General features: G+C 42.7%; 2 protein-coding genes across 9 annotated transcripts in view; both read left to right on the top strand.

Moving 5' to 3' along the window:
* The first annotated feature begins 8917 nt into the window (after positions 1-8917).
* On the top strand, positions 8918-88554 carry LOC121294044 (anion exchange protein 2-like). 2 transcript variants are annotated; one of them, XM_041217581.1, is made up of 23 exons: positions 8918-9161; positions 19607-19721; positions 22268-22424; positions 25471-25550; positions 28411-28490; positions 30296-30378; positions 41870-41928; positions 46445-46625; positions 46792-46927; positions 49449-49524; positions 53822-53900; positions 55164-55348; positions 56790-57003; positions 60571-60777; positions 61986-62134; positions 63212-63406; positions 66087-66266; positions 68833-68922; positions 75290-75447; positions 76345-76598; positions 80693-80862; positions 81820-81993; positions 86011-88554. In XM_041217581.1, the coding sequence occupies exons 2-23, from the start codon at positions 19689-19691 to the stop codon at positions 86089-86091; spliced, it is 3021 nt and encodes a 1006-aa protein (XP_041073515.1). In that variant the 5' UTR covers positions 8918-9161; positions 19607-19688; the 3' UTR covers positions 86092-88554. The 2 variants fall into 2 exon arrangements, with proteins under 2 accessions (XP_041073515.1, XP_041073516.1); XM_041217582.1 differs by lacking the exons at positions 22268-22424; positions 25471-25550 and having other exon boundaries at positions 8936-9161.
* A 23709-nt stretch (positions 88555-112263) lies between these two features.
* The window catches only part of ubtf (upstream binding transcription factor), a 59730-nt gene continuing 54112 nt past the window's right edge, over positions 112264-117881 (top strand). For 5 of the 7 annotated variants that reach the window (XM_041173795.1, XM_041173794.1, XM_041173793.1 and 2 more), the window contains exons 1-2: positions 112264-112857; positions 115032-115128. In XM_041173795.1, coding sequence (XP_041029729.1) covers positions 115074-115128 — 55 coding nt within the window. In that variant the 5' untranslated portion in view covers positions 112264-112857; positions 115032-115073. Of the gene's footprint in view, positions 112858-113118; positions 113578-115031; positions 115129-117881 lie in introns of those variants that run through there. The other 2 variants (XM_041173796.1, XM_041173791.1) reach the window with 2 other exon arrangements.

The raw sequence follows: 117881 nt of genomic DNA, 5'->3' as shown, positions 1-117881 counted from the left end.
ATATCAATTCCCCAGAAAGTTGAGTCAGAAGACTGGGGAGCTCCCAACATCATTCATTTTTGGAATAAAAAGACTCATGCTTGAGTTAACCTTAAAGTTAAGCAAGGATGACATTATGGCTTACATTATTGGCTTTGCTGTGATTGAATTAGTTGGAAACTTGCTAAGTAATGCCTTTGTATCATAAGACAAAGAAATAAGTGGAAAAACTGGATCTGTATTTTCAGCACCTGAATTACATTTCGGATATTTTGATCAGCTTCCTTAAAAACCAGACAATCTAGTCCAAAACTAGAATGCAGGTTGTGGAGACACTATGCAGGAAGCTAATATTAGGGGCAATATTAGGACAAAGGTCAGATCCTAATCTAGTTCAAAAACATTCCATTACATCAAACTCACTGAGCCAGTTAAGTGCACCTTGCAACAATAGCCTGACTTTTATCTTTGGGTGTGAGTGAAAGAAATTACACCTGCATTTTACACAGTTGAACTGAAAAATCTGTTCCAATTTTCAGAAATGGCTCCTTAAGGACAGTGTAGTACATTGGAAGCCAGTCCGTGGTATATTTCTGTCTAGTGTTCTCCCTACTCTGATAATTATATTTTCTCCTATAAAAACTGGTTAAAGTTCACCCCTTTCAGCTTATATTGTCAGTGCATCTAAATGGCAGGTACATCTGGGTTGCATTTGTGTCTCTTATGATAGATAATTTTGCCCAGCAGAAACTGGCTGAAAAGCGCCAATCTGCATTGATAGTCATTTTCACATTTATCTAACGGCTGATCATCTGTTTAATTATATTTTTTTTCCTGAACTACCCATAAATACAGTTATATTCTAAGGAAATTGAAATGGCTGCTTGGACTGTTCAAAATGAAGTTAGGATAGACACCAATGTAATGGAAATGTTGTAGCCTTTACTACATACCACATGCATATATTTAAATATCCCAGCTTGTATTTAAAAATTTGTCGATGAAAACAATGCTTAACCTTGCATAAACTGGTGTACTTCTTGAGGTGGGAAAGATAGGTACACTCATTAGCCAGTACCAAACTGATTTCATCTTTTTGTGATTTCTATAATACTTAAGATGAATTGATCTAACTCTCACATTGAGAACAAAGGTTTTGTAGATCATTATATTCAAATGTGATAATGAGTTGGAGAATTATGCTAGTACACTCATATACATTTTCCCTGCTGTCTTGGAAGATGGCGGTGCAGGAATTAATAGCCTGTATACAGACACCAGCAGCTTGCATCACCAGGCATATTAACACAAAGTTACAGCCAAGACACTAAAGTTTCAGGTTTCACAGAGAATAAGCACAGGTGCACAACTATGAAGGGGAAGGGGTGAGGTTGATCAGGGGTCAACAGAAGCATGGTAAGGACTCATTAAGCTTGTTGCCTCTGCAATCCTTGCACGGGGGCACTTAGTCTTTCTGATTTCCAATAGACATTGGATTGAGGTGTTAATCTAGTGTGTGTGCCCAAGTCTCTGGTATCCACATCCTTTGGAGAGAGATGAGAGTACTATCACTGAGTCAACACTGTAGGAAAACTAGAAAGTGAATCTTCCAATTAACCTTCATCACATTCTGAAACCATATTCCTCAGTAAACCTAATATTTACACTCCATTAGGGATTAACCACAATATTAAGTTCACTTTTGAAATTACATCAAAGCCTGCAAAGGTAGTCAGATGCTCCAATTGATACCAGCCAACTCAGCAAAGAATTAAGAATCTAGGGCTTCTTAACCTACTCCAATATTATTAGCAGTCACCAGTTGTAGCACGTTATATTCCTAAACTGTGTCAAAACTGCTCTACATTATTATTCAATAAGATCATGGCTGATCTCATTTTGGCCTCACCTTCACTTTCCCATCTGTTCCCCATAACTCTTTAGTCCCCTACAGTTTAAGTATATATCTCTATCTATGTCTCTACCTAGCCTTGAATATATTCAATGACCCAGCCTCCACAGCTCTCCTGGGTAGAGAATTCCAAAGCTTCACAACTAGCTGAGAAAAGAAATTCCTCCTCATTTCCATCTTCAATGGGAAACCCCTTATTCAGAAACTTTCCCCCTAATTCTAGATTCCCCCATGAGGGGAAACATCTTCTCAGTGATCCAAGGTTGTTTGAATTGGAGCCTTCAGCTCCTGATCATGAGCATGCACTTTCTACGACTTTTGAATCGAAAGCAAACGTCAGATTTTAGTTTCGTGAGTGGCAAGCAAGACTTTCACATCTATTGAGCTGATGTATTATAACGTACTTTATTTTTATAGGACTGTCTGCTGGCCGGAGGAACCCAGAGTAAAATATTCTATCCTTGGTTTGAAGGTCTACCAGAATGCCTTTTTGGTTTCTGAAGTTTGGACGTGTTTACCTGCAACCAATTGTTTCATCACCTGGTGAATGGCTGCCAGGTTATGTTGGTGAATGAATTATTATAGTTGTGTGCAAAGATGACTTTCATTAAGTGATTTGGACCAAGCATGAACTGGAGGTATGTTTCCAGCAAGTCATTCAAGAAGGAAACGCTAATTTACTTCTTGTACAGTAAATGATTAGGGCCAAAGGACATTACACATTGGATTTGCAATCATTTGTTGCCAAAAAAAGATAAATAAACTACAGTCTAGTTAACAAAATCTGAAAAGTCAGAAGTGTTTGCCCAGAGTTTTATTATTGTGTGTACTCGTATAAAAGTCAGTTTCTGTGTCTCTAAGCTGCACTCTAAGAATTCTATTGCATTTAGTAGCTATTCCATGTCCTGCTATCTAATTGGGATATGTGATAGTCATTTCCATAGGTCAAGAGGTTCTTTTCTCAATGTTTTGTTTCCCATTTTCCCTCTTTTCCTATTGCTTTCTCTTGATGTACTCACTGGAGTACGGTTCCACAAGGAGAAGCAGGCTTCTAGTACAATTGAATTTGTTTCCACCAACATTTCAGGCAGGACTTTCCAGATCATAATTCATTGCTTGATTGCCAGTATTTGATTGTGGAAGGTAATTACATTGCATCTAATCCTATTCTCAGCCAGCACACATCCACATCCCAGCAGGAGTTATTGACTAATTATAAGGATCAGAACCCTGGATGATTTTTACCATCCCAGACATAGAGGTGCTGAGGCCAAGTATGTAGCCTTAAGCTGCTCCAATTGATATCAGTCAACTCAGCAAATAACTAAGAATCTAGGCCTTCTTAACCTACTCCAATATTATTAGCAGTCACCAGTTTTTTCACATTATATCCCTAAGCTGTGTCAAAACTGCTCTGCTATTCAAAAAGGTCATGGCTGATCTCATTTTGGCCTCACCTCCACTTTCCTGTCTGTCCTCCATAATTCTTAAGTCCCCAATATTTCAAATATATATCTCTATCTATATCTCTACCTCAGACTTGAATATATTCAATGACCCGCCTTCCACAGTTCCCCAGGGTAAGGAATTCCACTTCTTCACAACTATCTAAGAGAGGAAATTCCTCCTCATCTCCACCTTCAGTGGGAAACCCCTTATTCAGAAGCTATCCCCCTAATTCAAGATTCCCCCATGAGAGGAAACATCCTCTCAGCATCTACTTGTCAAGCACCCTCAATAAGATCACTTCTCATTCTTCTAAACACCAACGGGTACAGGCCCAAATTCTCAACCTTTCTTCATAAAACAATCCCTTCATCCTAGGAAGCAACCTGGTGAACTTTTCTGCAAATTCCGAGCACCTGCTTTCACTATATCCCTCCTTAAATAAGGAGACTAAAACTGTACGCAGTACTCTAGATGTGGTCTCCCCGATACCCTGTACAGTTGTAGCAATATTTTCCTACTTTTATATTCCATCCTGCATTCGGTAAAGGCCAACATTCCATTCGCTATCCTCACTACTTGCTGTATCTGCAGGCTGCCTTTCTGAGTTACCTGTATGAGGGCGCCCAGATCCCTCTGGACCACAGCATCCTGTAGAGTCTCTCCAAATAATATTTTGCTTTTCTATCCTCACTACCAAAGTGGATAACTTCATTTTTTTCCCCGCATCATACTCCATCTGCCAAATTTCTGCCCATTCACATAACCTATTAATATCCCTTTACAAACATTTTAGCCGGGTATTTTATAGAGCCAGCAAGAGTGGGAAATGTTGCGTGATTAGATCAGATGTGAAACTTCGATTCCCCATTGGTGGCTTGAGATGCAGCGACAAAGTCAGCGGTGTGTTTGCAACATGTCAGGCCTTGCACTGGCCTTGCACTGGTTCATACTGGTAATATTTTTACATGCTATGAATACTCATTAGCATAAAACATGTTTAAATTACACCCTACCTGCAAGATCAAGTCAGTGGCGCATGAGAATCTTGTCGGACAGGGTCACTTTTATTTAAAGAGGACGTGCACCAGTCGGCTTTGTGCACTTGTGTTTGAGGCCAGCAGTTGAACTCTACAGCACAAGTGAGGGGAATAGAAGAATGTCAGCTTGTATGGAGGCCTGGGACCGCCAATGGAGAGTCAGTGTGGAGGGGATTGTGTGGAGTGGGGTTGGGGGCATGGAAGAATAAAGTGGGAAAGGCCTGGTATCCTGAGTGTGGTGGGGGCGGGTGCATGGGTTGGGGGTTTGGGGACAGTCAGTCAAGGTATGAAAATGAAGGCCCCAAAGGGCAGGGTCAGTACTGTCCAAATGAATGTCCATCTCAGGGTGTTGGCTGACAGAGTCTTTACAGGGCTCTGAGTTCACCTGCAACATTTCAATTATCCCCACTGAGAGTGATCTAGGACAACGTCCTTCACAATGCATAGAAGAGAGGGCCAGCTGAGCCTGCAAGTTCAGCCGTGTCCCACAGACTGCTGAGTACTGGACACTAATATGAGTATTCAATAAAGAGTGAACACAAAAAAAACACATCATTGTTTCTTCCACAATAAAGGAAATGTCTCTAATTGCGTGCTAACCATGAGGCATGCCAGTACATTTAGCTCCCTGACTTAGATAGTCTCAACAAATAACGATGATGCCACACGAATAAAGTGAAACCAATGCAATGTGAAATATTTTCAAGTGAAACTTGAATTTGAAATCACACCCATGCCACCCTTGTGCTCTCAATAAGTTTTATGTTAATCGCAATGGAGTTGGACAGTATAGTTTTGACCTTGATGCAGAGCCTCCTTGTTTGACCAGGACCTGCCCATAGCTGCAGCTTTGTCAGCTGACGGGGGTTTCACCACTGAAAAGGTTCCCCTGCCACAGAATTGCATATGTTTCCTACAAATGCTGCCAGCATTTTAAATTTTAATTGTAATCACATGGAAAATGGGAAAAAGGAAGAGAGCAGTAGTGGTGCGCACTTCCAGTTCTGCCATTAGGGAAGGTGTACTCCTGATAAAATTCTGCCCATAGTGTCCTCCTCAAATCTTGCTTTCCTAACTATCTTTGTATCATCAGCAGATTTGGCTACAATAGACAGCCCCTTCATTAAGCCATTAATGTAGATTATAAACAGATGAGGCCCCAGCACTGATTCTTGTGGCACCCACTATTTACAGTTTGCCAACCTGAAAATGGCCCATTCATCCTGACTCTCCTTTCTGTAGTTAGCCAATCCTGTAATCATGTTAATATATTACCCCAGCATCATGGGTTCCTATCTGGTGCAACAACCTTTTATGTGGCACCTTATCAAAAGTGTTTTGGAAATCCAAATACACAACATCTGCTGGTTCCCCTTTACCCACCTACTTGTTACATCTTCAAAGAACTCTAACTAATTTGTCAAACATGAATTTCATTTAATAAAACCGTGTTGACTCTTCTGGATTGTATTATGATTTTCTAAATGTCCTGCTACTACTTCCTTAATAACGAATACCAATATTTTCCCAATGACAGATATTAGGCTGGTCTATAGTTTCCTCCATTCTGTCTCCTTCTCTTCTTGAATAGGATGTTTGAAGTTTTGCAATCTACTGGGAACTTTAAAGACTCTAGGGAATTTTGAAAGGTTACAACCAATGCATTCACTATCTCGCGGCTACTTCATTTAAGATCCTAGTGTGCAGGCCATTTGGTCCAGGTCAGATATCGGGGACACCATCTCCAAAAGAACAAGGATTAGGGAGGATGGATACTACATGGAGGTATTAGAGACAATTTTCAGACATATGATGTGGAGATGGATAATTGGAAGGGCTGCGCTACCTGATCAGCAATCCATTGCAGGAGGTATCTTATGACCAGCAGAATACACCAGAGACATTGTCAGCTTGGGAAATGGCTGTTGCCATATTTCTTCAATAGTCTCTGAAGGATTGCACATCTATTTGAGGCACTAACATTCACAGAAGCCTAAGTAAAACTTTCCTGGTCTTTAGACAGTGATGGCTATATGTAGAAAAGAAACCTGTGCGCTAGATTTTGATGGAATGTGTCATTTTGCAATGGACTCATTAGTTAGACTTGTTTCTGCATGTTTAGGTTTAAACATTTTTTGCCCACAAAGTTGTTGGATGTGTGAGCTGATAACAGTATAGCCCACTTGATTAGCACCCCATCAACCACCTTAAACATTCATGTCATCCACCATCAACACACAATGAGTGGCTGCAGCATGTACCATCTGCATGATGCACTACAGCAACTCATTAAAGCTTCTTCAAAAGCACTTCCCAAACTGGCAGTCTCTACCACCTAGAAGAACAAAGGCAGCAGGTGCATAAGAATGCCACCATCTGCAAGTTCCCCTCCAAGTCACACAACATCCTCACTTGGAAATACATCACCGTTCTTCTGCGGTGTCTGGGTTACAATCTTGAAACTCCCTTCCTAGCAGCATTGTGAGTGTACCTACACACACAGACTGCAGCAGTTCAAGAAGGTGGTGCACCACCACTTTCTCTAGGGCAATTAGGGTTGAACGATGCCAACATCCCTTGAATCAATAAAAAAAATTAGGGCAACAGGGCACCTGGGGCCTGGTGAACAATGGGATAAATGGTGTATTGCCATAACCAATAAAATGTAATTTTTTTGTAATGGAACAGAGGAAGGGCTGAAAAGGAGGGTGAATTAGATTGTGTGAATTCAATATTGGTCAATTCAAGCACAGAAAGAGAAATAAAGAGAAAAAAGGAAGATTGGATTAAAAGAGCAAGTAAAAGACAAGAAGGAAAAGCAAGAAAAATGTATGTAAAAATTTAAAGGGTGACTTGGTTAAAACTTTTTTAAACAATTTGTAATCTGAAGGAATGCAACACCACACCTACAATTGTTTTCTTTCTGGGCAAGAGAGGTTAGTTGGGAGTCATTAACAATTAAATCTACAAATGCAGCAACATCATGAAATTCATGGGGAGCTGCCATTTTTACAAAGCTATCAGTGAAGCAGCACAAATTGACCAGCAATTTGTGGAGGTATGCAATTTACCGGCTATCCCTTTTCGTTACAAATTGCTGACTGATTTACAAACAATAGCGATGGGTGCTATATACATGCCATTATTTTTTCAGTGAAATCTGGCCTGTTCTACCATAGCTGACCCTAAGTCATTATCAAGTAAAATAAAAACAGAAAATGCTGGAAATACTCAACAGGTCAGGCAGCACCTGTGGTGAGAGAAACATGTTTTAGGTCGATGACATTTCATCAGAACCAGCATTCAGCTTCCTGCTTAAGCAGCATTTTGCTTTTATTTAAGGGCCTCTTTTGGCTTCTTGCATGTCGTCATCCTCCACCTCTTCTAAAACAAAGGTATGCTCTTTGGGAAATCCACATCTAGAGTGCTTATCAATTCTTTGAGCAGAGCTGAGTAAAAGCACAAGTAAAAGTCCTGGTTCAACCCCAGAGTACTTTAAGCAATACCTTAGAGGCAAATAAACACTAAGCTTCACTATGAGCACACAAAATGTCTCCTCCAATCTGTATCCAACTCGGGGATACCTGCTTATAGTGGCATTAACTATTTGGGGCAGAAATGGAGGAGGATGAGTTGAACAGACAGTAACAATTTCTGCTGGATCTTAAAGGAAATTGGCAGTCTTTGGGAAGAAAAGGCTGTTGCCTTTTTTGGGGGAGCAGATTTAGTGGGAACTTGAGAATCCATCCTGCTCTTTTTATTTCCTCAAATTCACCCAAAAATAAATGGTAACTCAGAGGTAAAACGCCTTTGGTATCAGAAAACTCAGTACCAGGACATTGCACATCTGGGCACTTGGTGTAAAACTGTCATAAGGACTGCACTATTATCATCTCTTTTTTTTAATAGTGCTTTATCCCTCTATACCATTCTTAAAAAACTGTTGCACTCTGTCCTGGTAAACCCAATCTTTACATGTTAAAGTGTTTTATCCTGCATGGTTCTCATATATTTTAGCCTTCAATCTATATATTCTAGTACTTAAACATTGTACTTCTCTATCTCAGTATCCTCAGTCCTTGTATGTTGTAGTAATTTTTCCTGGTATTCCCAATCTCTGTACATTAATCATACTCTGCTCTGGTTTCCCCAGTCTTTGTGTATTGCACTAGTGTGTGCAAAAATGTGGAAGTATAAATGGAATGCTTATCCTAGAAATCCTTGCCCTGTGTCAGTAAATGCAATGAATAAGTGGAGAGCCACTGGTGTAATTTTCAGAGGAGGATGGGGATTCCCTCTACTATCGTGAGCAAAGTCTAAAAAGTTCTTTTTTTTTAAGAAATTGTTTTAAGTGTTTACCAGCTTGCATCATGCAATGACATTGCATCCATGTTGAGGGGAGAGCTGAGTAAGGGCGGGGAACATTTGACGATGGAAAAGCCTACGGCTCAAATGTTTAACGCAGATAATGGTGTTTCTAGGATACTGCAGGGGTTCAGGCTCTTAATCTAACCCAGTCAGTATGTGGGGAGCACTTGGGGCACGATGAGAATTTGAGATTGTGGATATCACATTGACTCAGATATTTAGCGGAGAATGACTGTCAGTTAGTTTTCTGCTCTCCCAGGTTACTTGCTGAAGGGTGACATCTTCAATGCACCAAAGGTGCTGGGCTCTAAATATCTACAGGTTCCACAACTGACAGATCTCCTTGCCACTGCAGTATAACCTTGGGGAACTTAAGGTACTCTTGGATACCTAGAGGGCTGCATTCCTTTCAAAAGGTAAGAATTATTTTGATGAGGCTGAATGGATCATTTTCCATCTTTAGGGTTTATTGAGTGGTAAAAATAAAATGTATCAGACATACACACAATGTAGCCTTCTGAAGTTGATGGAAGGTGTAAGTCCAAATGGTTGTCATTCCTTTTACTTTCTTTGGGAAGGCAGGACACTGCTTAAAGCAATACAAATTCCAAGGAAAGAAACAGGTTGCAAACCAGCCCCACTACTTGTGCTGGGAGGAGGTAATTGCTGCTTTCTCTTTTGGCTCGGAATTCAAAGCATCAGACACTTTCCTCTGTGGTATAGATGTTTCACATTCAAAGTCCACCTTGTCCATAGGAATACAGCTTTGGACATGATCTGAAACAAGCAGTAATTCTGCTCAGAGTCATCTGGCCATTGACTTGGATACATCATGAAACCAAATGGCATAGGTCTGTATACTCGATTACTCTCTGTGTATTGGATAGTTCAATATGCTGGATAACTCTGTACTGTACAGCTCTGTGTGCTTGGATAAATATATGCACTTGACAGTTTTGTGTACTATTGTTCTATTTCTCTACGAATCACCTGCTTCCTTGTGGGCTTTGGGTTAGTGCTTTGAGCTCAGGTCCAGGTCTGTTACTTGCTCAGGTCAGTACTTGCTTCAGTCTGTTCCGTGCTTTGATCTGTTACTTACTCAGGTCAATTAACTCTTTCTTCTGGAGTCACTAATTATTTTGACTTGCATCAAGAAGCACAGACAAAAGTGTCATGAAAGATTTAATCCTTTAATATTCTCAACAGAAACCCAATGACTGGCTAATTGTTCATTAGAGCAATGTGATAAATAATTTAATAAATAATAATTAGTATTGGCATATTAATTCTAGCTAACACTGTTATATCAGTACAGGTGTCTGCCACTGAAAATGGTTGTGAACACTTGTTGTTCCATACCCAACAATTATTGACTGGGTGTGAATGATCCATTTCCTGGGAAACTTTCTTGGATCCTGGATTCCAACCCCTCAGCAGCACAATCACTCATTCAGATCAGTACTGTGGATATCTTTGGACATCACACAATAGACTTTTTCTGAGTAGAGATCCCAATTGGAAAACTGTACAATTAACACACACTGTATTCTTGTGTGCTATTTTATGCGGACATTAACATGCTTGGAAAGAATGCTAAAAGATATTTAAAATGGATATTGTGCCAACAAGAAAGTTGTTCAAGTGTGCTGAGTGTTTGTACCTGAAATTCAGAATTTGCAATGTTACATGTCCTGGTACACCCTGATAAAAATGTACAAATGCTTATCACCCACTTGGTTTCTGCCAATAGCTGATCCTTTTCTTCCCAAGCTCACTTATTGACAAACTAAATAAGTGCTAATTGGATTTTAACAAATACATGTCTTAATTAAAAAAAAGGACTTGGGGCTGAGTTTTTCCTTCGTCAGGGTGTGAGAGTTGGGAAACGAGCCCCCAACCGCAATCGACACCCGACTGTAATTTCACACTGGCCGGCCAATTAACAGCCATCCAGCATGAAACGGGCACTGAAAGATTCAGCACTGCCGGGGGGGGGGTTGGTGGGGTGGGGGGGGATGGGGGGTGGTGGGCGGAGAGAGTGGACGACAACGTCACCACGGGTGAGGGCTGCGAGAGAGCTCCCTGAAGGCAACAGATGCCTCGGGGAGCTGCGGACCTGCAAATGATAAATTAAAGCCCAAAAAAGCTGCGAAAAATACCCATGCAGCACAATGAAGTGCCTGAAAGCGTAAAAATGCCGTCCCCAGATATTTCTTTTCATTTTGTTTCCTAGCGGAGGTTTCATCCCGCCCTTGGGTGAGGTTTCATCAAAAAGGTAAAGGCTGCCTGGCCGATTGGCTCGCCTGCCAAACGTAAGATTGGACGGGCCACCAAAAAAAAGTGTTCAATTGCGCTGTCAATGGGCTTAATTGTCAAGCCCGCCTGCCAAGCGAAACATCGCGCAAGTCCAGGACCCTCTCCCGATGTCATCTTGCCGCGATTTTACGCCCAATCGGGTCGGACGCATGCCTGCCCACAGAATGTAAAATTCTGCCCCTGCATTTATTTAGTGCCTTTCACAACCAGAGGGCTTTACAGCCAGTTCAGTACTTAATTGAAATATGACCACTCTTGTAATTTATGAAACATGGCAGACAATTTGCACAGTACAAGATCCGACAAACAACAATGTGATAATGATCAGATCATCTGTTTTAGGTGTTGTTTGGAAGATAAACCTGTGGCCAGTACACCAAGCTTACTGATTATCCAGACAGGAAATTAACAAATTATTGTGGTTTGCAATCAAAACCTTTTGGGCTATTGAGTGTTAATCAACCATTGAATCAGTTATGTTTATATAAGAAGTAATCGGGACTTAACAAAAATACAATCAATGACTTAACACATAACTAGAAGCCGGAGTTTAATGATAAATGAATGTTAAAATAACACTGAATTTGAAAACATATTCAGTTTGATAAATACAGCACTGACGATAAAAAAACAAATAATCACGAATTTGCTTAACAAAAATTATCAAGGAAGTTGCTGGTTTGTTTTAGAAACCCAACTAATACAGTAAAGTCCTTCAAGGGGGGAATCTGTTGCACCTTACATTCTGCCCTACACGTAACTCCAGTCTCACACTTAATGTTGACAATAAACTCGAGGCAATTTGATATTGTGAATAACTCTTGCCTTGTCAGTGCCACTCACACCAATTGGAAAAATAAATTAAACTAATTTAATTTTTATCTTTAGATATTTCAGTCACTTACTCACAGGGGAAACATAATTTGTTGAATTGCCTCAAAATCTCTGATTACTAAAAGATTGTTATTAAGTGGAGATACCTGTATACTTAGTGGTTTCTGACATGTCCATTTTTATCACAATGCTGTGTGCTGGTCGGGGAAAGTGCGGAACGATGTGTTTTTTGTTGAACGCCCTCTGGTGTGATATCATGAATAGGAGGGCTGCCCACTTGTGATGTCACAGGAGGACATCTTTGTTAAGTCACCTCTGCCTATTCCAAGGGTGTTTCCCCAATACCTGCAAAGTGTAATAATCAGAAGCAATACTACAACTTGGACACCCCCCGCTCCATCACCCCACCCCTTGTGCTCGACTCATGGCTTTCTATCTCTGTGTGACTCCTGTGCTTATCCTGATATTATTTCCACTGAAACATTATGTCTGGCACTTGGAGTCATCACCCCTGCCAAGTTTATACATTTGATAGCTCCGTCTACAACCTGTGCTAATAAAAGGCAAATTGGCCCATCGAGCCCTTTTCTACCACAAACTCCAAGTTAGTTTATCATGGATTCTATTAAAACCATTGAATCTCCAGCAAATGGTTCTGCAAAGTGTCTCCTTGCCATAGATCATATAAAACTCAAGGCTAGCCATCCACCCTTCATCTGACATGATTCAACTCTGACCAGCTGCCTTCCTTAACTTGATGCTACCATGATCGCAGCCATTCAGAAATCATTATGTTCTACAAGCTATTCAACCACCTCTATCTATCCTTCACCCTTAAAATATTTCTTGCACATTCCTAACAAGATATTTTTGTTAACTGCTTTTGCTGGAAATCTATTCCATATATTCTGGGGAGGGTGGTGAAGAAATTAATCTTTGCTTGAGGCTTGCTGATGTTAGATCCATAGCCATGTTCTTGTGTATTCTCTCAGTATTTAAAAAGCTGGGTCGTGTCTCTTCTCAATTTCTTTTCTCTAGTGAAAGCATAGCAATTATTGGAAACCTGTCTTCTTACCTTGGATTTTTATGTTCTAGTATTATCCTTGTTGTTCTTCTCCAAACGCCTTTCAGCATATCTATGTCCTTTTGAAGATGACCACCCAAAGAAGCCATTCCAGCCATGGTCTCTTCAAAAACAAACAGCTCTGTGTACTGGATTGTGTTCTCTATATTCCTTCATTTAGGATAACTCTGTGTTCCAGGCAGTAACATTTACTGGGTAGCAGGTAAAAGTAATGTGCAACATTGGAACATAAATATAAAACACATAGAATGGATGTGCATAAGCAATGGTGGAAAGAGAAGGTCTGCACGTCATTAACTGGTCATTGAAATTATCCATTCAATGTAAAGATACTACCAAGTGAACTAAATGGTGGGATGCATGTTGATGATATCTGATTTCAAAACATATTGGTTTAACCCCATGTGATCTACTACACTAGTGATCGATGGAGGAACTCACCAAAGATCCTTCCAAACTCTTGATCACTACCATCTAGCAGGACAAGGGCAGCAGATAGATAGGAACACCACCACCTGGAAGTTCCCCTCCAAGCCACTCACCATCCTGATTTGGAAATATATCGCCGTTCCTTCACTGTCACTGGGTCAAAATCCTGGAACTCCTTTCCTAACAGTACTGTGGGTGTACCTCCACCACAAGGACTGCAGTGGTTCAAGAAGGCAACTCACCAGCACCTTCTTAAGGGCAATGAGGGATGGGCAATAAATGCTGGCCCAGCCAGTGAGCCCACATCCCATGAATGAATTAAAAAAAGCAAATGCAACAAGAGCAACTCCAACACTCAGTTGCAAAGGGAAAGTTACAAAATTTAATATTTTTCCATTGGAGGGAAGGATTAGAACATAATGTTGGTATTTAGCATTCTGAACGGCATGGATAATATTTACACAAGCAGCTTATTTAATTCAAACTGTAGGCGCCTTAGGGGCAATAAAAAAATAAACAAGGCTCATGAAGCACTAGAAATTGGGAGAATTTTGTTTTCTCACATGGTAATGGATATTTGTACTTAGATTTCTATCAAACCAATTAATACTGTGCTGATTAGTTACTCTAACAAGTACTGGAGCACTTGCAGATGAGAACTAACACATTCTCAGATACTTCATGGAATGTTAACTGCTGTGCTGCTTGTGTCATACGTACAATACAACTGGGCATGGTTGAACAATTAACATTATAAAAACAGATTGAAAACCTAGAGATTTTGCTCAACCATTTTTGAAGGCTGGTGAAAAAAAATTAGTGCATTTTCCCCTTGGAAATTTTATCCTCTTTTCATCTTTCTCTGGACACTAAATAAACTGGGTAGAGTCCATTACGGTCGGAATTATGACCTAGAAATTACTGGTTGCAATATTAACTTAGCATGCTCATATGATGTCCCTTCCTACGGTATTACAGTGGATGTGTTTAAGTGATTAAAGTAAACCAGTTCACTTTGCACAGCGAGTTGTGTTCTGAAATATACCGCCTGAAAGGCCGGTTTTACACAATGAGTTGTGATTTGGACTGCCCGAAAGGGCAGATTCAGAAGAGAGTTTCAAACCGAAATTGGATAAATACTTGAAGAAAATAAAGATCAAGGGGGTGGGACTGATTTGGATAATCTGCCTTAGAGCCAACACAGACATGGTGGACTGAATGCCCTCCCTCAGTGTTGTATCATTCTATGATTATGTCTGATTATGTCTCAAATGTCCGATTTAAAATAACAGCCAAAGGATTGTCATGTAGATGGATTATGTGTTTGGCCGGTAAAGTTATCAATGCTAATTTTGAGGTTTATATGTGATCGGCTGGAAAGGAGACCCCAGTGGCTTTTTTCCTCTAATTTGGGCACTTTTGTTTTGAATTCTGGTTTTCCACTTTAGTTCCCTACTCGTGAGCCTTTCTCAATAAAAAAAACAGATTTATTGAATAATAAAAATAATAGAAAAGGAAAATTATTATGTGTTGAACTGCTTTGCTGACTTTGCTATTTGAAGGTCTTAACGGGCACTCCTCCCTCAACACTAATACTACACTGCCCTCTAGTGACAATGCTTTACTACAAACACAAAAATACAGAACCATTTAAGTTCTGAAAACCCTACGCTGTCACTGGATATCTGTTAACATTGGAAAGGTGGGACTGATAGTTATGACCAGTAAGATTGTCACTGCTTGCAAACAAATTTAAAAACCTGAAGGGTTAAAGAATTTGCACTTTCTGGAACATTAACAAAGATTTTGATTGGGAAAGTGGGTTTCTCTGCACTTTGCAGATATTATTAACCTTTACATTAATTTCATAATTAAAATGTTTAAAAACTGCCCTATGAAGTTTATTGCTGAGAGTGGCACATATCAGATAGGCTTATTCTGTGGCAATTTTTCATTTTTTCTTTCTCCCTAGCCTGAAAGCAATGGCATGTATTGTAATATAGATCTGCTGCATTGCCAGCAATCCTAAGGCTGAACACAAGTAACCGTGTGCAAGCATTAGTGATCCATGTCAGCAGGGTCTTTGACCTGGGTCTCTCCTGGTCGAAGACACACCACAAGGTCTACTTATCCACAAGCCTCCATGGGTCACAATCATGAATCAAAATGAGCCACTTATAACAAGTAGGAGTGGGGCAGTCTCCCATAACAGCAAGTGTAAATGTCATTTAACAACATCTAGGCATTCATGACATGAATGGGCATTTCACCCTTTTCTGAAGTTGTTTGGTGCTGACTGAATCATTGGAAGTGCAATGTGTGGAGTGCTGTATTGTTAACCTAGCAATATGGTTAAAATGCAATACAATGGAAGAAGGTTTCTAAAAAGGCAACACGGTGACTTTTTATTGGAAGAATGATAAGGATCCTTATTCATCAAACCAGGCAGTTTGCCAACTTTGGACACTCGGCATAATGATACACAGTACGTACAAAAGGACACACTCTTTCAGGACTTCCACCATCAAGGCATTTGGTATTAGAACAGATGGATCAGGAACGCTCCACATCAGAGCACTTGACATAAGGACCCTTGGCATTGAAACATGGCATTAAGACACATACTCAAGCAGAGCATATTGGGACACTGTACCTAAGTGTCGAGAATCAGGATATCCAGCAAATTAGGGCATGTGATATCAGGACACTGTGCACCATAACACTCAGCTTTGGGAACACATGGAGGATGTGCTGCATGTGCACTATGCATCAGGATAGTATGTTAGAGCACTCAGTTTGAGGGCATTTGATAATGGGACACCACATAATACAGTGAGACACTCGGTATTTATAGACATTATAGACACTGTGCTATATACTTATCTCAGGAAAACCTGAAACAAAGTACCTGATAGAGGACACATTTCCTCAGAACACTTGTTATCAAGACACTGGCAGTCAGTATCAAGGCACTTACATTAATGCATTCTAGATCAGGCCAATCAACGTAAGGGCAATTGCTTGTTCATAGGGTATTCAGCGTAAAGATCCTGCCTCAGGAAGAAAATTGTCAGCAATCAGTATTCAAAGTATTGAACTAAAGATGTTTCCTTTTTAGAATGCCTATTCGACATTAAGAAAATGCTTCAGGAAATCTGGTATCAGGGTACCACATGGCAAGACACATAGTCTCATAACACTTCATTAAGCATGTGATGACCAGAGCTGGAGTGACTCCTTTTTGATGAAGTCTAGCTGAAGTAGATATATCTGGAGTTACAAGACAGTTAATTCGATTTAGGTGGGTTCCACAGTAATGAATCCACCTGATTCAGTTCTTGTCAATTTGAGTATATAAGGGGTAACTCTATTTGGGTTCACTCTAGCTGACTAGGCTGACTGGAGGTATGTTGGCTCTAGTTGAGTTAATTCTTTAAGAGGCATTGCAGCAAGTCATCAAGACTTCTTTGACAACAACCCTCAAACTTATGGCGTACACACCTAGAAGGACAAGGACAGCAGGTGCAGAGGAACACCATTGCTTCAAAGTACCCCACACGTCATACACCTACCTGAATTTGAAGTACATTGTTGTTGCTTCATCATCACTGGAACCAATTATCGAACATCATTGTAGGATTACCTTCAGCACTCAGATTACAGAGAAGAATGGCCACTACCATCTTTTAATGGGAAATGAAATGCTAGTGATCCCCACATCCCTAGAATGAATATTTACTTGGAATGACTCTGATTAGAACATATCTACAAGGATTCACTATAGCTGGGCTGATTGAGGATGAGCTCCAGCTTAACTGGTCTCTCTTTGGTCACTTCAGTTAGAACAGCACTAACTGGTTGGGTAACTGTACCTAAGGTGGCCCTAACTGGGGTGGCTTTACCAGTTGTGTAAACTTGGTTAACTCTAACTGGAATCACCTCAAACTTGGGTGACATCAGACTGAGTAACTGTAATTGGGATAATTTTTTTGGGGGGGGATAAGTCCAGTTGAGATATTCTAGCTTGTGGGCTTTACATATGCTGAGAGAATGGTTACACAAGCAGGTTGAAATTTGGAGCACAAGTTAGCCCATCGAGCCCATTCCACCATTCAATAAGATCGTGGTTTATCTGATTACAGTTTCAACTCCATATTCCCACCTACTCCAGGTAACCTTTCACCTCCTTGCTTATCAAGAATCTATCCACTTCTGCCATAAAAATATTCAAAGACTCTGCTTCCACCACCCTTTGAGGAAGAGAATTCAACCTACTTGTGTAAGCATTCTCTCAGAAATAATGATAAGGGAAACACTTACATTTGTTTTGCTGGATTTTGATGTCAGTTGTCAAATCCACATTGAACAGCCATGATCTCATTGAAAATCCGGACAGGCTCAAGGGGTTAAACGGTTAGTTGTTGGAGGATTTATGTTTGGACTGCCTTTGCTGTGATATAGATACAGTGCTCTAATATAAAAACAGAAAATGCTGGAAATACTCAGCAGGTCAGGCAGCATCTGCGGAGAGAGAAACACTTAATGTTTTGGGTTGATGACCTTTCATCAGAGCCTCTGCCTAGTTAATTGCACCAATTGATAAATAGCCTAAACCTCCATCTCCCTATCTTTTTTGCTAATATTTGCTCATGGGATATGGTGGTTGCTGACTAGGCCAGCACTTATTGCCCATTCCTAATTGCCCTTGAGAAGTTGCTGATGAGTTGCCTTCTTGAACCGCTGCAGTACATGTGGTGTAGATACAACCACAGTGCTGTTAGGAAGGAAGTTCCAGGATTTTGATCTAGCGACAGTAAAGGAATGGCAATATATTTTCCAGTCAAGATGATGCGTGGCTTAGAGGGGAGCTTGCAGGTGGAGGTGTTCCCATGCATCTGCTGCCCTTGTCCTTCTAACTGGTAAAGGTCCCTCAGCTCCTGGAAGGTGTTGTTGAAGAAGCCATGGTGAGTTTCTGCAGTGCATCTTGTAGATGGTACACACTGCTGCCACCGTGCGTCGGTGGTGGAGGGAGTGAAAAATTATTGTGGTGGATTGGGTGCCAATCATGCGGCTGCTTTGTGCTGGATGGTGTCGAGATTCTTAAGTGTTGTGAGAGCTGCACTCATCCAGGCAAGTAGAGAGTATTCCATCAATCCTAACTTGTGCTTCGTAGATGGTGGACAGGCTTTGGGGAGTCAGGAGGTGAGTTACTCTCCACAGAATTCCCAACACCTGACCTGCTCTTGTAGCCACAGTATTTATATGGCTGGCCCAGTTCAATTTCTGGTCAAAGGTAAGCCCGCAAGATGTTGTTAGTGGGGAATTCAACAATGGTAATGCCAAGGGGAGATGGTTAGATTGTCTCTTGTTGGAGATGGTCATTGTCTGGCACTTGTGTGGCACAATTGTTAGTTGCCACTTATCAGCCCAAGCCTGAATATTGTCCAGGTCTTACTGCATTTGGACACGGACTGCTTCAGCATCTGAGGATCGCGGATTGTGCTGAACATTGTGCAATCATCAGCAAACACCCCCACTTCTAACCTTATGATGGAAGGAAGATCATTGATGAAGCAGCTGACGATGGTTGGGCCTAGGATACTAGTCTGAGGAACTCCTGCAGTGATGTCCTGGAACTAAGATGATTGACCTCCAACAACCACAACCATCTTCCTTTGTGCTAGGTATGACTCCAGCCAATGGAGGGTTTTCCTCCTGATTCCCATTGACTCCAGTTTTGCTAGGGCTCCTTAATGCCGCACTCTGTCCAATTCTGCCTTGATGTCAAGGGCAGTCACTCTCACGTCACCTCCAGAGTTCAGCTCTTTTGTCCATGTTAGTTAGAATCAAGGCTGTAATGAGGTCAGGAACCGAGTGGCCCTGGTGGAACCTAAGTTGAGTGCCAGCAAGCTGGTTATTGTTGAGGAAGTGCCATTTGATAGCACTGTCGATGACCCCTTCTATCACTTTGCTGATCACTCTCTCCACCCTTAATGGGATTCTTCAAACCTATTTCTTTTGACCAAGCTTTTGGTCACCTGCCCTAATATCTCCTCAAATTATCAAATTTTGTTTGACAACCCTCCTCTGAAGCACATTGGAGCATTTTCCTATGTTAAAGGCTTTAGGTAAATGCAATTTGTTGTATTCTGGGTATTGATTTAATTTAATTTAACTTAATGCCTTTTTGTGTTGTAGGACATGCTGTTACCAAACTCTGTCTAAGAGAGGAGAAGGATAACATTAATAAGCTGAGATAAGTGTTTCGAAAGTGAGCATCATGGCAACCAGAAGAACCTACGACTTTGAGAGCGTAAGTGAATATGGGATTAATCACTGTAATAGAAGCCACCTTCCAGTTTCAACAGGATTACAGATTGAAATAATGTTGAATGTCTCACTGATAGCAGTAATAAAATTCTCTTGAAATGAGAAAGGAGATGGGGACATGTCTTTCAAGACACCTCGGGGAAGTTTTCCATGTGCTTTGGACCCTTTTAGGAAGCACTGCCCGAGAGAATATTCTGTGCCTATCCCTGCTGCAACACTAGGGAGCAAATGTATAGTCCAGGGTACCGATTGCCTGTCAGCTGACATAGTCGTCAATAGTTATATTCCTTGTGGCTATAACAGTGACCCCCCAGTTTGATGGTGATTGTGCACTTTTGCCCAAATTTGAAGTCCAAACTTGAACGCCTTGGGCTAGTGAAGTGTCCTGGTCTCCACAGAAAAGATATAAAGGGAGAAAGTGTGAGCACTTAGGCACAATTTATGGAAGAGAATAATTACACAGGACATAGATGTGGCCAAAGGAGCAGCTGATATCAGTACAATATGTGGTAAGCACTACAAGTGTGAGCATGGTGGAACATAGGCTCAAGTGAGAAAGCAGTGTGTCACAAGCACAATGGTGAACACGGCATGGTGGAGTTGTAAGTGTGAGAATGATGTGGAACAGGAAGAAGTGAGAGCATGGTGTGGCACTAGAGACACTTATCACGTCCACTGGATTGAGAGTTAGCCCAGTGGAACAGTCCTGCCAGCCTAACTTAAAAGGGACTCATCATTTTGTGTTCTCGAGTTTCACATTCCAATGTGTCTTCACCCTACATTTATTGGTATTTAATCAACATTCCTCTCTTTGGCCTTTCACTTAATTTGACTGCATAGTCAAATAGTGAATAGTGAAACACTGAATAGTGTTAGTCTCTCTTATAATATTCTGCTGGCCAAAAGGTTTGTTATCAGAAGTCAATATGATGTTTATTACTTTAATGACATTTACAAATGGTGCAAATAAAGGGTGAGGGGACTAACAATAGACCTCTGAAAGTCCATGATCCATGGACTCCATGTAGGGGTTGGATTAGATGTGGGTGGGGGTTTAAATGGCCACAAAATCAGGAATCAGGAAGCCGGCTGCAACAAGCCTATTCCCAGGTTTGAGCTGGGACAATGTGTGTGGCAACTCACCCACTTCCAGGAAGTGGATTGCATTTTAAATATCTTAATGAGGCTGGAAGCCTGAGATTTAACCGGCTTTGCAGGATTAACTGTGACTGGTTGGATTCCCCAAACTTCAAGAAACCCGGCAGTCACCATGCAGTGAGGACAACTTCAGGGAGAACTCCTCACAGGGCAGGAGGAGCAGGAGTGCTCGTTCTTCCCACCCACCCACCCACCCACAAGCAACTATCCCAGCTGCCCCTCCCCACACAACACAACATTAGCAACCACCTTCACTCCTCTCCATAAAAACACACTCACCAAGAATCAGACATCACACACCCAACCCCAGTGTCAGGGATCAAATGCCTCCACCGCCCCCAACCCCCACCCCCAGGGAAAATTATTCAGACCGCCCTGTTCCTGACCCTCAACCCCCATCCCTTCAACTAACTGGGTTAGGGCTTGAGCAACCAGGTTAAAACTCCACCATGTGCAGAGACACTCCAACTTCTGAGGTTCCCACACATTCCTGAGCCCTCATGCTCTGAACTGGTCTAAAAAGTTGAAATTTCCCCTTTTGTATTCTAACGCTATACTCCAATATTTGCAGTATTATGCACATCAAAATGCAGTATCTGGAAGCAAGCATGGCTATAATACGATACTCAAAACACTGATTGTCTGACTCATAAATGTAGACTGTACAATTCTCCCTGCACCTAGAATCAGGCTTTATCAGCAGCCCATTGATGTTATGTTTGCATTGACATGCCCAATATGTAGAAGACAAACAGAAAAGACATCTCATATAATTTGCAGCAACAAACATCATTCACATAGAATAGAATGAATAGCAGTCAGGGTATTTGCTCTCTTTAATGTTTTGAGCATTGGAATCAGGAGGATTGTCGAAAATCATATTAAAATATCTTTAAACTAAGGTTGCGTTAGCACATTGTCTGATAATTGGGAAAGTTCGACCTGGTCTGATGGATACAATTGGCTTTCATTTCGGAAATTTCAACTGAAAATCTCAGGAGCAGTTTCAAATTGTGGAAGGTTAACAAAGTTAATCAACATGAACAGAGATTGTGAAATAATTAAGTCGGTGTTCTGACTGACAAAAGCAGGCTAATCTCAATTTTTTTCTTAATTATTGAATTGAAGCTACAAAGGTAGAAAAGGGAGGCCTGCATGATTAGAGGCTCTATCACTATTAGTTTCCTGGCTCCATTTCAAATTTCCTTGAGATGGTTTGCAATGCCCAAAATGTCAGACTGTCTGCAGTTCAATGAGGAAACAAATATATTATTTCAGGACAAATTGCTTCACATTCCAATCCTCAAATCCAAATGTCTCACCACCTATGCCTCTCTGTCCAGTTAAGAGATGTTCCTTGTTTTGCTTAAGGCCAAAAAGGACCCTTATTCTCCCAGAGCCATTAAAGGGTACTTCAGTGATGAAGAGGCAGATGACTTGGACAGAACTTTGGAAGTGGCGAGTTTTGAGGATGTTGACTTTGACTCTACAGAGGCTAGATGGAATGATGATGATAGTGATTCTGATTGTGAGTAGACTATATGTATTCTAACATTCTCAAAGTAAGTTGAACTAGTGACTGCATTGCAGATAACTGTAGTTAACAGGTAATAAAAAGATACAATTTTACAATTAATTGTAACAGAAAAAGGAGAACCTATTCAAATATTGAAGTGAAAATTTAGCATATAACATACACTGTCTAAGGGCATAAGAAATAGTGGCCTTTGAGCCTTCTCCGTCAATCATTAAGATCATGGCTGATCTCTGACCTTAAGTCCAACTTCCCACTTTATCCCCACACACCTTAAGTCCTTTAGTGCCCAAAAATTTATCAATTTCTGTATTGAATATATTTAATGGCTCAATAGTCACAGCACTCTGGGGTAGAAAATTCCAAAGGTTTACAACCCTTTGAAAAAATGTTTCCTCATCTCAGTCTAAATGACTGATGCCTTATTTTGAGACTGTGGCTCCTAGTTCTGGACTCCCCAGCCAGGGGAAATATCCTCCCAGCAACTACCCTATCAATTAAACTCTTTAAGAATTTTATATGTTTCAATTAGATTGCCTCGCATTCTTCTAAACTACAAGGAAGATAGGCTTAGTCTATTCAGTGTCTCCTCATGGGACAATCGTCTCTTCCTGGGAATGAATCTAATGAACCTTCATTGCACTCTCTAAGGCAAGTCTATCCTTCCTTAGGTAAGACCACCAAAACTGTATACAGTGCCCCATGTGTGGTTTCATTAATGCCCTGTAGTATTATATTAAGCTCTCTTTGCTCTTATACTTCAATCCCTTTGTAGCAAAGGCTAGCAAGCAACCACATTTCCAGTCTGTCACCATTTAAAACATATTCTGGGTGGGATTTGCCAGCCACCAACACCACCCCCCCCCCCCCCACACCACCCCATCCCCTGCTGCAAGACTGGAAATTACCACCCAAAGTCAACGCACCCTTGGCTGGTCAGTCAAATTTTCCGTCCTGCCCACAACAGTTCCCATCGTGGTTGAGACCAGAAAATCCTGGCCTCTGTGTTTTATTATTTTTCCCACCAAAGTGGATGACTTCATGCTTTGTATAATTTACTCTATTCCATCTGTCGTATTCTTGTCCACTCAACTTGTCTTTATCCCTTTGTAGACACTTTGCGTCCTCCTCATAGCTTACTTTCCCACCTGGTCTTGTAATGTCAGCAACTTGGATATATTACACTCAATCCCTTCATCTAAGTCTTTAATGTAGATTGTAAATAGTTGAGGCCCAAGCACTGATCGTAGGAGCACCACACTAGTTACAGCCCACCGACCTGAAAATGGCCAGTTTAATCCAACAATCCATTTTCTGTCCATTTACCAATCTTCAATCTATGTTAGTATATTAGCCCCCAGTCCCATGAGTCCTATTTTTTTGTAATAATTTCTTGTGTGGCACCTTATGGAATGCTTTTTGAAAATCTAAATACACTACATGCACAGGTCTTACCTACACTACTTGTTACAGCCTCAAGAAACTCTTAACGGATTTGTGAAACATAATTTCCCTTTCATAAATCAATGTTGACTCTGCCTATTCATTTATAATTTTCTCAGTGCCCTGTCACCTTAATAATAGATTCTAGCATTTTCTCTGCTACTGATGTCAGGCTAACTGGTTTATAGTTCCCTGGGTTCTCCCCCCCCACCCCAAACCCTTTCTTAAAAAGTGGGGTTTTGCTTACTACTTCCAATCCATGGGGACTGTTCTAGAATCTAAGGAATTCTGGAAGATCAGGAAGCAAAGGAGCAATCATCCAAGAGTTGGTAAAACCCATCCCCTTGTCCATTAAGAGAAAAATGAAGATGTTGGGCAAATGAATCACCTTATAGCTAAAGTGCTTGCTCATGAACAATAACTTAGTCAATCATTGTGAGGCAGACGCAACCAAAAGAAAAGTCGGATCAAATATTGGACACTTCCACATCTAAGTTCTACTCAGGAATCTGCCAAACATCCTGTGCCATCGGCAACCTGGATGAACTTTCAACTTTTGAAACCATTTCACTTTTAAAGCTTAAGGCAGGGGGCGGTGTGGGGGGTGGTGAGCAAGTTTTGGCTCTGTCATTGAGGGTTTAACAAGTTCAGATCCAGAACTATTGTGAGTGGTTTGGAGTATAAGGGCAAGAAATTCTTGTACAGTTATACAGGGCTTTGGTGAGACCACACACCTAAAGTACTGTTTACAATTTTGGTCTCCTTTGCTAAGGAAGGATATACTTGCCTTAGAGAGGATGCAACCCTGGGATATGAGAGCCTCCCTTTGAGGTGAGATTGAGTAGAACGGGCTAATATTCACTGGAGTTTAGAAAAATAATGGGTTAACTAATTGAAATTCTAAGAAGCTTGACGGTGTGGATGCCGAGAACATGTTTGCCCTAGCTGGGGATCCAGTCTAAAACTTGTGGGGGACAGTCTCAAAATAAGAGTTCAGCCATTTAGGACAAATAGCTGTAGATGCCTAGTTGTTGAATATATTCAAGGCTAAGTCGATAGGTTTTTGGATACTAAGAGGATCAAGGACTTACAAGGATGGAGAGGGTTTGACAGAAATGAGATAGAAGATCATTCATGTTCTTATTGAATGGTGCTCGAGGGGCTGTATGCCTTTTCATGCCCCTATTTCTTATTTTATAAACTGAAGGTTCAGTAACTTCAGACTCCAGGATTGAAGGTTCAGCAAATTTAGGAGCGAGAGTCATGTAACATTAAACTCCAGTATAGAAGTTCAATATTATAAATCTCCAGGATCAGTAAGATGTTGCTTAAGGAATTGATTATTGATCACATCTCACTGAAGAGCTAATTGACATCTCCAAATGTTTTCCCTGTTTCCATTCATCTAAGTATGTAAAATATTCTCTAAGAGTCAATTAAAATGGGTATAAGAGTATACAATAGTACTAAGACTATATGGCACTAAGACTATAAAATCATTTTTGGGGTAATAGAAAAAATGCTAGTATTGAGCAAAACTATTTCTTGGAGTCGAAATATGTCCTTGTTAATATTGCTTTTAAAAAATCTCTCACAGACCTTTGCGAGTCATTGTCCTACAGCCCCAAAGTACGCTCCACTGATAGTCATGAAAAGAAGACAGCACATGGGGGTCAGGTAAAGTCTGTTGCTGTGTGTATCACAGTGTATTGTTGTTCAGTGAGTAACCTATCCGCCACTACCTTGCTTTCACTTAGCATCAATATGCCCTTGGAGACTATATGCTGGACTCATATGGAACAAAACATCCAATGTTACTCTTAGTACATGGAATGTAACTAATGGCATCAGTTTGTCAAAATTTAACAAATTCTACAATTCAGCAGAAACAGAACTAAACTTCAGCCTAGCTCAGACAGTGAATGGTGTTGGTGTACTATGTGCTGCAAATTTAGAAAGAGCATCTGTTCACATACCCCAACATCTCCTTGCATCACTGAGGCCAGTATCAAGCAATAAAAGAAGGCTTTTAACTTCCCAAGTTTTCCATTCTTCTGCAATCCTATCTCATTATACCCCCAAGTGTTGCCTTGCATTTAACATATTTTATTAAATTACTGGTTAGGAACAAGATTAAAAGCTCAAGGCTGAGTTGATCAAACATTCCATGAGATGTGTTGTGCTGCTTAGGCTGGATAGAGAGAAAAGAATCTGTGGAGGGCAGGGATGAACTACAGAGATGCATAGAAAGATAGATTGATTAGTCTATAGTGTCATTTCATTAATGTTCGGGAGTGTTTATGCTGGTTTATCTGAAGGGGCTAAGTAAGTGAGGTAGAGTCCGTGATAGGATAGAAAGATTGTACATGGCCTGTAGAAAGAGTAGGCCTGATGGGAAAACAGCCTTGTTTTTAAATTCTATGCTTTCTTACATTCTTATGTCAGCTTCAAGTTTGTCTTGTTCCTTAGGACGCTTTCCTTTTAAATTACTTTTTGTTTATCTATTTTTTTCCACTCTACAAGGTGGCTCATTTGAAATTGCTGTGTCTTCTGTATTAAAATAGTCACCAACATGGGAGTACATTTGCAAAATAACTCATTTTTTAAAGCAGGCTGATAAATCTTTGAGGCCACCAGACCAGGACTAGCTCCTTCCTCTTAAACAACTAAGGATGTAAGAGGGAAAACCCACTAAACATCAATGTCAACCTTGCTATATTGCAGATTGTGGCATAGTGGTATTATCACTGGATTAGCATTTCAGAGACCCAGGGTAATTCACTTGGGACCCAGGTTTGAATCCCAACATGGCAGATGGTGAAATTTGAATCCAGTAAAAATCTGGAATTGCACAAAACCATTGTCGATTGTTGCAAAAACCCATCTGGTTCACTGGGAAATCTGCTGGCCTGCATGTGACTCTGGGCCCACAGCAATGTGGTTGTCTCTTAAATGCCCTCTGAACAAGGGCAATTAGGGGATGGGCAATAAATACTAACCTAGCCAGCAACACCACATCCCATGAACAATTTTTTTAAAGTAGCAGCGAAAGATTGGATGACTTGTACCAGCATGTTAACAGGACAATAATAGTGTATGATCAACCAGACAGATCCAAATGTGCAGGCACTACTGATGGCACCAAGGTTATCTTGACAGAGTTGCAACAATAAGCATTTAACGGAGCCTACATCTCCTGGTGACATGAGAACCAGCAAAAATCTAGAGACTGGTAAGATGAACTGAATGGGCTTTGGTGCTTGTTTGAAATATCTTATTATGAGTAACCCATCAAAAGGTGAATCAGTAGGTTTCAGTAGATGTATAGCAATATACAAGGAGTATGTCAATATACTGCAGTAATGAAAGTAAGTTAATCAGTGTTTAATAATCAGTGAGGGTTAAAATGGGGTATATAACTGTGCTTTTACAAAAATGGATCTTAGCAGTACATGGAGAGAGGGTGGAATATCTGTGCAATAGTGAAGCAATTTCTGTTAGCAGTATTGGGTAAATCAGTGCATTCCTATGAGGGGTGAGAGGTATATCAGAATGTTTAAGCAAGTGTGGACATTCTGTAGTGTTACAATAAGTAGCTCAATGTTTAATCATAGTGTCAAATTTTGCTTCCTGAGGAAACTACAAAAAATATTAAAAGATTGCCAGAAATCCCTGCAAATACTGATATATTTCCAGTCCTAAGGTGTATATGATGTTACTATTTTCCTACCAAAGTGCATCAATTCACATTTATCTATGTTGGAGTTCATTTGCCACTTAACAGCTCAGTCTACAAGTTTCTCAATGTCTTCTCGTAATCTGATGCATTTTTCCTTGGTGTTAGCTATATCGCCCCAGTTTGCAAGTTTTGCTATTGAATTACTTGTTCCTAAATCCAATGTAAGGTCTTTGTGGAATTCTGTTTCCTACTTTCCTCCAATCGGAATAATGATCCTTTATCCCTACTCTCTGTATCTTATTTTTAGCCAATTTGCTAATTGCCTCCTAACTGCACCTGCCCTAACCTTTGTTATGATCTTACCTTATCAAAAGCCTTTTGAAAGTATAATACTTCAGCAACAGAAATAATACAACAGTAAATCAACAAATACAGAAATATGATAATGGACAGAGACAAATCTGCTGATATTGTAGACCCCATACGATATAGGGCCCCAAGGTTGAAATTTTATGATTTAGATTGAATGATATATTATTGGGTTATTGTGTGGATAGTGTGGTGTATGTTGGTATGCTGCAATGGGAGAAGGAGATATTAGTGCCTTTACTGGGTATGTGTCACTGTGTACTTTGGCAAGCAAGATATATACCAGTAGGTTACAAGGAGTCCTCAATCATTAATGAAAACAGATTATAAAACCATGGGGAGTAGGTAGTGTTCACATGGTCTTGATTTCTTTGACTGTTGACTGTTTGACAGTTGGGTTTTAGTGAATGTAATCGATCGATGGCTTTTATCAGCTCTGTCAAAACAGCCAATTACTCTTTATCTCTACTGTCTTCTTTCTCTCTTCAGCTATCCAAAGGGGAAGCCAGTCCAAAGCCTCATGCCAGGTACAAACCCAATCCGCCAGGAAAGGAAACAGCTGTCTTGGAGTAAGTGACACCTCAGGGCTTGTTTATATGTGTGTGACGGGAAGCTGTTGACTCATTGCCAGGATGGGACTTTCTTATTGAAAAGCAGAACACTGCAGATGCAGGAAGTCTGAAATAAGAACAGAAATTGCTGCATAATCACTGGGTTAGGTACCTGTAGAGAGAGAGAAACAGAGCTAACCTTTCAGGTCTGTGCCCTCTCATCAGAACTGGGGAAAAGTTAGAGGTGAAGTAGGTTTAAGCAAAGGGCAGGTGGGGCAAGGACAAAAGGATGGCCTGTGATAGGGTGAAAGACAGGAGAGATGAATGAAAGAACAGCAATTCTAACTGGACCAATGGGAATGGAGATGGAGCAAGAAAAGATACAAAGAAACAAAAGATGGGCCTAGAGCAGGTGTGCTGCTGATTTCAAGCAAAAATAAGAGAAAAACCGGAGACATCAAAGAAAGGGAAACAAGATGGGGCATTCTTTTATCCCTGGCTTGACTCCCCAAAGCCCCAACCCTCCAACCATCACTGCATTTTTCTCCATTTATCCTTCTTGGTTAAGCTAGTGACTCTAATTGATTTAACAGCACTCCAATACTTTCAGTCCTTGACACCAGACACTCAAGGCTCTGTCTAGGTGTTGATTTGACAGTCACCAGACCCTATCAAGCCGCAAATTAGTTTTTCCCCTCAGGATTTAAAACTTCTGAATGGTGGTTCCCATCAATCTGAGCCCCTGATGTTTCTCATCCATGCTCAGGTTACAATCACCAGACAACACAAAATAAAAATTATCTTTGTTATCAAACCCAAATTCAAAGCTGGTAAAGGTTTATAAAATAATGAAAGAGCTGAATAGTGTGTTGATTAGAGTCTTGCAGTTTAACAGGCTGGGGAGGACCTGGGGTGTGCATTAAGCTGTGTAAGTGTAGGAATAGACTGGATGTTAGTTTTTTTTTATCCATTTATGGAGTGTGGGCATCACTGGCTAGGCCAGCATTCATTGCACTTGAGAAGGTGGTGGGGAGCTGGCTTCTTGAACTGCTGCAGGCCCTGTGATGTAGGTACACCCACAGTGCTGTTAGGAAGGGAGTTCCAGGGTACTTCTTTTTATCCCAGAGTGTGGTGAGCTTCTGGAATATGTTGCTGGCTGGTTGAGTCTCTGTGCATGCCTTCAAGGGAGAGCTGAATTTCCTGACTGGGGCAGAGATTTCATCATATAAAAGGCTTTATAGGTAACACATGGCCCATGTTATCTTCTGCACTGGTTCTGAGCACCTGAGGTGGTCAGAGAGGCATTTTCCATCACACCTTTTCCTTTCTTGACCTGGAAGGTTTTTCTGCTCCTTTGCCTCTCCCAGGAGATTACATAGCTACAGTGGGGGGTGGTGCGGAGGGTAAGTACAGGGTGTCTAGCCATGGTGCACCAGCCAACATGAGTGTGGGCAGGCTTGGTTGAAATTATACTCAGGAAATCAGTCCATCTGTTCAGGAATGTTGGGCATGGTTTGGGTTTGAACCTATTACCCTGTGGTGAAGAGTCTGTATCTAAGATGTTGCACAACAATGTCTGCATCTCCTTTAACATCAATCTTCCACTTCAACATGTTGCTTTTTGAATTTGGATACGAGCTCAGGAAAACCACAGTTCGGAAAGGGAAGAAGCCCAAATAACATAGTCAAAAAAATATTCAGTCATTTGTTCCTTAAGGAGACTCGTAAAAGTTCTTAATGGATTAATTCCCCACCTGTCCATTGGTCACCATTCCACCCTGAGCTGTTTTCTAATGCAGTTGCTGTTGTTCTTTATTTTGTAGAAAAGGTACAAGCTTTCCCAAAATTCAGAATGTTCCCCAAACACCTTCCAGAGGTGATGAAGCTGGAGATGGGCACACACAAGGTAAGTGACTCACTTAATACTTTATATCTAATATTTCTACTAGTCAATCATTTCAAATAAACTAGTTATTAATGCACTAAATCACAACTTCCCTCCTTCATGGCAAGATATACTTTTCACATGGGAATGTTATCAATGCTGGCTGCAGGTTTTATAAGGGCGAGTTGGTAACGTAAGAGCCCATGTAACAGTGGGTCAGTAACACAATACGGTGTTAGGATTAATAACATAGCATAGCATGTGAGTAAGCTTCTGAAATACACCTAGGTCCTTAATAACAGTGGACATAAGAATGGGTTAGTATAACATGCTACATTGGGTAACTATGGATTTGTAATAATGCCCTCTGTAATGAAGGTTAATAAAGTGATAACACTACACACAGTTTGCCTTTGATTGCATGTGTTAGTTATTGAATATAGTATGAGATGCACACATAATATAAATTTCAATACGTACCTATAACTGATAAAAGCTGTATATAATTACATTATATACAGATGTAACTGGGAAATATTGTATATAACAGCCTCATCTGTAATTGGGAATTATTATATAAAGCCTTGTGTGCACCTCTCTTGTGTCAACTGATTCAAAATTGATGCATAATTTAGCTTGCTGATACATGGGGACATGGTTGAGCCACCAGTAAGCGCTGTCTGGAGATGAGGAAAAACTGGAAAAGAGTTGACATAATACTTATGCTTCACAGTTTATTTTACATTGATTATCAATGTCTGATGATAGTCGGCTATGTGACTACCAGAATCAGATAGGATCAAAATATATCTAGGTGCTTAATGCAGAGAACTATTCCTCTAGTTTAATTCATTGTTTGAATAAATTTGTCAGGTTGATGCCTTTGAAATCTCACAAAAGGGCTTTTGATTTCACATTACCACCTGTGGCAATTTAATAGTACTCGGTCCAGAGTAAACGAGGTGTTACCGGTCTTAACTTCTGGCCTCTTTACTGTAAACAAATTACAATGGAAAGACTGAACTCCTTCAGTTTATGGTTACTACACTAACATTCCAGATAAGCTGATTGCACTTAATCACCGTCTTCAGTCAAAATGACACAAGGGAAGGAGCAATATAGATTAAAACTACCCCTTAGTAATACCAGAAACAGCTACCAATACTGCAGGTAAGGCAATTTCTTCACTGAGACCTGACAAAGGTTGTATCCGTATTATTACTACAGAATAGAAGAATAGAATGGTTGTTGTATAACTATGTTGAGGAAATACTCTGAGGGATCTGTTTGGCACAATATTTATATTGCGAGTAAACCTCTGTAAAATAAACTCATGTGTAATGGTATGGGTTTTCCTAAAATACAATGCCCAATGGGTCCTGAAATTGTTTTCCGTTTGTGTCTTGGAAAATGTGGATTCTGTATTGTGGCTTGTTTCTATAAGCTTGATATGACTGTCTGATATTTACTGTTCGTGATTGGTGCCCATGATGTCCTTGTTGAGGGAATCTCCACTTGTTCCAGGGTGATGACAAGTTAGTTTGTTGACTCTTTGGAGATATGCAGCACCTGCTCAAAATGTGGGTGATAACTTCAGTATTCAATCCCTGGAGCCCCACAACAAAGAGCATGTAATGACACATATTGAACCCCAGTTTCTCGAAATAACTGAAGGTCTCATCCTTAGCACTATTTTAATAAACCTCTTCTGCCTTACTCCGAGGTCTTGATATTCTTGCTGAATTGTGGTACCCAGAATTAAACACATTACTCCAGCTGGGGCTTAATCAGAGTTTAATAATGGTTTGGCATAACTTCCTTACAAAGTTCTCAGGATTTCACAAACAGTCATGTTCATGCAATGGTTCCAATGTTTGAATGCAAAAGGCAGGCCCCACAATATGCCCTGGAGAGAATTGGTAGTAGACCAGTGGTATGCTGTATGCTGCAAAACATAACTATCAAGCGAGTCTCCTTCTAACATGAGCAGCCATAACCTATGATCCATGCAGGAAGAAGGGGAGGAAGAGGGCAGCCAGAGAATGATGATGATAGGTATTAGAAGTATAACAGCCACTGGGGAAAGTCTTTTCTTGAGGCTGTTTTTATGTAAAGAATCATTCATCAATAATCTTGTTTATGTGAAAACCAAAACTAAAAAATGTAGTAAATTTTACAAGGCTGTGTGGCACTGTCAAGACTTCACACACAGTCAGTGCATATTAGAAATTCACAGCTGCTCTTGAACAATTGTAATTCCATTGAAATCAATTGCCAGAAAATCTCAGACACTGTATTTACAATTTTCCAATAAGCCCTGAGTGCCAAGGGCTTGTGGTCTCACAAAATTCATCTCAGTGGCTGGAAATTTTAAACAATTTGATGTTTCACTGTTGAAGATAATGGTGAGATCTAGTCTGTTTTAATCTGATGTCTTGCTGTGTCCACCAGTAGAAGTATGCATACTAATACACAATGGCATTTCTGTGTTGTCGTTCTATTGGAAGGGCTTTCTGTGAAGGGTTAATGTAAGGTCTGCTGTGATTCAGCTCACTGCAACATCAATTTATTTTTATTCTTTCATGGATGCTAGCTCAGCATTTGTTGCCCATCCTTAACTACCCTTGAGAAGGTGGTGCTGTGCCACCTTCTTGAACTGCTACAATCCACGTAGTAGGTACACCCACATTACTGTTAGGAAAGGAGTCCTAGGTTTTTGACTCAATGATAATGAAGGTATGATGATATAGTTCCAAGTTAGAGTGTTGTGTGACTTGGAGGAGAAATTGCAGGTGGTGGTGTTCCGATGCATCCACTGCCCTTTTCATTCTAGGTGGTAGGTTGTAGGTTTGGAAGGTGCTGTTGAAGGAGGCTTGATGAGGTGCTGCAATGCATCTTACGCACTGCTGCCACTGTACACCAGTGGTGGAGGAAGTAAATGTTTAAGGCAGTGGATGGGGTGCCAATTAAGCTGCTTTGGTGTTGAGCTTTTTGAGCTTTGTTGAGTGCACTCACCCAGGTAAGTGGAAACTATTCCATCACACTACTGACTTGTACCTTGTAGATGATGGACAGGCTTTGAGGAGTCAGAAAGTGAATTACTTGCTGCAGAATTCCCAGCTTCTGACCTGCTCATGTAGCTAAAGTATTTACTTGGCTGGTCCAGTTAAGTTTCTGGTCCATGATTAAACCCCCACCATCAACATAATGGGGGGGTTCAGCAATGATAATACTGTTGAACATCAAGGGGTGATGGTGAAATTTTCCCTTGTTGGAGATGACCATTGCCTGGTTCTTGTGTATGCCAGACCCAGCTGCTTCTGCCTTTGTGCCAGGAATAGCCTGTCCTGTTCCAGCTGCAAAGGCTTGCTAGCTTTCAAGACCTTCTCATGTCTTGTCTAAAAGCAAGTTGCTGTCAGCGATGTGACAGTTTCTCATCTTTTCCTGTGCTTCGGGTACATGTTCCATCTGTAGGCAAAGTGTTCCCATCAATCACTGCTCTATTTGAACATGGAGAGTGAGGTGACGTGTAGGCCCTGAATCTTTAATTCATGGGGTGGAAATTTCCCAGAATTGCACTTAATGCGGTAGCGGGCGGGTAAAATGGAGCCCTACCCGTCGATGAAAATGGCAGGTTTTCACGTCGTATCTTCCCAAGCCTGCCTCGTTATATATTCACTCCCGCGAAACACATCATTTCTATGGCGGGCGAGCTTTCATTTGCCCGCTCGCCATCACCCCACCGTTGCATCACACCGGCCGCTATCTTTAAAAGGCAGCCGCCAGCAAACCGCTGTCCGGGAGACGTGGCCAGCAAAGGCAAAAAGACTGCAGCCCACCACTTCAATGACAGATCCCTCGAGCGACCGGAGGCCCACCGGGACGTGCTCTACCCCCGCTCTGGCTGCAGGATGGGTAGCAATGTCACCAGCCGGGCTTGGGAGGCCATGGCAGTGGTGGTCAGTGCCAATACCCTCCTGCAGAGGAGGACAGGCCACATAAGGATGAATGATCTCCTCCATTCCGCCAGGGTAAGTCACTCTTTTCATCACTCCCAACTCACACACTCACAAACCCATCACATATCCACAGAGCCCTCACTCACTGCCAGTGCAAGGGACATCACCATTCATTCTTTCACACACCGCCATTGTCCTCATCCCATCTATGGGACCATTCACCACCCACACAGGTCAGGCATACTTATCACCTGGCCTGGCAGGCGTCCTGATACACTCTCCCCATCTCTATCCATGCAGGACAAAATGGCTCACAACAGGAAGGAAGGGTCGCAGACAGGTGGAGGAAATCAAAGCTTTGACAGAATTCAAAAACAGAGCCATCCAGCTGGCCAGCGATGACCGGGACCTGTCCTGTGCTGACGGTGAGGTTGGCTCTGCTCTACCAAGTGAGGATCCAGCAGGGCAACATCCACCAGACAATCATGCCGTGAGTGGTGTCCTCTTTCACAAGCCACTGCCATGCACTAATTATTTCTCCTTGCTTTTGCAGGTACATCTGCCAAACAGCCGACTGAGTCCATGACCCAGGGCCTCCAATCAAGCTCTGAAGAAACCTCAAGAGGAATCTGAAGGCACCCTCCCTGAAGTCCTGTCACAGCGACCACCCACGTCCTCCGCCAATGGAGAGACATACGGTGGGATCTAGCTTTAGAGTAGTCTCAGGATCACAATCTGATGAGCACATCGCACTCTCTGATCCACAGCACGTGGAAGCAGAGACTTCCCAGGTCCCTGGCACTCGGAGGACTTCTGGAGGCCAGAACATTGCTGAGTCCACGCCAGATGACGAGCCTCTGAACTCGGTCCTGTCACAGTTGCTGGAGCTGCAAAGGCAAGCTAGGGAACAACAGGAAGGGATGTCCACTGCACTCTTCAAATTGGAAGGCACGATTGAGGAGTCCGTCCATCTTCAGGCTGAGATGATAGTGCCAGCATTGTAATGCACCGAGGTCAACACTGGCAGGATAGTGGCCGCAATGGAGACCTTGGTCCAACTCATCACATCTGCAATGCTGCACGGGCTTAACTCCATCATTGATGCCATAGTTGGCTTCCAACAGTGTGTACACGAAAAGGGTGCTGGGCAGTTCGATCTCATTCCAGCTACCCCTTCCACTCACGGAGTCAGTCAGGATCCCTTGGGCACTCGTAGGGTGGAGGATCAACAGGTGCACACTCCAGAGCCATCCACCCAGTTGACTCTGGGAGTGACCGGCCCATCTGACTCCTCTCATCCTATGACCTCCGCAGATCCAGCTTCACAGGCTGAGGAGGGTGCCACCGCCACACAGCAGGGCCCCAAAAGCAGGCCGGGGCCCTCCAAGTCTCAGCCCTCCAGAGAACTCCCGCCAAAGTTATCACAGACAGGGCGTCACAGTCAGGAGGCTGCCCCCATCTCCTCTGTGGATGTCCAGGGAACACCAAGACGTAGCGGCAGGGTTAGGAAAGTTAGGCAAAAGTAGTTGCATAGCCTGGCCACTGGTTTTGATCAGAGTACATACTGTGCACTATTGTCAATAAACTCCTAAGAATGTCACCCTGCCTGTGGCTCCTTGTTCTGATGAGCAGTTTTCATGTCACTTAGATGTGAAGCCTTTCTGCACAAGATAAGAGGCAGCTGTCTCAGGCCAGGGCCTCTTCCCTGTGCACTGTGCAGCCTTCAGACCACAGTGATGATCCAGCCTCATGCTCCCTGGAAACATTACTGATGCCTGCACCTCGGCGGTGCTGGTCATTGCTACCAGAATGTAGTGGGCAGGCGCCACACAGTTCTCTCATACTCTGTGTGCTCTCAGCATCTTTAAGGTGGGGCTGGACCCCATCACACCAGCATTTGCAACCAGTGATGCTGTTCACCAGCTCCTGAAGGGCTGAGGTGTTGAAGGCATCAGATGCATCTGAAGTTTCATGGCTGCATCTCTGAGATGTTCCTGATTATGGAGTGCAAGCAAGCTGCCCTCGGCCAGGAGTCAGACACTCTCAGGAGCAATGTGAAGATCAATGGAGTGTCCTCACTGCATGCTGTCATCATCCTCCTGCAATCAAGCGACTATTAGGGCCTCTACTGCACCTCCATGACATTCTCGTGGAGGGTATTGGTGCTGAGGTAAGCCAGACTGGCACCAGAACTGCATGTTCAGCATCCCAATGGTCTGCTCCACCAAGTTTCGAGCTGCTGCGTGAGCCTCATTATAGCGTCACTCTGCTGCAGTCTGAGGCAGCCGCAGGGTGTCATCAGCCACAGCCTCTGTGGGTTGCCCTTGTTCCCAAGGAGCCAATCCTGCAGCCTCTGTGGACCCTGGAATACTGCAGGGATCTGCTAGTGACTCAGGATGTAGGCATCGTGCACACTCCCTGGAAACCATGCGCACACCTGCAGGATGTGTTTCTGGTGGCTGCATACCAACTGCACGTTCAGTGAGTGGAAGCCGTTGTGGTTGATGACATCTCCCGAGTGTAGTGACGGAGACCTGAGCGCCACATGATTGCAGTCAATCGCACTATGCACCTGTGGGAATCCCAAGACCAGGGCGAATCCAATGGCCGTTGCATCCTGGCTGTCCCAGTCCCGGGCGAAATGCACAAAGTTGTGTACCATGGAGATGATGGCATCCGTGACTTCATGGATGCATTTGTGGGTGGTGGATTGTGAAATCCCTCAGAGATCACCTGTGAAGCCCTAAAAGTAGCCACTGGCATAGAAATTGAGCACCACGGTCACTTTCACAGCCACTGGCAGTGGATGCCCTCCATGTCCCCTTGGCACCAAGTCCTGCAATAAGTGGCAGATGTTGAGCCTCCAGGTCCCTAGCCATGCGCAGTCATCAGTGACACTGGTTCTCAGTCAACTGCAGGAATGGCAGGCAGCGTCTATACACCCTGGGTGTTACTAGGCACCAACCAGCCATGGCTCACTGTTGCTCCTGGGCAGCATGTGTGGGAGCTCCTGCTGCCCCTTCTTCATGAGGTTGCTGCTCCTGCCTTTGCACGGCCAGGTGCCTCAGTCTCTCTCTCTTCTGTCTTCTAGGGTCACTGTAAGCCATCAGGCACTTGGAGCATTTGGTGGCCCTTAGGTGCTTTTGCGTTGCTTGCATGAGCGGGCAGACTAGGAGCCTGACCCCAGTCATATCACTGTGGCTGCGCCTGATCTATCTCAGTTGCAGAGGCATGGTCAGTTTATACAGGTGTTCCTAATGCATGGCCACTTCTCTTGCTTACTCTGCTCCCCATCTTGAATGCCTGTGCGCAGGATGCAGCGCCAGGGCAGCACTGACCACCGCCCCCCCCACCCACCAACCCCAGCAGTCACCTCCGAGGCCAGGCATTAGTTTCCCCCGCACCCCAACGCCCCGAGGCCTGTAAACAACAGGCGAGCTGTGGAGAACACTGCTGTTCACTCACCTCAGTTCCCCCAAAGTGAAGGCCACCAAGTGCACATCACCTGCGTGCTGTGAGCTTTCCCGCTGACGTGGACTGACGATACAGCGGGGTTCCAAGAGCCTGACAGGATGGCCTTTTAATTATATGTTAATGCATTACAATTAGCTCCCAGCCGACCGATGGTGGGAAACGTGGCCCTCCATTGGCGGGCTGAGCAGAAGATTGTGACCAGCCTTCACGCTGCCGTGAAATGGGTCCCACCATATTTTCCATGCATGCCACCTATCACACCCGCTGCCAGCAGGCTCAGAAAATTCTGCCCATGGTGTCTGTTGTCTATCTCTAAATGTGCTGAAAGTGTTGATTCTTGCATCATTAAGTATAAACTCAGTGTCCTCAGTATCAGCTATGTCTACTACTTGAATATGTTGTCTTTTTGCAATTCAGTGGAAACCTTTGGACTTAGAACTCAAATTCATAACTTAAATCTGATTTTCAGTGGATCAACTTGATCATCCTATCCCTGCCTTGCAAGCTAACATTGAACAAGGATCCCTCTCCTCAGATACTTCCTCCTCTCTTTCAAGATGGCTGCCATCATCACCCACCTCGTCCGCCACCTGCCCTGTTCAAAAAATATGCTCTGTCCTTGCAAACTACTGTACCATCTCCAAATTCCATGATGCTGTTGTCTCCCAAATCTGTGCTTGTCATTCTACAACTCCCTGTCGAAATCTACTCAATCAGATTTGCACCCTTGCACAGTACCAAAATAGTTCTAACATAAGTCAAAAACTACAGCCGGGATTTTCTGGTCCTGCCCATGGTGGGAAACATTGCAAGCGGGATGGAAAATTTGGCGAGACAGCCAAGTCCAGTGGGCTGGAAAATCCTGGCCACATCTTCTGTGACTGAATAAGCTACAAGATTTTGCTGCAGTCTTTAACATGCTCAACTATACCATCCTCTTTAAACTCCTGTTCTCCATTGCCCACCAAATTGGGATTACTCCAACTGGTCCTATACTTACCTATCCGATTTAGCCAAAACACTTTCCAACAGTGAATTCTTTTTTCAACCCACACTGTTAACTCCAGGATATTCAAGGAGTCTTGGTCCCCTCTTCTTCCTCAACTACATGCAGCCCCTTTGAGATATCATCTACAGATGTAGGGTCAGCTTACATATATGTACCGTTAACATTCAGCTGTACTTTCCCCATTTTTTCCACCCATTTACTGGTTGTGTTGTCAGAGAGCTTGTCTGACACTCAGTCTTGGTTGAGATATCATTTGTCCCAAGCTGCTTCACAGATATGCTGTCAAAACATTTGACACCAAGCTACATGGTAGGACAGCTGATGAAAATCTTGGCCAAAGAGGAAAGCTTTAAAAAGTATTTTAAAGGAGGAGAGAGAGGGAGAAAGATGAAGACATGTATGGAGAGAATTTCAGAACTTGGGGATTTGGACAGCTAAAGGCATGGCTGCCAATGCTGTAGTGATTAAAACTGGCAATATGCAAGAGGTTAGATTGGAGGAGAACAGATGTTGGAAGGTTGTAGGGCTGGAGGAGGTTACAGAGATAGGGAGAGATGAGATCATGGAGGGATTGGTAAACAGGGGTGAGAATTTTAACACTGGGGCATTGCTGGTTCAGGAACCAAGGAAAGTCATCAAGCACAGGGGTGATGGGTGAGTGAGACTTGGTGTGATATTCTTTAGTCAAACAGACAGTTATAAAGAGGGAGATTTCTTCTATGTGCTATATATTGTTGCTAAGTAGCCCTGGAATAAAGCAAGAAATATAATGCCCTTTGTACTGGGTTATTTGACTAATACAGAGAAGAAGCAAAAACCAATAAGCATTACATTGAAGACAGATTATGGAACCAGAAATGTCTCTTAGGAAACTCAATTTAACTCAATTCGCTATCTGAACGAAACAAAATGATTAAGGGCTTATATATAAGGATCCAGTATGAATCCCTTTACCTGGTGTTTGAACAATTCAATAATTAAGCTGTTTGGTAAGCAGTTCAGACAAAATCCCACTGATTGACTTTCTTTAACTAGTTTGTCATTGGCTTTGTTTTAATGGAAACATGGAATCTATTTACAGGAAACACTTATTGGAGCAGATTTCCTCTGTGCAGCTATGTGCAGCAAAGTCATAAATGAATATGTTCATGATTTCACCATATGTGGTACACAGAAGAAATCTGCCTTTAAAAGTGTGTGTACATCTGAAGAGTTACCAGTGATGATAGGCAGAAGCAGCAATGCAAAGCAAGGAAAGGCAGGGTGCAAAGTGAGCTATGGTGATGGAGTAGGGCACAGAGCAATGGCCTGGGAGGCAGAAAGAATTGGCAATAACAATGCAACAGCAGCAAAGAACTGATAATGAAAGCAGCACAAGAGCATAACCTGGTGGAGCAGAGCTAGTTTGGATGGATCGATCTCCCTAAACAGACTAGATTCCAAGTGTCTCCTCCAAGGACTGTCCAAGATAGCATGCAGCATAAACAGTTCATCAATATCTGGAGTGGCACAGTCATGGAAGTGTGAGATTGCGGAAAGCGAGACAAAGCACAGTTCTGGATTGTGAATTCCTTTGTCCTCAGACTGGCCGACTTGAACTACAGATGGATTTCTCCTGATTCAGTCTGAATTATTAGCTACTTTATCCCAGGACAGTTTTGATGGTGAGATTACTTCAATAGTGATCTCTCTCTTAATGAATGGTAAGAGGTGTGCTCTACACATTTGTAGAACATATCTTAAATGTGGGTGCGATCTATGTGATTTGTTTCTGTTTAGTGTGTATTACGTTTGGTAATACTGAGTTAGTATAACTAAAGAGAACAGAGCAGATTTGGAAGACATTTTTATTCACTTTATTTTTAAGCAAAGCATCAGTCAAAATACAAATTAAATAAAACTGTAAACTACCATTGAATTAACCAAAGTGTACGAATCACGACACTCATGTTGCCTCCTGATAGACAATTTATTCTCTAAATTGGACTACTTCATGTGGGAATATCATGGTTCATGGTATCCTCCATACTAGTGCCATACACAGTAATAGTCTATTCAATATAGTTTTATTACATTCAGTAACTTTCTATTCCAAATATGGATGCTAAAAATCCTGGGACACTTGGCTGGTGAAGGTTCACTGAGAGACCAGTCGATAATGGTAAGCTCTGTAAAGATAAATTGTATTCAGTAATGCTCTATGGGAAACTATGCTCAATAACATTTAATTGCATATCAAGCTAGAAGTTACCATCAGCAATTTCAGCTGACAAGTATGTCCATAAGAGATTTCACTGTCCATTATTTTGAGAGGCTTTAAAATAAATGGGCTAACACCTAGCTATTTAGTCCAAAATAGGGGACAAAAGAGCGACACATGAATGAGTTAAACTCTCATCCACTAAGATTGGTCATAATTATTGTTAAGCCGCTGAGAGCCCTCATTCAATAGCATTTTGGTTTGTTGGGAGGGATGATGATTAGTATGGAAAAAAAGGAGAGAACTTAAGGGAAAAAAACCAGGTGGGTAGGAGAGGTCTTGTGGTGCAGTGGGTAGTGCCCTGCCTCTGAGTTAGAAGCTCTGGTTTTAAGTCCCACTTCAGGACTTGATGGCCATAGCAAGTGTGTTTTTAATATACCCAAACAGGATTATCAACCTGTAAATGCTTCCAATAAACCTATGATAGGCACTAAGAGGAGTGTCTCCTGATCAGTCATGCTTGATTCACAGTGGCAGCCCCATGCTATAGCCTCCGGCAACCTGTTCCAGGAAAAACTAATTCTGCAAACAGATAATAGCACATGCTTTGTCTGCCTCAATTATCATTAGAGATGGGAAAGCCTCTAAACCTAATCCAAGAGGGGAACAAAAAGGAACCTTTAGTACTTAATGTTTGCTTATTTAGTTGGTTAGTAAATACAGTACAAGTCAAGGCATAAAATGGAATAACAAAAATGACGGAATGAAGTGTTTGAGATTGAGGAGAATGCATGTTGTTCCCAAAAATGGAAATTAAAAAATATTTTGTCATATTTTAAAAATTGTTCTCATCATGTTAATTCTGATTAGGTCCTAGAGGGAGTCAAGCTCAAGGCCATAAGGGGCTTGGAGAAGGCATTTTCAACCAGGTATAGTTCTACCGGAAAAATTATGCATTCTGAAGTCTCATCATAATTACTGTAGCAGTTACCATGAATGATGTATAAGTTCTTTAGGGATGGGAGTGAGGGGAGGAAACTCATTTCTGAGTGACCAACAACTATCTGACAACAGCGACTGCATTCCACAGTAATTCATTGTACATGAAGTAAGTGGTAGCATAATAGTTTTGTCAGTCGACAGAGGCCTGGATAAGTGATCTGGAGGCATGAGTACCTCCAGATCCTACCACAGCAGTTTTAAATAAAATCTGGAATAAAAAGCTAGTATCAGTAATGGGGACCAAAAAACTACCAGATTGCTCTACAAACAGAATTTTTCTATAGAATTTTCTCTACAGAATTGTTCATTAATGTCCTTCAGGGAAAGAAATCTGCCATCCTTACCCAGTCTGGTCTATATGTAACTCCACACCCACAACAATGTGGTTAACTTTTAAATGCCCTCTGAAGTGGTCTATCAAGCCAATCAGCTGTATAAAACGACTACAAAAGAAAAGCAATACGAATAATAACAGTTGGACCACCTGGCCTTGACCTAAGAGCCAGACATGACAAAGGCACACCCAGCCCAGTCTACTTGCAAAGTTCTCCTCATTCACATTTGGGATCTTGTGCCAAAACTGGGAGGGCTATTCCACAGACCAGTCAAGCAACAGCTTGACATAGTCATACCCACAGAATCATACCTTTTGGCCAATGTCCCAGACTTCTTCATCATTATCCTTGGGTACGTCCTGTCCCACAGGCAAATCAGACCCACCAGGGGTGGTACAATAGTAGTGTACACTCAGGAGGGAGTGGCCCTGTGAGTCCTCAACATTGACTCTAGACCACATGAAATCTCATGGCATCAGATCAAACATGAGCAAGGAAACTTGCTGCTAATTACCACCTACTGACCTCCCTTAGCTGATATACCTGTACTTTTATTTTATGCATCACTTGAAAGAAGCACTGAGGGTAAAAAAAGGCACAGGATGTACTCTGATTGGGGGTATTAGATGTTCATCACTGACAGTCTCGGTAGCACCATGATTGACCAAGCTAACCAAATGCTGAGGACATAGCTGCCAGACTGGGCTTGTGGCATGAGATAAGAGAACCAACAAAAAGGAAAACTCACTTGACCTTGTCTACACCAAACTACCTGCTGCTTATGCATCTGTTCATGACAGTGTTGATAGAAGTGACCACTGCACAGTCCTCACATTGAGGACACTCTCCATGTGTGACGTGGCACTACCACTGTAGTGCTAAATGGGATAGATTTAGAAGAGAACCAGGAACTCAAAACTGAGCACCCATGAGGTGCTGAGTGCAGCAGTAGCTGAATTATATTCCATCACACTCATGGCTCAGCATATCCCTCACTCTACCATTATCAACCACCAAGGGGACCAACCCTGATTCAATGAGGGGTGTAGAAGCACATACCTGGAGCAGCACCAGGCAGAACCTAAAAATGAGGTGTCAACCTGGTGAAGCTATAACATAGGCTACATGCATGTTAACCAGAAGAAACAGTATGTTATAGACAGAGCTAAGTGACTTCATAACCAATGGATCAGGTCAAAGCTCCGCAGTTCTGCCACATCCAATCATAAATGGTGATGGACAATTAAATATCCATGAACATCCCCATCATCAATGATAATGTGCAAATGTGAAAGACATGGCTGTAGTGTTTGCAACTATCTTCAGGCAGAATGGATAACCCATCTCAGCCTTCTTCTGTGCTCCTCACCAACACAAAAGCCAGTCTTTAGCCAATTTGATTCACTCCACATCATATCAAAAATGGCTGATCATACTGAACACAGCAAAAGCTATGGCCCCCGCAATACCCCAGCTGTGGTGCTGAAAACTCATTCTCCAGAACTAACTGAACCTCCAACCAAATTGTTCCTATACAGCTGCAATATTGTGTCTACCCATCAAAGCGGAAAATTGCCCAGATAAGCCTCTGTTCACAAGAAGTAGAAGAAATCCAACTCGGCCAATTACCATCCTAATAAGTCGACCTACCCTCGGCAAAGTGATGGAAGGTGTCATTGACAGTGCTATCAAACAGCACTCACCCAGCAATAACCTCCTCACCAGTGCTCAGTTTGCATTTCCCTAGGACCATTCATGCCAAACCTGGTCCAAACATTGATAAGAGAGCTGACTTCAAGATAAGAGATGAGTGACTGCCCTTGACATAATGGCAGCATTTGACCGAGTGTAGCATCAAGGAAGCCGAGTGAAAATGAAGTCAATGGGAACTGGGGCAAACTCTCCACTGGCTATAGTCATAGCTAGCACAAAGGATCATGAGGTGTTGTAGTAGTTGGAGATCAACCATCTCAGTTCTGGACATCACTGCAGGAGTTCCTCAGGGCAGTGTCCTAGATCCTACCATCTTCAGCTGCTTCAATGACCTTGCCTCCATCATATGGCCAGAAATGGGGATGCTCACTAATGATTACACAGTTTCAATACCATTCACCAGTCCTCAGATACTGAAGCAGTCTATGCCCACATGCCCAAAAACCTAGACAACTTTCAGGCTTGGGCTCATAGGTGACAAGTAACATTTACACCACACAAGTCCCAGGCAATGACCATTTCCAACAAGGGAGAACCTAACCATCTCCATGTGACATTCAATGGCATTACCATCACTGAATCCTCTACAGCAACATCCTTCAGGTTATCATTGACCAGTAAGTTAACTGGACCAGCATATAAATGCTGTAGCTGTAAGAGCAGGTCAGAGAGTGGAAATTCTACAGCAAGTAATTCACCCCCTGACTCCGCAAAGCCAGTCCACCAACTACAAGGCACAAGTCAGGAGTGTGATGGAATACTTGCATAGATAAAACAGCTCCAACAACATCCAGGCCAAAGCAACTCACTTTATTGGCATCCTGTCCACCATCTTAAATATTCACTCTCTCCACCTCTGGTGCACTGTAACTTCAATGTGTACCATCTACAAGATGCACTGCAACAACTCACCAAGGCTTCAACATCACCTTCCAAACCCACAACCTTTACCACCAAGAAAGACAAGGGAATCAGGTGCATGGGAAGAACACCTCCTCCAAATTCCTCTCCAAGTTACACACTATCCCAGGTTGAAAACATGTCATTCCATCATTGGGTCAAAACGCTGAAACTCCCTTGCTGACAGCACTGTGGGTGTATCTTCACCTGACTGCAGGTCAAAAAGACAGTTCACCACCAACACCAGCACCACCTACTCAAAGGCAATTAGAGAAAGGCAATAAATGCTGCTCTTGCCAGCACTGCCCACATTCCATGAATAAATGAAAACAAAGTACTTTAGGGTATTTCTGAAAAATGTGGTCAGGTTGTTTCTTTCTTCCCTGACTGGGACCAAATGAGTCAAATTCCATTTCTAGTAAACAGAACTCCAGGATTTCTATTAGTGAATTGGGGAATGCATTCCACAGTTCTGTCAAATTTCTCACGTAAATCAGAATCCACTAGCCTTAAATGTAATTTATTAACTATTTCATGTGTAGAACTTTGGGTGACAGAATTCTTGCTGAGGAGGGCCGATTCTTACCTGCCTCTTTAATGACTTCCTCATCTTCATTTCAGGCTGTTATTACATCATTTCAAGATATTGTTCAGCAGCACCTCTAATATCATACAGTTCTGAGCAATCATATTCTTGCAATCTGTATATTTTAAAGTTAAAATATGCAGATTGTCCTCCCATATTGTAATCCATTGTTACTCATTAAGAGGCTAGTCAAAATGACTCAAAAATACTGCCCGCATCTTCACCCAAGAAAATTCAGTTTTAGGGTCACCATCATTATTATCTCTGCTTTAAAATTGCCAAATTTCTGCTTGCTTAACAATAGACAAATCATAAAACATACCCATGAAGCATATCTTATCGAGCACTGATGAGAGCACCACCTAGAGAGATTTGGAATATTTTCAATAAAATAAGGCAAACCAACCCAAAACCGATGGGATAAAAACAGAAAATGCTGGAAAAACTCAACAAGCCTGAGAGCATCTATGGAGAGGGAAACAAAGTTAACGTTTCAAGTCTGCATGACCCTTCTTCATAGCTCTGAAGAAGGGTCATACAGACTTGAAACGGTGGGTGAGATTTTCCATACCCGCCCGCCTTCTGGTCCGGCCCTCAAGTCAATGGACCTCTGGCTGGGGCACCGCCTCGCCCGCGGCGGGTACCGCCCTCAACGGGGGCCGGAAAACCCTGGCTGATAACCCTGATTCTCTCTCCACAGATGCCTTCAGACCTGCTGAGTTTTTCCAGCATTTTCTGTTTTTATTTCAGATTCCCAACCCCTGCAGTATTTTGCTTTCATCGAAACTGATGGCAGTTGTATATCCACCAGAGTCTGAGTGCAATCATAAGATCAATGTGATTTCAGAAAAGAGTTGAAATTGCCCATTGTTCAGCCACTTCAATCCTTATTGCTGAGTCTTACCACAGGTATTCGTTGAACTGAATGAACTGATGATGGACAAAGAGAAACAATATTATTGGCAAGAAGCTGGACGATGGATAAAGTATGAAGAGGATCTGAACAAGGATACAGACAGCTGGGGTAAACCAAATATCCCTTCCCTCACCTTCAGGAGTCTCCTGGAACTCAGAAAGGGCATCAGTAAAGGTGAGTATAGTGCCTATTTTTCAATCCTTCAGAAATATGGAAGTTCAGAGGTTGTACTGCCAATGTAATCAAAGTTCAATAATAATATTGCAAAACTGATATAGTTCTGGTGTTGTTACATGTTTTCAAAAACCAGTTTAAAAACTGTTTTTTCCCCTCACAACAGGTGCCATCCTACTTGACCTGAAGGAAAACACATTTCCTGGCATTAGTGTTCATATAGTCGAAGAGATGTTAGCAAAAGATCAGATCAAAGCAGAAAATAAAATCAGTGTACTGAATGTCTTGCTCCAGAAACACAGGTAAATTGGCTATGTGCCCTCCATCTCTTCAGACACAGAATTAGGTTTCTACAGCTACCAGTAGGTTCATTATAGGAAGTTACTGGAGCATCAAGTATTGTGAAAGCAGAAGAAGCTGCTGCTGCAATGGCGAAAAAAATTGTTTTCTGCTATCCTATCTATTGGGTAACATTCCTGACTGACTAAGTAAACATGTTAAAACAAAGGAATTGTATTGGTTGAGCTAGATGTCCTCATTACTTTATAAAGACATCAGTATGCTTCACCTACTATGTCTGGTTTACTTGCAAGAAAATTAGGAAAGTAGCTTTGTTGTTGGGTACATATTTATCTACTAATTATTCCTCATTTTTTTGTGCCTTTCTACTCTCTCCAAGCCATGGCCTACAGAACTAGCAAGCCCGACTAACCTATTGACTTTTGTTAGTCATACTTCTGAATACGATAATGGCAGATGTATCACTTAGCCTCCAGGTAACCTCTGACATGATTCCACCCCACCACCACCCCACTCCCCCACCCTGAGACCAGTGTTTGGATCTATTCTTTTCCTCCCACAGCAGCATAGTTGAGATCTTTAACTCATTGGGATGCACAATTAAACATCTGTTCTCCCACACCATAACACTGTCTTGATGCTCCAGCATGCTGAACCAGCACACGGTTTCTTAATGAGCCCTTGGCGATTTCCCCCAATACCCTGTCCATCCAGTAACTCCCCCTCCCTCCAGTAAAAAGGACACTTCCCACCACCCTCCCCGTGCGCGGGTTGAGTAAAATAGCCAAAACTGCATCAAGGCACGAAGATCTGACCCACTGAATTGTCCCATCCAATTTCTGATCATGTACCAGTCAGGCGCCAGTGAAAAATAAACATTGAAATAAAATGTTATACATTTGCTATTTTTCATTTTGAATTCACTTTTGTTGGCCTTAATACAATTATGTCCATTAAAAAATTCTGAAACTGTTACATCTTCATTACACAATATAAATTAACTTTAGCAGCATCCTCTAGTATTTCTGGATCTAAATCTTCAATAAATCTCTAGTAAAGGCACTTTAGTACATATCTGGTATACCTTTCCAAGTATGTCTCCAAATTTGTTATAAATTTCCATGGTATATGTATGAGACAATGTGACCCTCACTCACATGATGTAAAAGTACATGGTGAAAAAAAATGAATATAAAAATCAAAGAATAAATACATATTTTTTGAAGTAACATTATATAGACCAGCTTATTAAAAAAAATCAAAACATTAAAAAAGACTATAAAGAAAAGTAAACAGGAAGAAAGATCATTTCTTAAAGATCACTTCCTCCTCTGTTTAAGTGTTTAGTAAATGGATTGTCTTCATTGCATCCCACTCTGGGGCGGAATTGAGTGAGACGGAGTAGCAGGGACAATTAGTGTACAGGGTCTTGAGATTCTTACCAGGGATTAGTGGATTCTCATGCTGACAATGAAATCATTCCCAATCTGAAAATAGGGCAAAATATGGACTCAAATTAAAGTCAGCACAGAAATGTTAAAGCCTGATTTTATTGAGTTCTTTGATGAAGTCTGAGGTTGGGAAATAAACATTGGCCAAGACACGGGATAACTCTCCTGCTCTTCTTCAAAATAGTGCCATGGTATCTTTTACATCCACCTTAGAAAGCAGACAGGGCCTCAGTTTAATGTACTGTATTAGAGTGTCAACCTAGATTTTAATGTTGCAGTCTCTGGAGTGGGCTTAAAACCATAATCCTGTGACTCAAAGGTAAGAGTGCTACCAATTGAGTCATGGCCGACACAAATAGAGCAACAGCAAAAAGCAGGAAAGACATTCTAAACCATTATAAAACACTGGTTAGGCCTCAGCTGGAATAGTGTGTTCAATTATGGGCACCGCACTTTCAGAAGGATGTCAAGGCTTTGAGAGGGGGTGCAGAAGAGATCTATTAGCATGGTATCTGGGTTGAGGGATTTTAATTATGTGGAAAGACTGGAGAAGGTGGGGTAGTTCCCTTAGAGCAAAGATTAAGTTTTCATTTGATAGGTATTCAAAAATCATGAATGGTTTTGACGGAGTAAGTAAAGAGAAACTTTTTTCCAATGGCAGAAGGGCCAGTAATCAGATGACACAGATTTAAGATGAATGATTAAAGAAACAGGATTTTTTTAAAAAGTTAGTTATTGTGATCTGGAATGCATTGCCTGAAATAATGGTGAAAGCAGCTTCAGTTGTAACATTCAGAAGAGAGAACATAAAATTGAAGGGAAGAGATTTATAGGGCTACGGTGAAAGAGCATGGAAGTGGGATTAATTGAATAGCTTTATCAAGGAGGCGGCACTGGCATAGTGGGATAAATGGTCTCTGTCTATAACGTACCATTCTATATTTCTATGATTTTAAATAGCAGACCATGGGAAGCAGCTTCGCAAAGTATATGTGATTGTCAGCTGTTCTAGAGATGTGTTCAACATTGTATTTAAATGTACATTAAACAATTTGAATGTTTTATATCATAGACACCACTTGGATGAAGGGGATACCACTCGGCTCTTTGTGCCTGACCAAGATATACAACTCCACCCCCTTAAAAAGGCAAGTCAACATACCAATAGATGCATTGAAAATGGTCACTAACTGCCCAAGGAGTTAATTTCAAACAATCTTAAGAAAAACAAGCAGAAAATGTTGTATTAATTGAAATGGTGGAACGCTGTCATAGCCATTAGTCAATAGGCAATATTCATAGCTATTTACCAATGGAGAAATGAATAGACCAGTAGGTTCAACAGAGAACTGGGGATCAAAATCCAACAAAGACCCTGAGCTGAAAATTTTATTTCATTCTAAGAGTTGTGCAAAATGAGGTGGGGCAGAATGCACCTAAGTTCAGTGGTATAGCCCAATTGGGAAAGCTTGATGGAGTAGTGTAGAGAAAGCAATAAATTGCTGCTAATGCATTTTATATTTTAGCTGGAAATGCAACAAAACCATATTATAACTAGCCTGGGAGTGTCTCGTTTAGCCACTAGGCACCAGAAGTAGAAAAATATTTCAATTCTCAGGTTTGCCATTCTTCACATTGTTAAACACAAAAACTCAATAAATCTTTAAAAAAATAAAGTTGACTTAGCGACTTTGTTTTGATCATCCAACACACACACAAATCCATCACCAGGAAAGACCTCAAAACCAAAACACTAAGACCATCACATGTTTGCCAACAAGATATTACATTTTCTCCCTGCATGGGCACTCCCTACTTACCTAAATTCAACAAGTTCAGTCATAGATTTGCAAAAGCTAAGACTTCAGAATCCTCAAGGGCTGTAGTTAAACCAAAATAAACTTTACATCAATGATTACAAAACCTGATAATCTTCCCATTACTTGTCCATTAGAGAATTGGCTTGCATCACCACACTGAAAGAAAGACTCCCAACTCCCAGTGGCAGGACTATCCTTCTGAGCTCCACTAATGAGACAAGGCTGGCTAAAATCATCAACTCTGCCCTGGAGTACTACGGAATTGCATGGCTCATCATTGGATAATTAAGTTTACTACTGAGGCTGGACTTAGTTCCAATATGTCTTTACCATGCAGGTGATCCTGAAACCCTCAACATCAAGTATTGGGTTTACTCATCATCAACTAATTAAACTGAATGCTTATGTAAGGAGGTTTAGCAAAGAGAAGTGGCTACCATGAGGCTGGCAAAATGCTTCAACGCATTGATAAAGCCAAAACTCTCTACCATTTCCTTGTCTTTGCCATAAACCATCTCTAGGTCTCTGACATGGTCTGAAAGAAAGTTCTGTTGAATGCTAATCCCATTCAGCATTCCAGGCTTCATTGCAATATGACAACTAAAGGTGAATGTACTAAAACACCTGTTAAAAATAATCAAAACAAAATGCCAGTCAATCTTAAATAGGTTGAGGTTATGATAATTCAGCTTAAGATGAAATGAAGAGCGATGATGAGACAGAATAAGATGACTCCATTCATAAATTTTGGGAAAGAATGTGTGTGGGCCTGTTCTCATGTCCCCTTTGAACAGTGGCTGGTGTTGTCAATGATTTTAGTAGGTATTTCTGTGGCTGTTTCTGGGCTTGAAGATGACATGGGAAGAAGAACAGAAGCCAGTACAAAAACTTGCAAATCTCAAAAGCGTGAGAAAAAAGTTTGATTTCAAATGGAAAGGCACCCTTAATGTCTGGTCCAAATAAGATTTCATGTTACTGTAGTAAATGTTGCCATTGGTGGGAATTTCAAATTTTATTTGTTTTCTGTGAGTACAAACTTCACCTTGTAAATGTTTGTCAACAAGCAATTCACATTTTATTCACATTGGACCAAATCTTCCAGTCTCTAGATCAGAGGCCACACAGTCAACCCAAGGTATGTGTTGGGGCCTTTCAGATGTTCTTATCCACTGACCTCCATGGGAATTACCCAGGAAGTTTCAACTTCCAATGGACAATTCCCTTGTTCCCCAGTACCCTCAACAAATATTTCCAACTCTAAGTTCAAGTCACAGACTTCATGCAATTCGAATTTACTTACCCAAATAGTTACCCGGGAAATGTTAGACAGAAAAAAATAATTTTACTCCTTGGTAACTAAATAATTGTCCCCCAGTCACTCACAGACCCCCCCCCCGCCAACTCCATCAACCTCCTGGCTAACCCCATACCCAACATAACTACGCCCCCAGCCATCATCACCCCAACTAAACCCCACCAACAACTCCTCTGAGCATCCCCCAATCACCTCCCTGATCACCCAAATACTCCCTCAACCCAACCTGACTACATCTCAAGACCCAACTACCTCACAACGCTCCACACATATACCTGTTAATTCCAACACTTATATGTTGAGGAAGAATGAGTCTGAAGCTAGCCTGTAACTTAAACCAGATTTATTTCCATGACAGAAAAACAAAGCCACAAACCCCCTCACCTCCCCTCCCCTCTCCTCACCTCTACTCTGCTCTCCCCTCCCCTCCCCATTGTTCCATCTGTCCCCATTTATAGGTATACCAGTACCTATCACCTTTTTAACAATGTAATTGTCATTGGACCTTAACAATATAATTAATAAGACATTGACATTACCCACCTACCCACCTCACCCACTGGCCTCCCTACCCACCTACCCCCTCACCACTTCACCCACCCTGCCCACCCTGCCACCCTCCAATTCACTCATTCATCCACTAACATTCATCCATTCGTCCATTCACCAACATTCACACTGGACCCATATGGAAGATAGTGACATAAAAAGCGGGAGGGTCCTGTCTTCCCCCTAACTCTACACCACTGCGGCAGAAATGTAGTCAGGTTGGGTTGAGGGAGTAGTTGGGTGATCAGGATCTCGCAGATATGCTGCACCCCTCTTTTCTGGTAAAGCAAAGATCAGGAGACCCAGCAAGAAACCTGGATCAGTGTCAAGGCAGGGTAAAGTTTGAGCGGGGCAGCAATTTAACAATGATTCCAGTTCCTTGGAAGAACTGGGCATACTGTGTTAGGAGTAATGAGGAGCTCTTGAAGCACAGTGAATAGTGCTCCTGCCTCTGAGCCAGAAGCTCCACGATCGAGTCCCACTCCAGGACTTGATGGCATGGAAGGTGTGTTCACAATGTGGCCAAAGGTTGATTATTAGCCTGTAAATCCCTCCAATATGCCTATGACAGGTAGTAAGAATGGGAGAGTCTCCTGGTTGGCCATACATGAAACAGATTGATGCCCCTCAAGTTATAGGGCAAAATTTTCCAGTCAGCATGTGGGAGAGGGCCCAACACACCGACACATGAAACGACACGGGATGATGTCTGGCATGTGTCCTGACATCATCGCGTACAATCACGATGTTTTGTTCGATGTGCACATGCCGGAGTTGGCTGTGCGCCCGCCGAAATGTAAACAGCCTATTAAGGCCATTAAGAAATTAATTGACCACTTGTGAATGCTGCCCGTCCAACTTTAAGGTTGGCGGGCAGGCGAGAAGCCCAAGTAGCCTTCGCGTTTTTCAGGAAACCTCATCGACGAGCGGGATTAAGTTTAAGTACATTTTAAAATCATTTCTTTAATTATTTTAATATACATTCAATCTCCCTGAGGTGCTAGCCCTGACTCTTCCTCCTCCCCCCACCCGCACAGGTAATGCTGAGCACTACCGGTCGTGTATTACGCTGGGCGGGCCTTAATTGGCCCGTCCATGTAAAATGACGGCGTGGAGTCGATCGCAGGCGGCGATCAGCTCTGTGCCCACCCACTCCCCGCTCCCTCCTAGCCCGCCCGCCATAGGAAAAATTCTGCCAATATATCTGGTGATCTGTTTCAGGAAAAAACTAGCCATGGAAACAGACATAAGCACGTGTTTTGTCTGCCTCATATGTCACTATGGGAAATCCTCTTTGCCTCTATTAAGAGTAATATAATTCACAATTGAAATGGATATTTTGATAGAACTGTTTGTACATTGATTTTTCCATTAGTTTAATACCTGATCTGAAAAGTACCTGCTATAAATTGTGGAAGTTTATCGATATGATCATTGTGCTGATGTACACTGTCTTAAACAAGTTTTGCAGAACTAATGTACATTACTGAACATGAGTATTGTATTCTGATCATGTGGCTATCATATGTAGCCTACACAATTGCAGTGCTGATAGACAGTATTTTATATGACCTGTGTGGTCAGAGAGTTAATGAATACTACTGGTACAGTCACAGTTCTGATGTACACAACCATAAAAGAATCCCACTTATGAGAATTTCTCTCCAGGTTTTTTTAAGGTGCTTAGTTTTATTTGTAGCAAGAAAGCTGGAAAAAAGTTTGCCTCGAAGTAAACTGTAATGCTTTGTGATTATGACACAGGAACATCGTCAGAAGACGAGTCACTCAGAAATAATGGATAAAATCCCAGAAAATACAGAAGCCACTATAGTTCTTGTTGGTAAGTGTGGTCTTTGCTTAAAGTGTGTTTTAATGTAGGTAGCAATAAAGAAAATAGTTTGAATTAGAATAAGAAACACAAAATTTTCATGCAGGCTGTCACCTTCCGTCGTTCTTGGGGCAGGGTCAATGGAGTCAGTGGTCCTTTGATAAGTTGCGCCATCACACACCAGCCAAAATTAGAAATGTTTTAATAACGTGGCAAAATAGTAGCATTATGTGAGAGTGATCTGCATGGGTAATGACTGGAGATGGATGCAATGGCAGTGCATTTCAGATATTTGTTATGCAATTTCTACCAAATCTATTCTTGCCATCACCCTTCCTGCCACTATGGTCCTTTATTTTGAGACCACACCTTGGTTAATTTGATAGGTCTATCGCTGCAAACAGTTTTCCAGAACTGGAGCTTGTAATCTGGGTTGGAAACCCCAGTGAAATACTGAACAAGTGCCACATTGTTTGAGAAGCTATCCCTTGGACAAATGGTTGAGCCAAGGTTCAATCTGTTGGCACTCTTCAAAGGAAAGCAGAGAGTTCTCTGTGTGTTCTGGCCAATATTCAAAGCTTTGCTAAAACCAGCAAAACAAATTATATTGTTATTCATCTCATTGCTATTTGTAGTATGTTGCTAGTGCAAACTAGCTGTTGCATTTGATAACATATAAAAGTTTTTTTTTTTACTTTATTCATCTCCTGCTTATGGTCATTTTTCTAAAATGTTGGTATCTTTGCAAATTGTCCATGCCCTTGATTCCAGTACCTTACTTCTAATACTCAAGTCTGCAACATTAAATGTCTTTAATCTTACACTTCAACTTCTTGGGACTTAAGTTACTTTAAAATATCTCTCTTTACTCTGAACACTGTTACTTCCTCCAGCCTTACTGTCACTAATATCAATTTGATCACTTATGTTCACCAAGCTGATTTAAAGTGATACAAATGTCATGTTTTGGACCTTCACCCTAGATCACTATTGGTTGATACTTATTTTCTTCATGCCCCAGACACCACTGGATTCAGACCACAAACAATTGCAGGAATTTTTAAATGGAAATACTTGCAACAAAAAAAGATATGCCATTAAGGGATTTTCCTTTTTCTTTTTTTCTTCAAGTTATGATAAGCAGCAGCACAGATAAATGAGGTGACCAATGCTGAGGCTTGAATTTCTGCCTTAGCTTGTCACCTAGATTTTGAAATGTATTTGAATGAGAAACTGAAAATATTCTAAGAAATCTCAATGCTTTCTCTTTGGCAGGCTGTGTAGAGTCTCTGCGTTCTCCCACTATGGGCTTTGTGCGACTAGAGACAGCTGTTCAGCTGGAATCAATCCTAGAAATTTCCATCCCTATCCGATTTATTTATGTGCTCCTGGGACCCAGCACTTCTAAGATGAATTACCACGAAGTTGGACGTTCAATTTCAACTTTAATGGCAGACAGGGTATGGAAACTTTCTGAAGCTTTAAGACTTTTAGTACATACAATTCACTCCTTATTGTTCCAAGCTTATGGAAACCAGCCAAGCATTTCTTACCAAGACTCAATTACTGGCCATAATTTAGCTTCCATTGAAATCAGTGAGTTTGTTGCATTGAGAAGTTTGTAATGTCAGGGTTTGTAATAATGTAATAATACATTTATCTGGGTGAAGGATGATCCTGCGCTAATGAATATTTCTTATCCTAAGTCAGCTTAGGCAGATCAAGTCAGAGTGAGAAACTGTTCTATTCATTGACAGTTTTGGCTGTCGTACAGAGTTAGGTGTTAAATTGTTCTGTATTAATTATAATCGTACAAAATATGAACTGTCAGGTTGACACCTTGTATTCTCATACTAGTGGTAGTGGTAAATAAGGTAAAGGGGTTAGCAGATTATAATGATGAAATCAGGTATGGCTACACTACAGTGTATTACCAATTTGGCACTGGCTGGAATAACTATTAGCTTTTAGAATAACTTAAGCTATTAGATCTGCATCTCAAATCAATGGAATTTTCAGTCTCTAAAAGAATCATTTTCCTTTTGATTACCTTGCTACTCACGTTCACATTGGACAAGATTCACTCTGAGTAAGTTTAGCAGTTTCTATAGCAACGTACCAAAGCAGCAGATCCAAAGTAAATATGGAACACAGGCCCAATATTTAGGGATTCAAGTTATACTTGGATTTAGTCAGTTACAACAACTAAAAGTGATTAACTGATTTTCTTTGTGGCTGGCAGAAAATGCCTCCATGTTTAATAGAGATAATCTAACTAACATTATTCAAATGCAACTTCAGGTGTGGTATACTCAAACTGCACACTGTATAACATATGTTTAAAGTATCAATGTTTCAATTTAAAGTTAGTCCTCAGCATTTCTCTGGTCTTGTTCAACTTCTTAATATCATTAAACACATGGGAAGCTATACTTAATGCAATCATCATCACTGGAAAATCTTTGAGAGACAGGGAAAGGTTTTCACATAACCTTTGGCATATAATGACATTGCAACATTCATGTGAATCTCTGTGGGCTCCTGGAAATTGTCAAACATGTTTGAAAGGAAAATCATAAAATACTGAAGACACACAAACAGTGCAGGGCAAGGCAAATTTATAGTGCCCTAATTCAACTATGAGTACATCAGCAGTTTCCCAATGGAGACTAACAGTGAGAATCCTTTGTTACTTGCTTACAGCAAGGTATAAACCCTTTTACTGGGCAATCCAGATAATAATAAATCATGAGAACTAAAAGGGTTTACAGTTTAAGGACCTTGTATTATCTTTCAATTGTTCACATTTAAGGATGCAAAGAGACAGATCATTTTCTTGTTACGGAAAATCATTGTGAGGTGCTTTAATGACTTCCTGGTTCAATTCTCATGTTTCTCCAGACATTCCAAAAAGTGGCATACAAAGCAAAGGACTGCAATGATTTGCTGAATGGTATCAGTGAGTTCCTGGACTGCAGTATTGTCATTCCACCAACAGAGATTCAAGATGAGGCGCTGCTAAGATCTGTGATACCCTTTCAGCATGAAATATTGATGAAGAGGCAGAAACAGCAGGAAGACATATTGGCAAAAGGAGATGACACTTCCCAGCTAGGTAGGACAATGTCTCTTTCCATTCATACACTAAGACAATGAGGGTAGTTTGGCAAAAAGAGGGAGTTTTAGTCTCTGCAATGAAATATACCTTGTATATCCTACAAATTTCAGGAAAAAAGTAACTTCCAAATTCCCCACAACCACACTTAAAATCCAGGGTGCATCATAGAAATCAGAGAACCCTACAGCATAAAAGGAGACAATTCAGCCCATCGTGTCTGTGCCAGCTCTTTGAAAAAGCTATCCAATTTCTCCCTCTCCTTTCCCTTCAACTTTTTTTCCCCTTTTCAAGTTGTGCACTCAGTTCCCGCTTGGATGTTGGATGTTGAATCTGCTTCCACCATCCTTTCAGGCAGTGCATTCATAACAATGAACTGTGTAAAAAAAAAAAATCCTCCTCATCTCCTCTCTGGTTCATATACCAATTATCTTAAATTTGTGTCCTCTGTTTAGCGACCCTGTTGGCAATGGAAACAGTTTCCCCTCACTTACTCCATCAAAACCCTTCATGATCTTGAACACCTTTATTAAATATCCCTGGTAGTATAGTACACCGCTATGTAATGTAAATGCATTTTCCAAGATCCCTAGATCACAAGCTATGGGCAGAATTTTGCCATCGGCGTGCAGGGGCAGGCCTGATACGCCGATGTGTAAAATGATGCGCGATGACATCAGGTGTGCGTCCTGGCGTCATTGCGCATCGTTTTGATATTTTATTCAGCGGGTGCATGCCGGAGGCGGCTGCACATCCACCAACCTGTCAACGGCCTATTAAGGGCATTAAAAAGGTAATTCGACTTGTTAAGAACACTACTCGTCCAACATTAAGGTTGGTGGCAAGGCGAAGAGCCCAAATGGCCTTCATGTTTTTCATGAAACCTCATCCACGGGTGGGATAAGTTTTCCTGAAGCTTTTATAAAATAAATAAATAAATTTTCCTAACTTCACAAATATGTATCAGTTCATGTGACACTGTCACATGAGGGGACATGTTTAAATTAATTTTATATCTTATCTATTAAAAAGTTTTCTAATCCATTCAATCTCCCTGAGGCAGCCCCATGCCTTAGGGAGATTGCTACACTCTTTCGTGCGCATGCGAAAGAGCGCTGAGCGCCATTGGCCACGCATTACACTGAGCGGGCCTTAATTGGCCCGACCACGTAAAATGGCACCGCACAGCCGATCGCAGGTGCCCCCGTCCACTCCCGCCATAGGAAAAATTCTCCCCTAAGTCATGTGCGGTATTTATCTCAGCCAAAAATAATTGGAATGCAAGGTGTTTCGCCATTAGGAATTCCTTCTGAAATCAAAAATTTGCACACAATTCTGGACATCTGTTTTTTCCTCCTTTCTAAATCAATAGGTTTGGTTGAATGTTGCTCAAACAGTGAGTGACTCAGAATATCAACAAAGTGATTGTCTGGAATGAATTACAGATCCTGATGAAGTAGATTGAGATCAGCACAGATAAATGGTATATGTTACAGTGACCAGATGTAAAATGGATTCTGGAGACAGCACTTACATTTTGGATATATTTACATTTTACATTGTCAGTCACGAGTGAAAATATCCCACACTAGTAGATCAGAATTAAACCAGTAATTGAGAGACCCTATCTGAATCTAGTTATATTGTGATGCACAAGGCACCGCAGTTGTGTGGGACAGGCTGAATGGACCACTGAGTCTTTTCTTGTTTGTCATTGTTCGTATGCTCTTGTTATGGTGTGGCAGATGATGTGTGCCAGGTGGATCAAGTCCACAGGGGAAACTGATCACACAGTCACAACTGTTTTGCAATTTGTATTTTATTTTGAGATGTGTGCCCCGAATTTAGAAGTAATAAGACTACCATGACTTCAGAGGTTTTTAGAAAACTAAATTAAACATTTATCAACAAAAGAAAAGGTTTGAAGCACATAAGTAAGTCTACATATTATTACTATAACAACTCCTAAAACCCCTAATTAATCTGGCTCCCAGTTGCACCTCTATTAAGGCAACAGTAAAAACAAATAGATTTAAATAGACCCAGACAAAGCAACACAATACCCTGGACAGTCGAATTCAAAGTGAGTTTTCTCAGCTTTGTACTCAGCAACTCAATGCACAGGGGCTGGAGGCTTTTCACACTTGTGTTAGGTCTTAGAATGCCTTCTCCATCTGACACATAGCCTCAACTCCTTTATACACGTTTCTCCCTTTTTAATGTAAATTCCATTGTTCCGGTATGTCCCTGAACGTTACCTTTCTCATAATACAAAACTTTTCACAGTACTAATTTTATCAGTAACCTTTGGGAAAAATAAACACACTGTTTGGCTTAGCTTCTTCTGGCTAGGCGTAACAACTTACCATCTCTTTGAAATTCAAACTATTCTGGTCTATCTAAAAATGCTAATTTTTCTTACACCTCTAAAACTTCAGCCATGTTTACATATTTAGCATTTAAAACCTAGTTTCTTTTTGATGACTCAATGCCTCCAGACCAACTGTCTCCAATTCAATTAAATCCCCCCTCACACACACAATATCCAAACTCCACTATTAATCTATGTTTACAATAAATCACGATAATATTATGAGAATTATTATATTTTCATGACAGCTCTATATGATTGCAGAACAAATTCCAGTTTTACGTTTTTCTGAGATTGTGACTACTATTTATTCAGTTTGAATAGCAATGCTTTAGCATGTAGCTTTGGCACCCAGGTTACATGTGGGCTTACTAGAGATGTATTGATTACTTTGGCAGTAGATAATGTGAGCATGACTGGGGTGTTTAATGTATATATTATCAGCTGTTTCCAGGCAGTTTCAGGATTTATACAATAATCCAAAATTAGCACAGGAGATCAAAGCAGCTTTGTGAATGAGGATTTCTCAGTAGTGAACATTCTAGAAATTTTTTGCTAGCAAATAAAGAATTGAGACAAAGCCACAGTTTTATACTATTGTATGAGTGAGGTAGATGAAAGGCAGCAAGAGTTGATGCAGACGGTAAAAACAGTAAAAGGGAGTTTGGTGAGCAGACATTGTGGATAACAGATAATGCGGTCATCAGTCAGTGCAGATACCATACAGCATCAGGTGACATGGGTAATGGGCAGCATGGATATTGCACTATGTAAATAAAATGGGTGGTGGAGAATGTAGAAAGAGTATGAGATGATACGGATTGTGCTCAACCTAAGATGAACAGAAAGCTGTCAAAACAAGGAAATGTGGAGAACAGGGTGGTGCGGTTAGCAGTCAGTGACTGTAGCTGCAGATAGCGAGATAGAGTGAGTGGTAATCAGTATTGGAGAGGTGTGTGCAGCAAGTAGTGTGCAATACTGCTGAGGGATGAACTATGAAACAAAAAATGTTGCAGTGCCAGGCAGCATGAGGTGATGTAGACAGATTTCAAAATCATATTAAATCTAATCCAGACGGCAAGGGCAGTTACTGAAGAAAAATTCACCCCAAAAGCTCATGAATGTAGTCAATGGGAAGTAGTTTGGTTCTGGAATTATGTACAATTCTTCTCATGTCAATGTGTTTATCATTGCAGCTGCAAGAGGGACAGCACCGGCTGACATTGATGATCCCCTCAGAAGAACTAGGAAACCATTTGGAGGTTTAATCCGGGATATTAAACGTCGCTATCCCAAATACCTCAGTGACATCAAGGATGCCCTGAATACTCAGTGTCTGGCTGCAATTATTTTCATTTATTTTGCAGCTTTGTCTCCTGCCATCACCTTTGGCGGTCTCCTTGGTATGAAGTTACTATGAGGATTATTTTTCATTCTTTCAAGAATTCAATAAACAAATATACAATCACAGAAGCAAATATACTTCTACTGAAAGTGCTAAAGCATCTGATCATGATGTGTGCAACTGATAACTCCTTTAATGATGATGGACTGAGTAGCTGTACATATCACCCATTCAATAGCTGTGTGAATGATGTAGAATGTGTCCTAGGTTTAAACAAAGCAGAGGAGACCAGTGTGTCATCAAATAGTGCTTCAAAGTGTGGAAGGAAGCCCAAAATCTCCTCAAGCAAAGTGGTTTAGCATAGCAGAGTAGAATGCAATATCAAGTATCACTAAAGGTCTCTAAATAGTAAAATAACTGTCTCAGTGCAGAGTGACACAGACTACTCCTAAGTCGGATAACTATGATCTCAAACATGACTGCAAAATGGCCTCATTCTTCTTAGAGGCTTGATTTCATCCTTTTTTGCCAAACACTTTCCCCTTAACAAGTCCTAACTTTATATAATGTTCAAGTCTGTCAAGGACTCGAATCCGAATCCTGTATCTGTGGAGCTTTATTTAAGGCCCCTATCACATTCCAGGTCCTGAAAAGGCTTGTTTGATAAGCTATTCTTTCCTTTAACATAGGCCCCAGCCCTTGCTGACTTTTTGGCAAGCTTGACATCATCTAATTATTGCTTCTTGTTTTACCAAGCCTTCACTCTACCTTTCTTTTTCCATTTTGGTGGTTGCCTGCATAATGAACTTTACCTTGGTTTCTCAATTTAAAAAGAACACAACAGAAACTATCACAGTCTGAAGTGACACATGGAGCCTAACTATATCTACCCGGAGGCACAGACTCTCATGAAGTAGTGTCAACCCTTAGCTTCATTTCTTGAACTGGCATTATTGGACTTAACTAGTTATTTATTCCAGTTAATTGAGATATGATAAAGGGTGCTAAAATTAGACTTAGCAACTAAAATGTTAATGGGATCAACTTGCTGATTTAAAAAAAATAAGAATTGTTTCCCAAACTTTATAATTTGAAATCTGAATAGGATGAATGGAACTCAGTATGACACCTAATGGCAATGACATTTGATTCAGCTCTGCACAATATTGATCTCAAACACTTACGTTGATTCCTTGCCAGTAATTCTAACTGTATTTCCATCTTCTCGGTGTGACTGTGCCTTACTACTGTCACTTTTGTTTCCAGAGGAGAAGACAGAAGGTTACATGGGTGTTTCTGAGCTGATTATTTCAACAGCAATTCAAGGAGTTATCTTCTGTCTAATTGGTGCACAGCCCCTCCTTGTATTGGGTTTCTCAGGTCCTCTCTTAGTGTTTGAAGAAGCTTATTATAAGGTAAGTCTCAAAACTATTCTTATTGTAAATTTAGGCCTCAATTTTCCAAAGGTTTGTAAAAATGTTGCAACTATGTTGAACCATGATGCCTTGCCACCTGATTGTGCACTGTATAATAATATAGGAAAATAGGAAATAGGTGCAGGAATAGAACATTTGGCCCATCAAGTCTGCTCCACCTTTCAAAAAGCTTGTGGCTGATCACTTCTACCCTATTTTTCCCCATTGACCCCATATCCCTTGATATCATTAGTATCCAGAAATCTATCGATTTCTGTCTCAATAATGCTCAATGTCTGAGCTTTCACAGCCCTGAGGAGTAGAGAATTCCAAAGATTCACCACCCTCTGAGTGAAGAAATTCCTCCTTATCTCAGTCTTAAATGGCCTGTCCTTGATCTGAGACTGTGTCCCCTGGTTCTGGACTCACCAGTCAGGGGAAACATCCTATCTACATCCACCCTGTCGAGCCCTGTAAGGATTTTGTAAGTTTCAATGCATGCTTCCCAATCTTGCACATTAACTATTTACAAAGTGACTTAATTGAATAATGTTGATAAAATGCTTTTTAATAGATTAACTGTATTACAAATGTGGATTTGGCACTCTTTGGCAAATAGAATATCCCAGTGTGTTGTATCTGCACACACAATCCAGGAATGTACGTTTTAGAAGCTCCAACTATTAACATTGAGCTTTGAGCCTTATTCTGAACCACACAATTGCACGCTGTGGATTTGTACACATTTGGAACTCCCGACACAGTGCAATGGATACTGGTTATCTGCCATGTAATGTTGCTATATTCACATCAAGCCCTAGCTGTGCAGAGTGATAGTTTAAGTATCACCCCCTCACCATTTGGGTAAATATATAGACAGTTCCAGCCAAGTGTTGTGCACAGGAATACAGTAACTCTTAAACTGTCCAAATGGGACTAATAAGTTACAGTTCTTAGACAGTGCCTGTGTTACGCTGAATGATGCTTAATCACAAAATTCCTGTGTTAAGAACAATTGTTACTCTAACAATAAATGTATTACTCTGAAATCATAAACTCTAAACACTTCTCTTCTAGTTTGTTCAAAGGCTTGAAATGGATTACCTAACTGGCCGGATTTGGATTGGACTCTGGTTGATTATCATCGTCATCCTTCTCGTTGCCTTTGAAGGTAGCTTCTTAGTTCGGTTCATTTCCCGATTCACACAAGAAATTTTCTCCATCTTAATATCCCTCATTTTCATCTATGAAACCTTCAACAAACTGTTCAAGGTATGTATAAGCAAATTATATGTAAGATGGAGGCTAACTGAGTAAATGAGCCTTGACACTAACAGAATGAGTCAGACAGGGACAATAACAAAGAGGGAACCTAAGAGAAAACCATAGCAGAGAATACTTGCCTGAGAGCAACACAGAGAGTGAGCTTGTAAGCAACGTTGACAGTCTGTGTGAGAATGACATTGACAGAGTGGGTATTGGTGTGACACTAGCAGAGGCTTCATAAGAAAGACACTAATCAAAAGTACGGGAGGAACTCTGACAGAGAGTATGTGTACTGGATTGATGGTTCTGTTAGAGTCTGAACATACTTTTGTCGCAGACATGAGACAGTCTCTAAATGGAAAGACCAGCCGTGGGCTGCAGATTAGATATATTTTTGAATTCATACTTTTGATATTAATGAAACCAGCTATAGCTTATGTGGCAGCTTTATCAAAGTGAAATATTCCAAGCTGGTTTTCAGAGAGAAATGATCAGGAGAGCGGTAGATGGCTCAGGTGGTGAACCTACTTAAGAATGATGTATGATGCTGTGAGGATCTGAAATCATACCTGGCTTGTGATCGTTTTATAATGATAGCAGTAAGGAACTGGAGTTGAGCAATCTTAATATTAATAAATGCATTAAGAATAAAAATATGAGCAAACAAGAATGAAGATGATAATTGAAAAGTACTGAGTAGTTTATCTTTTTTCATTGTTAATAAGTATTAATAAGGTTAATAAAATATTTAGGGGTGATTTTAACCTTGTCTGTTTGACAGTAACTGGGTAGATAAACAGTGAGAACTGACCATGTCAATTCACCTGGCAATGCCCCCACTAATCCCACAGACTATGATTTTAACTTGCTCTTCTGATGTTCCCTGGAAAACGATGGGGTTCTGCTTCAAGTTATTGTAGTTAGGCTTCAATGACATCATCAAGGCCCAACCTTTATTTTAAGTTTGGCTTTCTTGCTGGGCTAACCTGGTGGGAAGAAGGGCTGGGAAGGAAAGAGATTCTAAAAAGTACATCAGCCTCCTCCTTCAGATACCATGCCCGAAGAGGGCTTGGTGACCATGGACTTCCATTGGATTGGTCCATGATTATGCTGGGCAAAGTACTGCAGTGGCTTGCCATTGCCTTCTGCAGTATGGGTGACCAGGAAGCTTTCCCACTCTTACTACCTACCATCAGATACATTGGAAAGATTTTCAGATTGATAATCAACTTATTTGGCCACATTATGAATGCACTTTCCACAGCCATCAAGTCTCAGAGTGGGACTTGAACTTGGAGCTTCTGGCCTAGAGGTAGGGTCACTACCATTGCACCACAAGACCTCCCTTACAAGCTACATAATTTCGCTTTATATTACTTTCCTTGTGAGGCCAGTTGTGGGTTCCCACTGATTTTGGGCCAGGAAAATGAAGATGAGGTTAAAGTCTCCCAGAACTCACATTTCCATGGTTATGATAGTTTGTCACCCTCCTCTGCCCCATCCATCTAATTCCTACCCCATATTAAAAGTGGGACTTTGGCCAGGATATTGAGGTTGGCGAGCAGGGGACGGGGCCCGCTCGCCGATGTGTAAAATGACGCGGAATGACATCGAGCGGAATCCCTGGTGTCACCCCGCATCATTTCAATTTTCAGTTCGGCAGGGATGCAGCCGAATCAGCTGTGTGCCCGCCGACCTGTCAATGGCCAATTGAGGCCATTTAAAAACTAATTCAAGTAATTAATGGACCTGCCCGTCCAACCTTAAGGTTGGCAGGCAGGCTGGAAGCCCTGGCAGGCTTCAAAACAAGCATGAAACCTCATCTATGGGCGGGATGAGGTTTCATGAGGGTTTTTAAAAATTTAATAAAAGATTGATTAAAAGTGATGGACGTGTCCCAACTCATGTGACAGTGTCACATGAGGGGATATGTCAGAGAAATTTTATTTTTGTATATTGACCATTTTTAAATTTGGCGCCGATCTCCCTGAGGCAGCACTTAGTGTCAGGGGAATGAGTGCGCTCCTTCGCACGCATGCATGAAAGAGCGCACTCTTGGCTGAGGGAATCTCCCCCCGTCCGCACAGGGAGTGCATAGCGCTTCCAGGTGGACATCACGCTGGGCAAGTCTTAATTGGCCCGCCACGTAAAATGGCGGCGTGCCCATGATCGGGGGTGTCGATCAGAGGCGTGCCTGCATGCGCCCGCTCCTGCACTTCCCCCCTGAAATTCTTCCCTTGGTTTCTAATTACCAAAGATTAGTACACAAACAGAACATTTTTCATCTTTTCAAATGGATTGGCCATTAGAAGTATCGCAGAAGAAGTTTGATAATAGAACTGTTTGTTCAGTCTTTTCTCTTTCACAGATGCACCTGTCCCGCAGTCTTGTTCTACATGGAATGTAGAATTGGTGTGTAGGCCATATGGGAATTATAGAATATTCCAATTAATATTTGCTTTTGATTGCCTCTGTTAATGTCAGCAAAGGGTCACCGTTGAAGAGATGAAATGGTAAGTTGCAATGCTTATCAGCATTCACCCTGATGACCGGCTCACACATTCTCTTCCTCAAAGATTGGTCAGAAAAATTATTGATAAGCTGTCATATTTTCCATTCAGAAAAGAATAAAATACATTTAATGGAAAAAAATGTTTTCTTCACTCGTGTTGTGTTTTTTAAACAGATTTTTAAGGCACACCCCTTGCTTGGTACTTACAATCAAACAGTGAATGGCACAATCACAAATGATCCGCAGCAACCACAGCCCAACACTGCTCTGCTGTCCCTTGTTCTCATGTTCGGAACCTTTCTTATTGCCTTTTCCTTAAGAAAATTGAAAACGAGTCAATTCTTTCCAGGAACTGTAAGTAATGCTGCAAAAAGTTAGCTTTTCACAACTTCGCCAGAATATAAATTTCTGAAGAAAATGCTTACTGTCAATTCCATTTACATGGTCAAGGTCTGTCTGAGCAATCAGATAAACTAGACAAATCGTGTCTTCCCAAATGAAGCATATTAAAATGCGTACAAAAATTATAATTTTGACCAGACAAATCTTTTACATAGGTGACTATCTTTGGTACATCACATGCAACTAATTGCCACCAGGCTTCCAGACCTGACTAATCTCTTAAGGCAATGTCACCCAACTCAAATCTTCAGACCTCTCACATAAACTGAGCCAGCCTAACTCTCCAGACCAGACCAGACTCTCTAAATCTTCCTGATCTAGTCAATTTTTCAGGCCTCCCCAATTCAGTCTGACTCTCTAAGCCTCTCTGACCTAACTCAGACTGTTTCTTCAGGCTCCTGCATTACACCTATTGAATTAGACAGTACACATTTTATTAGTGTCACATATTTCTAGTCAGTCAGACATGATTTGTATAATACCCATACAGGACAGAAAGAAAGAAAGAGAGAACTGTAAACTCCCACAAACAGCTATGCGGTAATGACAAGATAATCTGTTTTTGTGATATTGCTTGAGGGATATACTTTGGTCAGGACACCTGAGTAATTCACCCGTTCTTCTTCAAAATAGGATCTTTTATATCCACCTGAGCAGACAGATGAAGCCACGGTTTAGCGTGTCATCCAAAAGACAACATCTCTAATAGTGCAGCACTCCCTCAGTATCAACCTTGATTTTTATGTTCAAGTCCTGTAGTGGGACTTGAACTCAAAAGCACCTTATGATTCAGAGTGAGAGTGCTACCAACTGAGCCATGGCTGACACTCAAATCAGTAACGTGTGTCTATGTACATTATAGTTTCAGTGAGGGTTGGTAGTAATTGCATTTTATGAATGTTTTGTATCCTCTCAGTCATGGATTTGATTCATTATGTATTGGATGAACCAAGTGCCCCAGTAGCAGGTCAGGAAATTCTGTCACATGGTAAATCTACCTTACAATGAATTAAGACCTGTCTCATTCTGTAAGCACTACCCCTCCGCCACCGCCCGCCAACCCCCGCACCCCCCCACCACCGCCCCCCCCCACCCCACCCCACCCGCTTTTGTAATATGCCTTTAAGGGATATCAGCACAACATCACTAGAAGGGAAATGTGTCATGTGATTGAGTCTTAGTTTCACTTTTGCTTTGAGCTGATGTCTTCAAGGCTTTTCTTTGTAGCCACCAACTGTGTTTTCAAGACTTTCTGATGCTGCAACTTCAATGTGGTCTGACGAAAACATCGAGGGTCTTCTCATGCCATGTAGCATGATCTAAGGCTGTTCACCGTGTTGTAACTGAACTAAATCTTGCTGCCAGGCTGTTTGACCATCACCGATCACAATGTCCTAATATATTAATTATAAAGGCACCAATCACTCACAAGGAATTGAGTAAACAGTTGTGGGTTAATTTATTAAGACTAGGCACATGAGAACAGTTATACATAGATATGAAGCTTGAAGACATCAGAGCTGTGTGTGTGTGCTTATCAGAGCTGTGTGTGTGTGCTCTGCTCAAAGCAAAAGTGAAACTAAGACTTTTTTTATTATCCATTCATGGGATGTGGGCTTCCCTAGCTGGGCCAGCATTTATTGTCCATCCCTAGTTGCCCTTGAGAAGGTGGTGGTGAGCTTCCCTCTTGAACTGCTGCAGTCCATGTGGTGGAGTTACACCCACAGTGCTGTTAAGAAGAAAGTTCCAGGATTTTGACCCAACGACAGTAAAGGAACAGCGATACATTTCCAAGTCAAGATGATGAATGACTTGGAGGGGAGCTTCCAGGTGGCAGTGTTCCCATCTATCTGCTGCCCTTGTCCTTCTAGATAGTAGTGATCATGGGTTTGGAAGGTGCTATTGAAGGACCCTTGGTTGAATTTCTGCGGCGCATCTTGTAGATGATACATGCTGCTGCTACTATGCATCGTTAGTGGAGGGAGTGAATGTTTGTGGATGTGGTGCCAATCAAGTGGGCTGCTTTGTCTTGGACGGTGTCAAGCTTCTAGAGCGTTGTGGCAGCTGCACTGAAACAGGGAGTGGGGAATATTCCATCACAGACCTGACTTGTGCCTTGTAGTTTCTGGGCAGGCTTTGGGGAGTCAGGAGGTGAGTTACTCGTCGCAGGATTCTTAATCTCTGACCTGCCCTTGTAGTCACAGTATTTATATGGTAGTCCAGTTCAGCTTCTGGATCACATGACACACTTCCCTTCTAGTGGTATCGTGTTGATACCCCTTAAAGGCATATCACAATAACTACCGCCATTACACCCTCTGCAACTGCACATAAAGAACTCTAACTACTCAGTAAGCATCCCCCCATAACAACACACAGAGAAAACTTTCACCGAGAAATCTCCCACTCGTAGTGAAAGCGGTGTTATTGTTCCATCTAGATAACTGCATGCTTAGCTGGGCTTCTGATCATTTGTAGTGAGACTTATGGTGAAAGTTTCCCTCTTTCCTCCTTTTAGATCCGTCGTGTGATTGGCGACTTTGGTGTTCCCATTGCCATCCTTGTCATGGTGCTGGTAGATTTCTTAATTAAAGACACCTACACGCAGGTCAGTGGATCACTCACTAATCACTATCTGGTCAATAATGACTCTTTGTTGGTGGGGCAGGTATAAAGATTTCTCTAGCATCAAATTAGCTCCCAGATGACATGTCTGGCAGTGAGAGATTAAAACTGAACTAGCCTCTGTGGCAGGCTCGCTAATCCACTTCCAGATGACAGGCAGGTCCGCAGTGTTCCATGATGTTATTGGTGAGTGGCCAGGTATACTGGCTTATTAATGCAATTGGGAAGGGTATGTTTACGACAATTATCCTTCCACTGGACTAAGTATCTTCAAATATGAATGCTCCAAATAGAAAATTATCCCAGCTGAACCAGCAGGTGCTCGTTCTCCATGATGGGAATAAAAACTGAAAATGCTGGAAATGCTCAGCTGGTTTAGCAGCATCTGTAGAGTGAGAAACAGAATTAATGTGCGGGATTTTTCAGTCCAGCCCAGCATGGGAATCGTCGTGGGTGGGAGGGAAAATTTGATGAACCAGCAAAAGGTCCGATGACTTTGGGCAGGAATTTCCGATCTTGAGGCAGGCGGGACCGGAAAATCCCATCCAATGTTTCAGGTCAATGAGCTTAACGTCGGATCTGAAAAAGGTTTTTAAGCAAGTACAGGGGCAGGGAATGTGGCGTGATGGGGGATGAGTATGCGACAGGGTGGACAGTACTTTACACCTTTCCAGACTTAACACTGAGATCACCTATTTCAGATCATAACCTCTGCCCCCCGTTTCTTTTGTTTTTGTACGGCAGCTGTCGCTGACAATTCTGCTTCATCCATTTGAATCTCCCCTAGATCCTATATTTTGACTAGAAGCAACACGCAGTAGACACGGTCACGAAATGGGCCGCGATGACATCAGGAAGGCGTGCCAACATCATTGCGCTGCCTTGTGATATTTTGGTTGGCGGGCATGCGCAGAACAGCGCCCACCGACGGTTAAAGGGCCAGTACAGCCCACTAAAAGAGCAATTGTCAGCGATTTTGAGTGGCCCGTGCGCTTTTACGCGAGGCGCATGGGCCTCTCAGCCAGGCGGCCTTCATGTTTTTCATGCATTCGATATCCAGGGTGGGATAAAAGGCCCACAGGATGTTGGTAAGGTGAGGAGTTAGGAGTTTTGCTGTTAGTTGTTTGATGTTGGTTTAGAGATTGTTCCAGGCACTTTTTTGGTGTTGTAGAGAAATCTCTGATTTTTCAGCGTTTGCAGAGGCTCTCTGCCCAGAGGCAACCTTCTGTGCAGAAACCTGCGCAACCGCCTGTACAGAAATGAGGATTTTGTATGCTACTGGAGGGACCTCCCCTTCTGAGGAGAGGGCCAGGAGGGAGAGGGGGCCAGTTACCCACAGCACCATCCCACAGTTGGACCTATGGACTGGGAGGTGCACAGGAAGTACAAGGCAAAAGATTCTAGAGAAGACACCATTATCCAGCAGGCAGAGTGAACAGGCAGCGAGCGTGCTTTCTGGGCATGTCCGAGGTTCAGTACCGGAGAAAGCTCTGCCTCTTCCGGGACACTTTACTTCTATATGCGAAATGATCGGCCCAAAATTGCCTCCAACTGTGCAGGTGGCCACCCTATGACAGTGGCCCTGAAGGTGACGGTTGCCCTGAACATTTATGCCTCAGGTTCGTACCAGGGGTCAGTGGGGGAATAATGTGATGTCTCCCAATCGGCTGCCCACAGCTGCATCAAGCTGGTCACTGACGCACTGTTCTAAATGGACAGTACCTTCATTAACTTCAGGGCCGATGAGGCTAGCCAGGCAGAGCAAACCAGAGGTTTTTCTGCAATGGCAGGATTTCTGCACATTCAGGGAGCCATTGACTGCACGCATGTTCCCATAAAGACATCAGCGAGGGAACTGGGTGCCTTTGTAAATAGAAAGGACTTCCACTCTCTCAACATCCAGATTGTGTGTGACCACAAAAGCCAGGCACTACAGATCTGTGCCAGGTGTCCTGGAAGCTGCCATGATGCCTACATTCTGCATCATTCTCAGGTGCCAAGGCTGTTCATTGCTCCAGCACGCTTGGGTAGCTGGCTCTAGGATACAAAGGCTATCTGCTGAAAAGATGGCTGATGATGCCGCTGAGACACCCAAGGACTGCAGTTGAGGAGAAGCTACAAAAGCCTCCACAAGAGCAATAATTGAGAAGACCATATGCCTAGTCACGATGAGGTTTCGCTGCCCAGACCACTCACAGAGATCACTGCAATATCCTCCTGAGCGTGTCTCCCTTATTGTTGTTGTCTGCTGCACACTGCATAACCTTGCTCTGTGAAGTGGGGACCCATTGGAGGATGAAGACAGTGATCCTGTTCCATAGGCCGCAGAGCACGATTCAAGTGCTGAGCCTGAGGAGCAGCCTGAAGAGCCCCGCGTGTTGAGCAAGATCCAGATGTGGGGATGCTTATGCGGGGCAGGGAGACCAGGGAGACATTGATTCAGAGGGCTTTCAGTTAGGAATCCAAAACAAGGAGTCAAGGTGATGGCAAGGGAAATGCCACCTTGCTGGTTGTTGCTGATCAGGCACTCCTGTCACCCTCCACTCATCTCCCGACCTCTGCAGCCCTTTAAATGTGTGACTCACAACTCCCAACCCTCTTCCATAACAATTGCATGAAGCACACTAAGGCCATTGAATATTATGTAACATTTTAATAATGAAGGCAAAGATATATTTGCACAATTACACATGGGCCAAGGAGGAATTAATCACCAGTGAGACCCCTTATGTGATCAATGTGACTTAAATTTCCATTTGTGAGTGCTACATCTTGGTATTTCCCCCTTGCTGGCAGCTGGATTAGAGGCAGGCTGCTGGCTCTGATGCCCTGTCGGCCTTGATGACGTTGGCAGCCGTCCTCTGGTTGCTAGAGCCTGTGCAGGCCTCATCTGGGTGGGTGATCCCAGTGTCATGGCTGGGCACTCCTCAGTTGTCTTGGTCTCCTCAGATGCAACAATCACTGGCAGAGGGGGGGAAGAATTGCTGACATCGTCAGGAGTGCCTTGAGAGGAGCCCCCAGATGTGAGCTTCAGATCATCTGCCAACTTGAGGCTGGTTTGAACCTCCCTGCTCACCAGATGGAGGGGCAGCTAGCAGAGTCACGAGGTGCCTCATCCATCTCTCACATTGGCAGTGATCTGTTGAGTCACTGCCAACGTGTGGGCTTGCAGGTCTGAACGCAACTCCAGAAAGCCCCGATTGAGTTCCTGGACCTGCCTCTCCATGAGATTTGCCACTGTCTCTATGGAGGAACCTGTGCATTCAGAGCTCTAGGCCATCACAGTGCTCACACTCCGCATTGATTCCTCCAACACTTCTGAATGGACGAACAACAGACATAAGTGAATTTCATGTGTCAGTCCTACAACCACTGCCCTACATCTCCTATACCCTCCCCCAATCTCTTCCCTGTCCGCTGCACCTTGAAATGATTCCAGCTGATATTACGACTGGACAATTCAAATCCCTGAATGGCATCTGGCTTGATAGATCCTAACTTTTACTTTTTGTTTAGAAACTTGGAGGGCAGCTACTGAACAGTCACAGAGTGCGCTGATGTACCTTTAACAAAAGAATAAAACATTTATTAAAAAAAAAATGAACAATATTACACTACTCCTTCACCCACAACCATACCTTTACAGATATATACAGATTTGTAAGGATAACACAAGTTATAATATCTATCTTATACTCTAATGTTCACAGTAAGTATACAGTCCATGTAAACCAATAGTCAACCTGTGGTCAGACACACCACACTCCAAGATCAAGTGACAAATGCCACCCCAAGCAGGTGCTATGGATATCTTATCAGCCACTCCCATCTCCAGACATTTGTCACACCATGAGCCAGCCGGTCTCATGGAACTCCGTCTTTCTTTCCAAACTCAATGCTCAAAGAATTCGCTTTTGAATCTTCTCCCAAACAACACTTTCATTTGGTCATCTTCCACAAGGATCCATCTCTAATGTTTCAATCTCTTCTATGTTCCTTCCCCCTGGATTGCCATGTGCGTTCAAGCATCGCTTTCAGCACACTCTCTCTCAGATACTCAGCCTGCCAACAGAATATTACTGCTTCACAGGCCCTTAGAAAGGAATCACCAACCTTTAGCCATCTTCTCACAAGCCCACTTTGCCTGGATTTTGCTGCCCACAACTTTCTCTCTCTCAGAACCTTCTCCTCTGCTCTTTACTTTAACTGTTCCAGATTCCTGTCCCTGACCTTTGACTTAACTTAAAGGTCTTTTTGGGACCTCTCTCCTTTTCCTTTAGGACCTGCTCCCTGCAGTTCCCTCTCCGAGTAGATTGCTGACAACTTGGTATCTCCTTTGAGATCCAGAACTCACTCATTCACCGTTACTTTAACTTTAGAGCAACTCATCTAAGAAATAGAAATAGTCATACTCTGCTAGTATGTCCAGCTAGAGAGAGGCTTAAACTGCTCCCTTCACCTTAGAGCATAACCACCAACTGCACTCAAACTGTTTCCTGTTTCTCTGTCTCTGTGGGCTCCTTATTCCTGGGCAACAGCACAATTTTCCCTACTTTATTTTAACTTCCCCAAACCAGTTGAACGGTTGTAAAACCTCATTTAATTGTAGGTATGCAAACGAACCCACAGACTTGCAGACACCATTCTAAATTGACCGAAACCCAGGTTTCCCCACTCTTACTTACTAAAAACAATCTCTAGTTCCTAATAGCTCTTAGCTTCATCCAACACCCATGCCTCTCTGTGACCAGTGGACCCGGTTCCATGTTCACAGGACATCTCCAGTGCTTGCTCCTCCACTCGACTTAGGAGAAGGTGGTTTGGGGTCCCACCACCTGTCTGTCCTCACTCCTTTGCATTGTGGTACCTCTTCTCCTGTAAGGGCAAAATTGCTTTCATTAGTTCCCCTCTGCATGCCGGAGCATTCCAGCCTCCACCCCCTGCAAAAGGCAGGTTCAGTTGCCCTTCACATTGTTGCACCTCTCCCTGACATACATGCCAGCCATGGTCTATCAAGACACATGATTATGTGCCACATTATGCTCTGCATTTCACACCCGTGAGCATCAATAAGTGCTGCCACCCACAAAGACACCTATCCAACGTTCCAACTGGAATGAGTACTCACACTGACAGAGCACAGGAGGTCAATGCACCTTTTCCTACATTGGATCCACATTCTGTGAATGATGTCATGGCTGCTGACCAGGCCTGCCACCTCCGTCCGGGCCTCCTTCGTCACATGAACTGGCCTCCTCTTTCTGCCCCACAGCAGCAGGATGTCACGTCGGTCACTAACTGCCTCCAGCAAAACCCTAAGGCACTCATCAGAAAAACAGGGGGCAGACTGGTTCCGGGCATTTCCATTGTGCCCGGCAATGGCTCCAGATAGTGATGAAATTCTGGAGACAGTGGCAGCACTCTAACTCAAGTGATGTGTCAAAAAATGCGATTTCCAAAGCAGCACCCTGAGGCTCTTGAGTGCAGACTTTTAGCCTTCAGGGAGCTCAATTTAAATCCCCCGCCTACACCCTTACGGCTCCCAGGGCCTGCCCTCTTCCTGTCCATGCTGGCAGCACTGAGCCTGTCTCAGTTAATTGACCAGCCAGCAGGAAATTGATGTCAGGAGCTGATCGCAGGCGGGAGCAGATTCCACATCCACTTCCAGTCCCGCCGATCTCATTCGCTGGACAGGCTAAAAATTCAGGTCTTTTTTTCTTTACTTGCTCCACTACTACCTCCTTTTGCCTTTCACCATCATCCCTTTTGTCACTTAATCTCAGGATTCCACCCTATCACTGATCTTCTCTTTCATTCTTTATCCCATCCCCCCCCCCTTTCCCTGCCTCTGTCCTTGTTTAAAACCTATTACACCAGTAATTTCTTCCATATTTGATGAAAGATCATTAACCTGAAAAGTTAACTCTGTCCTGCCTCCACAGTATTTTCAGCATTTTCTGTTATTATTTCATATTTCCAATGTCTGCAATGTTTTTCTTTTATACTCTATGTTTTGTCTGTTCTTGATTGGTTACACTCCAGCAGTACCATGTACCTAACTGGGAAATCCTAAAATTTGGTTCTGGCCAACCTTTGCCCAAATGCTCTGACATCAGATAAAATATGGGAAAGCTCCACAGGCTGAGAACCTGTACTGCACATCATATATTTAAAAAGGCTGTGCTTCTGTGGATTTATCAGTAATTTGGTTCAGAGTCTCTTAAATTTGAAGTTGGTTTTTGCACAAATCAGCTGTCCAAAACTAAAACCGAACTGAAGATGTTGATTATTATATGTATGTTTGTTTACTTTGCAAAGCAACTTACTCCATTTAATTCTTTTCATTATAGAAACTCTTTGTTCCAGACGGTCTTCAGGTGACAAGCCCCAAAAAAAGAGACTGGTTCATTGACCCTCTTAAAAACTTCCCCTATTGGATGATGGCTGCCTCAGTTATTCCAGCCATCCTGGTTTTTATCCTTGTCTTCATGGAATCTCAAATCACAACGTAAGTATTTTGAAGGCAGTATCCAAAGCCTGAAGCATTGGTAAAGGTGTATTCAAGTTGAATGAGCCATTGCTTCAAATGCTGCTCCAAAGTTCTCTGAAGAATATCCTTGACTGAAAGCCAGGATGAGAAATGACATTATCGAGTATATGTTTTCTTCTTTCAAATTTCTTTGTACTGTAAGGGTTGTTTCCTAGGACCTGAAGAGTGGCTATCTACAGAAGTAAGCATGGCAAGTCAGAACTACAAAGGTGTAATTCATTGGGTTTTATTTATTGTTAATTTTAATCATGTTCGGAACCAATAAAAAATCTGACATTATCTATCAACTCCCCCACTCCTGTCACACATCTGATTTACATAATTTCATCAATGCCTCTGTTACCTCTAAACTCAATGATTCTAACGCTCACCTGGCTGGCCCACAAATTCAAATTTAAAATTCTTATCCTTGAGGTTAAGTTACTTCATGTTCTTGTATATTTCTATATTTTGTAAATTCCCTGAGCCTTATAACCATGCACCTCAGAACTCCATTCATTTGACTCTGGCCTTTTGTATATTCTGCTTCTTTTCACGCTGTCATTGGCAGCCATGACATCAACCATCTAGGACCTGCGCTCTGGAATTTCCTTCCCAAATCCTTCCATCTTTTCATCTTCTTCTTCTCCTCTAAGGATCTCAATAAAACCTATTCATTTGACTACGTTTTTGATCACCCTTTCTACTATCTTCTTCTTTAGTTTGGGGTCCAAATTGGTCCCATCACATGGACATTTTGAAATGATTTTCTCTGTTAAAGTCCCTACATAAATGAATCAGGGGAGTAAATAATGACCTCAGATTGGTGTTAAAGTGCAACTGTTACTGGTCTAACCTGTCCTTTGTGTCTTTTAGACTTATTGTCAGTAAGGCAGAGCGGAAGATGGTGAAAGGCTCTGGATTCCACGTGGACTTGCTGTTGATTGCGGTAATGGGTGGAATTAGTGCCTTTTTTGGAGTGCCTTGGCTTAGTGCTACCACTGTGAGGACAGTCACCCATTGCAATGCCCTGACTGTGATGAGCAAATCTGTTGCACCAGGTGACAAGCCCCAGATTCAAGAAGTAAAGGAGCAGAGAATAACTGGACTAGTGGTTGCTATTCTAGTAGGTGAGTAAGGACGGAATAATCAGTGTAGGGCTTAATACTTGGTACTTCAGTAAATTAGATACTTTAGGTAAAGGATTTAGTGGGGCAAGCCTGTCACTTAGGAGCATTCTTCAGTAAGTTGTATTCCATGTTGTCAGTCACTTGGAGGCATCCTCAGTCCTTTATGCCCTGGGAGATCAGTCACAGGCTCACTCATAATAGGTTTATTAATGCATGACTATGACACACAGCATATGGTTAATAACCATTGGAATACTTATGTTATATTTGTTATTATTTTTGCATTTATTTTTCCAAATTCATTCCTCACAAGGTTTGTTGTTTGTGACTCTGCACATCTCAGAATGGGTCAGAACTCAAGTCACAGACCTTTTCACTCTCCATCCTTCTCAATCTCACCCACTGCTGCTCCATAATTAACTGGCATTTTTGTGGTGAAGTAAAGTTTTTCAGGGCAATATTATGCTTTTGTTTCAGTTTTCACTGAACACTTCTGCATTTTTAATTAATAACTTATATCTATAAAACAACATGCAAAAGATGTAAAATAGATGCAATTTCAGAAAGGTTTAACACAATTGATTTGGAAACTCAGTGTGTTAGTGTGTTATGGTAAACTTCAGCTATCTGTCTCAAGCATTACTGCACTTAGGAGGATTTTCCATAGGAAGCTGTGAGCAAGCAGAGGAATTTATTTCTTAGTGCAGTTTGAAACTCCAATTGTGATGTTGCACATTTTGCATCACAACAGTGCCTTATCATATTTCTCAGAGCCATTCGAAGCACTTCACAACCAATTAATTGTGTACATGTAGTAGCTGTTATTGTGTTGGTGAAAGTGGCAGACATCTTGCGCAATTGATGCTGCCAAAGTCAGTCGTGAGATGATGGGCGTGTTGGATGCAGGACAAATATTGCTTGGAGCATCAGAGGAACACCATGTTCTCCAAATACTGCAATACACAGAAAGACTTGCATTTCTATCGTGCCTAATACATCCCAAGCACCTTACAGCTAATGAATAATTTGTTTGAAGTGTAATTAACATTTCACTTGAAGGAAGCCAAGCAGCATTCACTTGGTGCTAAAACTTTCCCACTTAAACGGAAGAATGCAACCCACTAAGATAAGGTGGGAAATGCAGCAGCCGATTTGTGCACAGGAAGCTCCCACAAACAGCAATGTGATCATGACCAGATTGCTGTTTTAGTGCTGTTGGTTGTGGTATAAATATTGGCCAAGGTACCAAAGAGAACACCTCTACTTTGGATAGTGCCATAGGATCTTTTACATTCATCTGTAAGGGCAGATAAGGAGCTCCCCAGCGTTGGATTGGGGGGGTACCCCAAAGATGCGCTGGGAAACCCCACTCAGAACTTCACAGATAAGCGTTTGCAAGGCAATTGCCCAGAAGCTCAAACTTTCTCTAGGCAATTGCCCTGTGCTGGAAACAATCCAAAAATGCAACTTAAATCATAAACTTCAGATGGTTCCACTCTTCTAATTTCTTGGTAACTATTGTAAAGATCCAGACCGAAATTCGCATTGGACTTCCCCCACATGCCCGACCCCCCAGAGGACTACCCTCACACCACCCCCCCACGACTATCCACCCCCCCACCGCATGGTATTCCCATACCCCCAAGCCCCCATGGGATTCCACCCATTCGTGAGCCTTACTCTCACCCCCTGCTCAAATCGCTCTCCCAGGACCCGACTGGATTCCCACCACTAACCCAACCCCCTCCCCATATCCAACCCAACCCGACCCCCTCTCCCCACAAGCACAACCAGACCCGATCCCCCCCACCACTGAGGTCTGACCCCCACCCCACTCCCCACAACGTCCACCCCCCCCACCCCCGCACCGAGGTCCAACCCCCTCCCCATCCAAAAGTCCGAACCTCCCCCCCACACTAGACCTCCGATTCCCTCCACCCTCCAAATCCTATCCACTTATCTTAGCATTTGTCCCAGCAAAACTGGAGTCAATGGGGATCGGGAAAAACTTACTGCTGGTTGGAGCCAGACCCAGCAGAAAGGAAGGAGGTTGTGGTTGTTGGAGGTCAGTCATCCCAGCTCCAGGACATCACTACAGGAGTTCCTCAGGTTAGTGTCCTAGACCCAACCATCTTCAGCTGTTTCATCAATGACCTTCCTTCCACCATAAGGTCAGAAGTGGGGATGTTCGCTGATAATTGCACAATGTTCAGCACCATTTGCAACTCCTCAGACACTGAAGCAGTCCATGTCCAAATGCAGCAAGAACTGGACAATGTCCCAGATTTGGGCTGACAAGTGGCAAGTAACATGCAGGCCACACAAGTGCCAGGCAATTTAACATCTCCAACAAGAGAGAATCTATCCTTGACATTCAATGGCATTACCATTGCTGAATCCCCCACTATCAACATCCTGGGGATTACCATTGACCAGAAACCGAAATGGACTAGCCATATAAATACTGTAACTAAACAGCAGGTCAGAGGCTAGGAATCCTGTGGTGAGTAACTCACCTCCTGACTCCCCAAAGTCTCTCCACAATCTACAAGTTACAAGTCAAGAGTGTGGTAGAATACTCCCCACTTGCCTGGATGAGTGCATCTCCAACAACACTCAAGAAGTTTGACACCATCCTGGACAAAGCAGCCTTCTTGATTGGCACCACATCCACAAGCATTCACTTCCTCCACCACTGACACACAGTGGCAGCAGGGTGTACCATCTACAAGATGCACTGCAGGAACTCACCAAGGGTCCTTTGACAGCACCTTCCAAATCCTTGACCACTACCATCTAGAAGGACAAGGACAGCAGATAAATCGGAACACCACCAGCTGCAACTTCCCCTCCAAGCCACTCACCATCCTGACTTGGAAATATATCGCCATTCCTTCACTGTTGCTAAGTCAAAATCCTGGAACTCCCTCCGTAACAGCACTGTGGGTGTACATACACCACGTGGACTGCAGGGGTTCAATAAGGCAACTCACCACCACCTTTTCAAGGGCAATTAAGGATGGGAAATAAATGCTGGCCTAGCTAGCAAAGCCCACATCCCTTAAATGAATAAATGAAAAGACACTTACCTTCTCCTTGGCCTGTCAAAGATCTTTAAATTTCACTGGGACCTTTAACTTACCTGGTTTGCGGCAGCTAGTCATATAAAAAAGGAGACACGTTCTCCCTTACTTTGATGGAGCTAGACTTCGACGCTGGGCCTTGGGGACAAGCCGTACTACCTGGATCTCGCCCAACCTGAGTAGGAAGATCTGGTGAGACAGAATAGGAAGAAAAATCTTGTAAGTATTTGAACACGGAGTGGCAATCTGACACTGATTGCCACTTTGAGGAAGTTACAGCCCAAGATCTTGGTTTAATGTCTTATCTGAAAAGCAGCACCTCTGACAGTGCAGCACTCTCTCAATACTGCACCAGCGTGCCAACCTAGATTTTGTGCTCAAGTCTCTGAACCTGAGCATTTCATGACCCTCTACCTGAAACATCAGGACAAGAAGATGGGACCTTAATTTAACATTTCACTTGAAAGAAGACAGGCAGCATTCCCATCCCCTGAAACTTTCCTACTGAAGCGGAAGAAGGCAACCCACTGAGACACGCTCATTCAGAACCAGTTTGATATTTTGCTTAGCGTGTGAAACCACCTCATGAAAAAATCTTATCCCACTTAAGCCAACTACATTTTAAAAAGTTAAAAAATGAATAATAGTCCTGGCAGACTATTGTATCTCTTTTAAGCTTCTAACCATAGGAGAGAGTCAACAGTTCAATTAGTTGTTTTTCACTATTAGAAAAACTGCCAGTATTCAGGTGCCAGTATGCAGAGAATGTGTATGTGTCTAAGGACCCCATCACAAAGACAACTTTCCTGTGACAAACAGAGCTGTGAGTAAGCCGTATAACTCAGTCCTAGCCCTCATATTGCATCTGTAATACAACTATCATGTGACCATTCATTGTAAATGGTGAATTCAATTTCAGGCCTGATCTGTTTCAGCAAACAAGAATACAGTTTGTTTGTAATTCTATCTGAATTATCATCCTCTCAATATGTTGAATGGTCTAATTTTCAGGCTTGTCTATTGTGATTGGAAATGTTTTGCGTATGATCCCACTTGCTGTCCTCTTTGGAATCTTTTTGTACATGGGAGTGACATCTTTGAATGGAATTCAGCTGTTCGATCGTTTACTCCTACTCCTGGTCCCACCTAAGTACCATCCAGACTATGTCTATGTCCGCAAGGTAAGTTCTTACATTGAAATAGTTTCATCCACTGAAGAGTCAGGTGATTAGTCACAATGGGTCAGATTTTGCTGTAGCAGGAACAGTGAGGCTAACAGCTAAAGTGTAAATTGGACAGCAGTTTTCAGCACTAAACATGCACAAACTCCAAAGTCATGAAGTTGTTGAAATTATAAAGTTGCTGTTTGAGTTGCCTTGCTCTTCCAGAAGCTAAACCGGTATTTTAATGAGAGACGCAGCATTGAAATACATGGAATGGTGTAACGTTGCACTCCTTACATGATAGGTACACACTAAGCTCATGAGAAATAATTAGGGATTGTACGTTCCAGTAAATGTTTGGCAGTGATAAGTTTTAATACCGGCCAAACAATTCCTCTGACGCTGATTTTTTTTTACAAGTTTGGAGATTCATTCCTTCAGGTTTTGATTATTATGAGATATATAAAAATAAAAAAAGTAAATAAACCATTTTTCTGCCACTTTAATCTCTCTCTCAATTAATGCCACCTTTCGATCCCATCTTTATTTCAGTTTCTGTAAATGATTTGGCACAAATTAAATATTCTAACCTATCCAGAATCTATGCTTTTCATTAAGTAATTGATTGAAGAATCATCAAAGGGATACAGAGTTCCGTGTCTTATTCACACAGGTCTCAGGGATCCTGCAGAGGGTTTTGCTCAGAAAGAGGAAGTTTGAGTGTAAAACCTCACAGAAAGCAAATGCAGTGAATGGCTGCCCCTATTATTAGTCACAAAATATGGCGCAATGAATATTGCACCTTGTTTCAAGGTCACCAGCAAAGTCATTGGCAAATCTGATCTAGAATAACTGAGGAGCAAAAACATAATAAAATGTACCTTTTTCTGCACGTTCATTCCTCCAGGACTGAATATAAATCATCTGGATTCTTCTAGAATACTACTTCTCAATGTTTCTATGTTTATTACCTAGGTTCGCACCAGGCGTATGCATTTGTTTACTATCATTCAGATTCTAATCATTGCAATCCTGTGGGCAATCAACAAGTCTGATGCAGCCTTGGCTTTCCCCTTCGTGCTCATTCTTACTGTTCCCCTCAGAATGTTTGGACTCAGCAGGATCTTCTCAAAAGTAGAGATGCAAAGTGTAAGTATCTAAATACCTGAGTAAGAAATCTTTCTGAACTTTTCTTCCCTAAGAAATTATAAGCCTATGGAGCCTAACTCCATGATAATAGAAGTTTGGTATCTGCTTTCAAGGAGACAGATAGTGTTGCCAACTCTCCAGGATTATCCTGGAGTATTCAGGAATTGGAAGTTAATATCCAGGACACCATTACAAAGAAAAACAGGGAGAAAAATCATTGCGACGTTAAAAAATTGGTTTAAAAATAAATCTTTGACCGCTTTTGCTTGCTTGTTCTAAAAATATGGACAGAATTATCCAATCGAGTAAGGGAGAGTTTATTTGCTTCTCAATTGACCTAGGCATGAGCATAGATATATTATTGGGAGAGTGGGGGTAGGGCAATTGGAGACAGGTAGTCATGCAATGAAACCTCTAGGAACACATCCAACCAGAGAGGCAATCCTAAGAGACAGGTCACTCCTGTCCATTCTTTGTGAGGCAGGTCTGCATTGGCTTTCATTTTTTGCTCTCCAGGAGGCAGGCCTTCTGCCTTTTTTAAGGAAAAAGAACTTCAACCTTCTTCTATTTGTTCTCATCGAGACAGCTACCTTATATTATTGTGCCATAATTAAAAGATAAGCAATTTTATGGGCTGGAAATGTCTCTTGCTTCTTGATAAAACTCTCGTTCCATCATCCCAGCATCCATGAACTTGCCATTGTACTTCATCAGAATCAATTTTGGTGTTGGCTATCAAATATGTTTAGAAAACATTTTGTCAGTATAGGCAGTCTGTTGGAGTATCTGAAAAAGAAAGTCACCACTGAAACTAATTAAACTGAAACAGCTTCCAGGGTCAGAAACAACAAAATTCTGGAAATGCAGGATGTGTAAACATATCAGGACATTGCCATGCAAATATTCAATCATATTCACACTGACATCCCATTTGATTATCAGAAATATTACCTGAACTGGATACAGATCTGCTATTTGCACTATCTTTGCCCACAGTCACACTATCGCTTTTGTTTCATTGTGACATAATTTGGGTCCAGGTTAATACAAAAGTGGTAACGCATCATAGGAGACTACAAGGGTGCTGAAGCTGCAACATTTAGGCTCCTTCCATGAGGCTGTCTCTCAATACTTAGGGCGGGATTTTCCAGTCCCATCACTTATGGACATCGTCACAGGCTGGACCGGAAAATTTGGGGAGCCGTTAACAGTCAACGGCTCTCCAAATTTTCTCATCCTGCCTGCGATGATGCTTGCCAGTTTCAGGGCAAGAAAATCAGTGTTTGTGCATAGTGCTCCTGCTCCTCCAAGTCCCACATTCAAAGTATTTTTAATAAACTTAGCTTTTAGGTGGTCTGCAACAACCCATTATTACCTGTTAAGCCATGTCTTTTTTCTGAATGCAGCCACCACCTGCTGCCTCAGAGGAAACAAATATTACAGGTAGGCTGGGCCCCTATTTGCATGTACAATAGGCCTTTCAGAATATTATTCATAGAAGTCTGGTTGTCTTTGTACATGAATCACAGAAAGTTGACTTACAGATCATCGCCAATCCTGCCTTCTCCATGGAACATCACCTTGACATGGTGGAGAAGCTTGTGCGTCCTGACAATCCCTTGAGCGATGCCTAGAGATCTCCTTGCTCCTAGTAGGCCCACCCATGAGGGCAAGGTCAGGGGTGGTGCCAGACAAAGTGCAGTCCAAAAGGTCCTCAATGGTAGAACAAGTGAAGAAAGACTGTTCTTCTCACCAGCTGCAAAGGTGGAAGAAACTTGCAGTTGGATTGGGGGATCTTAATATTCAGAGAAACCTGGGTGTCTTTGTACATAAATCACAGAAAGTTAACATGCTGGTACAGCAATTAGAAGGCACATGGTATGTTAGCCTTTATTGTAAAATGACTAGACTATCTGAGTAAAAAAGTCCTGTTGCAATTATATAGAGCTTTGGTGAGATCACATCTGGAGTATTGTTTAGCTTTGGTCACCTTATCAAAGGAATGATATACTTGCCTTTGAGACAGTGCAATGAAGATTCACTGGACTGAATCCTTGGATAAAGTGATTATCCAATGAGGAGAGACTGAGTAGACTGTATTCCCTACAGTTTCGAAGAATGAGAAGTAATCTCATTGAAACATATAAAATTATTAAAGTGATTGACAGCTGGGAGGGTGTTTCACCTGGCTTGGGAGTTTAGAAGTAGGAGAAAAAGTCTCTGTGAGACCTTGGGCATTTAGGAGTAAGATAAGGAGAAATTCCTTTACTCAAAAGGTTATGAATCCTTGCAATTCTCCACCCCAAAGGGTTGCAGGTGCTCAGTTATTGAGTATATTCAAGATATACTCAATATATCTTGATATCGATCAATAGATTTTTAGATACCAAGAGAATAAAGGGATTTGGGGATAGTGCCGAAATGTGGAGTTGAGGTAGAACACCAGCCATCATCTCAGTTAATAGCGGAGCAGATTCGAAGACCCGAATGACCTATTACTATCTTATATGTTCATAATCATGATAGGATATCCTTTGTCCTTGCTTTCCACCAGACTTATCTTTGCATTATCCAGATTATCTTTTACCTTTTCTTCCAGCTCCACTGCAATGCTGCCACCAAACACATCTTCCCTTCCCCACCCCTGCAGCATTCCAAATGGACTGTTCCCTTCATGAGACCCTGGTTTACTCATCCAACATCCTCACCAATCTCTCCTTCTGCATCAGGAAAGCCAAACAGAGGCTAGCCATCTGTTTTGTGAAACATTTTTGTTCTGCCCACAGCAACCGCCACCCCCTTCTGCATTCCCCAAGCTCCCTGTTCACTTAGCATTTTGATTCCCCATCCCACTCCCAGTCTGACCCCTCTGTCCTTACCCTTATACTCTGTTTCAATGAAGCTCAACCTAAGTCCATGAAACAGCATCTTATTTTTCCAGCCTCTCTCATTATCATTGACTTTTACACCTTTGGACCTTAACTATTACTCCATTTTTTTCTGCTAGCAGTAGGTGCCGGTGATGAGGGATAGGTGTATCGGTATTTCTAAAGATGGGAAAGAGATCAGGTTAGCACTTGTTTTGGGCTCTCTTGTTGGAACAATATCAATAGTAAATCTGGAATTGAAAGCATGTCTCAGTAATGGTGACCATGAAACTATCATCGAACCACATAAAAACCAATCTGGTTCACTAATGTCCTTTAGGGAAGGAAATCTGCCACCCTTACCTGTTCTGGCATACATGTGACTCCTAATCCACAGAGGCTGACTCTCCACTGCCCTCTGAAATAGCTAGCAAGTCACTCAGTTTAAGAGCAATTAAGGATAGTTAACAAATGCCAGCCTTGCCAGTGACTCCCACACCCCATGAAATAATTAAAAAGAAATACCGTGGTCTGCACCCTTGAGAGCATCTGCTTTGTTTCATCCACCAGATATTAATTCTTCCTTTTCTACCTGTCTACCTTTACTATTCATGCTTTCTTTGTATCTTTTGTATTTCTTTGATTTCCTTCATTATGTCTTCTGTTAATATCACTTTTGCCATTTAAAAATCTCCTGTTTGTCACCCAAGCACTTACCAGACCATTGTACTGCTTTTGCTAGGCAAGCATTTTTCTTCTTTTTCTTCCACTTTTCCCTTGTTCTGTTCCTTTTTAAAGGCTGTTCATCTGTAATATCTTCCAGCCTTGACATAGGGTCTGACACCTAAGATGACAACTTCTATTTCTCCAGAGATGCTGCCTGACCTGCTGAGAGTTTCCAGCATTTTCTGTTTTTGCTGTTAGAATTCCAGCATTTGCACTGTTTTGCTTGTTGTTTCGAGTAGCATCAATGCTTGGCAATAATTTGCTCATGTCAAAATTTACTCTTGATATTTTTAAATGTAAAAAGTAAGTCGATAATGAGCTTTCAGTAAAATAGTTTAGTCTCATTGCTGCCTCAAGATGGCGGCATTTATATACCCATCCAGGAACACAGTGAAGTAACAGTGCTTTGATTTGTTTTATGAAGCTGGATGGCGATGAAGCAGAGCCTACCTTTGAGGAGAAGGAAGGAGTGGATGTTTATGATGAGACAGCAATGCCAAACTAAGCCTCAGGCCCATACAGGATGCAACTTTGCAATGCAGCTCAAGAGACAGCAGAAACATTCACCTTTGTCTGGCTTATTATTCTTTGTTAATCAATGAAAATCTGCATAATAGCCAAAGGAGAGGATGAGTGACTCTAGTCCAATATAATAATGATGTAATCAATGCTTTAGTTTTTAGTTTTAGCTTTAGAGATGTACAATTGTCAAAATACGATACGACCCAGTAGTTGGGGCTAAATGAAAACACATTGTGGCTATGGTAACCTGATTTAGAAATTTGATCAAAATTCCCCATGTTTAAAAGAAGAAAGTAAGAGACTAATTCACAAGAAATATGACTATATGCTCTTTGTCCAAAGATACCAGAGTTTTCTCTATTAAGACCAGGATTCAAATGGAATGTTAAGTAATCATTGCTGGCTCCATTTGAGTCAATCTAATAATGCCTTTGCCCATTTTGATTTCAGTTCCATTGCAAGTAATGTTACTGAAGCTCCAGATGGCAATATTAAAGAGCTATCACTATCACATCATGCTCAAACTAATTATATTACATTCCAATGTGCAATTGTAAATCTTACAGAATGTTATTTTTTTACACTGATTTTATAGGCTAAGTTCAAAATGCAGAATTATTCACCTTGTTGCAAGTTTTGAGTAACTGTGTTTCCATAAAGAAATCAAATATACCTTGTAAAATAATTTTATTGTGTTCATAATTATTTTACAAATTTGACTTTAGAGAAATCAGATGAAATTTATCGTTTTGGGGTTGGTAGTGCCCAAGTGTATGATAGAAAACCCCTGAAGAGTTTTGTCAGCCTTGATATTTATGGGGAGAGGTGGCGTGTGTGTGCGGGGTGGTGACAGGGGTGGAGGGTGAAGTGGTGTGGGACATCCCAGAAGTGCCAGGAATGCAGAGGTGCTGCCGCATTTAATGGCAAGACTTCATTAGTTTTTTCCTTCATTTCCCACTTGGTGGCCAGTCAGGTTGACAGTCGAGAAGCAAGTGATAGAAGGCCGCTGCCAAGGACCATTAATGACAGATCCTGGTAACTGGGAATATCACAGGTTGGTGTGGGAAGTGGTGGGTGGAGGGAAGAGATGACCATTAGGAGGGAGGGAGATCAGGAAACATTGTAGATTGATGGTTGTGGTAGTGGTTGGAGAGCAGGGAGGAGAAGATAGCCAGACTGACAATCAGGAGGGAGGGAGACCTGGAAACAACACATATTTGAAGGGGGGGGGGGGGGCGGTGCAGCGGTGGGAGTTTATCACAGCAAATTAGTTGCCTGAAGGGAAACACTCTGGCTTCACTTGGCCCACAAGCAGTGCTATAAGTAGCACTCAGCTGCTGGATCCAGCTGCTCCCACTGCTGGGAAACCTAGCTGACCCCAGAGTTAAGTTTAAATTGCTGTCAAAATATCAGAAATGGAGCCTTCTTTACATATTATAATGCTGGACACACCCCTTCAGAGTGGGTTGTTCGGATGCCCCAAAACACACTGCCATTAAAACAGAAGCAGGCATGCTCACAGCAGGTTGGGGTCAGGTTTTGTAAATTTTCGCACCCTCTCCTGTCCATCCTGTGGAGGGGAGGGGATGGTGTGGGGGAGGATTAAAACCCAAAATCCCCTTAGTCTTTCTGAGTATCACGTGTTGTTCTGGATAGTTTAGTAAGTGATTTGTTCCTAGATCCATTTGAAGAAGGAACTTCTGTGCTTTAAAATGCTTCGTGAACAGAATATATATATATAATATATATATTATATGTATATATATTTATATATATATGCTGAATAATGTTTTAAGTAAATGGCTAGACTTAAAAGGAAAGCAGTTTATTTTCTCTGTCAAATATTTTATTCAAATGATATGCTTTTAAAAAATATAGCTGCTTCATTCAAGATCCAGTTAAGCTGCCTGATTCCTTTGTGTGTGTGTTTTTTTTTAATTTTGTAGTATACCTTACTGACACATTTAATTATTGACCCATTCAACAAATTTGTTTTGATGATTCATCCCATATTACTTCTCCACACAACAGTATCAAATAACATCATTTCATTCTTCCCACTGTTAGACTATATGTAAGGTAGAAATACCTCTTGTATATCTAAACTTCATTTCTGATTGGGTTATGTTCAGGTTAAGCATGATGGCATATCAGAGGAAGGAAAGCACATGCCATAATAAAAAGCCAAGTTTCCATCACTCTTAAAACAGTTCAATTTAGAATTATTCATCATTTAGTCAGGCACTGTTGAAATGGTACTGTTAAAGTTTCCCCCATCACACTGCATAGTGAACATTTGTGAAAAATATTGTGGTAGTGAGAGATGAAGAGATGGAGATGAAGACATCTTCCTGAAGATAAATTGATAATCCTATGTTTACTTAATGCTGTGCTTTATTCAGTTTGCATTGTCTTTTTAAAAAAATAAAGATTATATATGTTTGAACAATCTCAAACTGCCATTTTTTTTTTGCCAACACAAAGAAGCCCAGTATCTCTGAAAACAACAAAAGTTCCTCCAGTTAATGACTTACTTTCTTCAGCCTGAACTAGTTTCCAAACGATTTAATATCTGCGCCAATAGGTTAATTCAATGTGACTATGTATGTAAAAGTATCTGGGCTTTTTCTTTAATAGTTCATAACATAAGGTTTCCAACACAGCTTGTAAAAGGCATCTTAATTTTTTTGTTCTTACGGAGGTAGGAACACCGCAAGAGTTTTTGAAAACAAGAATATACCACATGAGGGTGCTATTGACTTATTCTCCATTACCTCCACCTGCGAAGGTGGGCAGAGGTAATGCTTTCATCCATTAGTCCATTTTTCTGTAAACAATATACCTCAAAAACTGATGGACAGATTTCAATGAAATTTGGTACACAGATAGAACATGGCCTAAGGAGCAAGTGATTAGTTTTTGGTGGTGATGCAGATCCAGGTCCTGGAATTTTTTTTTAAAGGGCCCTTTAACATTGGAAGATAGGGCAAGTTGACTTTTTTTTACAATGTTGTGAGTTGTTTTATTTAGAATGTTGCTGATTGTTTTAGAATGTTATGGATTGTCTCAGCTGTTGTGATGCAATTTGTCCCAGCTGTCAAAATGTGAACAAAGTTTTCAGAGCAGGTCGTTGGATGCAAATTGGCCTGATGCCTCCTCAGTGAGATAAAAATTCCTAATGGGAAAGTTTTAATTTTTCAGCTTTGTAGTTACAGAGCATTAACCCATCAAGGAAAAGCCTCAGGAAGCGCTGCATAATTGTCATAGCATAGTGTCAACACTGTGGCGGAGGTATTTGTTTTTTGTTTATCCATGGGATGTGGGCATCTCTGGCTAGGCCAGCATATATTGCCCATCACTAATTGCCCTTGAGAAGGAAGTGGTGAGCTGCCTTCTTGAACCATTGCAGTCCATGTGGTGAAGGTGCACCCACAGTGCTGTTAGGGAGGGAGTTCCAAGATTTTGACCTAGCGACATTGAAGGAACAGCCATATATTTCCAAGTCAGGATGGTGAGTGGCTTGGAGGTGGTGGTGTTCCCTTGCATCTTCTGCCCTTGTCCTTCGAGATGGTAGTGGTTGTGGGTATGGAAGGTACTGTCCAAGGAGGCTCTGTGAGTTCCTGCAGTGCATCTTGTAGATAGTACATATTGCTGCCACTGTGCATCAGTGGTGGAGGGAGTGAATGTTTGTTGATGGGGTGCCAGTCAAATGGGCTGCTTTGTCCTGGATAGTGTAAAGCTTCTTGAATGTTGTTGGAGCTGCAGTCCTCTAGGCAATTGGGGAGTATTCCATCACACTCCTAACTTGTGCCCTGCAGATGGTGGGCAGGCTTTGGGGAGTCAGGAGGTGAGTTACTCATTGCAGGATTCCTAGCCTCTGACCTGCTCTTGTAGTCACAGTATTTATATGGCTAGTCCAATTCAGTTTCTGGTCAATGGCAAACCCCAGGATGTGGATAGTGGGGGATTCAGCGATGGTGATGTCATTGAATGTCAAGGGGCGATGGTTACATTATCCCTTGTAGGAGATGGCACTTGTATGGCACACATGTTACTTGCCACTTTTCAGCCCAAACCTAGAGATTGTCTATGTCTTGCTGCATTTGAACATTGACTGCTTCAGTATCTGAAGTGTTGCAAATGGTGCTGAATATTGTGCAATCATCAGCGAACAGCCTCACTTCTAACCTTATGATGGAAGGAAGGTCTTTGATGAAGCAGCTGAAGATGGTTGGGCCTAGGACACTGCCCTGAGGAACTCCTGCAGGGATATCCTGGAACTGAGATGATTTACCTTCAACAACCACAACCATCTTCCTTTGTGTTAGGTGTGACTCCAACCAGCGAAGAGTTTTCCCTGATTCCCACTGACTCCAGCTTTGCCAGGGCTCCCTGAAGTCACACTTGGTCAGATGCTGCCATCATGTCAAGGGCAGTCACTCTCACCACACCTCTGGAGTTCGGATCTTTTATTCATGTTTGAAGCAAGGCTGTATAAGGTCAGGAACTGTGTGACCCTGGCAGAACCCAAACTGAGTGTCAGTGAGCAGGTTATTGCCTAAGTAAGTGCCGCTTGATAGCACTGTTGATGACACCTTCCATCACTTTGCTGATGGTTGAGAGTAGACTGATGGGACGGTAATTGGCCGGGTTGGATTGGTCCTTCTTTTCGCGTACAGGGCATACCTGGCAATTTTCCATATTGCTCGGTAGATATCACAGTTGTAGCTGTACCGGAAGTGCTTGCCTAGGGACACAGCAAGTTCTGGAGCACAAGTCTTCAGTATTGTTGCTGGAATATTGTCAGGGCCTATAGCCTTTGCACTATCCAGTGCCTTCAACCGTTTCTTGATATCGTATGGAGGGAACTGAATTGGCTGGAGACTTGCATCTGTGATGCTGGAGACCTCTGGAGGAGGCCAAGATAGATCATCCACTTAGCCCTTCTGACTCAAGATTGTTTCAAATGCTTCAGCCTTATCATTTGCACTGATGTGCTGGGCTCCCCCCATCATTGATGATGGGGAATTTGTGGACCCTCCTCCTCCATGGAGTTGTTTAATTGTCTACCAGAACTTAGATCTGATCCATTGGTTGTGGAATTGTTTAGCTCTATCACTTGCTGCTTATGCTGTTTGGCACACAAGTAGTCCTGTGTTGTAGCTTCACCAGGTTGACATTTCATGTTTAGGTATGCCTGGTGCTGCTTCTACCATACCCTCCTGCACTATTCATTGAACCAGGATTGATCTCCTGGCTTGGTGGTAATAGTAGAGGGTGGGATATGCCGGGCCATGAGGTTGTGATTGAGTACAATTCTGCTGCTGCTGATGGACCACATCATTAAACTTTTAATTACAGATGTTTTTTTTGAATTCAAATTCCACCATCTGTCATGGTGAAATTCCAACCCGGGTCCTCAGAGCATTACCCTGGATTTTGGATTATTAGTTAGTGGCAATACTACTGTACCACCACCTCCTCTGCTCTACTGAGTGTCCTCTTCACTTGTTCTAATTGTTTCCTTCATCTTCCCACCCTTCCCCCTATTCCTTTGACATCCAAGATTTAAAGATCATTTATTTGTCTGCCAAATATAGATGCTCCCTTGGTCATGAAAGCAATTCATGGTGTGGAATTGTATTTGTACAAGCTCCTTGTTGGAGAGGAGATTTCTTCCTCAAACTCTTTCTGGTTTCCAAGGTGATATTTGGAAATGGGTTATCTTGAATGAAATGTACATTAGACAAATGATCTGTAACAGTGAATTGTCTGGATCTTTTTGGAGTATAGGATCGGGGAGATGGAAATGTAATGTTCTTTTGTTTTGTTTAATTCTGCCTTCAAGAGAAGGGTTGGGGAAGGCTAGTGGATTTATTTCTTCAGGGTTAGTTACATAACTGCCAACTATCTTACTGCACCCAAGAATGTGGCTGGCTCAATCTGGCTTTGATCAATATCTGCTGAAAGTGCAAACCAACAGCTTTGCATTTTGCTTTTTCTCGTTCAGATGACCAAGCAATAGCATTTGGTCTTTCACCTTTTCACTTCCTCAACAGTTGATTCCTGCAATCCAAGGCTGCTGCATCTGATCTGAGAAGGTCACAGTGGTTTGCTCGGCAGCCTTCACCCCCAAGCATCCCCTCAATAGTGACTTAAAAGATCCTTTCTATGAGACCTGGATAAATAGCCATTTTTTTTTATTCATTCATGGGATGTGGACAACACTGGCTAGGCCAGCATTTATTGCCGACCCCGAATTGCTCTCGTTCAGAGGGTATTTAAGAGTCAACCACATTGCTGTGGTTCTGCAGTCACATGTAGGCCAGGCCAGGTAAGGACAGCAGATTTCCTTCCCTAAAGGGCATTAGTGAACCAGATGGGTATTTACAATAGTCAGCAATAGTTTTGTGGTCATCATCAGACTTTCAATTCCAGATTTTTATTTAATTCAAATTTCACCATCTGCTGTGGTGGGATTCAAACCCTGGTCCCCAGAGCATTAACCTCGGTCTCTGGAATACCATCCCAGTGACAATACCACTATGCCATCGTCTCCCCCATGCATTTGCCAGATATCATATCTGCTTTTCCTTGGGGAAGTGTCAGTACTGTGTTAGAAGCATTTATACAAGAAGGAAATAGCACAGATTTGTCAAAAATTAAATAACACAAAAATCAAGTAGCTCAGGACTTCCCAAACAGTGGGTCATGAACCACCCTCCCTGCCCCCCACCCCACCTTATTGGGGTTGCAGGATGAGCAATTGGGGTCATGAGCTTCGAGGCTGCAATGGCGACTATGGAGCGGAGACTCAGATTTGATAGTCCTAGGATTGGCTGTGAGGCCCGTTTTAATGTGCATGATTTTTTTTTTGCCAACGGGCATGGCTTTATGAAGTTTGAGACCCAATCTCTGCCACCAACAGACCCTGCAAAATGGTAGGTGTCTTAGTTTCCGTTTGTGCCTGCACTCCTGCAGTTTGAGCTTTCCCCCATCCCCCTTAACATTTTCATCTTTAACAGTGATTAAGGCCATGTAATTTGTTTCTTGTTATTCTGTTAATAACTAAGTGTCATCAGTAGAACTCATCTTTTCTTGTGCGTATGTCTTCATGTGTTTGAGGGAGTGAATGTTTCATTGCTTTTGCATTCCAGCTGTTGAATAAATAAACATTTGTTCTTTTCTTTGATTTAAACTTACCAGAAAGCATGTTTATGTCTATCCTTTAAAGTCACAACCCCAAAAATGTTTTAAAGACTCCTAAAAACTATTTGTTGCAAACAGCCGAGAGTTGAGGGAACAATGGAAAAATTAGCTCGCCACTCTCCCCATCTATAACTACGATGATTCATTGCCTTTTCTTCACAAAGTACCTCTACAGTACTTCCCTCACATAATTCCGTCCCTATCTCTGCAGCGTAGAGGCTTCTCCTCCCATGCCTAAATGGTCACTTCTAATATGGCTTAAGTATCCATCTTTGGCTCCTCCTATTCCTCAATCTATTTGCTACTGGCATTATGCATTAGTATGAAATAAACTCTTATCTGCATGCTAACAACCTATTAAGTTTCACCTCTTCATCACCCTTCATTCTAAGACTGCTGCTATATTGTCTATTCGACATTGCGAAAGCAATGAAACATTCACTCCCTCAAACACATGAACACATACGCACAAGAACTTTCTGCATCTCATCAGTGGCAAGACTAAAGGCCTTCTGTTTAGTTCTCCATGTCTTAGCCCTTGATTCCATTCTCCTTCCTGGGTGCCTGCTCAAGCTAACAGTGCTGAAGCTGAAGATGAACCTCAAATCCCACACCCAATCTATCATCCAGCTTCCCACCTTACAACTATCACCAGTCTTTAATCTTATTTCATCTCATCATCTTAAATCATCATTGATAACTATCACCACCAGACTCAATGGCCAAGAAATCAGAATAGCTCTGCCCAATTTCATATATAAAATGACTAAAATGGGTCCAAAATTGGGTCATTGTCTTCTGGATCTGATTGTCCCCATGAGTGCACCTCTTACAGAATTAAATTAGGTGATGCTCACTTCCCCAGGGTTCCTGGCTGAATCAGTCAAACCTACTTGTTCAAATCAGGGTTCTGTGGGTTGTAGGATCTCAATGTATAATTAGGTCCTGTGAGCTCCATCTAATTCCTCTGGGTCTAGAGCCGTTTGATCAGTGGCTCTTAAAGCGATCACTGGAGGGCACTGAAAAAGGGCCAAAAACCTTGAAAGTGTTTGTAATGTGTAAATCAGAAGGAGCAGGAGTGTTCTTAATGTCTGCAAAAAAAAAAACTGCAGGATGGTGCCACCCCTGGATCCTAACCCTGGCCCCTGATCTCAGCATCACCTTCTCACTTATTACAGGACCTACCTGAGGATCTCTGCTGGCACTAACCAAATTGCTGTTGTTGGTGCTAGTGACCTGCTTCTGGGTGCCCCCTAAGTGTCTGCAGCTCCCTGCTTTAATCCGGATAAGACCCAGTGCTAAATTCAGCACAGGCTTCGCTCCAAGACAAAGGATGAACTGGCTTACCCCCCATTTAGGGTGTATGCCCAATTTCTGCCCCAATATTTCCAAAACCATACTCCCAACCTCCATCTGCCAGGGTAAACCAGCCCACTTGATCAGCACCCCATTCATCACTTTAAAAATTCACCCCCTCCACCAACGGCGCACTGTGACAGTAACGTCTACCTTCTATAAGATGCACTGCTGCAATTCTCCTTCGACAGCACCTTACAAACCCATGACCTCTACCACCTAGAAAGACAAGGGCAGCAGACGCATAGAAACACCTTCAACTGCAAATTCCCCTCCAAGTCATACACCATCCTGACTTAGAACTATTTTGCCATTCTTTCACTGCCACTATATCCCTCCATGGTGAGTACATCAACACCAAATAGACTGCAATTGTTCAAGAAGATGGCTCACCTCCACCTTCTTGAGGGCAATCAGGCTACGGCAATAAATGCTGGCCTAGCCAGTGATTCTCATATCCTCTGAACAAATAAAAATACATAAAATTAAATTAATTGAGGACTCCACTGCCTATGTTCTATCCCATATAAACCTCCGTTTGTCTGTTGTTTCTGTCCTTGAATTTATTGTTGTACATCTGCAATTCCAGCACTATGGAACGTGTGGCGTGTACATCCACAAATATTAAAGTTGCACTGAGCTTTGCAGTTACGTATTGTGTGGTCCTTGCTGCTTCACTTTGTAGCAAACAACAGCAAGTTGGCCAAATTCTCTGGCTCCCAGTATGTTAAAAAAATAATATGCCTCTTTTGCCGATGTTAACTTAAGTACCAAGAGTCCAAGTGTGGAGCATCTTGCAAGAATGTCATGTGAAATACCACCTTTCGTTCCATATTGTTTCTCTCCCTGATTCCAAACTTTGAGCCAGATTGCATCAGCACTCCCCTACACAACCCTTTTTTTTTCACATGCTCCTCTAAGGTCCATTCAGAATTCTAAGTCTATCTTGGTAACGGGTTGGCATCTTCATCACAGTCACATCCCACTGCATCTATGTGTGTGTGTCACTGTGTTATAACACCCTATGATTCTCATATTCTAGAAGGCTGCCTCCACAGAAGCTGAAACGATGTCTCTGGCAGGTTGGAAGCGTCCTCCTGAGAAATATATTCTATCCATTGCAATGATCTGACAGCTGTACTCAGGACGATAACATTCTACATCTGACTGCCTTAGATGCAGTGTCTCCATCTCCTCTACAACCAACTCTAAACCTTGTCATAAAATTTTACATTCACAGTTTATATTCTTTCCAACATCGCAAGAATTCTTAAAGATTGTACCACAAATTAATCTTTTACAAGGCAAAAACAATTTCACGTGATTTCTAGTCAAACTACCAGTTGTTTCTTATGGAAGCTAAACAGCATTTGTTATATTAGAACTCATTAAATCACGGTAAGTAAAAGTACTGCCTTGCAGACCCAGGTTTGATTTTGGTTTGTTGATTGAGCTGTCACAGCAGTTGGAAGTGATGCCATTGGCCTCAGTGCCCAGATTTGGGAGAAGAAAATAAATCTCTATTGTGATTCAATGAATGCTGATGAAAATTGCATGGAAGCGGATTAGTTTTGTGTTAACCTGCAGTCATCAAACAGCATGCTAACCCCCAGGGGGGAATTTTAATCCCCAAGACAGATGGTTTGGGGTGGATGGAGGATTGAATTTTTGAATTTTTGTTTGCAAGGGCAGCCCACCTCCAGTGCATCCATTTTCAAATTTAACACAGACAATATTGGATGATGGCAGGAAAATCACATGCTGAAGTTGGGGATTTAATCATTGCACGTGAGTGGGTAGTTGTTGGAGCAACTAACTTCCCTCATAAATATAAATGAGATCTGTGCGAATTGCTTTTAATTTCACTCTAAATTTAAGGTATGCAACACAGGTTGAGACTGAGCAACAGTTCAGACAGTTATTTAAACTTATTTTTGGGTCATCTGAATAAAAGCTCACTTAGTGCAGCGGGTGTCTCAGTTCTCTCTGATAAACATTTGGCAGAGGGTCTTGTATGGACACAGCTTTTTACAATTCTAAAGGCTTTCATTCTGACAACATCAGGAATGGAGGCATGTTCAATGTGTTTGACAGCACATCAGAAGACAATCATCTACAGCAGTGACAACCCACTAGGTTGGGATCTGCACACGCACAGGAGGAAAAGATGCACGAGACAGAGATACACAGGAGATGGGGTGAGGTTGCAGGAGGCACTACCCACATTACAGGGTTTACAGATGGGGCTTCAACTTCTGTGACTTCCTGGAGAGTATTTATGCAGGTTGAGGTTGTCAGTGTCAGGTGGTGGCTGTCATATGCTGCCACCTAGAGGCAGGCCTGCCCTCTGCTGGACTTGGTCAAGAAAACAGCCACAATTTTGCATCTGGATCCTTCCAGGGCAGGATTGGAAATATATCCAGGATCTCCAAGTTGAATACACATAAATGTGTAAGGCAGGTTTACTGGGCCATCAATCGTGTAAATTTCTCTTGGGTTGACGATAGCCAGGGCGTGCAAGCACTCAGATTCACCTCTCTGGCTGGATTCCTACAGGTACAAGGTGCCATTGCCTACACACACATAGCAATCCAAGCACTACCCCAACACGAGTGACATCCCCAAAGTTCAAGCGAGTCGGGGGGGCAGAGGTGAGTATGGTGGCCATTACCAAGGAGAAGGTGCCAGGAAAACTGAAAGGTCTGAAGGTGGATAAAGCACCTGGACCAGATGGATTACACCCCAGAGTTCTGAAGGAGATAGCTGAAGAGATAGTGGAGGCATTAGTGGTGATCTTTCAGGAATCACTGGAATCAGGGAGGGTCCCGGGGACTGGAAAATTGCTAATGTAACCCCCCTGTTTAAGAAGGAAGTGAGGCAAAAGATGGGAAATTACAGGCCGATTAGCCTGACCTCGGTTGTTGTTAAGGTTTTAGAATCCATTATTAAGGATGAGATTTCAGAATACTTGGAAGTGCATGGTAAAATAGGGCAAAGTCAGCATGGTTTCATCAAGGGGAGGTCATGCCTGACAAATCTGTTAGAATTCTTTGAGGAGGTAACGAGTAGGTTAGACAAAGGAGAGCCAATGGATGTTATCTACTTGGACTTCCAGAAGGCCTTTGACAAGGTGCCGCACAGGAGGCTGCTCAGTAAGATAAGAGCCCATGGTGTTAGAGGCAAGGTACTAGCATGGATAGAAGATTGGCTGTCTGGCAGGAAGCAGAGAGTGGGGATAAGGGAGTCCTTCTCAGGATGGCGGCCGGTGACTAGTGGAGTTCCGCAGGGGTCAGTGTTGGGACCACAACTTTTCACTTTATACATTAATGATCTAGATGAAGGAACTGAGGGCATCCTGGCTAAGTTTGCAAATGATACAAAGATAGGTGGAGGGACAGGTGGTATTGAGGAGGCAGGGAGGCTGCAGAAGGATTTTGACAGGTTAGAAGAATGGGCAAAGAAGTGGCAGATGGAAAACAACGTGGCTTAAGTGTGAGGTCATGCACTTTGGTAGGAAGAATAGAGGCATAGACTATTTTCTAAATGGGGAGAGCATTCAGAAATCTGGAGTGCAAAGGGACTTGGGAGTCCTAGTCCAGGATTCTCTTAAAGTTAACTTGCAGGTTGAGTCGGTAGTTAGGAAGGCAAATGCAATGTTGGCATTTATTTCGAGAGGACTAGAATATAAAAGGGATGTGCTGCTGAGGCTTTATAATGCTCTGGTCAGACCACATTTAGTTTAGAATATTGTCAGCAATTTTGGGCCCCGTATCTCAGGAAGGATGTGCTGGCCCTGGAAAGGGTCCAGAGGAGGTTCACGAGAATGATCCCAGGAATGAAAGGCTTAACATATGTGGATCATTTGAGGATTCTCCATTCTCGATGGAGTTTAGAAGGATGAGGGGGGATCTGATTGAAATTTACAGAATACTGAAAGGCCTGGATAGAGTGGACATGGGGAAGATGTTTCCATTAGTAGGAGAGATGAGGACCCGAGGGCACAGCCTCAGAGTAAAGGGAAGACCTTTTAGAACAGAGATGAGGAGAAACTTCTTTAGCCAGAGAGTGGTGAATCTATGGAATTCATTGCCACAGAAGGCTGTGGAGGCCAGGTCATTGAGTGCATTTAAGACCGAGTTAGATAGGTTCTTGATTGGTAAGGGGATCAAAGGTTAAGGGGAGAAGGTGGGAGAATGGGGTTGAGAAACTTATCAGCCATGATTGAATGACGGAGCAGACTCGATGGGCCGAATGGCCTAATTTCTGCTCCTATGTCTTATGGTCTTACAATCAGGAGCTTTCTTTTTTATTACAAACCACAACAAATATTCATCAATGCACAGCTGATGTGTGACCATAAGGAGAGGATCATATAGGTGGGCAGCAGTTTCCCTAGGAGCTGTCATGATGTACTCATACTGCAGCAGTTGAATATTCCAGATCTTTTTGTTCCAGGAAGCAGACTTAAGGACTGGCTCATTGGGGACAAGGGAAACCCGCTTCAAATTTGGCTCATGACAGGTGTGAGAAACCACACCAATGCATTGCAGGAATGATATGAGAGCAAAATGACCAACCTGGTTTGTCATTGACCAAGCCACTGGAGTGTTGAAGATGCACATTGGGTGCCTGGATAGGGCTGCTGTTTTTTTTTAATACCCTCCAGCAGAAGTCTCCAGAATTAATAATGGTGGGCAGCACTGTGCACAAGATTGAGTAGTAGAGAGGATTGTAGGTGGATGTGGATGTGAATGAAGGGGCTCATCATCAAATGAGGAGAACATAGAGAACGAGCGAGAGGAGGATGAAGACAGGGCACCCATCGTCAGACCAGTGACTTACATTGCAGCTCACAGTGCCCGAGATGCACTGGTATCATGGGAGCTCACCGAGTGTGAAACATAACAAAGGAAGTCCAGCAGTCTACTCCCACCACCAGGAATACAGCCAACGTCTATCCTTCCTTTGCGCTAAACAGTCCTGCAATCACTCATCGGCGTATTGTACATTTGGTCAACGAACCCCATCATGTGTTGGCATTCATCAGGAAACAAATAAAAGGGCACTCAGGACATAATAATGGGCAAAACATGAAAGTAATGTTAACCAATTTACTTTACGTGGCATCATAAGAAAAGGAAACTTAACATTTTTGTCAAACACTCATGTACATATCCTTAGTGAATTATAATTTATTGAACTTATGCTTCCTACCTCTTCTACATGGTGAGGCCCATGTGGCTTCAGTAGTTAGATAGAGGCAGATCCCTGCCTTGACAACTGAGGTACTCTTTGCCTATGCCCTCTGGGTTTTGGAGTTCCTGATGTGCCTGCCCAAGACTGTACATGGGCAGATTCGACCTTCGGAAACAAGGCAGCATATGGGATTCTGGCTGGGCGGGGTGCAGGATGGGGGGGGTGGGGAAACAATCAGTGAGAGATGAAGGTGCTTTGAGTGGTTTTCCTGCTTCCATCTTCTCTTTCACTATCATACCTCTCCTGAGCAGGTGCCAAGGCACTCCTAACACTCAGCGATGATTGTAAGATATCGGTCATCTATGTAAGATGACAGACAGGTCGCCATCCAAAATCAGTACAGACTCGTTTGAGAACCTTTCTTGAAAATCCATACAAGCAGCTACTCTCTCAATTCCCTGTGCCACCAATCCACGAGCAATCGAGTTGAACTCCTCCATCTGTTGTGGAGACTGTAAATTACACATCCATTGGCATTTGGTTAAGTGTTTTATGCATTTCTGATATTTCCTTCTCAATGACAGCCCTCTGGGTTCAGCATCTATGTTTGGCTGAGCAGAGCTTGGAAGGGACTGTGCCAATCCCCCATCGATGTGGGCTCTCATCTCTGCCACACTGTGCCTGGTCGTGCTCACCTGTGAGGTGTGAATCACAACTGGACACTCTGATAAATGAGTGCATGGCATTGGTGCATAGTTGTACGCCCTGTGATGGTGTGCCCTCAGAAGGAATGAGGTCCTCAGAGGAATCTTCATCACAAACACTTACTGCATACATACAGGTCCTGCAAGACAAAAGAAAGGGACACAAATTCATCATGGTAAAGTCACAATCTTGCCAGACTTCAGCCAATTCAATTCATTCCACGTGATATCAAGCCAAGCTGTTCCAGTACAGCTACAACACTAGCATCTACCCAGCTATGTGGAAAATTGCCCAGATATGTCCTGTACACAAAAAGCAGGACAAATCCAACCCAACCAATTACCGCCCCAATAGTCTACTCTTGATCATCAGTAAAGTAATGGAAGGGGTCATCAAAAGTGCTATCAAGCGGCACTTGCTTAGCATTACTTTGCTCACTGATGCTCAGTTTGGGTTCCACCAGGGCAACTCAGCTCCTGTCCTCATTACAGCCTTGGTTCAAACATGGACAAAAGAGCTGAACTCCCGAGGTGAGGTGAGAGTGACTGCCCTTGACATCAAGGCAGCATTTGACTGAATGTGGCATCAAGGAGCCCTGGCAAAACTGGAGTCAATGGGAATTGGAGGGAAAACTCTCTGCTGGTTCGAGTCATAACCTAGCACAAAGGAAGATCATTGTGGTTGTTTGAGGTCAGTCATCTCAGCTCCAGGACATCACAGGAGTTCCTCAGGGTAGTGTCCTAGGTCCAACCATCTTCAGCTGCTTCATCAATGACCTTCCTTCCATCATTAGGTCAGAAGTGGAGATGTTCGCTGATGATTGCGCAACGTTCAGCACCATTCGTGACTCCTCAGATACTGAAACAGTCCATGTCCAAATGCTGCAACACCTGGACAATATCCAGGCTTGGGCTGACAAGTGGCAAATAACAGTCGTGCCACACAAGTATCAGGCAATGACCATCTCCAAGAAGAGAGAATACAACCATCGCCCCTTGATGTTCAGTGGCATTACCAACACTGAATCTCCCACTATCAACATCCTGGGGGGGTTACCATTGACCAGAAACTGAACTGGACTAGCCATATAAAGACTGTGGCTACAAGAGCAGGTCAGAAGCTAAGAATCCTGCAATGAGTAACTCACCTGCTGACTCCCCAAAGCATGGCTACCATCTACAATGCACAAGTCAGGAGTGTGATGGAATACTCCCCACTTGCCTGGATGAGCGCAGCTCCCACAACACTCCAGAAGCTGGACACCGTCCAGGGTAAAGCAGCCCGCTTGATTGGCAGCACATCCACAAACATTCACTCCCTCCACCACCAATGCACAGTGGCATCAGTGTATGTGCCACCTACAAGATGCACTGCAGCAATTCACCAAGGCTCCTTGGACAGCACCTTCCAAACCCATGACCACTACCACCTGGAAGGACAAGGGCAGCAGATAGATGGGAACATCACCATCTGGAAGTTCCCCTCCAAGTCACTCACCACCCTGGCTTGGAAATATATCGCCGTTCCTTCACTGTCGCTGGGTCAAAATCCTGGAACTCCATTCCTAACAGTGCTGTAGGTGTATCTACACCACATGGACTGCAGCGATTCAAGAAGGCAGCTCACCACCACCTTCTCAAGGGCAACTAGGGATGGGCAATAAATGCTGGCCCAGCCAGAGAAGCCCACATCCCATGAATGAATGAAAAAAAATTGCATAAGGATTGGAGTGAGTGGCAAATATGGATGGATAAATGGGAAGATGATGAAGTGCATGGAAAGTGAAGGCTGGAAGTTGAGCGGATGTGAGGAGTAATGTGATGGAGAATACAAGGCAGAGTGAAAGGGGTGCTGGGTTAAACCACTTGCTGCAGTTTTACCAGAAAATGTACTCACATTTCCTTACCTGGTTAGGTCCTTAAACCTTTCCCACTTTGCATCCAAAATATAAGCACTCACTCCCCAACCGTGGCCTGAATTTCATACTCCCCCACCATCAGGTTTTAGGTCGGGGGGGGTTAGGGGGGGGCTTGAAATAGCATGAATGGGCTTCCAGCTATATTCCACCCACCCTGACCTCTCAGCAATTTTACGCTGGGGCTGGCAAGGCCTCAGACAGGCTGCCCACCCTTATCCCAACTGAGGGCCTTAAGTGGCCAATTATTGACCACGTAAGGGCCATTTCCCACCCAGCCTCAATTTTTAGGCTGGTGGGAGGATTTCTGGGTTAAGGGGGTAGCCCGAACATGATTGGGTTTAGGCCTCGGGCAGGACTGTTTTGGGAGGGGGAGGGGGCCGTCTGTCAGAAGCACTCATCTAACTTTGGGCACTGCCCCACTTAAGGCCTGATGGCCGCTGAACCTCCTTCCCCCACCAGCCTCTCCCCAAGACCCCAATTCCCCCACTATCCACCCCCTCAGGTCTTTCCTACCCTCCTGAGATCCCAGAAACTCACCTTTCCTTGCACTCCCAGGGCTTAAGCTCTGTGGATTTCATGAACTTCTTTTTCTGTCCACTGCAGCTTCTGTCCCCGCAGGGAGCAGAGAGCTGCTGGCCAATCAGATTGGCCGGCAGCTCTCTAAGGTGGGACTTCCTCCCGAGTGAGAGGCCTAAGTTTTGCCTGCAGTCAATTAACGCTCATTGGAGTGTGAAATGGTTGCAGGGCAGGCAGTGTCGGCAGGGATGTGTTCCCTGCCGACTCCTCCGATGGCGGGAAGGGAAACTCCACCAACCAAAATATCCTGGCCGATGCCAACTTGTGAGATTTGCAGGTTTGCTTCTCCCACTGATGGGGAAGTGTATGTCCCTCCTGCTCCTGACTACACCCAGCAGTAACTTCAGCTACACGTCATGGGTGCAGCCTTTGGTCCAAGTCCAACATCCATCTTCAACATTTCCAATTTACATTGGTGCATTGTTCCTTTAAATACAGCTCAGATCACCACACGTGGGTGCACATAACGTCCTCTGCACAGTTTGAAACCCAGAAGCCAAAATTAATCGGTGAGATTGAGTTGAGATTGCAGAGTCCTATATGGTCATTTGACTTCCAGGTTTGACCAATGCAATTCCAAACCGCTTCTCGGAAGCCACTTTATATTAATATTGGAGCATCAGTCTCTGGACTCTGATATGAAGAATAGACACTTGGATGTGGAGGGATGTTAACTTTTCATGAACAGTAGCCAAACAGAAGAACATTCCCTCCTTCCCCAGTGGAAGGTAAGAGGAGAAAATTAAAGACAAGAACAAAATAAAATCATTAAATATAACTTTTTGGAAACAAAAATTTCTAACTCTCTGTTTTGAAAGATTATGTCACCACATTGATACATGTGTAGGATAAAGTAGTTTTTCCTCATAGCTAGACATTTTAAATTAGAATATAACAGTTAAGAAATATTAAAATACAAATGACATGACTTCAGCCACAATGTATTATTCTTTTTATCATGATATACCTCACTTACACTTTATTTTGCTTTGTAAGGGTACGGTGTTATAATAGCTATCTTGCTGGATTAGTAGCTTAGAGTCTTGGACTAATAATCCCACTCTGGCAATTTCAGGATTCAAGTTCAATGAAAATGAAAAAAAAAATCTGGAAATAAAAAAAGTTGGCATCAGTAAAAACATGGCCATAAAGCTAGACTATTATAAAAATCAATGTCCTTTGGGGGAGGAAACTTACCGCCCTTACTCACTTGTCTATATGTGACTCCAGTCCGGCACCAAAATGATTGACTCCTAATTAACTTCTGAAGAAGTCTATCAAAACAATTATTTGCATCAAAGCACTACAAAGAATTACAATGGTTCAAGAAGGTTACCCATCACTACCTTCTCAGAGCAACTGGGGATGGGCAATAAATACCAGACTTACCAGTGACGCCCACATCTTGAAAGTGCACTTTTAAAACCCTTTATTCCTCTTGACACAAGAATAAATATAGTGGGGGCCTTTGGAATTACTCATGGAGAGCAGTACATTAGGGTATAAGTTCAACCAATGTAATACATGAAAATAAAAAGCAATCATAGATAGCATTCAATGTCCTAGACTCCTCCATCACCATCGCTGGGCACATCTTTTCCCACAGGTGAGAAAGGCCCACCAGAAGTGGTGGCACAGTGGTGTACAATCGGTAGGGAATGGGTCTAGGAGTCCTCAACATTGACTTTGGAACCCACAAAGTTACACAGCATCAGGTCAAACATGGGCAAAAAACCCTGCTGCTGCCGCCCACTGCTCTCCCTTCATTGATGAATTAGTACTCCATGTTGAACACCACAAGGAAGAAGCACTGAGCGTAGCATGGGCACAGACTAGAACTTCCATATTTAACACCAAAGAATGGCTATGTTGGCCAGGTTTTGAAGGATAGAGTTACCAGACTGGGCTTGTGATGGGTGGTGAGAGAACCAACATGAGGGAAAAACTTAGTTGATCTCATGCTCATCAATCTACCTGCTGAAGAGGCATCTATCCATAACATTATTGGTGGGAATACTGCCACATAGTCCTTGTGAAACTAAGTTCCATCTGTACACTAAGGACACCCTCCATCATGCTGTGTGCTAAACGTGATAGATTCAGAACGGATCTAGCAGCTCAAAAGTGAGCAGTCATGATGCGCTTTGGGTTATCAGCAGCTGTATTGTATTCCAACACAATCTGTAACCTTATGACCTGGAATATTTTTCTTTAACATTACCATCACAGTCAAGGCAGAGGACCCTGGTTCAACGAGAACTGTAGAAGAGCAGTCCAGGAGCAGCATCAGGCTTACCTAGAAATAGGGCTTCTGCTGAAGCTAGAACAGAGACTACATGCATTCTAAACAGCAGAGGTGGCATGCAGTACACAGAGCTAAATAATCCCATAATCATAGGATCAGATCAAAGCTCTGCAGTCCTGCCAAATCCAGTCATGAGAAGTGCTGGACAATAAAACAACTAAACGGAGGAGAAGGAGGAAGCTCCATGAACATCCCCAGCTTTAACTATGGTGGACCACAGCATGTGAATGCAAAACACATTGCTAAAGCATTTGTAACCATCTTCACTCAGAAGTTTCAAGTGGATGATAGGTCTTGGCCTCCTCCTGACATCCCCACATTACAGATGCCAGTCTTCAGCCAATTTAGTTTACTCCATGTGACATCAACAGATGGCTAAGCACACTGAATACAGCAAAGCCTATTGAGCCCTTGGCAATAATGCCAAAGATTTGTACTCCAGCCTCAAGCCAAGCTGTTCCAGTACAGCTATGAGACTGGTATCTAACTGACAAAAAGTTGCATAGATTTGCAATCATCCTCAGCCAGAAGTGCTGAGTGGATGATCCATCTTAGCCTCTTCCTGAGATCCCCAGCATCAAAGATGTCAATCTTCAGCCAATACAATTCACTCCATGTGATGTTAAGAAATGGCTGAAGGCACTAGATACTGAAAAGGCCCTGACAACATCATGGCAATAGTACTAAAGACTTGTGCTCTAGATCTAGCCATGCCCAAAGCCAAGCTGTTCCAATACAGCTACAACACTGGCATCTACCTGACAATGTCAGGTAGAAAATTGCTTTGGTATGTCCTGTCCACAGAAAGCAGGACAAATCCAAATGGCCAATTTTCATCACATCACCCTCCTCTCCATCATCAGCAAAGTGGTGGGAGGTGTTGTCGATAGTGCTATCAATCAGCACTTATGCAGCAATAATCTGCTCACTGATGCTCAGTTTGGGTTCTGCCAGGGTCACTCAGCTCCTGACCTCATTACAGCCTGGTCCCAACATGAACAAAAGAGCTGAACTCCAGAGCGGTGATGAGAGTGACTGTTCTTGACATCAATGCAGCATTTGACCAAGTGTGGCATCAAGGAGCCCTGTTAAAATCAAAGTCAATGGAAACCAGGGGGAAAGCTCTCCACTGGTTGGGTCATACCTAGCACAGAGAAAGACTGTTGTGTTGTTGGAGGCCAATCATCTCAGTCCCAGGATATTGCTGCAGGAGCTCCTCAGGGTAATGTCCCAGGCCCAACCATCTTCAATTCCTTCATTCATTACCTTCCTTCCATTATAATGTTAAAAGTGGGGATATTTGCTGATGATTTCAGAAAGTTCCAGATAATTAATTAGTTCGTGTCAGCATACAACAACACCTGGACAACATTCAGGCTTGAGTCTGGTTACAAACTGACCACAAATCCTATCCCCGAATTACTTCTGCACATATTGGGCAGGATTTTACCGTCAGCGAACAGAGGGCAGGGCCCGCTCACTGACGCGTAAAATAACGCGCAGTGACGTCAGGCGGAACTCCCGACGTCACCGCGCCCCATTTAAATTTCCAGGTAGGCGGAGGTGCAGCAAAGTCAGCTGTGCGCCCGCCGACCTGTCAATGGCCAATTGAGGCCATTGACAGAGTCAATTAAGTAATTAATGGACCTGCCCTTCCAACCTTAAGGTTAATGGGCAGGCCAGGAGCCCCAGCGGGCATTAGAAAAAGCATGAAACCTCATCCACGGGTGGGATGAGGTTTATTAAAATTTTTAAAAACCTACATGAAAGTTTTTATAAAAATTATGGACATGTCCCAACTCATGTGAGTGTCACATGAGGGGACATGTTAGGAAAATTTTATTATTCTATTTTTAGCTTTGTTACATTTAGAGTCGATCTCCCTGAGGTAGCACTTAGCCTTAGGGAGATGAGTTGCCTCTTTCATGCGCATGCGCGAAAGAGTGCACTCTCGATTTTGGGATTACGCCCCCCACCCCCCCACCCCGCCTGCACAGGGAGTGCACGGCGCTTCTGTGCGGACGTTGCACTAGGCAGGCCCACCCATGTAAAATGGCACCACGCCCCCAATCGGGGGCACCAATCTGAAGCATGCCTGTGCACGCCCACCCTTCAACTTTGCCCCCAACAGGGGCAAAATCCTGCCCATTGAAATTTTAAGTAAGAAGCGTTTTCTTAAAAAGGACATACAAGCAAGATAACCACTTTCTGGAAAATTCCTATGTGGATTACTTGACCAACTAGTTCAGAGAGAATGTCACACCTTCTGCCTACTTCAGACAGAGGCACTTCAAAGGAAATGATATAATGCAAACTGAACTGTAATCTCCTGTGGTTGTGCAGATGATGGAAAATGATTACCATCTCAGCCAAAACCATCTGCTGTTGAGTTATCTCCCAGACTGTGAATGTGAACTGGGTTGAAAAGAAAACAGATCTGGGCAAAAGACATGTTTGTTTTTTGCCCTTTCAGGAAGACACAAGGAAAGGGGTTTTAAAAAGCCAACTGTGGCATAGTTCTGTGCACTAGTCCGGTGTGTGTGTGCTGAGAAGGTCACAGCTCAAGAATACCACCCCGGTATCCCTGCATTTGCAGGTAAAAAAGTCCTCTTTCTCTGATTGCTGGAAGCAAGTCATAAGTCAGCAAGGCCACAGTTGAAAAGAAAACTGGACAAATCCTTTCAGCTAACCTGAAGAATCTCCAACCCAACTGCCAAAGTCAGCACTACCGGAATGGCCTCAACTTAACGGCCACAACATTTCACCATCTATTCCTCACAGACAAGCCAAAGGACTGATTGGTATATATTTTTTTTAACTTTTATTTTTGGACACAATTTCTCATTCCTAATCTGCGTGTATGTGTGTTACGTTTTTATTGTTTTTCCTTGCATTTATTAACTAATAAACTCACTCTTTCTTTGACTCAAGACAGCCGGTTAAATTGACTCCTCTTAAAACATAAATACATTTGGACTGGGAAAAGGTATTTACAAGGGAAGGGATCCTTTTTAAATTAACCTTATGCGACCAACCAAGGGGGTGAATAAAGGAGGTTCATCCCTCTTCACCCAGGAGCATAACAATTTGGGGCATCTTGTCCGGGATCATAACAAATTGGGGGATCCGTGCCCCGGTCATAACAGCTTAAAGGTGGCAAGTGCCATTCACCCCACACAAGTGCCAAGCAATGACCATTTCTGACAAGAGAGATTCCAACCATCTTCCTTTGGCATTCAATGGCATTAACATTGCCAAATCCCCCATTATCAACATCCATGGGGTTACCATTGACCACAAACTTAACTGAACTAGCCACATAAATACTGTGGTTACAAGAGCAAGTGACTCACCTCTTGACTCTGTAAAGTCTGCCCAGAACCTGCAAAGTACACTCAGGATTGTGTTGGAATACTCTTCACTAGTCTGGATGAGTGTGGCTCTGACAACACTTAAGAAGCTCAGCACCACCCAGGACAAAGCAGCCACTTGATTGGCACCACATCCACCATCTTAAATATTCACTCCCCCCATCAACAGCACTTCATCGCTGTACCGTGTTCCATCTACAAGATGCACTGCAGAACTCGCCAAGGCTTCTTAGACAGCCTCTCCCAAACCTGCGACCTCTACCACCTAGAACAAAGGTAGCATACACATGGGAATACCACCACCTGAAAAGTCTCCTCCAAGTCACAATCGGTAATACATTATTGTTCCTTTACCATCACTGGGTCAAAATTCTGGAATTCCTTTCACCACACAGAGTGCAGTAGTTCCTGGTCTGTTCTTTCAAAACTATTGCTCAGGTAATTCCTGTAGTAACTTTGGTTTAAATAGGTGAACTTCAGTAATTACAGCTGCTTGCAAACTTGAGGTAATAAAACATCACAAAACACTTCACAGGAGCATCATAAAACAGAATGTGACACTGAGCCACACAAATAAGATCAGGATAGGTGACCAAAAGCTTGGTCAATGAGGTAGGTTTTTAAGGATTATCTTAAATATTGCTGAAAAAAGACATAGTATCAAAGATCAAAGTCTTACACTCATCAGGTCAGCTCGCAAGAAATTACTGTTACTACTGTTAATAACTATAAAGGGGAACAACAATTTATATTGCATGAGAAGAGCGTGCTGATTGGTTGACAAGTGGACTCTGATTGGTATGTGTTGCCATGGAGAATGCAGCATGAAAAAGTTAACTGCCCAGCTTGTTTAAATTCAAACCCGGGCAGGTTGACTCTGATTGGTCAAAGCATTGGGCAGTTAACTGTTCCATGCTGCATTCTCCATGGCAACGCTTCCACCGATCTGATTCCACTTGACAACAATTCAGCACTCTCTTCTCATGCAGTATAAATTGTTCCCCCATGACAGTTGGTAATTTCTTGTGAGCTACCCTGATCAGTGCAAGATAAAAATCTTAGACAACATATCCCTTTTTTCAGCAATACTCAAGTTCTGTACTACCAAACGACTCATTGTCTTAAAGGAGGAAAGCAAGGCAGACAGGTGTAGGGAGGATATTTCTGAGCTTAGGTCCTAGGTAACACAAGTCACAGCCATCTAAGGGGCAATTAAAATCAGGGGTGTTCAAGAGGCCAAGATTAAGGGTATCTTGGAGGGCTGTGGAGCTGGAGGTAATTACGGAGTTAAGGATGGGCGAGCCCACAGGAGGATTTGAATTTTAAAATCAAGACATTGCTTGACCTGAAGTCAACCCGGGTCAGCCAGCTCAAGAGTAATAGGTGAATGGGACTTGGTGTGAATTAAGACATGGGCAGAGTTTTAGGTGACCTCAAGTTTAGAGATTCGAATGTGGAATATCAGCCAGGAGTCTGTTGGAATAGTATAGAGGTAACCAAGGCACGAAGGAGGGTTTCTGCAGCAGATAAGCTGAGACAGGGGTGAAGTGGACCAATGTTAAAGAGGTGGCCTTAGTAGTGGTGCAAATACGAGGTTGGAAGCTCATCTCAGAATCAAATGTGACACCAAGGTTGCAAAAAGTGAACAGACCAGTTTAATCTCAGACTGTTGCCAGAGAGAGGGATGAACTCAATAGGGAAGGAAATGTGGAGTGGGGATCAAAACAATGAATTCAGTTTTCCCAATATTTAATTGGGGGAAACTGAGTGGAACAATAATTCCATTGGCCGCATGTATTCTATTACCGTATTAACACTTACTATATTTAACAAAGTATTTGCTAAAAGATGTGTGAAGATCAGGAAGAGTCTCCACATACTGTGCCCCGAGTGACAGCATCAACATACTGCGACAAGTAGGTGCATTTAAGACAATTCTCCAAATGATGTCAGCAATGGACACGTGGTGAAGAGAAGCATTAAGGGTGGGGGTGGTTCACTTCGAGATAGAAATGAGCATAGATAACTTTGTTGCGTCCTTTCTAATGCTGTGCCAAGGGGGTATAATAGAAGCGAAAACCCGTGTCGTTGAAGAAATCATTACATTAAGAAAGCGTTCACACTACCTAACTAATCGTTTTGTGCGTCGTAATGCTCCGCCCTGCTCGACTTCCTGTCACAGTCAAACGTAATTGAAGGCAGTGGAGAGGATTCGGAGAACTGCAATAAGGATGGCTGCTGGATTGTAAATACTTAATTGAGGGACTGGCAAAATTTAATTGATTTTCGTTGGAGAAGAGCCAAAGTTTTCGGGTGATGCTCCGACCGGCCACACTTCGGAATGTTAGACTTGTCCTGCTCGTAATTTGGCCAAGAAGAGAAAGGCAGACAGCGGAGCTGAGATGGTACCGGGGGGTGGGATAAGAGGGTATAATCTTTCGCCTTGGTTACTCTGTGCTATATTCTTCCGCAACTCTCAGCAGCTGGTAGGAACCCAGGAACAAGTTGCTTCCCCGCCTTCTGCAGGATAGGAATGGGAAGGAGAAATAAGCTGGTTATGTAATTTCTGGGCCATTTGCTGCTGTTATTCACTCCTCCATTATAAAATAAAATTGTAAACATTCAACCCAAAGCACTCCATTCTCTAACTGCTTCTCGGTTGCTGACTCCAAATCTACACCCACCGCAAGAACTCTGCACGGCGGAAATTGCTGACGACATGGAAAGTGCGCAATTATGAATAAATAATTGTCTTTTTTTTCACTCAAGCGCAGTAAATCCGGCTCGATTGTAGCTCATGAGTAAAACTTGGCTATTGTTTTGTGCTTAAAACGCATTCTTATATCAAATACGTACAGTACCAGCTTATAAGGGGGTAGGCTCAGTGGAAACCTATCCTCTAACATCATCACAACAACAGGAGGCACTAACACTGTGATGGACAGGTGCGTGGTAACTCCTCCGTTCCCAACCCAGGGCTTGTTTCATGTTTCCCTCGGTCTGGTCTCGCCCTCTGTTCACTCTTGCGACGCAACTTGTTATGTTGATGTAGTTACAATGTGACACACAGCCATTCAGTGCACTAGACCCAGCCTGAAGACTGCCCAGTTCCGACAGAAGCAAGAAAGATTTCGCCGGGGACACTTCCAACTCGACTGGGATTATTTACCCGTTCCATCGCAGTCGGAAAATGGTGCACATGTCAAGTCTTCTGGGGGGTTACCCACAACCGAGCCTGGCTGGGGAAGCCTTCGCTTCCAAGTCCTAGGACACTGCTCCCTTGACTATACTCAGTTTGCTTAGGGGGTTCCTTTCCCATTTCAGTGGACTGGCATTTCCCTGGTGAATTTATGAATGAGAAGAGAATGGGGTAACTTCAATTTAGAATTCCCCCAGGAGCCACCCCTTTCTGACTGTCCCTTTTAAATTTCCCGCCCCGTACTGTAGAAATTCATTAATTTATTAAAGGCAATTTTTATCTCGATTGGCTGGACAGGGGATGACGTGCAGGACAACAAAGGTGGAGTTGGAAATTAAATAAAAATGTAGCAAAGAAAGCTCAGGCTCGATGTTATATGTGTAAGAGCCGCACTTCCCTGCAACTAACTAACTATTCAACACTAGCAATTAGTCCGGGGACAGCAGCACTCTCTGGCGCTCCGGGGGCGAAGAGAACCAGCTTTTTATTTCAGCTGCAACTTTTCACCCCTCCCTAAAGAATAACAAACTTTTCCCCCCTCCCCAGAAAAAGAAACTTTGCGTCTCGCTGAAGATATTTTATTGCCTTTTTATTATTATTTTATTTTTGGAAGGGGTGTTCTAAATGAACAACTGCTTCGCCAAAATTGCTTACAGGTTGGGACATCTTTCTGCAAGGAGAGACGGGCTGAATTGCAAGCCGGCTGGCGAAAGCAGAGTAAGTCGGAGGAGCGCAGGGGGATGGGGGAAGGAGCTGATCCGGAAAAAGGGGATTGGAGAGGTCGGAAGTATCGCGAAGCATGCCGGCTCTCAACGGGGACTAGAAAGCGTCCACGCCCGGGGCCAGCGCCGTGGATCTGGCGAAGGTTCAGCCCGATCTCCCCTTGTTGTTTTGCAAGACGCCGAGACGGGGAGGTAAGGGCTGGTTTCGTTTTTTTCCCCCTCCTCTCTGGTTTGCAAAAACAAGAATATATTATATATTTTTTTAAAAAAAAATTTAAAATAAAAAGGAATTTAAAAGGGAAGGCGAGAGGGAGGGAGGGAGAGAGAGAGAAAAAAATTGCAAAAGGGAAGGAGTGCGTGAGATCCTGCCGAGAGAGAGAGAGAGAGCGAGCGGGGGATCGGCGCTGGGCTGTGCCGACACGGTCGCGCCGTGGAGCCGCCTCTTGTCGCCAGCAGCAGGAAGCTGGTTGGTTCGAGTGGCCGCGCCAGAGCAAGTTGTCTCGGATTCACTCTCTCTCTCGGTTCCGGCCCCTTTTGTCTCTGTCTCTCTGGCTGCTCCCGTGCTCGCCTACCATTTTCCATCCCCTCTCTCCCTCTTCCCTCTCTCTCTCTCTCTCTGCCGAGCAGAGTGCGAGGCTCCCTGGGCTGCCCGAGTGAGTGCGGCCGGCCGCCCGCCCGCTCGCTCGCTCTACAAATCGGCGTTGGCTCGCTGGATCTTTTCTCTCTCTCTCTCGCTCGCTCTCGCTCTCTCTCTCTCTCCCTTTTCTTCCCCCCCTCCTCCTCCTCCTTTCTCTGCGGATCTTCTCGTTGCAGTCGCTCCCTCGTCCTTGCTCGGCTCACCCAGATTTTGTTTAGAGAAGAGAGAGAGAGAGAAGGGGGGGGAAAAAAAAGAGGGGGAAGCGAGAAAAGACGGTGAGTAGTACATCGGGGATACTTAATTTTTTTTTTCTCCAAATGTCTTAAAAATAATAACCGGGTTTTTGGTTCGCTGCTTTTGTTCGCTTTGCGCCGGGGTGGTTTTTGTTTTTTGTGGCGGGGGGTTTGCGCCGCGCTCTAACCCGGGCTGCGGCGCTCACATGGCGGATCCCAGTCCGAGCTGCGTCGCCTTCGAGTCCCTCGCCAGTGTTGGGGCGGCGGCGGTGGGGGTTGTTGGGGGGGGCGGGGGGAGAGAGAGAGAAATCAATTGGGAACAGAGACTAAATTCCAGACCTTTCTTTTTTCGTTTTGTTAACTAAATTCGCTGCTACTCCTGGAAATAATTTTTTTTTCGGAGGGGAGGGGGGGAAGAAAATTGCATTTTAAAAAAATCTGTAATATAATTTTAATTTTCTTTCCCCCCCCCCCCCCCCACCCCCACTTTCTCTCTCTCTACCCCCCTCTCTCTGGATACTCCACCTTATTGTTACTGCTGCTGTTCTGGGGTGTTTTTTTTGACAGCGGGGAGCCCGAGTCTCTCTCTCTCTCTCTCTATAACATGGCCGTGCCGAGCTCAATGCAGCCGGAACTGAGGCGCCATGTCTGGGACGAGCTGCAGCCACGCGTCGGTCCTGAGCTGCGGGGGTTGGAGCTCGGGCGTGTGGGGTGGGGTGGGGTGGGGTGGGGGGGAGTTTTGGGGGAAAAGGTGGTGGTTGACCTTGGGAATCTCCGGCTCGGTGCTTGGTGCGGGGTGGGGTGGGGAGGGGGGGGGGTTGCGTTTTTTTTTGCCGAGGGCACCGGGGAGAAGGAAGGAAGGGAGGGAGGAGGGGGTGGGGGTTGGGGGGTGGGTGGGGGGGGGGGGGGTGTTGAGCTGGGCTGGGGCGGATGGAGGACAGAGAGAGACGCTTCTCGCCCTTGCCTTTCGTCAGCGTGTCTCTCTCACGTTCTTCCCTCCCCCTCTTGGAGGAGCTGCTGCTGCTCTGGCCGCTGTTTATGGCTCTCGGTGTCCTCTCTTCCCCCGCCCCCCCCCCCCCCCCCCCCCCCGCCATCACCCGCCCCGGCACTGCCGCCTCCTCTTCCCCAGCCTCCAGCGGCTCTCGCCTCTCTCTTTTGTCCGCTAGCGCAGCCCCCTTCTCTCACCACCCCCCCCCCCCCCCCCCAATCTTTCCCCGCTCCGCTCTTCTCCTCTCGGGCAGCCCCGCACACTCAAGCTGTGACTGGGCGGCTTTTCCGCAAGCTACAAAGCGCAGCTGCTCAGAACTGTTACTCTCGCTGGGACTGGAGGGAAAAGGGGTGGAGAAGGAAGAGGGAGGGAAAAGAGAACGTAAGCACCGGGGGTTTGACTAGAGTGACATGCGACAGACAGACAGAGGCACACACACGGAGGGAAATGGCTATTGCAACCCTGCCCCTCCTGCCTAACAATTTCTTATTTGCTCCATTCCATTCAGGTAGCTGGTTTGGACCTGTAAACCTGTGAGGAGTGGAGCAGCATGAACGGGGAGACAACCATGTCTGCCACTGTTGAGCTAAGCGATGCAAAAGAAGGTGAGTTGATTGGAGGGTATGTATTGAAAGAAAACCCCAGGGAATCTTTGTCTACCTCTGAAAATTCAGAGCAACATTTGTGCAAAATAAAGATTTAGTTACACTCACATTCAGTCAATCTAAGCTTTGTGAATCTAAGCCTTTATGAATTTTATATATAAAACTGCAGTATTCAGGCAACAATTGTGAAATTTGCCTTTTGTGTTGCACACCAAATCACGACTTTGACCAGGTATCAATGCAACAATGTTCATAAAAATGTGTTGATAATACCCGGGACATGATAGCCACCTTCAGTCTTTGTTGGTAAAGATTTGGTTTGAGATACGGGTATCAAATGGAAAATGTTTAAAAAATTGTATAGGATAGAGAGGGAAGTTGTTGAATTCCCCACTATTAACATCCTGGAGGGTTACCATTGACCAGAAACTAAATTGGACTAGCTATATAAATACTGTGGCTGCAGGAGCAGGTCAGAGGCTCGGAATCCAACCGCGAGTAACTCACCTCCTGACTGCTCAAAGCCTGCCACTATCTACAAGGCACAAATCAGGAGTGTGATGGAATACGCTCCACTTCTCTACCACCTAGAAAGACAAGAGCAACAGATTGCATCACCTGCAAGTTCCCCTTCAAGCCAGACACCGTGCTGACTGGGAACTATATCGACATTCCTTCGCTGTCACTGGATCAAAAACCTGGAATTCCCTTCCTAACTGCACTGTGGGTGTACCTACACTACATGGACTGCAGCGGTTCAAGAAGGTCAATGGCCATTCAGGATGTGCAATAAATACTAGCCTAGCTGGTGATGCCCTCATCATGTAAATGAATGAATAATAAAACATATAAGGGCTGAGATTTTTATTTTTATCTAAAATGTTGGAAGGAATATATATACCATTTTGTACTCTGCTATATAAATGGGAATTATATCAATGTATTCCAACTAATTTTTAATTTGCAGCAATCGTATTACTAATACCTTGCTCCATGTAATCTCATTTGGTTATTTCATGGTTAAATCATAACTGATGATGCAAAAGCAAAATACTGCAGATGCTGGAAATTGGAAATAGAAACAGAAAATGCTGGCAGTTCTGATGAAAGGTCGCTGACCTGAAACATTAACTATCTCTCTCTCTCTCTCCACAGATGCTGTCTGACCTGAGTATTTCTAGCATTTTCTGTTTTTATTATCACATATCCAAATCCTAACTGCTTACCCTTGTAAGAATTTGAGGTTTTATAAACTTTTATAAAAAGGCCCATTATCAGCTTCTGCTTCAAGAATTTTAGGTGGTTTTTTGGGGACTGTGACTTTGGGCTTTTATTGATCAGACCACTTCTGGTTTCATCATTTTTCATTTTAGTCAGTGCTTACATCCAAGCTCAAAAAGCTCTGTTGCAATTGGTTCCCTCTAGTGACTGATGATGATAATTGTTTAATTAACAATTCTCCTTTAGCAGCACTCCATTTTTCATTTTGTACGGTCTATTACCAAATGTACTACAGGTTTCATTGAAGACACTGAAGACTGGGGGGAAATGGGACTGTCATTTGAAACATCACCCCTCAAATAAGTATTTGTATCCCAAGCCCTCATTGCACAAGACAATGGTCCAGGTTAAGCAGGGAACGAAATATAGAAGTCATTTGTTTCTGGAATGGACCAAGTACAAAGCACATTTCAAGCAATGCTCTACATTAATAGATGAGGCTGAGGGCTTTCTACTTTTATCATCTAGGTGTCCAACATGAATGGAAAACCCTAGAGCCTTAAGCCAAGTGATTGAGAAATCCATAAGTATACTTTGTCTATTTGTCTGAAATGGAGCCCATTCTCTCTATGTTTACACACGTTAGACTCATCCAGGTTGAGTTTAGACATTTTCATGAACAAAGAGTCAAGTGCAACAAATATGTAGGGCTACGAACCAGCTAAAACCATGCAGTGTACCAGAGCACTGGTAGGTTTTCTGCTGTTTGCCTAGTTAATACAGCTTGTAAACCATTGGAATCAGTGCAGAACTGCAAGTCAGTCTTCCGATGGCAGATGTAACTCTTGCAGCTATGTTGATCCCAAAAAAGATTCAAAATTCCTTCTTGATATTTTCAACCCTGACACAGTGACAAGCTGTTGATCTGATGCTAGCAGTTTTGAGCCCCAATCAGGAGGATAGTAAGTGTCAAGGATTCCTCATGATCAGCAAGGTGACCATAAATTGTATCAAGTTCATTAACATCATCCTCCTGATCACAGCATGGACCTCCCCTTTAGAACAATCATCATCCTGCCAGTTAGGTGTGGAACTACAAGCAAAGCTGCTACTTTGCTGTGAAGGCCTGGAGGTCTTTGAAATTTTAAGTCAGTGTTTTTGAATTCTTGGAGCTTTGCAGTACTCATTGTACTTTGGTTCTATTATTACCTTTTTTGGATTGTACCAAGACTGTGAGGATATTTTTCAGTTCTTGTTGACACTGGCTAGGATGTAATCTCTTTGGCCATTAAGATAGTATTTTCAGCTTAAACTGTAAAAGGTGAAGTAATTTTATTCCGTATACTGCTAGTGTATAGAAAATCTCAATCCAGGGCAGGACCCCTGAAATCTCTGGGGAAGAAAATAAAATAAATGGAATTGAAAAGTATTATGTGTCACAACATAATGTTATGGTCATCCACAAACTGTTAATGGCCCATATTTTGCAGTAAAAGTAACATTCAGACTATCAGTGCTCACCATTGTTGAAG

This window comes from Carcharodon carcharias, chromosome 23 (assembly GCF_017639515.1).
Source record: "Carcharodon carcharias isolate sCarCar2 chromosome 23, sCarCar2.pri, whole genome shotgun sequence".
In the NCBI taxonomy this organism is placed as follows: domain Eukaryota; kingdom Metazoa; phylum Chordata; class Chondrichthyes; order Lamniformes; family Lamnidae; genus Carcharodon; species Carcharodon carcharias.
Note: the sequence above shows the minus strand (reverse complement) of the source record. Positions and strands in the feature narration are given on the sequence as shown.

Bases quoted from the DNA above. Each gene is read 5' to 3' on its own strand.
- LOC121294044 (XM_041217581.1), top strand. From the start codon at position 19,689: ATGGCAACCAGAAGAACCTACGACTTTGAGAGC. The intron at 46,928-49,448 runs GTAAATTGGCTA...TTTATATCATAG, and splicing joins GTCTTGCTCCAGAAACACAG to ACACCACTTGGATGAAGGGG. The intron at 55,349-56,789 runs GTATGGAAACTT...ATGTTTCTCCAG, and splicing joins CAACTTTAATGGCAGACAGG to ACATTCCAAAAAGTGGCATA.